The following is a 103,043-nucleotide window of genomic DNA, read 5'->3' as shown; positions in this document are numbered from 1 at the left end:
GAGAGCAACGTATGAGTTTAACATACTGGTTTGTCAAGTTAGTTCTGAGCCCTTAGGCCGAACCGACTTGAAGACAGAGTCTGGGGTAAATGCATAGCATGTTAACATAGCTTAAGATACTCACTTCCACAAGAAAAATGCATCCTTAGCTCAAGGTTTGAGAAAAGTTAAGTTCGGGTGGAGCCAGGTGTCGTTATGGCAACAGAGTTTTAAGAGAAAGCTCTTTTTAAATTTGTACAGAGAAGGGGAAAAATACAACACTCATTTGTTTCCTCCTGCCCCTTAAGAGAGAAAAAGTGTCTAACACTCGCAGCCTATTTCCTCCGTCTGGAGACCCCTGGCCTTCCTGCCTGTTACCCTCTCGCTGGCGGGGCTTCCCTGAATAATGCCCATGTGGTGGATCCTCCAGTCTTGGGACTGCAAACCACTCCTGGGGCTGGGCGTGCTGAGGGTGGGCGCCTGGCTTCACCTGTGCTCACGAGATGAAGGGAGGGAGCCCAAGCTTGCCCCAGCATACTGTGTGGTTGAGCCAGGAGAATTGTCCCCCAAGTTCAGGGCACCACAGAGGGCTGCCAGGAGACTGGAGAGCTATGCAGCGGGGTGCTTTGCTGGTGTCCTTGCCTGACTTGGGAGAACAAGTCCCAGGAACTGAGCGCGGCTGTGGAAGCTCCTAGAGGAGAGGAGGGCCGCAGAACAGCTGAACCTGCTCAGGAGTATTCTTGCAGGAGGGACAGAGACTAGTGCCCCCTGGGCTCGCGCTCAACTGTTGGTGGGAGGGAATGTTGGGAGCCTGGAGCTGGAAGAGAAATCCGTAAGAATGTGAGGAGGGGGCTTCCCGTGAGGGGCTTCGATTCTTTGGGGACCCAATGAATTTTAGTGAGTTTGGCTGAACAGACACCGAATAAGGTCTTGTTGCAGCGAGGCTTTGAAACAACGCCAGCCCCAAGCCTCTTCGCCCTTCGATGTGAGCCACAGAATTGTTGCAGGAAGGTGGACGCCTTCCAGGGCCCGAAACTGGGCTCTTGTCTAACACTCGGAAATGAATTGTCCGAGGAGACACATGTGCTGACAAAGCAAGAGATTTTATTGGGAAAGGGCACCTGGGTGGAGAGCAGCAGGTAAGGAAACCCAGGAGAACTGCTCTGCCGCGTGGCTCGCAGTCTCCGGTTTTATGGTGATGGGATTAGTTTCCGGGTGGTCTCTGGCCAATCATTCTAATTCAGAGTCTTTCCTGGTGGCGCACGCATCGCTCATCAAGATGGATGCTAGCAGAGGGATTCTGGCAGCAGAGGGATTCTGGGAAGTAGACGGACATGCGGTGTCTCCTTTCGACCTTTCCGGAACGGTTCGTGGTGGCTCATTAGTTCCGTATTTCTTATCAGGATCTCCTGTCATAAAACAACTCATGCAAATGGTTACTATGGAGCCTGGCCAGGGTGGGCGGTTTCAGTCAGTGTGCTTCCCCTAACAGAATGATGGGTTAAGGCACACTGCTAGGGGAACCTCCAGTCCTCCAGGTCAGGGGGTGGCCACTGGTGCTCGCAGACCTGCCTTCTGTTTGGTAAATACACTTATAGACACAGTCTTGTCCTTCGTGCACTTGCTGTGTTCAGCTTATTTCCTGCTACACTGTCGGATCCTTTGTCCTGGAAAGCCTACAATATTTACACGCCCCTTTATAGAAAAAGTTTGCCAACCCTTGGTCTGTGTGATTGGTGCCCCTGGAGTTGGTGCACAGCCCACGAGGTGACAGAGGCGTAGACGGCCCTCTTCTAGGGCCTGTCCTTTCTCCCAGCCTCAGAGGTGCCCAGTGACCAGTTGTCCGGCTATGCATCTCTGTTGCTGGTTCTGGAAAGAGCTGAGGTTAGTTCAGGAGTGAAAGGAAGAAGGGATAAGCCTGCTGTCCTGAGCTGAGAGCTTCCCTCGGCCCCTCAGCTGTCAGAGAAGCCTCGCCTGGCCTGCCTCGCCAAGCTCCTTCTGGGACCTGAAACGAGAGAAGCAGAGTCCAGGCTCTGTGGGGGCATCTCAGGGTCCCCTCTGCATGAAGTAGGTATCTGGAGGTCCAGTGGTCCAGGGAGCTGAGCCAGGCTCCACTTTGTTTCCCTCGTCCAGCTTCCACCCTTTCACTCAAGACACACAAAGCCAGGGTCTTGGCAGAGGGGAGCTGGCCTCACTGTGTTGCCTGGCACCACCGTTGAGGGGGTGGGGGGGCAGGGGGTAGACGGGAAAAAGACAACATAGGTTGTTGCGAGAAAAAGTAGTCTGTTACCCCCATTCTCCTACTTTCCTGTTGTTAGATGCCCTGTTACAGAACAGTGATGAGAGCAGATGGTGGGGGTGATTTTTTTTAATTCATTTTTAAATTGAAGGATAATTGCTTTACAGAGTTGTGTTGGTTTCCGCCAAACATCAGCATGAATCAGCCATTGGTATAATTTGTCCCCTCCCTCTTGAACCTCCCTCTGGCGGGGGTGATTTTGTGGATTGGTTGGTTCATAGCAACAAAAACTTGGTAACAATGTCCCTCCTGATTTTTCCTGCAAAACGTTTCTGGTCCATAAAATCTAGTCACCTGAGAGCCCTGGTCCTGGGGCTCCTTCCATAGACATAGGAACTGTCCTGAAGGAAGTGTGTTCTGAAGGAAGCGTAGGAACATTGTGGGCAAAGAAGAGAGAAAAGTACCTTTTGTCCAAATGGAATGGGGGCAGCTTTTGCCTAGATGGGATCACAAAGATTACGGCTTTTTTTGTGTGGGGAGGGGATGTGAGCTGTTTGGGGTGATTGGAACATAGCATGTTGGAGACTTGTTTTGAGCAAACTCCTTTATTTTTATGACAACCAGTTCTTAATTCTTTCAACCAGAATTTATCTGGATACCTACTGTATGCAAGAGATTGGACTAAGCATAAATAGAACAGAAGATCGTCTTCCCATTTCTCAGCAAGAACATCCACTAGTCGTCTTGCTCTTCTGGGCTGCCTACCGTGAAGCGCTGAGCTGGGCGTAAGGACTGGAAGGGGCACAGTCCTGTTCTGTGTAGGAAAGGTCCCTGCAGTCCTTACACACACTGATCAAAGTATGGCATTTGCTAAAGACTGAGGAACAAACAGGAAAATGCTCCAAAGCTGAGCTACATTGTGGTCCAATCTGGGGAGTGTTTGGTTTGAAGCCAGGAGCCTGGGTCCCTCAGGCCACTTCCCAGGAATCTGAAGGCCCACCCCTTGGTGCCCCCAGGAGCCTGCCCAACCAGGCAGGCTGCAGTCTGGGGGCCGAGCCCAGCCTCGAGCAGCTGGGCATCCTGCAATGAGACGGGCTCAGGTGGCTTCTCAGATGGCCACGCTATTGGGAATCCGGTCTGGGGACAAGTAGTAATAAGGCAGCTTCTTGTTCTTGTTGCGCTCGGCGATCACGCTGACGATGGAGTCGAGGTTCTTACGGAACCGGGCCATGGCCTCCTTTACGGGCTTCTCGACGAAATGTTCCTCTGGGTACATGCCCAGAAACAGCTGAGAGCCAGACAGACAGAGATAGGTTAACCTGTGATGAGGTGATGTAAATCGACAGGACTCGTCCCACCGCTAGAGCCAGCCTTTGGGAGTCAAGGCCTGTGCTCATCACCGCTCCCCGCATCTCCACCCTCTGCCACCTGCTGAGAGCACCCGAGTATGCTCTTGGGCTGGGGCCTCACAGATCAATGCCCCGCTGCAGGGAGGCTATAAGGACTGGTAATGGCTCAGGCAGATGTGGAGGCTGGGGTGGTCCTGGCTGTGGTGGGCATGTGGCCCAGTCCCCAGGCACGCTCCCGCCTGGTGTTGGGGCCACGGGGGCACAGGGCCAGTCTGACCTTCTCTGCAGCCCAGGTCAGCCACAGCCAGGCCCATTTGCACATTCACACCAATGTCTTCAAATTGAACCTAGGTGTATCTTTTAGAAACAAAATCCGAGAATGTTAAAATTGAAAAGTTTCATAGCCAGGGCTGGGCAGGGTGGGAGAAATGTTCTGCACTGTTGATGGGATGTTGGATTCAGCTTGTGGAGGGCCATTCAGTCTCAACAGTCTTTGACCAAGAAATTCCTCTACAAGGAATGTACTGGTTCTGTTGAACACCTGTGCTGAGACCTATGTGTGAAGATGTTAGGGGCCGACACAAAGGTCCCCAAGCAACACACGGCCAACAAATGCTGGTGGGTCTGGGGCCAGTCCAATCGGCCAGTCATTCTGGGTGGCACTGGGCTAACACCAGGGGTGGCGTCTGAGAGCCAGCTTTGGGCCTTTGGAATTAGGTTCAACAGGTTGTATGAGTATGTCTCAAAAGATACCCAGGAAACTCAGCCCTCACCTGTGGGGTGCCAGGGAGAAACCCACATGGAAGAGCTTTGCCAACAGTGGGAACAGGTTGGGTGTGCCCTTGTGGGGAGCATCACAGTGGAGCAGTGACCCCTGCTCTCCTGCCCCACCCCACTCTGAGCTCCATCCAGACTCTGGCCTGAGGACCTCACAGGTCCCTCCAGCCTTGCAAGTCAGGGTTCCTGGCCGGCAGGGGTCCAGCCTGAGCCCTGAATCATAAAACCCTGGGACTGAGGAAGGCGTTAAACCCGGCCTCACCTCATTGTCCTGGAACTGGCTCAGAGCCCATACTGCGCCCAGATGCCAGCAGGAGCGGCCGCGGTCAGGCAGCGTTTCCACAATCTGCTCGATGGTGACCACACCCTTGGCCGTCGGCGGCGGGGCTCGCATGGTTGGGGGTGCGTTGGGGATCCAGGAGCACCAGTCATACTGCAGGGACAGCCACCGACCCAGCTGGGTGCCCCTGTGGCGAGTGCAGCCCTCACCCACCTTTGCCTCCCATGCCACCTCCCCGAGCCCCCTCCTCCAACTCCAGCGGGGCTGGGGAAGCCCCCTCCCTCATACTGGCATCCGGTGCTTAGCACAGAACAGAACTCCACCGGCCACTGGGAACACCAGACTCCTGGCCCCTCCGCCCCTCCACCCCCGCTCCTGTGGAGGAAGTGGGGCGGCCCACCCAGGGCCCTCAGAAGCAGCCGAGTTGGCCCTGGCCATCTTCCACCCAGAGGGCTTGCCCCGTCCTTGCCCACCTGGCCGAAGTTCACCGCCGCATGCTGGGCTGAGGCCGTGAAGATCACCACGGTCAGGTACTCACACAGCTTCTCCTTGGTCTTGATGGACTTGGGGAAGCCTAAGGGAGAGCCCTGGGCTGGCTGAGGCCCCACCCCCAGGAAGGGCCACTCGGCCAGCAGACACCCACTCCACCCATTCAGGTCCCTGGGTGCCCACACACCAGTGTTGGGAGGGCCTGGGCATGAGCAAGACGCACTGGGAGAGCACGGCTGCTTGGCCCAGTGCTCCAGTTGCTTTTCCCCCCTTTCCTGGCTCTTGGAGAGCCCCTGGGATATCCCCATGGTGCACACTGAAGGGCAGGGGTCCCCTGGGAGCTGTGGGCTCAGCACCAGGTGCTAAGATGGAGGCCAACGGCCAGCATCACCTACAGCAATTCAGTGGCACAGGGGAGAGAGGAGAGGCCGCGGCACGGAGCGCAGTCCCCACCTGAGGCCTTCCTGCCCCGCATGCCGTACATATAAACGTCCTTCACGAAGTCCTGTAGCTCCTGGTCCTCCTCCACCACCTGGTCGCCCTCGTAGTAGATGTCCACCACCTCGGCCACGAACCTGCTCAGGAGGAGAGGCCCAGCCAAGAGTGGGTGACAGCCAGGGTCTGCAGAACTGGCCCCTGGGCCCCATCCATGACCCCGTCACTTCCTGATGTCTGGGTTCAGGTCACACTCTCCCCCAACCCCGTCCAACCTGGCACAGCCCCGTTCCCCCAGCACTGCCCCGACAATGGAGCCAGGCCCCCCGGCCCACTGAGTCAGCGGTGCAGCACCCCCGTCGTGACCCTCAGAGCCCCGCCCACTCCTCCTGCAGCCCCTCAGCTCCCGCTGCCCAGAGCTGACCCCCCAGGCCTGGAGCTCACGTCTTGATGGCCTCCCACACCAGGAGCCCGTCGTCCCGGTAGAAGTAGTAGGGAATGTCTTCCGCGTTGTCCATGCCCCGGGCCTTGATGGCCTCAGGGAAGCACAGGGAAGTGTAGGTCAGGTCCTGCATGGCCCTCTGCACCATTTGCACATGCCCACCGCCCCCGGTGGCGTTGGCCTTGAGAAGGAGGGGAGGAAGCGCTGTGAGCCAAGGTCAGTTCCTCTAGGGCCAAAGCTCAGCATGAGAAACTGCAAGGGCAGGGAGATGTCCGGGCCCACCAGAGCAAACCCATGTCCAGCGAGGTGGGGTTGGAGGGACATTTAACTCGGAGCATGCCCAGGGCAGCCCCAGGAGGAGGTTATGGGGAGGAGCCTCGTCCTGATCCAAATATGAGGGGCTGAGATGCAGGAGGGAGGGGTGAGCCCCCTACCCGAGTGGTGCAGTGAGGACGGCAGGCAGAGTGGAATCCAGGCCAGAGCAGCCCCTGCACCAGGCCTGCCCTTGTTCTGAGCACAGGCTGCCCAGGGCCGAGCATTGCTCTCAGAGACCCGATCTTTGAGCATAAGACAGGGGCATACACTGGACCCCAGGACACACACCACTCTGCCGAGAGCCTCTTGTGTGCCTAGTGAGGGCTGCTGGTCGTCATCCCAGCTGCAGATATGCTGGTACACATGCCTGCAGGCAGGCATACACGTGGCTGAGTGCTCAGGGCACAGAATCTTCCAAGGAGAACTTGGGGGCTGGGACCAGACACTGGTCCACGGTGGGCGTGTGACCCGAGCACGACCAACAGAGTTGCTCCCCGGTATTTTCTATTTGCATGGAAGATGCTGTCACGTGTGCGATTGCAAGCTTGGAGCTTGCTGTGATGTCCCCGCTCCCACTGGGGGAAGCCTGTCTGCAAAGCCCATCTCAGAGAGTGAGGCCCACACAGTTTAAAGAGAGGCAGAGTGCCAGCCAATGGGCTTGTACCCTGGGGACACTGAGTCCCGGGCCCCGTGTATGAGGCACCCTAGAGGGCAGGGGGCGCCTGGGGGCTTCGGGCCCAGCACCAGGTACTGAGGTGGAGGCCACGGGCCAGGTTGCCCAAGGGAACTTGGAGCAGGAGCTGAAGCACCCGGACGTGTCCAGGTGTGTGAGATGACACAGTCCCACTCCAGCTGTAGCGGCCTGAGATGAGTTTTGTCATTTTCCACCCAAACGGTGACCCTTGGGATGGTCTGGCTGGCTTACTAACTGGAGGTGGGAAAGGAGCAAGGTGGGGGGTATGGCTGTGGGAGGCTCCAGGCTCAGTAAGCCTCCAGAGGGGCCACAGCAAGGGGTATTGCCTGAGAGGGCGTGATGGGCGGGTGGGGACACAAGGCCCCACTGAAGGGAAGAGTGGGCTGCGAGTGCCCATGGCCTGGAGGGGAGGAAGGGTGGGAGGCTGTGCTCGGAGTGATGGGCGGCAGAGTGGGTGGGGAGATGCAGGAACCTAGTGTGGGCTGCGTGGGCAGGCAGGCAGGGTTTACACCCACATGCCAGGGGGAGGGGAGGGGAGGGGTAGGAGGAGGTGACAAGAACACCCTGGTGAAGAGGAAGACAGGGTGGACGGAAGGGGTGGATGCCAGCCAGAGAACATGGGGGCTTCACTCGAGCGCACCCAGCCTCCCACCCTTCCAGGCCTCCACGTGGTTGGTGCCTAGGGGGCTGGTCTCCGGAGAGGAAAGCCGGGCCTCAGGTCGGGTGGGGGCCGCCGAGGCTCTCTGGGCACTGGGCTGGGCGGGAGGAGGCCCTCACCTTGTCAAAGAGGCCGTACTCGCAGATGAGCTGCTCCCGGGCCTTGGTGTTGATGGCGATGGTGAACCGCACGTGTGCCACCAGGAGCTGGCGCAGCGACAGGGGCGGACCTCAGAGGGGGCCGGGGCAGGGGCTCCCGACCCGGTCTGCGCCCCCTCGGGCTCCCCAGGCCCCCAGCCCCACCCCACCCCAGTGCTCTGTGGAGGAGCGATGCCAAGGGGCACGGAGGGAGAGAAGCTGGCGTGTCGACCTGCACTGCCGCGAGCTGCTGGCTCGGCAGCCTGGGGACGACCGCTCTAATGCTCAGCAAGAATGATCGTGACGAAAATGACCATCGTCAGCGCTTACGCAGAGCCTAACTGTGCGCTGGGCACTCTGAAATTCTCTGACTGTGTCCACTGTTTCAACCCTGACAGCGATCCTAGGGGGCAGGTGTACTATCTGATCTCGGTGTTACAGATGGGGAAATGGAGGTGATCTCAGCCCGCAGCCACGCCAGCAGCCAGTGTCCGCAGGATTCAGGAGAGAGAAGGGCAGTGACCGTGGGGCTGCCCGCGGGGACCAGGCAGAGCGACACTGAACTCATTCGTCTCTTCAAACTCTGCTCCCTCCCCCAAGGCTAGCCAGAGCCAGGGAAGGCCCAGGCCCTGGCCCCAGCCTGATGTCCCAGGGCCCAGCAGGCTCTGAGCTGCTCTGTCCCTGGGGCTGCCTCCCCTCCTCCCCAGCCTCTCCCAGCCACAGTCCTGCGGGGATGTCGGTACCCCTCCTCCCTTCCTTCTGTCCTCTCCCCCCAGGTGAGGCAGGAGCTTGTTGTACCTTGAAAATGGGGTGCACGGCAGGCAGCTGGCGGTACATGGCGATGCCAAACACCTCAGACACCAGATGTGTGCGCAGAAGGTGGGTGATGGTCTGGTGGACGTGGAAGTCGCTGGAGCGCACCCAGATCTTGGCCAGGAGCCAGTCATACTTTGCATCCGAAGGGAGAAAAATGGGATTCTCTTCTCCCGGCACCTGGTTGAGCTGATACGTTACAGAAAGAGAAGGCATTGCAATATTTTGCTCCAGGCTGTAACTGTAGGAGAGCCTGGCCTCTCAGGAAATTACAGGAGAATCCAAATTTCTTCAACAGAGACTTTGAATCATGAGAGGATCACGGAGGAGGGCAGAGGCCCCAGGTTTGTAACAATTTCTCCTCCCGGCTGCATCATTTACTACCTGTGGGACCCTGGACAACTTAGCCCTTATGAACTCCAGCTTCCCTGTCGTTAACAAGGGCACGGGGTCTACTAGCCTGGCAGTTACCAGGGGAAGCAAATGGAAGGGTGCGAAGGCAGCATGGGGTGAGCCGTGGCGTGTGGAGGTGTGGGCGGTGGCCCTCCACCCGCTCCCCATCTCTCCCCTCTCTCCTGGTCCCACCCACTGCTCTGCAGCTGCTTTCTGGTCTCCTGATTTTTCCTTCCTCCGCTCTCCCCTTACATGCTGCTGCTCCCCAGACTCTGTCTGGGTGCTTCTGAATCCCCTTCTTGCCCTTGATTGATTAGACTGGTGGGGAGTGGGGGACAGCAGGGGGGACACGAACTCTGGAGCCAGATGACCTGGCTCCAATCTCTGTTCTGCCGCTGACTGTGTGCCCTGGGGCCTCGGTCCCCTTATCTGCTTAAAATGATCAGTAGGTGGACTGCCTGTCTACTCAGAGGGCTGTAGTGACAATTATGTAAATAAAGGAAGGCTTTCTGTTCTGAAACCCTGATGGCCAAATGTTTCAGAATCCAGGATTTTTAGGATTTTAGCAGTGTGTACACACCATTATGTGACAACTGTCTTCCTCACCCTGGGTCTGCAGCAACACAATATTTTACACTCAAACATGCTAATATTTCTGCTTGAAACATACACCTTTCACACTGAGTGGGAGAAAGCCTCTGAAGTATTCCCTTCTATCAGGAAGATCCCCCTGGAGGAGGAAATGGCAACCCACTCCAGTATTCTTGCCTGGAGAATTCCATGGACAGAGGAGCCTGGTGGGCTAGTCCACAGAGTCGCAAAGGGTCAGACACGACTGAGAGATCGAGCATGTGTGCACATTGGTTCAGAGCAAGCTTTGCTGCCAATGAATCTGCTACAGATTTTTTGAGAATCTAAGAGTTTTAGATTTCAGAATTGGGAGTAAGGGATTGTGGACTGTGCGGGCAAACCCTTGGGTAAACTTGGCATGTGGTTAACATCTGGCAAAACCAGCTGCTATCACGCCCCCAGCGCCCAGTGCCTGGTTCAAGACTGACTCAAAGTGCTGTTTGCTGAGTGCTTGTGTGCTGTGCCCTTGGGGGCCCTGTGGAGCCTCCCTCCTTCACAGACCCACACCTGGTCCTGGCCTCGGCATGGCTTCCTGCTGCTTGCGTAACATCTCCCACAGCGCTGCAGTGGCGTGATACCCTGAGAAAGCACCTGCAGCCAGGAATGGGGAGACAGGAAGCTCTGGCCCTGCCTGTCCCTTCCCCAAACTGCACCCCTCTCCTCCTCCATCATCCTCGGTGGAGACAAGAATCCGGGAGCATCTCAGGACTGGCATGGGTCCTGACCGCCATAGTCCCCCCTGGCAACCACAGCTAAGAGCTCATCTCACAGCTTCACCTGCTCAGGCCCTACTGCTGGTTTTTTTTTTTTTTAATTGAAGAATAACTGCTTTACAGAATTTTGCTGTTTTCTGTCAAACCTCAACATGAATCAGCCATAGGTATACATACATCCCCTCCCTTTTGAACCTCCCTCCCCATCCCACCCCTCTAGGTTGATACAGAGACCCTGTTTGAGTTTCCTGAGCCCCACAGCAAACTCCCGTTGGCTATCTATTTTGCATATGGTAATGTAAGTTTCCATGTTACTCTTTCCATACATCTCACCCTCTCCTCCCCTCTCCATGTCCATAAGTCTATTCTCTATGTCTGTTTCTCCACGGTTGCCCTATAAGTAAATTCTTCAGTACCATTTTTCTAGATTCCATATATATGTGTTAGAATATGGTATTTCTCTTTCTGACTCACTTCACTCTGTATAATAGGTTCTAGGTTCATCCACCTCATTAGAATTGACTCAAATGCATTCCTTTTTATGGCTGAGTAATATTCCATTGTGTACATTTACCACAACTTCTCCATCTATTCATTTGTCGATGGGCATCTGGCTTGCTTCCATGCTCTAGCTATTGTGAACAGTGCTGCAGTGAGCAACGGGACACACGTGTCTTTTTCAAGCCTGGCTTCCTCAGGGTACATGCCTAGGAAAGGAATTGCTGGGTCATATGGTGGTTTTATTCCTAGCTTTTTAAGGAATCCACATACTGACTTCCATAGTGGCTGTATCAATTTACATTCCCACCAACAGTGTAAGAACATTCCCTTTTCTCCACACCTTTCCAGCATTTACTGTTTGTAGTCTTTTTGATGAGGGCCATTGTGACCAGTGTGAGGTCATTGTAGTTTTGATTTGCATTTCTCTAGTAATGAGCGATGTTTAGCATCTTTTCATGTGTTAGCCATCTGTATGTCTTCATTGGAGAAATGTCTTGTTTAGGTCTTTTCCCCACTTTTTGTTGGGTTGTTTGTTTTTCTGGTATTGAGTTGTATGAGCTGCTTGTATATTTTGGAAATTAATCTTTGTCAGTTGTTTCATTTGCTATTATTTTCTCCCATTCTGAGGGTTGTCTTTTCACCTTGCTTACACTTTCCTTTGCTGTACAAAAGCTTTTAAGTTTAATCAGGTCCCACTTGTTTACTTTTGTTTTTATTTCCATGACTCTAGGAGGTGGGTCATAGAGGATCTTGCTTTGATATATGTCATCGAATGTTCTGCCTATGGTTTCCTCTAAGAGTTTTATAGTTTCTGGTCTTACATTTAGGTCTTTAATCCATTTTGAATTTATCTTTGTGTATGGTGTTAGGAAGTGTTCTAATTTCATTCTTTTACATGTAGCTGTCCTGTTTTCCCAGCACCATTTATTGAAGAGGCTGTCTTTGCCCCATTATATATTCTTGCCTCCTTTGTCAAAAATAAGGTACCCATAGGTTCATGGGGTTATTTCTGGGCTTTCTATCTTGTTCCATTGGTCTATATTTCTTTTTTTGTGCCAGTACCATACTGTCTTGATGACTGTAGCTTTGTAGTATAACCTGAAGTCAGGAAGCTTGATTCTTCCAGCTCCATTCTTCTTTCTCAAGACTGCTTTGGCTATTTAGGCTCTTTTTTGTTTCCATATGAATTCTGAATTTTTTTGTTCTAGTTCTATGAAAAATGCCATTAGTATTTTGATAGGGATCAAGTTAAATCTGTAGATTGCACTTGGTAGTATAGTCATTTTAACAATATTGATTCTTCCTACCCAGGAACGTGGAATATCTCTCCATCTGTTTATGTCATATTTGATTTCTTTCATTCAGTTCAGTTCAGTCACTCAGTCATGTCCGACTCTTTGTGACCCCATGAATCGCAGCACGCCAGGCCTCCCTGTCCATCACCACCTCCCAGAGTTCACTCAAACTCATGTCCATCGAGTCGGTGATGTCATCCAGCCATCTCATCCTCTGTCGTCCCCTTCTCCTCCTGCCCCCAATCCCTCCCAGCATCAGAGTCTTTTCCAATGAGTCAACTCTTCACATCAGGTGGCCAAAGTATTGGAGTTTCAGCTTTAGCATCAGTCCTTCCAATGAACACCCAGGACTGATCTCCTTTAGGATGGACTGGTTGGATCTCCTTAGAGTCCAAGGGACTCTTAAGAGTCTTCTCCAATACCACAGTTCAAAAGCATCAATTCTTTGGTGCTCAGCTTTCTTCACAGTCCAACTCTCACATCCATACATGACCAATGGAAAAACCATAGCCTTGACTAGATGGACCTTTGTTGGCAAAGTAATGTCTTTGCTTCTTAATATGCTATCTAGGTTGGTCATAACTTTCCTTCCAAGAAGTAAGTGTCTTTTAGTTTCATGGCTGCAATCACCATCTGCAGTGATTTTGGAGCCCCCCAAAATAAAGTCTGACACTGTTTCCCCATCTATTTGCCATGAAGTGATGGGACCAGATGCCATGATCTTAGTTTTCTGAACATTGAGCTTTAGGCCAAATTTTTCACTCTCCTCTTTCACTTTCATCAAGAGGCTTTTTAGTTCCTCTTCACTTTCTGCCATAAGGGTGGTATCATCTGCATATTTTTCCCGGCAATCTTGATTCCAGCTTGTGCTTCTTCCAGCTCAGCATTTCTCATGATGTTCTCTGCATAGAAGTTAAATAAGCAGGGTGACAATATACAGCCTTGACGTACTCCTTTTCCTATTAGGAACCAGTCTAATGTTCCATGTCCAGTTCTAACTGTTGCTTCCTGGCCTGCATACAGGTTTCTCAAGAGGCAGATCAGGTGGTCTGGTATTCCCATCTCCTGAAGAATTTTCCACAGTTTATTGTGATCCACACAGTCAAAGGCTTTGGCATAGTCAATAAAGCAGAAATGGATGTTTTTCTGGAACTCTCTTGCTTTTTCCATGATCCAGAGGATGTTGGCAATTTGATCTCTGGTTCCTCTGCCTTTTCTAAAACCAGCTTGAACATCAGGAAGTTCATGGTTCACATATTGCTGAAGCCTGGCTTGGAGAATTTTGAGCATTACTTCGCTAGCGTGTGAGATGAGTGCAATTGTGCGATAGTTTGAGCATTCTTTGGCATTGCCTTTCTTTGGGATTGGAATGAAAACGACCTTTTCCAGTCCTGTGGCCACTGCTGAGCTTTCCAAATTTGCTGGCATATTGAGTGTAGCACTTTCACAGCATCATCTTTCAGGATTTGAAATAGCTCAACTGGAATTCCATCACTTCCATAGTGTCTTATAATTTCTGTGTACAGTTCTTTTGTCTCCTTAGGTAAGTTTGTTCCTAGATATTAATTATTTTTGTTGCAATGGTGAATGGGATTGATTCCTTAATTGCTCTTTCTGATTTTTCATTGTTAGTATATAGAAATGCAAGTGATTTCTGTATATTGATTTTGTATCCTGCAACTTTGCTAAATTCACTGATTAGCTCTAGTGGTTTTCTGATACTGTCTTCAGGGTTTTCTATGTCCTACTGGTGTTTTGATTTGGGGCTGGTCAGAATGCTGGAGTGGGGAGCCTGTGCCATCCCAGGGCAGGTCCTTCCCAGAGCCAGGAAGTGCTCAAGGGCATCTTGTGGAGTGGAGCCCTTTCTGCTCACTATGGTCAGCCCTCCCCAGACTGGCAGGAAGCCCTGTGTTCTCGCTTGTCCTGCCCGCCTGGCAGAGCCTTCAGCAGGAGATCCCAGGCAGCGCTGCTGCCTTTCCCTCCTGGAGGTTTGTCGGATCCACCCAGGAAATCATCCCTGAGCCCTGGCTACTGAGGATGGAGCCGCCCAGGATGAGGACTGGGCCGGGCCACCTACCTGGATGGCAATGGGGACAATCTTGTTGGCCAGATTCTTGTACAGCAAGCAGATGGGTGCGGCCAGGAACTGCAGAGTGCAGGGGTCTGTTTTGTTGGCATCGATGCCATCCAACAGTTTAAAGTCCACAATGAAGATGTTCCCTTGCTGCAGGAGGTAAGAGGAAATACATCCAAATTAGGTTCAGTCTGAGACGGACCCAGGAATCGGGCCCAGTGGGAGGGACAGGAGGTCCAGTCAACACAGTGGAGTTCAGAGCTTAGAGTTCTTGGAGTCCTCTGACTCCAAGGCTGATTGACAGAAGTTTTCATAGGCTGTGGAATAGGGCTCAGCAAGGTGAAGAAATGCCAGGGGCTCCTAACACAGTTGCTGTACCTGAGTCTGCCTGACCCTCATGAAAGGTGTTGAAAGACCATCCATGGTGACAAGAAAGAAGACAGAATTTGGATGAAATAAACGAGAGAAGTCCAACGCCAAGAATGATGCTGCGGGATTCCACTGACAAGAGCTCAGAGCTGGGCACACTCACGTGTCAGAGTCAGGACACAGGCTGCCCCTGGGAGGAGAGCTGGAAAGGCAGCAGCAGGGAGGTTCTGAGCTTCAAAAGCAGGCATCCGCCATGCCAGGAGGGGGTCGTCAGGGCTGGCGGACCCTGAGGTCTCCAGGGAGGGTCTTCAGGGGTAAGGAGGTCTACAAGGGTGGGGGTGGGGTCTGCAGGGGTGGCGTGTGTTCTGTGTCCTGGTGAGGTTCTGGCATGGCAGGGCAACTTGGTGCTACCAAGCCATCATTGAGCTTGCTGCCACTCTTGACTCCTGTAGATATCATACTTTAATATAAAACAAAAATGCATGTGGGGAAGGTAGCAAGCTGCCCATCCCAGGTTACACCTGAGTCCCCCACGTGTTAGTCACTCAGCCGTGTCCGACTCTGTGACCCCATGGACTGTAGCCCTCCAGGCTCCTCTGTCCATGGAATTCTCCAGGCAAGAATACTGGAGTAGGTAGCCAATACCTTCTCCAGGGGATTTTCCTGATCCAGGGATCGAATCTGGGGTCTCCTTCATTGCAGGCAGATTCTTTACCATCTGAGCCACCAAGACGGAGCCTAACCTGAGGGTCATGAGGGCTCCTTTTGCAGGGCCGGGGCCTGCTCAGGACAGAGCTGGAAGAGTCTGGGTGGAGGGCAAGTGGTGCTTCTTCTAAAGCCTCTTGTGTTTTAAGCTAGAAATGGAGGCAGGGGTTGCGATCTGGCTGGGGAAGGCCGTCAAGGTATATGCAGTAGAGACCTGTCAACAGGTGCTCAAGTCAGCTGCGTGTCCATAAGCCTGCCAGCAGAGGGCGCGGGGTGACCACAGCACACAGGCACAGGGCCCTGCGGTTGTCTGACACCAGTATGAGCTCTGAGCATCGGCCTGAGTGGCACTTGGGGCAGGAAGGGGCCAGGGTGGGGGAAAGAGGTAATGGTGCCCTTGGCCAGTCAGGGCAGAGGGAAGGTGGGGACAGGCAGCCTCCAGCAGAGAATGTGATGGTCCCTCGGGACACCTTGGCCAGAAATTGGAGACACCCAGGCCTGGTGGGTCATGGGACTGGCTGGGCTTCTGAGATGGGCTGGACAAATGGACTTTCAGAGCAGAGCGGACATCAGAGACCACTGTGCAGAAGAAATGTCTGCCAATCAACTCTTGAGCAGACCAAAGTATTTAACCTGATGTATGAGAGGCTAAAGGGAGACCCTGGGAACCTGGAGGCCTGGGATTTGGGGCTACCTATGGGGCATTTCTCTGTCATTCCAGGCCACCTCCTCTCTCTGGCTGTGATTTCATCCTTCTGAAAAGTGAGGAGTCAACCGTATCTCTCAGTTCTGATATTCTAGGTTCTGTAGAAGATATGGTGGTCTTGCTTGTCTGCTGTCCTCTCCTTTTGCCAGCATTCTCCATTCTCCTGGCTGCAGTGACTGGCTCAGGGAATTGTCTCACAACTCAAACTGGACCCACGACATTTGTTGAAAGTGTCAGGAAATAGGGACTTTTTTCCTGGGGTTCAGCAGTGTTTGCTAAAATGATGGAAGGTAAGTCTGAAGCTCTTAGCGGTCATATTTACCTCCACATAAGGACACCCTCAGGAAAAAATAAATTCCAACAGCAGCAGAAAATTGATAACTGGAGAAATGATGCTAATGGATCATCTGAATCTTAGACCCAGCTAGTTCAGTCTGCTTTATGCTGTTGCCCCAGCCAAGGCACTTCTTAGACTAAATTGGTTTTAACTTGAAACCACAGAATCCTAATATAAAGTTTAAGAACTAAAACACTCTTGAAGAGTTGTGACAATGACTTGAAAGCAATAGGGGTAGAATTTACCTATTCATATTTCAAAAAAAAAATAATTGCATAGGTAAAGAAGAAAAAAAATTGGAGTTTTAGTTGGCTACAAATCTATGATCTCTGTAGATCATAAGATGCTGCCAAAGAGAGGTAGCAGAAAAGATTGTGGGGATTGAGAACTACATTGTAGGGGATGGAGCCATGTACATGTAAGAGATGGGGGATGGAGCCATGTACGCGTAAGAGAAGGGGGATGGGGCCATGTACGCGTAAGAGATGGGGGATGGGGCCGTGTATGCATAAGAGATGGGAGATGGAGCCGTGTATGCGTAGAGATGGGTGGTGCATGTCTAAGGATCCAATCAACGGTAGCTATTGGATTACTGCTTCACCCTCGAAGCCACAGCTGAGCACCAAGACCATTACTCACAGGAAAAGTGGCCACTGTGGTGGCAAGGACTCCTGAGTGGAGGCTGATCCCCCTGCTAGGGTGGCTGGCTGCTCAGTCCCTTCCAGTTCTAGGATTCTCTGACTTTCAGGGTTCAGAGCTTCTCTGACTTGAAGCTTGAAGTCAGTATCACTGAATCAATGTTACCAGGTCCAGCAATTAAGTCTACAGAGAAGCCCTGCTGTGTGTGCCTCTATGCGTGGAGGTATGTGCTGTCACCTGTCCATGTGACGAGGCAGGAGCCCTGCCTGGGGACCTTACCTGGGCAGGCGGCCCTCTGGAGTCAGGAGGGCAGGGTGTGAGGGCTAGGAGGTCTATCTTCAAATGGCACTGACCATCCCTCTCTTGCCAGGCTCCTAAGATGAGCCGAGCAAGCAACATGGGGTGCCTAGAAGCAGCAGAAAGCCCCCTAGACACCTGAGGGGCGGCTGGCAGGAGGCCTGCTCATCCTGGCTCTAGTGGGAAGGGGCCAGCTGACGAGAGACTAAGGGCCATTCCCAGAGCCTCAAGCTCCCGACATGGAGGTGGCTGACACCAAGTCCCACCAGAGGAGGAGGTTTGGACCCTTCCTGTCTCAAAACTAGATGAGTCTTGGAACTGGAGACAGCTGGTCCTGCAGATGAGGGCCAAGAAGAGAGGTGGGAAGAGGGCGAGGACAGGAGCAGACCAACACTTCTAATTAAAAAGCCAGAGTCCCAGCGGTTTTCTCCGGTTGTTTTGGTTTTGTTTTGTCCTGATGTAACATTAGCTTTTTCTCCAGTTTCTTTACCTTTGCCAGGTGGGTAACAATTGATGGTTCTGCATGTAAAGCGCCTCTCACAATACTTGACCCATAACAGGCCCTTTGTTAGAGGGAGCTCTTTTAATTATGATAGTGATACTGAAAACATTGATCTTATGCTCTCAGACCTGAGCATCGTGGAGAAATGTTACTCTCAATTTCCTCACCTATGTTGGACAAGACCATTTTCATAAATGCTCAGGAAAAGGAAGAGCCCACTTCACCAAAGGCAGCCAAGCTCACCATCAACAAGAGCCTGGAGATAGTGGCCCGGAGGCCAGCAAGCATGGGCCAGCAGGAAGTGGTTTCTGACTGACTGAGTGTGACCTGGCCATCTGAGCTGCCTCTGGCCCGGGCCACTGTCTCCAGCCGACCAGGTCCTACCTCGAGACCAGGTCCTACCTCGATCTCCTGCTCCAGGGTGAGCTGCCGCTCCAGGCTGCACTCCACCATCTCTGTGGTCACCGGCAGATTGTCTGGCAGCTTCAGACAGCGCTGGATCATCACAGGGTTGCAGCCGTTCAGGAACTGGTAGCCAAACATGAGGTCTTCCTGCCAGTGATTCATGACCCGCTCTGCGAGGAGAGAACTGCAGCTCAGCCTGAGCTCTGAGCCAGGCTGAGGTCGTCCTGATACAGACCAAGGGCCAGAGTCCCAGCTGGTACTCTCTTCCAGGCGTTCACTGGACAGCCCACCATGCCAAACTTCTTGACCACTCAGTCAGGCCAGGGCACCACCCCATCCTCCCTGAGCTGGCCTTTAGTGGCTCAGAAGCAACAGAAATAGACAAATGAGACTGTATCAAATTAAAAAGCTTCTGCAAAGGAAGCAACAGAGTGAAAAGTCAACCTACAGAACAGGAGAAAAGGTTTGCAAACCACATATCCTATGGGGGCTACTCTTCAAAATATATAAGGAATTCCTACGGCTCAATAGCAAAACACCAATAACCCGATTAAAAGGGGGCAAAGGATTTGAACAGACATTTCTCTGAAAAATGTATAGAGATAGCCAGCAGGCATATGACAAAATGCTCAACATTACTAATCATCAGCAAAATGCAAATCAAACCCCCATGAGCTGCCACCTCACACCTGTCAGGACACTATTACTATCACTTTTTAAAGGCAAGTACTGGTGAGGCCGTGGAGGAGCTGGAGCCCTTGTGCAGAGTTGGTGGGAAGGCAGGATGCACAGCTGTCATGAGGAACAGTGTGGAGCTTCCTCAAAAAGGTCAAAATAGAACGACCATGTGACCCAGCAATCCTAGCTCTGGTTATTCATCCTAAAGAATTGAAATCAGGATCTTGAAGAGATATCTGCATCCCCATGTTCATTGCAGCACAATCCGTAACAGCCAATATGTGGAAACCATGTACATGCTCATTTACAGAGGGATGAAGAAAATGTGGTGTATATATCCAATGGAATACTATTCAGCATTAAAAAGAAGTATATGTGCAGTATATCACAGCATAGATGAACCTGGAGGACATTACGCTCAATGAAAAGAGCCAGTCACCAAAGGACAAATACTGCATGATTCTACTTACAGGAAAAGTCGAAATTAGTCACACTCATAGAATCAAAGAGCAGCATAGGGACTTCCCTGGCAGTCCAGTGGTTAAGATTTTGCCTTCCAGTGCGGGGAGGGGGGGAGGTATGAGTTCAATCCCTGGTCAGGGAGCTAAGATTCCCATATGCCTTATGGCCAAATAACCAAAACATAAAACAGAAACAATATTGCAAAATATTCAATAAAGACTTTTTAAATGGTCCACATTAAAAAAAAATCTTGAAAACATCTATACAGAAAGCAGCATAGCATGGTGGTGGTTGGGAGGGGCGGGGGGCTTAGTAATCCATAAGCATGGTTTCAATCAAGCAAGATGAATAGGTTCTAGAGATCTGCTGTGCAACACTGTACCTACAGAAAGAAAAAGAGCCCAGGTCCTGTGCCCAGGAAGGAGGGGGGACCGGGATGCAGGAGAAGGAGGGGAGCAGGGGGACAACCTAGGGAGGAGTCGGTGAAGGCAGCTGTTCCCTGTGCTTGCTTCCTGACTGTCTCCTAACTTTTCTGTTGCTGCATGGTCCATCCTATGCCATCCCTGGCAGGTATGCGATGCTACTGCTCTACCAAACACATCCTGGTCCAAAGGAACCCATTGTTGCTTTCATGTAAATGCTTAAAAAACCACTCTAACTCCTGCCTTTTTTTTTTTTGGTTAAGAAGCATAAAAAATGATTTACATAAAGAAAACATTCTGATATTTTCAAGACTTTTGATGGCGGAATGAGGTTGAGGGTGCTCAGCCTTGAACATCCAAGGAGTGGAAACCTCTGGCCAGGGGAGTGGTCCCCAGGAGAGGGCACTGTGTGGGTGCAGGCGGTGCCAACCTGGGGGACAGGGAGGGCCCGGACTGGAGCAGGGGGGTCAGCCCTTTCCCATGTCCAGGCAAGGCTCCCCCAGCACCACGAGAGTGCCCCAAAACACACTCACCAGAAATAGTGTTGCTGATCCTGACAAAGATTTTCTCAAAGTCGGCGAAGTCGCTCCAGGACGACTGGAACATGTGCATGAAGCGGTTGATGAACAGGTTCTCCATCCTGCAGATCGAGACATGGTGGCCCCCTCGCACGCGCTCTGGCCTCGCCTCCCCTGAGAGTCCCTTTGCACCTGGGTCTCACAGCGCCTCGAGGGGCCTTGAACCCGGGGCAGCTCCAAGGCGCAGCTGACTGGCCTTGTGGAAAGCAGGACGAAACTGGCACGCATGCCCATGTGCTTCCTCTGCACTCCCTTCAGAAGGAGCCCAGTGGCCTGCCCTCAGCAACAGTCTACAGTGCTCATGCCTCCATTCAGGCATCAGACTTGCTGCTTCCCCCTATGAAGGCAAGCTTCCAGGGACCGAGCACTGTTGTTTCCTCTGCAGCTGATCTCCTGGGTCTCCTGGATTTGGGAGGATGAGCAGTTCGGTGGAGCGTAGCCATCCTTCACCGTCTGCCTAACTCTGGCTCTCTGCCTGGTGCTGAGGAGGACACAGCTTCAAAATACTCATTACACAGGACAGCAAAGTAACCCAAGATAGGAGCTTACTAAACTCAAAAGGCGGGCTGCAGGCAACAAGGAGAGAGATCTGAGAGGCCTGAGCAACCCGGGGGACTTCCTGGAGGAGGCAGGTGTGGGATGGGTGGGGAAAGGTGGAGAAGGCAGGAAGGGTATCCCAGGCTTTCCTACGTAACCTAGGCAAGGTGCAGGACGGAGCTGTGGGAACCCTGGCCAGCGCTCACGGCAGCGGTGGCGGCCTCATTTCCCTCTCTGGCACACACAGCTGAGAATGACGAGCAGTCACCCTGCTTCCTTCCTGCCGGCCAGTCTTCCAGGGTCCAGGCCTCCCCACCGCCTCTGTCTCTTTGATCCTGAGTTGGTGGTGTTGGCATGTGTGGTCTCCCCATTTGGAGTGCCGTGTGCCCTTCTTTCTCCTCCTCCTGAGCATATGGGGTGAATGTTTCCGGAGGGCTTGACTAGTGAACCCCACTTCTCTTCTGATCTCGTGAAGCTTCCCCTTTCCCATAGGCCTGTGATGCTACTTCCACGTCGCTGATGGCAGGTTATGTACAAACACATTCACATGAAAACCTGCCTGCTGCCCACGCACCAGGAGGGTGAGGTGGGTCTGCATTGCTCTGCTGGGCCTGGGCTCTGGGCAACAGTGGGCTCAGGGTGCATGGTCATAGCATAGTCAGGGCCCGGGGTGGGGGGCCTTGCCGGTGCTCCTCCAGTGGGCTGCCTGTCCTGCCCACCCATCTTCCCCAAGGGCGCCTCCCCCAGAAAGCAGCCCTTATGGAGAGGCCCCAGCCCCCTCCTTGCATTTACTCCTGGGGCAGTGGGCTGGCGGGGACTGAGCATGTCCACAAAGATCTGGGAATCCCAGAGCCTCCTCACGCCTTCCAAGGACTGAGGTTTGGGTGTTTTGTCTGGAGTGAACCTGGCTGATGGGTACAGAGGGCTCTGAACAGCATTGTGGTGGGGGGCAGAGGGTGGGTAGGGGACACCTGTGAGCATGCAGGAGGGCAGCAAGTCCCACCGACCAAAGATGGGGACTCAGCAGACAAGCGGCAGGCTCTGGGGCCCCTCCTGGCTCTGCTGGTCCCAGGAAAGGCTTGATGCAGAAAAGGACACCCCTGCCTGAAGACTCCTGTCCGGGTCCTGCCACGGTTTAGCAAATGCTGCTCTTGTTGGTCCTGGACACCTGGAGGCCTGGGAGCCCACTCTGCTCGAGGGCAGGTCCTGGGGCCACGAGGCCAATGACCTCAGCGAGTTAGAGGAATCAGCTGCCTATGGATGGTTGATACACTGCGAGGCCTGGAATGTGCTAGAGCACAGCCTGGGCTGTGGTGGCGCACAGTAGGTGCTCAGCGCCTCGGAGCCTGAGGAGAACCCTGGTGTCACTCTGTCTATTCACCAGCAATGATCCCAGCCCTTCATGGGGAAGGGGCGCTTTTACCCACATGCTTGCTGTACGCACATGCTTGTTGCAGACTCTCCACTGCAGGCAGGCCTCCAGGAATGCCCCCAGCTAAGCTTCTACCAGCCGTGTTCCTCCTTCCTCACCCAGCACCCAGCCCTCCTCCTCCAACCCCCTTTGTTAGCTGAGCTTCCTGGGACAGGAATCCTTGTTAAGGTGGAGGACTAAACCTCTGATGCTCTCTGGTGTCTGGGTGTGGAGAGGCCTTCCCAGGCCTGTACAATCCTCCCTGCCTGGAGGATGGCCCAGCGCCACACATTGCCCTGGAAAGAGGTCTCGGACCCCGGGGCACCCTGTGGGGGATTGGGAGTGTGTCACAGCCCCACGTGGGTCACGGGTCTCCCTAGCTGGTCTCTTTGACCTTAAAACAGAAGGCGGGCACTGAACACAGGGTGGGGTGTGGTAGGACTACCCAGAGGAAGCCAGAGATCCAGGAAGAAGAGGAGTTAGGAGGAAAATTATTTGCAAGTCATCTATAGGCAAAGTATTGTTACATACTCACAGATAACTGGATATTAGGGACTTTAAAGACGTGTTAGCACACAGAGCAGAACCCGCGGCCAAAGAGGGCACACAGCCAGGTGACAGCAAGGACAGGTAATGGCGCAGTCAGGTAAAAACAGAAACAGATATAGAGACAGCCAGGCAGGACTCACATGGCGCCGCCCGCTGGCCTGGGCTGGGCACCAGCTGTGGGCCCTGCGCTGACAGAGGCGGGAGCTCCTGCTTCCTCCACCCCCTCCACCCCTTTCCTTCTTTGAACAGCTTCTCCATTTCCCATTTCATGGTTGTGCTCTTTCGGGTGGGGGGCCAAGCTTACTGAACAGGGCCAGCCCCGTTCCAGGCAGAGCAGGTGGCTCGGAGGAAACTTGCCAGTTACCCAGAATGGTGCAGAAACCGAGCTGTCCAAAGGCGGAGGTTCAAGAGGGAAGGGCCCTGAAGATCTCCTCCCTGGGTCTGTTTTCCATAGTAAACGCCGGCGAGGTTAGCTGAGGGCAGAGTGGTGCCTCGATGGAGGGAGCTGTGGTGAGGCAGGCCAGGGCCCAGGTCGGGTCAGATCAGGGACCTTCAGGTCAGTAGGGCTGCCACGTGCAGTGTGGGCAGCTTTTCCCCTCTGACCACAGAGGGGATGGACCAGAGGGCCTTGGAGCCCCAGCTCCACTGCTGGGGTCTGGACACAAGAATCCTGAGTGGGGCTGGAGTCTATATGCAAGCCCAGGCCAGGGCCAAAGAGGACAGTTGAGATGGATGCAGGTTGCCAAGCCTGGCTGAAGATCCTAGCCCCATCTCTTCCCAGAAGTGTGGTTTCAGGCAAATCCTTAACTTTCTGTGCCCAGTGTCCTCGTCCATGAAATGGGTATAATGATTGTCCCTGCCTCACAGGGCTGACATGATATACAAAAAGCACTGGTATGTAAAGTGAGTTCAACAAATATTAGTGACTAGCACCCTGGTTATCACTTACTGCTAATATTAATATTAAAGTCTGTAGCCTTAAGCTGTGGTGTTCTGGGGGGACCACTGGATAAGCTCACAATCCAGGCTATGGCACAGCACTTGCCCCCTCCTTCCTGGGGCCCTGCTGTCTAATTCACTCATCCCTTTCTTGCTTCACACTCAGTTCACCAAGGAATCTGTACGTACTGGTTCCTCTTTGCTTCCTCGCCTCTGCTGTCCCTGAGTGCTCTCCTCCAGGACACTGGGCATCACATCCTAGTCACTGTATCCACAGAGTCAGCTCTAAACTCCCCTCACCTCCCCAAAGCATCTGACAAACCAACTTCTCTTTCCTTGACACTAAAACACTGACTCCCATGGACCTCATCCCTGGTGAGGGTGCTTCAAACCCTTAGTGCTGCAGCCTCATCCCAGTAAAGGCTGGGATCCTTGCCCCATTCCCTGCACTGGCAGCCTCATTCCCACTTCCCCACACAGGCCCCCAGCTCCAGTCCTCACAGTCATGGAGTTGTCACCGCCCTGAATGCCACCCCTCTCCTCCTCCAATCAGCCTGGTGAACTCCTATACATCCTTCAAGACCCAGGTCGGGCTTCCCTCTTAGAAAGCTCTTTCCTGATGCTGCCTCCTCAGAGCTCCCTCCCTGCCTCCCGCTTCCCCAGTCTCCTTTCCTAAGGAATATCCATCACATGCCATCGCGATGAGCCGCATGCGGCTCTGCCTCCACTAGACTGTGAGCTTCTTGGACTGCTTTTGATGCGTCTCAGGCCCCCACTCCCAGGAGCTCAATAAACATTTGTCAAAGGGCGAGCAGCAGATGGCCTTCTCTGGGCCAGCTTCCACGGGGGTGGAGGGAGCCCAGGGGAGCCAGCAGATGGGCCGTGACAGAGCCTCAGGTGGCAGCTCCCTGGCCAGTCTCCTTCCTGCACTCAGGAAGGAGAAGGAGGTCCCCCAGTCACCCAGAATGGAGCCACTGGAGGCCACACCCCTACAGAGTGCTAGGCCTCCCCACAGCGGCAGTGCCTGCGTGACTTCATTTCAGTCTCAACAATCCTAGCAGTTAGGCAGCATCGGCCTTACTTTATAGTCAGAGAACTTTAAAGTCAGGAAACTTAAAAACTTCTCCCAAGATGGCGCAGCTAGAATCTGAAATGGCCACTGCTTTCCAGGCTCTAGATAAGGTGACCCCTTGCTTGTAAAGGGTACTTAGAGATGAGTTAACATTTGTTATAATTTTAAGAGATTAATAGCTTCCCCCCCCTCCCCAGGGTCGCCATGAAGGTTAAAGCAGACAATTCTATGGAGAAAGCACCCATACCTACAGCCTGGCACTGACTTGGGGCGTGGTAAGCGTCAGGCCCTTATTACTTTCTTCCTCCCAGAGACGCAGGCTCAGGAAGACAGATGAACTGGGTCTCTCTGATATGAGGGGTTCCCTGCAGAGCTTGCTGGTCAGGCTGTGTGTGTCTGTGTAGGGTTTTTCTTAAATGTCCCCAGGAGCAAGACCTGGGGGTGTGGCCTCCCACCCTTTCTTTACAGAAGTGCAGAAGTTCAACCACATGAGGCAACTTCTTGAGGGGAGAAACTGTGCAACCAAGCACACGTTGCCACAGAGGCTAACTAAATGAACCTGTCTGCCTCCTGGTTACGCCAACCCAAGGTGAGGGCCCACCTGGGGAAACTCTCACCCTGGCGGTAGGGACTGGCTGGCACCAGGAGGCGCGGAAGCTCCTCAGGGCAGTCCAAGGCTTGGTCAGGGAGCACATCCATGGATTTAGGGTTTTCCAGATTTGCATGACTGGGAGAATTCCCTAAAGTGTCAGTGTAATGATTCAAAGACCCCTCCACCAGCCCCGGGGTGGGCCTGGGGCTCCATGTTGGTAACAAGCACCCGAGGAGTCTTTGAAAACCATCAGTAATTCAGCTGCCAAGAAGGAGCACAGAAGTCAGATCTCTGCCATTTATCAGCAGGAGCTATCGGGCAAATATCTGACTTCCTTCTTCTGCAGATTCCTCAACTGCAGAATGAGGTTAAGAACTGTGCCCACTTCATGGGGCTGCAGTGAAAGATGAACAGAGATGCGCGTGAGCCATCTGGCATGCAGGACCCTGCCAGTTAGGGGACAGCTTACGCCTTGTCTACCCTGGAACGGGTCCACGGGCAGACGAGGCACTCCAAGTAAAGACCCTCACTCTGGGCTGGAAACAGGTCAGTTTGGCATCTAGAGTCCTGTGCGCTGTGACTTTGTTTAGATACAGGTTCCCCGGGGATTGCGCATTCAGGATCCATGCTATGACCAAGAGGTAATCAAGTGATTTGGGACGAGTTGCTCAGCAGAGCTGCTCCCTCAGCCCAAGACCCCCATGAGGGGAGGAATGGGAGTCCCGCCTCCCATTGAGCAGCCCCAGCTGCTCAAGTTCTCGCACACTTACGCTTTGGAGTAGTTCAGAACAAAGTCCACTCCTTTCTCACTATCGAACTGGATATCTCGGGGTAAGTCCTTGTGGCATTTGGCATCGATACTCAGTGGGAAGCCAGGGTTCCACTCCATCCATCTGAGTGTGAAAGAGGAGGAGAAAAAACAGAATTCAATGTCTGGCCTCTGGACCAGCCTCTCAGGCTGAAGGCTGCCTATCAGGTGACCACGCTGTGGCTGAGTGTGCCCGGTGAGGTACTGGGATGCCTCCCACGGTCTGGTAGCCCCCCACCTTGCTGGGTCCTGAGCCTCCCAGTGGGAGGCCTGAGGTCTCCTAAACCTGAGGCTAGGCTTCCAGCAGAGGACTGGAAGGTAGGGGCATACAGAGAGCATCAGAAGACCTCATTTTTTTGAGGTGACATTCAAAGGCGATGCCCGCAGCCCAGAGCTGCCTTGCTGCTTACTGGAGTTGGAAGTGATGTAGGCTGTCCCCACATCTGACCTGGACGTTCAAGTCTCACCAGCTTGGTCAACACCCTTGTACTGTGTGTGGTGGTCAGGGGAAAGGGGACAGTGGTCATGCCTTCACACATGGGGCACAGGCAGCAGGGTGGTTGGCAAGGACCTCCAGGCACAGACAGCTGCCAATAGCGGGTTCAGACATTGCTACAGTCAAAGAGCTCCCCTCAGACACAGGCCCTGTACTCTACCCCACCAAAGTCTTTAGAGTCTGTTATCCTTGAAATTTATTCCGCAGCATTAAAATTTTTTTTTCCCATGTCTCACGGTTTGTGGGGTCTTAGTTCCCCAACAAGGGATCAAACCCAGCCCCTTGCAGTGGAAGCTCAGAGTCTTAATCACTGCACTGCCAGAGAGTTCTCTAAGTCTTTTAAAAATTTTGTTTACTACAGAAGCAAACTAAACAAAAAATCTGTTAACTTCTTTAGGGCAGGGAGAACGATCTTATACTTGTTTAAAAACAAAAATTTACATTCTGGGATTTCAGCTTTTCCATTTGTAGTCCTAATTATCTTTCCTTTTTAATCTCTCTTATGAGAAGGAAGTAAAACACTGAGTGTACAGGTCATTAAAAAGCCTTACGGCCCTTTAATATCATGTTGCATTTTTACTGTCACAAAAATTCCCAGTGTTTTTTGAGGCGTTCTGCGCAGGTGCACAAGGGCCGAGAGGAGCTATTCCACATTCAAGGTCAGGAGGGGCGACCTCGTCCAAGGTAAGGAGCAGCGGCTGCACTTTGCTGGAGCAGCCGTGAAGAGATACCCCACGTCCAAGGTACGAGAAACCCAAGTAAGATGGTAGGTGTTGCGAGAGGGCATCAGAGGGCAGACACACTGAAACCATAATCACAGAAAACTAGCCAATCTAATCACACGGACCACAGCTTGTCTAACTCAGTGAAACTAAGCCATGCCATGTGGGGCCACCCAAGACGGGCAGGTCATGGTGGAGAGGTCTGACAGAATATGGTCCACTGGAGAAGGGAAGGGCAAATCACTTCAGTATTCTTGCCTTAAGAACCCCATGAACAGTATGAAAAAGCAAAATGATAGGATACTAAAAGAGGAACTCCCCAGGTCGGTAGGTGCCCAATATGCTACTGGAGATCAAAGGAGAAATAACTCCAGAAAGAATGAAGGGATGGCGCCAAAGCAAAAACTACCCAGCTGTGGATGTGACTGGTGATAGAAGCAAGGTCCTATGCTGTAAAGAGCAATATTGCATAAGAACCTGGAATGCCAGGTCCATGAATCAAGGCAAATTGGAAGTGATCAAACAAGAGATGGCAAAAGTGAATGTCAACATTCTAGAAATCAGCAAACTAAAATGGACTGGAATGGGTGAGTTTAACTCAGATGACCATTATATCTACTACTGCGGGCAGGAATCCCTTAGAAGAAATTGAGTAGCCATCATGGTCAACAAAAGAGTCCGAAATGCAGTACTTGGATGCAATCTCAAAAACAACAGAATGATCTCTGTTCATTTCCAAGGCAAACCATTCAATATCACAGTAATTCAAGCCTATGCCCCAACCAGTAACACTGAAGAAGCTGAAGTTGAACAGTTCTATGAAGACCTACAAGACCTTTTAGAACGAACACCCCCAAAAGATGTCCTTTTCATTATAGGGGACTGGAATGCAAAAGTAGGAAGTCAAGAAACATCTGGAGTAACAGGCAAATTTGGCCTTGGAATATGGAATGAAGCAGGGAAAGGGTTAAAAGTGTTTTGCCAAGAGAACACACTGGTCATAGCAAACACTCTCTTCCAACAACACAAGAGAAGACTCTACACATGGACATCACCAGATGGTCAACACTGAAATCAGATTGATTATATTCTTTTCAGCCAAAGATGGAGAAGCTCTATACAGTCAACAAAAACAAGACCAGGAGCTGACTGTGGCTCAGATCACGAACTCCTTATTGCCAAATTCAGACTTAAATTGAAGAAAGTATGGAAAACCACTAGACCATTCAGGTATGACCTAAATCAAATCCCTTATGATTATACAGTGGAAATGAGAAACAGATTTAAGGGACAAGATCTGATAGACAGAGTGCCTGATGAACTATGGACGGAGGTTCGTGACATTGTACAGGAGACAGGGATCCAGACCATCCCCATGGAAAAGAAATGCAAAAAAGCAAAACGGCTGTCTGAAGAGGCCTTACAAATAGCTGTGAAAAGAAGAGAAGTGAAAAGCAAAGGAGAAAAGGAAAGATATAAGCATCTGAATGCAGAGTTCCAAAGAATAGCAAGGAGAGATAAGAAAGCCTTCCTCAGCAATCAATGCAAAGAAATAGAGGAAAAGGACAGAATGGGAAAGACTAAGGATCTCTTCAAGAAAATTAGAGATACCAAGGGAACATTTCATGCAAAGATGGGCTCGATAAAGGACAGAAATGGTATGGACCTAACAGAAGCAGAAGACATTAAGAAGAGGTGGCAAGAATACACAGAAGAACTATACAAAAAAGATTTTCATGACCCAGATAATCACGATGGTGTGATCACTTACCTGGAGCCAGACATCCTGAAATGTGAAGTCAAGTGGGCCTTAGAAAGCATCACTACGAACAAAGCTAGTGGAGATGATGGAATTCCAGTTGAGCTATTTCAAATCCTGAAAGATGATGCTGTGAAAGTGCTGCATTCAATATGCCAGCAAATTTGGAAAACTCAGCAGTGGCCACAGGACTGGAAAAGGTCAGTTTTCATTCCAATCCCAAAGAAAGTCAATGCCAAAGAATGTTCAAACTACCACATAATTGCACTCATCTCATACACTAGTAAAGTAATGCTCAAAATTCTCCAAGCCAGGCTTCAGCAATATGTGAACCATGAACTTCCAGATGTTGAAGCTGGTTTTAGAAAAGGCAGAGGAACCAGAGATCAAATGGCCAACATCCACTGGATCATGGAAAAAGCAAGAGAATTCCAGAAAAACATCTATTTCTGCCTTATGGACTATGCCAAAGCCTTTGACTGTGTGGATCACAATAAACTGTGGAAAATTCTTCAAGAGATAAGAATACCAGACCATCTGACCTGCCTCTTGAGACATCTCTATGCAGATCAAGAAGCAACAGTTAGAACTGGACATGGAACAACAGACTGGTTCCAAATAGGAAAAGGAGTACGTAACGGCTGTATATTGTCACCTGCTCCTTTAACTTCTATGCAGAGTACATCATGAGAAATGCTGGGCTAGAAGAAGCACAAGCTGGAATCAAGATTGCCGGGAGAAATATCAATGACCTCAGATATGCAGATGACACCATCCTTATGGCAGAAATTGAAGAGCAACTAAAAAGCCTCTTGGTGAAAGTGAAAGAGGAGAGTGAAAAAGTTGGCTTCAAGCTCAACATTCAGAAAACTAAGATCATGGCATCTGGTCCCATCACTTCATGGCAAATAGATGGGGAAACAGTGGAAACAGTGTCAGACTTTATTTTTCTGGGCTCCAAAATCACTGCAGATGGTGACTGCAGCAATGAAATTAAAAGACGCCTACTCCTTGGAAGGAAAGTTATGACCAACCTAGACAGCATATTCAAAAGCAGAGACATTACTTTGCCAACAAAGGTCCATCTACTCAAGGCTATGATTTTTCCAGTGGTCATGTATGGATGTGAGAGTTGGACTGTGAAGAAGGCTGAGAGCTGAAGAATTGATGCTTTTGAACTGTGGTGTTGGAGAAGACTCTTGAGAGTCCCTTGGACTGCAATGAGATCCAACCAGTCCATCCGAAAGGAGACCAGTCCTGGGTGTTCATTGGAAGGACTGATGTTGAAGCTGAAACTCCCATACTTTGGCCACCTCATGTGAAGAGTTGACTCATCGGAAAGGACTCTGATGCTGGGAGGGATTGGGGGCAGGAGGAGAAGAGGACAACAGAGGATGAGATGGCTGAATGGCATCACTGACTCAATGCACATGAGTTTGGGTGAACTCTGGGAGTTGGTGATGGACAGGGAGGCCTGGCGTGCTGCGATTCATGGGGTTGCAAAGAGTCGGACACCAGTGAGTGACTAACTGAACTGTTTGTCCAGTAAGCCTCTCATTATTATCATTAGAGGTGAACAGGAAATGGATATGAGCACTCTTATAATCACTCAGGGTGCATTTGAAAAGTGTTTTCTGTTGCATAGAACCTTATATTTCCTGCTGTTGGTTTACTTACAACGTTCTCTTTTCCTAGACATTAAGGAGCCTTCTGTTTTTGTTGTTTGTATTAACACCAATGCTGGGACATTAACCAGACTAAAAATGTGGGTGAATGCACAAATATCAACCGATTTATTGATTTTTTTCCTTTGTTTTAAAAAATGATTCAAGGCATCTCCAATATATTTCTAAAACTAAGACAGTCATCTGGTAGCCCCACTGGTATTAACTACCAATTGTGGGCACATGCATGCTCAATCGCTCAGTCATGTTTGACTCTTTGCAACTCCGTGGACTGTAGTCCACCAGGCTCTTCTGTCCATGGGGTTTTTCAGGCAATAATACAGGAGTGGGTTGCTATTTCCTCCTCCAGGGGATCTTTCCGACCCAGGGATTGAACCCCCCTATCCTGTGTCTCCTGCACTGGCAAGCAAATTCTTTATCACTGTGCCACCAATTACTGTTGGTCAAGTCAATTTAAACATTACTAAACATTTTCTCTTAGGCACTGGAAGTCCAAGGGCTCTAATCAATTTTAAGAGCTTAGTGGAGCTGGATTTTTTTCAGTATGCGAGCACTGAGCCAATGAGGGGAGAGGTGCCAGGTAATGCATTCCCAGTTTTTTTAAGTGCAGAGTTTACCTGGAGCACGTTTCCTCAGGACCTCCCTGACTCCCGCTGACCCCAGCCTCCGAAATGCTTCCGCCTCGGGCAGTCATGAGACCGCAGCCTCTCGGTGCATGGAGACAGTGCAGTCTGCCAGCCAGTTTACAGCTGGCACCTGAACCAAACGCTTATGTTCCTTCCACTCAAGGCCTGGTGCCCGAGAGACCTGGCAGGCTGACCTGGGCAAGGCCCAAAGACAGCCATAGATAAGTAGGCAAAGATAAACCACACTCCATTGGGAAGACCATGTTGAACAACCAATCGGAAGGAAAAAGCAGAAAAGACATTTAATTTCTTAAAAAAGAGAGAGAGCTAGAGAGGTCTTAAGGAGATGTAATTAGAATCTAAAAAGACTTTGTGCAACCATAACACATGATTTCTGAACTGAAAATTCCATAGAAAAATGGGAAGAGAATACTAGTCACTGTGAGATCTGATCAGTCTCCTGGAAGACAAAGTCTATTCATTATCTGATTGTTGAGCACCTGTTATATGACAGGAACTGCCCTGTGCCAAATGGAAGAAACTGTAACACCGATATACACAGAAATGGAAGCCATAGAAAAAAACACAGGAGACACGGAAATTGGGTATAGAGGCTTTGATATGTGGAGAGCCAGAGTTCCAAAGGACAGAGAGTAATATCTGGAGGAGTAAAAATCAAAGAAATTGGAGAAAAACTTCCTTAAGCTGCTGTTGCTGCTAAGTCGCTTCAGTCGTGTCTGACTCTGTGCGACCCCATAGACAGCAGCCCACCAGGCTCCCCCATCCCTGGGACTCTCCAGGCAAGAACGCTGGAGTGGGTTGCCATTTCCTTCTCCAATGCATGAAAGTGAAAAGTGAAAGTGAAGTCACTCAGTCCTGTATGACTCTTAGCGACCCCATGGACTACAGCCCACCAGGCTCCTCCATCCATGGGATTTTCCAGGCAGGAGTACTGGAGTGGGGTGTCATTGCCTTCTCCGTCCTTAAGCTGAAGAGACCTCAATTTTCTGAGTAAATCCTATACAGAAAAAAATAACAAAGGAAGAAAAAAACATTCCTAGATATATTCTGATTATATTGTAAATGCCAAATAGGAGAAAGTTGGAGGAAGGAGGGGAGCAGAAGGAAGGGATATAGAGGAGGAGAGCTGCTCCTACCAACTCACAAGCTTCTGGAAAAGGAAACTAAGGAACTAGCATTAGGCTTCCTATTGGCCAGTGACGGCAGGGAGGCAGTGTCAGCTGTTTAACGCACATTGTTTAGATCATTATTTAAGCCTCTTACATCAAGTCTAGGAATTCGTGAGGGCAGGAGAAATACTTTTGTGGGGAGGGGTTGTGGGGACGAGCATGGACTGGGGCATCGCATTGCCCACTGTTTCATATATTAACTGAAAGCGCGTGTGAGCGCTCAGCTGCTCCAGTCTTCATATATTAACTGAAAGTGCGCGTGTGAGCGCTCAGCTGCTCCAGTCGCGTCCAGCTCTTTGTGACGCCATGGACTGCAGTCCGGCGGGTTTCTCAGTTTGTGGGATTCTCCAGGCAAGAACACTGGAGTGGGCTGCCATGCCCTCCTCCAGGCGATCTTCCCAACTCAGGGATCTAATCTGCGTCTCCTGCCCCTCCTGTATTGCAAGAGGATTCTTTGCTGCTGAGCCACCAGGGAAGCCCCATATTAATTGAACAAGTTCAGCTAAACAGACATGATGTTAAAATGAACCATGAAGTTACTGTTTATCACAAAATAGTAGCAAATATATTGAACAAATAAATAAGCAAAGAGTGTTTATCAGAAAACAACATATTGAACAAATAAGAATATCAAAGGCATTTTCTAAAAAATTAAGACTTAGAAGGGATGTTCATCCTTGCTACTGTTCATCCTTGCTACATCATGTAAATAATGTAACTAAGAGACAAAAGTATCATCACTTTTATAACATGATCAAATAACCAGGCAATTAAAGAGACTCACTTAAATATAATTAGAACCAATAAAATAGTTCAGCAAGGTATCAATACAAAGTAAATAGTGAAAAATGAGTAATTCATCTTTATCCCAGCAATATTCATTTAAAATGGAAAACATATCCCACTTAGAATGGTAACAGCTACAGTTTCCGTTGGTATAAAGTGACTGGAAAGGTGAAAGCACTTCATGAATAAAAGTGGAAATTCCACTGAAGGACATCACATAGATCTAAGTGGGTGGACAGATGGAACATTATTAAAATGCCAGCACGGGACACATTTATTTGTAATTCAAAGCAATTCTCATCATGAAAAACTGAAAAGAACAGTGAGATAGCAAAACAACCATTCACATTTATTAGAAAGTTCTGATCACCAAAAGATGATGCTGGGTCATGGGGTAGAAAAACAGACCCAAGAAAATAGCTAATCCTATGTAGCTAACAGCTAAAACTAGCTAACACTCACCCAGTGCTTTCTGTGTGTCAAATACTCAATGTGTTTTCATAGTGTGACCTATTTCATTCAAAGCCCTAAGAGGTGGTCTTATCATTTCTTTCACTTCACAGATGGGGCAGTTGAGGCGCAAAGAGGCTGGACAGCTTTCACAGAGGCAGTAAGTGGGGCTGAGCCCAGGCATCAACTGCAGAGCTTGCGCACCCGCTTGTCACAGCAGCTCCGTGTGCCGTGGGGTCATCCCAAAGCAGCAGGAAGAAACTTATTACTTAACAAATGATACCAGAAACACTGACTCCAATTTCACATCATGTATAAAAGTACATAGCGGATGAATTAAAAGCCTAAAGTCAAGAACAAAATTATAAAAATATTAGAAAAATATGAGTACTTATGTAACCCTGGGATGGGGAGGGCCTGCTTAAGCAAAGCAGGAAACCCAAAAGTTACAAAGAAAAAGGATGCATATATTAAGAAAATAAAGAGCTAAAATCTGCGGCAAGAGCAACAGAAGATAAATGACATACATTATACATATAACAAAGGGATGCTATCCCAATATACGAAGACCCCTTTAGATTAATAATGAACTCATAGAAAAATAAAGTGTAGAAACAGGCAATTTGAACAAGAAGCAAAGCAGAGGCTAAACTCACCAGTGGTCAGAGGCATGCAGATTAAGACAGCAGTAGGCTCTTACTTCAGGATAAGGGCCTTTTGTTTTGTTAAAAATTTGAAAAATTGATGTCATCAGGCATTAGCGAAGGTATAGGTAATAGTATATTTCATATAACATTGGTGAGATTGAAAACTGCTGTAAAAGTTTGGGGAGAGAATTTTGTCATTATTTCTTAAAGTGACAAATGATGATGTGACCCAGGTATGTGAGTTCTGGAAATTAATCTGACAGTAATTCGAGCACCAGTACATCAAGATGTTTGTATGAGGTTGCTTCTTGCAGCACTGGTTTTAATACAAAATATAATCCAGTATACAAATGGGAAACAAACTGAATGTCCATCAGTAGGAGAACGGCTGAATAAACTCTGACACCGTCACATAAAGCAATAAACAGAGGCAACTTAAGGATGAGGAAAGCAGTGAGATGCTATTGCACATACATTATACTGACAAGGATGAAAATGTCTCAGGGTGTAAAGAGGGTGGATGACGTAGGGAAACGGCAACTCAGGAACAGCTCCTGGGGTGAAAACTGGCAGAAGCCCTTTGGAAAACAATAGGCAATATTTAGAAAACTTAACACGTGGTCTGCAACCCTGCGGTCCGCTCCTTTGTCTGTTCCCTGGAGCAACTCATTGAAGAAATCAGGAGCCAAGATGTATGAGGAGACTCATCGCACTGGGTTGTGACGGCCAGAAATGAAAGCCTTCCAACATGCCCACCAGCAGGGGAGTGGGGAGCATGATGGTATATTCACACGACGGTGTGCTACACATAGGCTACATGCAAGAGTACTGGAGTGGGGTGCCATTGCCTTCTCCGAAATGAATGGACGGCACCTATCAGTTGGCAGCTGTCTGCAACAGAATCACGGGGGAAGGAAAAGCAAGCCATGGAATGATTAGATTAAATGATGTAGACGAAAACCCACTGCACTCTAGTTTGCTCTGTGTGTGTGTGACTGTGCACCACACATGCGGTCACAGTGAGAGAACATGCGTGCTGCGTTATGCACTGCGTGGGCTTCTCCGTCTTCCAGCTTGGCTGAGTGAGTGAAGAGAACCAGCTGAATTTGCCAGCCTGTGATGTTCTGGAGACTATTCTTAGCTGTTAACTTTACTTTCAAACTCTTATCTGGAAGCTTGAGGGTTCATGTGAAAGAGGAACTCTAAGAATACGCAGACTGTGCAAAGTTCAGTGTTTCCTAAACGGAAACAGAGGAGGAGCTCTGAAAAGAACAGATGAGCAGAAAGAAGAAGAAAAATAATGATTAGATCTACGAAAGGAGCAGACAACCTCATCAGAATACCCTCTGCCCCCTGTCCCTGTGCGTTCGTGTGTGGTGTGTGCTCAGTCATGTCCGACTCTTTGCAACCCTATGGACTGTAGCCCACCAGGCTTCTCTAGACCCTGCCAAAGCCCCATCCCTATAAGACCAACACACCACTGAATCCACCTCTCCCTGGGGAAGGGGTGTTTCCCAAAGGAGCTTAACAGAGCCCTCCTTCTTCAGGACATTGAGGCCTACATCAAATTCTCTTGGGAACTCTTGGGTTAAAAAAGATCAACCAGGGATCATTACCCCAAAACATCTCAGAATTCTCAGTGCTTATGTGCACTGTGAACCTCCAGGAGGAGAATGTGATAAACAGTTTCCCAAACTTGTTTTACCATGGAACCCTTTTCTGGAGAGAAAGTTTGGGGACCAATGCTCCAGGGTGCATTTTGGAAAATACTGGGTTAAGACAAAATGCCTGTTATAAGAATTAACATCTTAGCCGGAATTAGTGTGGAACTGATACAATCTGCTGTCCACTCTCTTAATTGCACATAAACTCGCAGATTCTCTGCTGCTGCTTAACTCACTGTAGCATAGGACTCCTCCTTCCTTCCACAAGCACGTGGAGTACTTGCTGTGGGGGCTTTCCACTGTGGTTGAAATGGGAAGGGAAGGGGTATGAGAACAGCAATCCCCTAGGATGGGAACGGGCGGCACAGCGCTCTTGGACGATGCCTTGTGCGCTGCATCAAGCACAAAAGTCTCCAAGCTCACATGCTGCCTGAGCTGAGAGGCTTACTCACAAATATTCTACAAGTCGCAAATTCATAGATCCTTAACATTACACACGCACGCTCAGTTGCTCAGTTGTGTCCGACTCTTTGTGACCCCATGGACTGTAGCCCACCAGGCTCCTCTGTCCATGGTATTTTCCAGGCAAGAATACTGGAGTTGGTTGCCCTTTGGGTGATCTTCCTGAACCAGGGTCGAACCCACATCTCCTGTGTCTCCTGCATTGGCAGGCGTATTCTTCACCACTGTGCCACCTGGGAAACCCTTTATTCTCCCATATGTGGTACTAAAATCATAAAAGTTTCATTAAAATTTTTTTACTATGAAAAAGAATATATAAACATATGTGTGTGTGCGTGTATATATATATATGCACACACATACTCATATATGAAAAATGCACAAAACATCTGTGTAAGCAACATCCAGATCAAGAATCAGAACACTGCCAGTAGCCTCAGCCCCCCTCATGCCCACTCAACCTCCCCAATCACCTCAACTTTGTAATAATCACTTCCTGCTGCTATTTATTGTTTTACTGCTATACAAGTTTCCCTAAACAATATAATTTCAAGCCTCATGAACTGACCAGACACAGCTGCTTCTGTTCAGCACTGTGTGTGTGAGGTCTGTTCATGTTGCTCTGAGTGCCAGCAGTTCATCGCTCTTCCTTGCAGGGTGGAGTTGTCATGATTTATTCCTCTCTTCTACTGTTGATGGGCACTGGGTGGTCTCTGTTGTTTTGCTCTCATAAGTTACACTGCTGTGGCCGTCTCTGTGCATGTGTCCAGGTGCAGCTGCATACCTGGATTTGGATCCAGGAGCAGAGCTTCTGAGCCACAGGTCGTAATGTAGCTTGACTTCCATCAGGTGTTACAACACTGTGTTGTACAGAGGTTGTTTGAGTTTCCAGCCCTGTTAGCAGTGCCTGAGCCTTCCCACCCTGCACGCCTTCTTTGACCCTTGGGCCTTGTCAGGTGGTTTCAGCTCTGCCTGTGTGTGTAGTGTAGTAGTAGCAATAGCTCATTCTGATCTTTTCATTTCTCCAATTACAAATGAGGCTGAGCACCTTTTTGTATGTTGCTGTTCACATTTTGTGCAGTGACTGCAAGTGTCTTTTTTATTTTTTTACTGAACTGACAATCCTCTTCTTGCAGATTTGTAGAGATCCCTGGTACACACTGAATAATAATTCTCATTCATCATTCTGTGAACTGCCTTCTCAGTCTCTTTGTGCTGTTTTGTAGGGAACAGGACTTCCTCACTTTGAAATAGGTGAGATTAGTCTTCCTTTATGGTTAGGGCATTTTGAGTCTTATTTGAAAAATCTTTTTTCCTGAGGTCATGAAGAAGAATCTTTTATGGTTTAAAAGTGTTAACAGTTTTGCCTTTAATATTTAAGCCTACTCAATCCAAAAGTAAGTTTTCTGAACACCGTGATGCAGAGTTCAGTTTAGTCTCCTTTTCCTCTCTCTCTGCCTCCTCCTTTCCATTCTGCTTGATGCTGAATAGCCCCACACCACTCACCATCAGCGCCTTTGTAATACATCAAAATGTATTTGTATCAAATATATCTACATGTGTATGACTCTTTCACTTTCCATTCTGTTTCATGGAAATGTAACTTTTTGAAGGAAAGGCGGATAGAGCTAAACATAATTTTGAGACTGGGGAATCAGTGGTCTCAATGGGGATTTCTCAACCACTGGGCAGGAGTGGGTCTCTGAGAAGCGGGGGAAGAATAAGGAGCTAAGAGATGCTTTCACAAACTAGGAAAGTTAAAAAATAAAAGATACTATTCAGCTTTGGCAAGTATTAAGTGAAATGGATGCCCACACACTGATCCTGAAAACTAGCTGAAAGATTTTTGAAAAGAAATTTGTCAACACATACTAATAATTTATACTATTTGATTTAGCAGTTTCGCTCCTGGGCATCTATCCTGAGGAAATACTTAAAAATGCACACAAAAATGGAAAGATAATAAAAGCTCCATTCACTCAGAATTCCACAAATTCCCATTAAATTATAGGCTGCATACAGCCCACTGAGCATCACTTTTCAGATGTGAACTCTTGCTCATGTGTATTATCTTTTAAAACAGTTGTACAAGGGGCTTCCACGGTGGTCCAGTGGGTAAGAGCCCACACTCCCAGTACAGAGGGCCTGGGTTCAATCCCTGGTCGGGGAACTAGACATCACAGGCTGCAACTAAGAGTTCGCATGCCACCACCAAAGATCCTGTGTGGTACTACAAAGGCCTGGCACAGCCACATAAATAAATAAAAGTGAACATGAAAAACAGCTATACTGAGATATAATTTTCTCATCCCGTAAAAATTCATCTAATGAAAGTCATCCAATAAAATTCATCCCTTAAAAACATCCAATTATAAGGTTTTCATATTTTCAGAGTTGTGCAACCATCACCATAATCTAATTTTGGAGTATTTTCACCCCCCAAAAGAAACTTTGCATCAAGCTAATAGTCATTCCCCATGACCCATTCCCAACTTTCAGCCCTAGCTGATGACTGATCTAATGTTTGTCCATAGACTTGCCTATTCTGGAAATTTCACAAAAAGAGATTCACATAACATACAGCCTTTTGTAAATAGCGTTTGGCATGTTTTTGAGACTCATCTATAGTTTAGCATGCATTCATAATTCAATGCCACTGAATGGATGTCCCAGTGCCCACTGCATTGGAAATCCAGTCTTAACCACTGGCCACCAGGGAAGTGCGTCATCTGAGTTATCTAACAGGTCGGTATACAGTTATTCATTCATTCCCTTTCATTCATTTTAATTTTTGTGAGGTTGGTATTGATGTTCCCTCTTTTCTTTCTAATTTTAATAATTTGAGCCTTCTCTTTTTTCTTGGTCTGTTTGCTAAAGATTTGTCAATTTTCTTGTGGATCATGTATCACATTTATAACTTAAGTATGATAAAGAAAAAATGAAGTAGCTCAGTCGTGTCCGACTCTTTGCGACCCCACGGACTGTAGCCTATCAGGCTCCTCTATCCATGGCATTCTCCAGGCAAGAATACTGGAGTGGGTTGCCATTTCTTTCTCCACATCTTTCCGACTCAGGGATTGAACCCGGGTCTCCCGCATTGTAGGCAGACGCTTTACCATCTAAGCCACCAGGGAAGTCATACTTTATGGTAAGTATGATAAGAAGACATAAAAAGTGAGGGGTAATCCCTACAATGGGAAGTGAGAGAATGCTGTCCCATTGCTTCCAAATGTCAATATGGTTGATTCCACATCTTTCATAACTCTTTCACCATCTCTGCTTGGAGTGGTGGTAAGGTGGAGCTTGGGTATTGAGGGGAATTGAAGGGATCTGGTGCTTTGGTCATCACATACCAACACTGATGGCTGTAAGTGGTGGGCAGAGCTATGCCTCTGAGACAGAAGAAACCATGGCTCCATGGCTGTTCGGTCTCACCAATACTCACCGATACTGCTTTTGCCGTGTCTCCAGTTCTTTGCGTCTGTGCTGCTTGAGAACGTGAATTTGGTCATCACAGGCCAACTTTGCTGTGAAGAAAGCACATATGTGAAATGAGCCTAGAGAAGGACAGAAATAACATCCAGTGTTCAGGTTTCCCCCAGAAACCTGCTTGTGCCAACAGAATACGGTGCACGTTACGCGGGCCGGCTTCCAGAGTCAGGTGTGAAGAAACTGGCAGCATCCACGTTCTGCTTCTCGGAAGCCCACCACCACTTAGGAAGCATGAGTCCCCTGAGACCACCGAACTGTGAGAAGTCTAAGCTCTATGGGGAAGCCTCAAAAATGAGATGCCATGTGGAGAGTGAGAGACCGCGGAGCCCCAAAGCTCTAGCCACGTGAGAGAACCATCTTAGAAGTGGATTCTCTAGCCCTCCCCCCTCAGTGGCTGCCCACGGCTCACAGAGGAACCACCCAGCTGAGCCCTTCCCAACTTCCTGACCCCTAAGGTCATGAGCAAGATAAAATGGCTATTTAAAGCCACTAAGATTGCCACAGGGCAACGGATCAGTGAGACATGCTGGGTGGCTTCCATGTGCCCCTCCAGATCCACCCTTCATCTTGTCCTATCCCTGAGGGCCCCTGATCACTGCATCAGTGGGCTTCACTTTGGGTCAAGCCACTGGGAACCCTGGCTAGAGAGTGGAGGGCGTGGGACAGTGAGGAGAAGACATTTCTTCTCAGCCTCTCTGCAGTGTCTCCTCAGACTGTCTGCATCTCTGCTGAGGGCTATAGCTCCTCCCAAGGCAACTCTGGCTGCAGGACTCTCCCCTTCTGAATTACTCTGGCATTTTCCCTCCCCCACCCCACTAGGACTAGCAGTGCTAATGGCCTTCCACACTGGCCTATGCCTTCCAAATATCCCAGTTTGAATGTTTCTTTTTTTTTTTTTTTTTGCTGGAAAGAGATTTGGGGTCTGTGGGAAGAAGGACTAGACTATACAGCTGAGGCCTTGGGTGGCAGGGGGGCAGGAGGAAGTGGAGCTCGCAATTTCAAAACCTTGGTAGAAGAGAAGTGTCCAGTCTGTGACCTTTTCCATGGTGGCCACCCAAAGACAGAACGACTTTTGTGATCTTTTCCCTGCCATGAGGACGGAAGGTAAAAATCCTTCTTGCCCCAGTCATCTAGTTCAGAAATGCTCCTGAAATTTTCTTTCTTGAGTTAAACTCCAGGTCAGAAACAATGGGATGTGGTCTGAGGGTTTAAGAGCACCAGGCACGGATTTGAATCATGTTAGGAGGCTGGCGAGCAAGTGGGGAGGTGCATTGTTCAGAGGGGAAGCGGCCTGAGCTGACCCCACCATCTCGTCTCTCTCCTCCACCTCCAACCAAACTAGCTGTGTGTCTCTTACCAAGAATGGCCTCGTGAGGAAGCGTCAGATTGGGGTCTGCACATTTGAGGGTCTTGCATAGGAGAGCACATTTTAGGTGAGACTTCAGGTTTAATGATTGGTGACCACTGAGCGTGAGCCTTGCCCGTGATTCCTCCGAGCTGGCGCAAAGGCACTCCTGGTCACCTCCTTCCTTTCCCTGGCCTGAGTGGGATCCCTAGGAGCCCAAGCCCCACTGTGACCTCCCAGAGAGCACAGCCAAGAACTAAACTGGAGAACCATCCATCCAGGGACACGTCCTAGGCGTATGTGCTACTAGAGACCCTGGTTACCCTCTGACAAAAGTGGGGGGCTCATAATCTTCCCCTGAAGGACTGTATGGCAGAGGGGGGACATGGCTGGATGGAGCTTGGAGCCTGTCACTCCACCCTCTGAGCCCGGGACTTATCAGTACCCAGAGGAAGTCACATTTCCTGCAGGTGCATCAGGGCGCAGAGCAGGTGCTCAGCCATGGGCGGCATTGTTATTATTCCCGTGGATACAGTTCTTCGGGGATGGAGGGCCAAAAACCCTCTCATTTCCTGGAAGCCCAGGAGGTGGGCAGGAACTGAGCCGCTCACCTTGCCCATCTCTCAGGACGATCTCGCCCTCACCCGATATCCAGCGGTAGCAGGGGAACTCGATGTAATCCCCACAGGGCGTCTTCACCGTGATATACTTCAGGTACCAGTCGTCATGGAACCAGTACTTGCGCTTCTCGATTTTGATCAGTTGGATGTCACCCAGTTCTTCATCCACTGTCACATCGTAAGAATCAACCTGCGGAGGAGAAAAGGCAAATCAGAGTCTGGGAGCCCCTGAGCCTTTGTATCATGCTCAGCTCATTTAGCAGAGATGTCTGCTGATGTCTGCCCTTGGCATGGCTCTGTGCTGCGCCCTGGGTGACAGAGATGGCCGAGTCCCCCAACTCTGCCCTCGGGAGATGGAAGTGCGTAAGTGACGGCGCTGCTTGGAGGGAGACCTCCTGCTGTCTTCACAAGGCCCAGGATGGGGGAGGTGGAGTCTCCAGGCAGGAGTGCCTCCTCCAGGCCAGGCTGTGAGGGCCTCTGCAGCTGACCCCATTCACAAGGGCAGCAGGCTGCTGGCCCTGCTTCCCCACAGGGCCGGGCGAGGCAAACGTCCTTGCACACAGGGGCAACTGGCAAAGGGCTCACTGCTGCTGTGTCGATTCCACAGGCACCCTGGGAGGAGGGAAGGCTGTGCCCGTGTCTCAGATGCAGACAGTAGACTCAGTCCCACTTCCACTACTAATTGCAGAGCTGGACTTCCAGCCCAAGCCTTTCCATATGTCTCTCATTATCAGCGGGGCAGATAACTGGGTGAAAATGAGGAGGCTCCGGTGAAAGTGAAGTCACACAGATTCAAGTTGTCCCGGGGCCTCTGCAGTTCCCTGAGCCACAGTGATGCCAAAAAAATCAGATGAGTGGTTCCCACCACGTCGGAGGCATAGTGGTGGGCTGAGGCTGGCCTTGCTGTCTGTCCCAGGCCACGCGCAGCTCCTGACCCCAGAAGACGAGCTGGCACGGCGGCAGTGCTGCTGGAGGCCCTCCTCACCCTATGTGTAGCTGGGAGAGAAGGCTGGGGCTCGAACATTGCATTGGGTGTTCTTAAGACCAGCAGGTTTGGGAAGCCCCAGACTCAGTGCCATCTGAGGCACTTTCTAAGCCAGATTTCACCCATCTCTGAGGTTTTTCCTTGGCAGAACTTAAAGAGTTCTCAGTGCAATAGTGAGATAAGTAGAGGGGATGGGTGTTCATCATGCACAAGACCCTGTGCATCCCCACTTCCATGCTCACCCTCCAAACCCCAGGACACCCCTGGGAGGACTTCTTAAGAAGAGTGGGAAGTTGGGTATTTTCAGCAAACCCTCTGGCTCCGAGCACAGGGAGCTGTTTGCGTATCTTTGCTGCTGCGGATGCTAGACGCTTATGGTCAGAAAGCGGAAGCCTCTTGCCAGTTCCTTGTGGTCTGGACCTTTCCTCTCCCTCCTCCCAGCTCCTCTGGTCATCCAGCCCCTCACTGGGACTCCTTTCCCAACCTGGGGCCTGCCGCCTTCTCCCCAGGGGTCGACAATCTGTAGTATAGACAGCCCCCTCCCTGCCCAAGGCCCCACGGGCTGGGGGTCACATTCTACTGTGCACTTGTCTGTGATCCCTGCTCTCTCACGGGACACGCCGTGGGACGGGAGGGCTCTTTTGCCTGAAGGGTGGGGCATCTGGCAGAACAGATGAGCGGCTCACCTGTCAGGGACCCACCACATGGGCTGGCTACTCTGTTGCCAGAAACTATTTCTCACTGAGAACTCAACTGAGGCCAAGTGAGGCCTGCAGGCGTCTTGCTGCTGGCAGCGCAGACCCCGCAGAGGGAAGTCGACATGTGGTGAAGTGTGGTGAATCCTGGGCCCCGGGTGGCGGCTCCAGGGGAAGTGGCTTTCCTGCGGCTCCGTAGGGGTGGGGGTCGGGGGCTGCAGGTGTCTGGGGGCTGATGCAGGAAGGCTGAGGTGAAGGGGGAGAGAACAGCCACTGAGCCATGAGCATCTGAGGTGGACATTCTCAGGGACGTGGGATGGAGCCCCGGGAGCCTCTCCAGGGCTTCTCAGAGGGAGGGCCAGACGTCCAGCTGTGGGTAGTGACTGATAAAGAAGAGACGAAGTAGCTTCTTTGAGGGAAGGGAGAGCAGGGTCACCCTGTCTCGCCTATGTCACAGAAGAATGGACCCTTCAGGTCCCCCGGCCCCAGTGGCCCCTACAGGTACCTGGTGGAAGGCCCTGAGCTTCACCTGGGATGGAATCAGTGGACAGACTTACAGGGACTCAGTATGCTATCTGACGGGGAGAGGGCAGGACGGGGAGGGGGCAGGACGGGGAGGGGGCAGGACAGGCCTGCGCGTCTGGCCGGTCTCTGGCTGGCCCTGCTTTGGAGCAGTGCCCCAGGAGGTAAACGAGGGTCCGAGGAATTCAGTCCTCACTCGGGCTGTCTAGGGACAGTCTGGTGACTGGAAACTGGTTTCTGGGAGAGTTGCTGCTGGAGAGTCACAGAGGATAGAGGGGGCCTCCGGGGAGATCTCAGGGTCCTGTCCATCAAACAAAAAGTCAGGTCTTAGGAAGGAGCAAAGAGCCGGAGGTGTAATGACCTTCCTTCCTCCTCTCCCTGGGCTGGTGTGCGGATGGATACTATGCTTATTGACTCATTAACATCACACGCCCGTTCTGCACAGTCTACAGGGCCGACAGTGGATGGCAGGGTACACACTAAATACAGCTCATGTGCCTGGCCGAGCGGATGATCATCTCATTTTATAGCTGGAAACTGAGGCTCAGGCTGAGGTCAGGCAGCTACCATGCTAGTAAGTAACTGGTGGCCCCATGATCAGAACCCATACCTGTGTGATGGCCCAGTCTGGGTTCCTCTCACTTCTCCCAAAGATCGCATCACGGGAAAAGCCTTGGCCTGGGAGCCAGGTGACCTGGCTTTCAGCCCGGGTTCAAGCCCTCTATGGAGTATGAAGGTGATGTGGAGTCGGGTGGAGGACATGGAGAAGCTTCTTATGAGATGGCATTTGAGGCAGCTCTTAGGAGTTGGTAAGATTTTGGAGGTGGGCTGAGTGGAGAAGGGGAATGAGCAGGGCATTCTGAATGCGGAGAAAGGAGGTGAGGAATTCACACATGGGAGAGGGAGTCTGGTGCATGGAGTTCTTGGGGCAGAAGTGGTGGGTGCAGCAGTCGGGCACTGGAGAGAGACGTGGAGGCAGGGAAACCTGATATTCACTAGCCTCCTTTCTCAGAAGGGCCAGCTTGCTGATTTCATCCAGTTGCTCTCAACTCAACATTGAACACACAACCCTAAGGCTTTGGAATATTTCAGCAAAGTGTTAGGTGGTCAGTTTTTGTTTTGATCTTTATATCGACATTTAAAGAAAGGTTCCTTTGTCTCTGCCCCAGATTCCTGCTACAGGAAGGACAGAGAACAGTCATGATGTGGTCCAGCCTGGACTGCCTGTTGTGGAGGGGGCTAACGAGGGGCTGATGGGGGGTGGGAAGGGAGAGGAGGGGGCTGTGGAGCAGAGAGAGGGAGGTGATTAAGGGGTGGATAGGGAGAGGCTAGTGACTTAGCAGAAGCAGCAGCAGCAGGGCAGAGAGAGGGAGAAAAGGGGCAGTGGTTAGGGAGATTAAAGAAGCAAAGAACTGGGGACCTGGGAGAATCTAGGAGACAGCAGAAGGGAGAAACTGGAGCAGAAAAGATGACAGAGATTCCAGGCATTGGGGAACTGTGAGGAGAACGGAGCAGAGGAAGGAAGAGAAGGAGGAAGAAGAGGCAGAACGCAGGGAATAGATGGCGCAGAGAGGGCAGGTAAAGGATAGACTGAGGATCAGAAGGAAATATGTTCTCTTCAGATTTCCCAGGCAAGAATACTGGAGGGGTTGCTGTTTCCTTCTCCAGGGGATCTCTCCCACCCCTCCGCCGGGGATTGAACCCGAGTCTCCTGAATTGCAGGCAGATTCTTTACCATCTGAGCCAACAGGGAAGCCCTTATTCTTCACTAATATAGTCTTTCTGGGAAGGCAGTATTCTAGAATATATTCTTCATGAACATATTGTAAGAATATTCACTGAAAATATTTAAGAAGTAAAGTTGTAAGACTTGTTCACACTCACTGACTACATTCAAGGAGATATACTAAACAGCACCTATGGCCTTTTGCTTTCCTAACAGTGCTGCCAGGGAATGAAAAAGGCTCAGGTTAAGATTTCCCAGAAGTCTTCCGATCTGTGAAAGTCATCCCACCTGGACTTGAATTACTTTAAATGGACAGAGTCAAAGAAACACCAACTTGTCTTGACAGGAGAATCTCACCTGTGAAAGACTCTGATTCCCACTCCAGTCCTGAATCACTCTGCAGAACTCTGATGAGAATAACCAGTGATTTGTGACTCAATTTATTGGTGGGGGAAAAAAGCAGTCCTGTTCATTACAGGGACTGAATTTTGAGTGAGGGGAGTGTGGTGTTGACCTGACAATGACCTGGAAATGTCTGAATTGGTTGCCTGGAAAAAGTCTTTATTGTTGTTACCATTACTGTTATTACTATAATGACTGTAATGTTTTTCAGGTTAAATGGGATAGCATTATCTTCTCCACAAGTATTTCTTCTAAGATTTCTCCCTCACCTTTACCCCAAAGGGACAGATTGTCCTTAAAGAGACATTGTCTGGAGAACGAGGAAGTAGCTCAGGGCTGTGCAAGACCAAGTGTGGAGTAACTTTGCATCAACGGGAACTTTCTCAAAAGCTGATTTTTTCAAAGAGCCTTTGGAGACAGCAAGTCCCCTGCAGTGCCCCTCCTGAAGTGCCCCTTCTCACCCCAATGGAAATGTGATATGCAAATCTCTTCTGAAATTTGCTTCTGGGACTCTCACCGAGGTGTTTAATCACAATGTCATTTGAATGAATTCTCAGGGAGGGGAAATAGTGAACAGAGGGATGCTTTCATCTCTCTTCCAACACCCGTGTTCTGGTCATATCCTTATCTCCCCTCTGAGAAGCCACACCCACGTGCCCCATGCTGAACAGATGAACACACCGGTGCGTAGACACCGATGCATAGTGTGTGAAGGAGAATGGACCCCCTGAAGACAGATTATAAAGACCAAGCAGCCTGCAGCCTGTCCTCCTCACATGGTGGTGGAAGCCACAAAACAATGGAAGCAAATGATGGTGCTTCAGAAACAGCTGAGGGTATCATTACCCCAAATGGATGACTCATTAGCCCTCCTGCACCACCATCCTCTTGGCCAGGCCCCTGGTTGGGGAAATCAAACAACAGGAGGTAGTTCTTATACTCAGTGCCTAAAAACTCTTCCAGAAGGGTACTCTCTAGCCGCATAAGTATGCTGAACTTGGCTAAGTGCAGTTGGACTTACAGAGCGAGGTTCTGAGGCACCTGGGTGGGAATCAAGCCCATTCTGAGTCTGGAAAAGGAGTGAACTATTACTGGCTGACTTTAGGCTCTGCAGACCTAAAACGTGCTTCATGAATATTACCCAAGAAGTGTTTGGTTGAACCATATGAAATTGCCAGTTTTATTTGTCAAAAATAGTCAGCTATGAGTAATTCCTTTTGGTTCAACAAAATAATGAAGACATAAAAAGACAGCCTCATGAAAACTAAATCTTTACGGTCCAGTTCAGAAGTTGGGAGTGGCACAAGGGAACAGATATTTTCTGTGTACCTATAGTGTGTTGGGACTATCACCACATTTAATGAGCACTGAAGTATAATGATCATTTAATAAACCCAGTGGACTGGGCACCAGACACCTGGTGAGGACCAGTTGTGAGCACCTCTGTGCTTATAGAGAACGCTACGGGCTAGAACTCACGCCCAGGTCAGCACTGGGAATCCACTTCCGAATGAAACCTTACTGCAGCGCGTGGCACCGCAGACTAGAGGCGCAGTCGACACGGGGTCCCTTTGTTCCCTGTACTCCCAGGGCACCAGGGTTTCTGGTGAGGTGGGGAAAAGGGAAGCCCTCCTCCCTCTTCCTTCTCTGAACACTCACATTCCGGGGGGAAGTGTTCCCCGGTGTACACTCTGCTGGGAGCCAGTGAAAACCTCCAGGTTTGCAAAAATCTTCTCCTGGCCTCGGTCTCTCCTTCCCTCGCCCTGCATCCCTCTGGGAACCTGGCCTGGGAGTGTGAGCTGCCCAGGTGTGGGGACATCAGCTAGTGCCACACTGAGCCACCGGCTGGGACTCCTAGACCAACCCGAAGCCAGGACTCCTAGACTTGCACTTTATGTCTGGGGAAACTGACGCCCGGGATGGGGGCGGAGCGAGCTAGTGATCAGGCCCTGGTGGAACTCAGGTCTCTGGATCCCTAGCCCTCCTCATTCTCTCCACTGCTGAGGCGCCATCTATGGAGTCCCACGAAGTGGGCGCAATCCTTAACTGGGCAAGTGCTCAGTTAAGTGCTCAGCCCCTCGCCCCCAAGCTTGGGTCCCAGCCACCCCGATGGGTCCTGGACGCGCCCGCACCCTGCCCCGCGGCCGCCCCAGCCCGTCCCAGCCGAGCGCCCTCACCGCGCCGCGCTCGAAGTCGTTGTAGAAGGGCTTGTCCAGCAGGTGCTTCTCGCTGCAGCCCGCGGAGCCCACGAGGCTCAGGTAGATGTAGTCGTCGGTGCCCGCGAACCACTGGCTGCCGGTGGCCACGGTGACGGTGTAGGAGGGCATGGCAACGGGCAGCGGGGGCCGCGGGGCGCGGGCGCAGCCAGCACGGGGAACCTCGCGCGCCTCAGCACCTCTCCCCCCGGCTCCGCAGCTTCCTCAGTCCCAGCGCTCCGGGTCCTCGCCGCCCCCGCCCCGCCCCGCCCAGCTCCCGGGACCCCCGCCCCGCCCCGCCCCCGGGACCCCCGCCCTGGGCCCGCCCCCGCTCCGCCCCCGCTCCGCCCCAACTCCGCCCCCGGGACCGCCCCCGGCCCGCCCTCCCGCAGCTCTGACCCCGCCCCTGGCCCGCCCCACGCTTCCCCGCTCCAGCCTCCGCCCCGCCCCCTGCCCCGCCCCCGCAGGTCTGATCCCGCCCCCGTCCCGCCCTCCAGCAGCTCTGACCCCGCCCCGGGCCCACCCCGCCCCGGGCCCGCCCCGCCCCCGCCCCGCTCCCGCCTCCGCCCCGCCCCCGGGCCCGCCCTCCCGCAGCTCTGACCCCGCCGGATTCGCATCAAGAGCGTCACCCATTCCTGCACCTCAAGTCCTCGACTTGGCGTGTGTTTTAGCAGTCAGGGGACTGACTGCACCTCAGCGGCTACCCCTCCTCGCTCTCTCTGTCCCTCCGTTCACTCACTCCGTTTCTCCGTCATTGTTTTCACTCTTCACCCTTCCCTCCTGCCTCGGCCTCCCTCAGTCCCGAGTTCCTGTGAGGCATTAGGGCTGGGCTCCAGGGACCCCTAGAAAAACCAGACATAGCCCCTGCTCTCACTGAGGCCCCAGGGGGAGTGGGAGGCCGCGCGACTGGGGCAGTTCTGTGATTCTTGAGAGCAGGGGTGCTCGGGGAGTCTAGGGCGGGAAGAGGAGCCCAGGTGGGGCGTCAGCAAAGCTTTTCAGGGGTGACACCTGAGTTGGTACTTTGAAACTTCCGTGGGCATGGGCTTCCTCCACAGCCTTTCTGGAATGTCACAATAGGCCGGGTGTAGGTGGGCACTGAGGGGAGTCAGGTGCCAGTCACACATCTCAGGCCTGGAGATGGTCAGTGTGTAGTGGGAGGCAGGGCAGCCAGAGAGGGAGGGAGGCCAGGACAGGAAAATTGGAATCCAGACACCTAGGAGGGTGTATGGAGGGGGCTAGCGCTCAGAAGGGTTGCAGAAGCTTCGGGGCAGGGAGGCTGGGCGTGCAATGGGACTTGTTGGAGATGGTTTGGGAGTGGAAGCATGGCCGGAAGTCTAGGGAAGATGATGTGGACTCCATAGCAAGGATGTTCCGGGAGTTAGAGCTGGTTTTGGAAAACCTGCTGCCTTGGCAGAGTTTTATTTATTCATTTATCTATTTTAATTATTTTTTAATCGGCTTTGTAACTGATGATGGGCAGAGGCCCGGAAGGGATGGTAGTAAAAGGCTTTGTGTGTTAGAGGGAAACTTCCCGAGGTGCTCAGCTTTCTAACTGCTGTGTCCTGATCTCAGAAGTCTTCTGTATTCCCCTATACCTCCCCCATGCTGCTGCTGCTGCTGCTAAGTCGCTTCAGTCGTGTCCGACTCTGTACAACTCCATAGACGGCAGCCCGCCAGGCTCCGCCGTCCCTGGGATTCTCCAGGCAAGAATACTGGAGTGGGTTGCCATTTCCTTCTCCAATGCATGTAAGTGAAAGGTGAAAGTGAAGTCGCTCAGTCGTGTCCGACTCTTAGCGACCCCATGGACTGCAACCCACCAGGCTCCTCCGTCCATGGGATTTTCCAGGCAAGAGTACTGGAGTGGGGTGCCATCGCCTTCTCCATACCTCCCCCATACCCAACTGCAAAACTGACTGTGCTATGCATTCAGTAATGAATTGAGCTAAATTTAAAAATAAATTCATTCCACCTGAGGTGGTGGGTCCATCAAGTTGCCTGTTTTGCACAGTCACTTTTGGAGACAGGCAAAGCGGCAGGCTAAAGATAGATTTCTCATTTCTGGGAGCTGAGACTGCCTGGTGGCAAGTTCTGCTTCCTCCTCTACCTGGTAGGACCACCACTCTGGACAGAGGGAGTACCTGCCGTTGTCTACAGGTGGGAATGAGGGCAGATTTCAGTGGGACTGGCTTTATTTATCAGAGGACAAATGCCAGAGGGATTCTCTGGGAATCAAATCGTAGGACATGAAAGACTGGCTACAGTTGAGATAGGGTGGATGATGATAGCACAAAAGTGGGATCCAGCCCCTGCCAGCCAAAATATGTGCTCCAGGGAACTCTGGAGAAGGTATGCAGGGTGGCTATGGAAATGTTCTTCAAATCTAAGAATAAAATGGCCATTATTTTTCTAGAAAAAAGAAATACAATATGTTTCTTGATGAAATTAATGAACTATCTTTGTAGGAAATAGAAGTTTGATACACAAAACTCATAACAATGTGCAGAAAAAGCAGTCAGTAAACACTAATTGCATTATATATTTTTACATTAAGAGCACACTGTATGTGTAATTTCCTGTCATATTTCTATTCTCCTTACTATTGTAAGATATTTTGCTATGTAGTTTCATGTCTTAAATATTTTGTCAACTGTGTAATATTTAATTATAATTATATGGATATACCATCATTCCCTCAATTAATCCATTATTATTGGGCATTTAGATTGCTTTCCTTCATAAATAATGCTGTAGTACATATTTTGTGCTTAAGACATTAAAAAAGTTTTTCTTAACATAGGGACCAAAGTGTATGAACATTTTGAAACCTTTGTAACATGTTATTAAGCTACTTCCCCAAGCACTGAGTTAATTTACACTCATGCCCTTTACTCTCACGCAGAAAATGAAATGAAATGTCTGTTTCAACAGAAACTTTGCCATCTTGGGATAGTTTCCAAAATATCTCCATCTTGTCCTTGCTGCTCTGCCCTGGCTCAGTCTTTCAACATCTTCTGTATGGATTGTAGTGACTGTGTCCTATCTAATACCTTCATCTCTAGTCTAACTGCCATCCCCAACCCCATCCCCCAATTCTCTGTAGCATAGGTGGAGTCATCTATTGCCTTACTTAAAGTCCATCGTGGTTTGCTTTTTTCCATTTGTCCCTTCCTTCCTTTCTTCTTTATTTTTACAGCTTTATTGAAATGTAATTAGCATGCCATGCATTTCACTCATTTAAAGCATATGTGTCAATGGTGTTTAGTAATGTAATGTTCAGAGAGTTCTGAGACTTTCACCACAGTCAATTTCAGAATATTTTCATCACTCCATTAGCCGTCACTTCCCATTGGTGGTGGTGGTTTAGTCGCTAAGTTGTGTCCGACTCTTGCGATCCCGTGGACTATAGCCTGTCAGGCTCCTCTGTCCATGGGATTCTCCAGACAAGAATACTGGAGTGGGTTGCCATTTCCTTCTCTCCTCCTTCTTCCAGTCAGGGCAAACAAATCTGTTTTCTATCTTTATAGATTTGCCTGTTCTGGACATTTCACATGAGTGGAATCATACAGTGTATGACCTTTTGTGACTGACTTCTTTCACTTAGTATCATTTTTTCCAGGTTGATCCATGTTGCATCATGTGTCAGCACTTTACTCCTTTTTGTTGCTGAATAATATTCCATTTTATGGATATACCAGATTGTGTTTATCTGCTCATCAGATGATGGAAATTCGAGTTAGGGCTATTGTAAATGATGGTGATATGAACACTCAAATGTTTGTGTATACATATGTTTTCATTTCTCTTCAGGAAATAACTATGAGGAGAATTGCTGGACCATTCCCCTTGACCCAGGGGGTCCAAATAACTTGATGTGTGTATCATTTTGAGGAAATGCCCGGTTGTTCTCCAAAGTGGTTGTACCATTCTGTGTTTTCATCAGCAATATACAAAGTTCCATTCTCTCCATATCCTCAGCAACACATTATATTCTTGGTGAAGGGGTATCTCATTGTGGTTTTGATTTGCACTTTCCTAATTGCGAATGATGATGAGCACTTTATCTCATGCTATTGGTCACTAGTATATATTCTTTTGAGAAATACATATTTAGATCTTTGACTCATTAAAATGTTTAGCTTGTTTATCTTTTCATTATTGAGTTGTATGTGTTCATACATTGTGGATAGAAGCCCCTTATCAACTCTTATATAGACACTTTGTTGCTTTCTTTTCAGTTTTTTAAATGGTTGTATTTGAAGCACAAAAGTTTTTAATTTTAAGTAAGCCCAAGTTATATATACTTTCATTTGTTGTTTGTGACTTTAGTGCCATATCCAAGAGACTGTTGCCTATGCTAAAGTCACAAAAATTTACTCCTTTGTTTTCTTCTAACAATTGTATCATCTGAGTCTTCATTTAGGCCTATGGTCCATTTTGCTAATTTTTATGTATGGTGTAATGTAGGGATCCAAATTCATTCTTTTGCATATGACTATACAGTTGTCCTGGACTGTTGAGAAGATTCTTTCTCCACTGAATTGCCTTGGCATCTTTGTAGAAAGTGAATTCAGCATAAATGTAAGGGTTTCTTTGTAGACCATCAATTTTATTCCCTTGGCCAATATGTGTGCCTCTGCCACTGCCACACTGTGTTGGTTACTGTAACTGCATAGTGAGCTTTAAATTGAGAAGTGCGAATCTGCCCTTGTTCTTTGTTTTCCAAGAATGTTTTGCCTGCTTTGTGTCCATTGCATTTTCATATAAATTATAGGATCAACTTGTAAATTTCTGCAAAAAATAAAAGCAAACTGTAACATGATTACCACAGTCAAGCCAGTAAACACATCCCTTACTTCATTAGTTACTTTTTTTTTTGCTGCGGCAAGAACACTTAAGGTTTACTCTGTTAGCACATTTCAAGTATACAAAGCAGTATTATTAAGCATAGTCACCATGCTGTGCATTAGATGTCTAGAACTTATACATCTTATAACTGAAAGTTTGTACCCTTTGACCAACCTTTCCTGATTTTCCCTACCACTGCCCTGGGTAACTACTGCTGTACTCTCTGGCTTTAATGTGACTTTTTAAGATTCCACATAGAAGTGAAATCATACAGCATTTGCTTTCTGTGTTTAGTTTGTTCTACTTATCATGATGTTCTCTGGGTTCATCCATGTTGTCACAACTGGCAGAATTTCCTTTTTTATGGCTGAACGCTATTCCATTGGGTCTCACACACACACACATATGTATGCATATATCACATTTTCTTTATTCATTCATTCATTTGTCAAAACTTAGGTTGTTTCTGTATCTTGCTATTGTGAATAGTGCTTCAGTGAACGTTGAAGTGCAGATATCTCTTCAAGATCCTTTCATTTCCTTTGGATATATACCCAGAAGTGGGATTGCTGGATGATATGGTAATTCTATTTTTAATTTTTTGAGGGACCTCTCTACTGTTTTCTATAGTTTCTACACCAATTTACATACCAGCAATATACAAGGATTCCCTTTACTCCACATCCTGACCAACACTTATCTTTTTGATAATCCTAACAAGTGTGAGGTGGTATCTCATCGTGGCTTTGATTTGCATTTCTCTGCTAAGTGATGCTGAGCATCTTTTCATGTACCTGTTGACCGTTTGTTCATCTTTGTGCAGCTTCAGATCCTTTGCCTATTTTTAAATTGGACATTTTGTTTTGTTTTGTTTTTCTACAGAGTTGTATGAGTTCCTTGTCCCTTGTATAACTTAAAGGTTAACGAGATGGACTGTAGCCCGACAGGCTCCTCTGCCCATGGAATTCTCCAGGTGAGAATACTGGAGTGAGTTGCCTTTACCTTTTCCAGGGAATCTTCTCAACCCAGGGATCGAAGCCAGATCTTCTGCACTGTGGGCAGATTCTTTACCATCTGAGCCACCAGGGAAGCCCCTCTTATCAGATATATGGTTTACAAATATTTCTCCCATTCGGTAGGTTGCCATTTCATTTGGTTAACTGTTTCCTTTGCTGTGCAGAAGCTTTTAGTTTGATATGGTCCTATTTTATTTTCACCTCTGTTGTCCTGTGGGTGTCATATCCAGAAATCATTGCCGAGACCAATTTCCCCTATGCTTTTCCACCATGTTTTCTTCTACAGTTTTGTGACTTCACATCTTACATTTAAGTCTTTAATCCATCTTGACTTGATTTTGCATATAGTGTAAGATAAGGATCTGACTTCATTTTGCTTGTGGATATCCAGTTTTCCCAATATCATTTAATGAAGAGGCTATTCCTTCCCCATTGTGTGTTCTTTCTACCCTTTTCATGGGTTAGTTGACATGTATATACATATATACACACACACACACACACACACTATTTCTGAACTGTCTACTCTGTTCCATTGATCTGTGTCTGTTTTCATGCCAGTATCATACTGTTCTGATTACTATAACTTTGTAATATAATTTGATACCAAAAATACCTCCATATTTGCTCCTCTTTCTCAAGATTGCTTTGGCTGTTTGTGGTTCCATATGAATTTTTGGATTATTTTCTTTATTTCTGTGAAAAGTCCTATTGCAATTTTGATAGGGATTGCCTTGAATCTGTACATTATTTTGTGTAGGTTGGAAGTTAGTCCCTTATCAGATATATGTATGTATATAAATCTTCACAATTTTAATTCTTTAAATCTGAGAACATAGAATATCTTTCCATTTTTTGTGTCTTCAATTTTTTTTATTATAATCTTACAGTTTGTGGTAATCTTTTGCCTCCTTGGTTAAATTTATTAGTAGGTATTTTTTCTCTTTTGGCATCACTGTAAATGGAATTGGTTTATAATTTTATTTTCAGATTGTTTGTTGCTAGTTTATAGAAAAGCATTTGATTGATGTGTATTAATTTTGTATTCTGCAAACTTGCCAAACTTGTTTATTGATTCAAATGGCTTTGCATGTGAGTATGTGCATATTATTTTTATTCAAGATTGTGTCATGTGAGAGTAGAGATACTTTGCTTCTTATTTATCTTTCTGAATGCCTTTTATTCTTTTTTCTTGCCTAAGTGCCTTGGCCAGAATCTCCAGCACAAGACAGAATTTAAGTATTGAAAGCAAGCACCCTTGTCTTGTTCCTGATTTAATACATGTGTCTTTTAAATCAGTTAAAAGAAGAAAGGAAAAAATATATGCTTGTACTGAATTAAACTGTATTTTATAATTACCTACATAACTAAATTTACTGGTTCTCTTGGTTTTTATGGGTGGGTTCAAATTATTGTCTGACGTCACTTACTTCTTCCTGAAAAACTTGTTTTACTGTTTCTTTTAGGGTTAGCCTGCTACCTATGAAGTCTCTCTGTGAATGTCTTTATTTCACCTTCATCTTTGGAATGTAGTTTTGCTAGATATATGATTCTTTTTATTATTCTGTATAAATACATAAACTAAATTTATAATAAATTTTTTTTTATTTTATGAAAGTTTCTTTTTATTGTCATAAAACACATATAACATAAAATTTACTATCATTTGCATAATTTTTAGGTGTACAGTCAGTGGCTGTAAGTACATTATGATGTTTTGCCTCCCTCTCCAGAACTTTATTAGCTTTCCAAATGGAAACTCTATCTATGAAACAGTTACTCTCTATCCCTCCTGTCTGTGGCCCCTGGCAGTCACCAATTTGAGGTATTCTAAGTACCTCCTGGAAGCAAATCATACAGTAGTTGTCCTTTTGTGTCTGGCTGGCTGCACTCAGCACAATGTCTAACGTGTGTTGCAGCATGTGTCAGTTCATCCCTTTTTTTAAGGCTGAACGATATTCCAGTACACCGTGTTTTGTTTATCCATTCACTGCTGATGAACATTTGGGTTGTTTTTACCTTTCGGCTATTGTGAATAATGCTGCTATGGACATTGGTGTAAAATATCTGTTCCAATCCCTGCTTTCAGTTTTTTGGGATGTATACCCAGAGTGGAGTTGCTGGATCATATGGTAATTCTGTGTTTAACTTTTTTGAGGAATCACTACTGTTTTTAACAGTGGCTGAAAGTTTTTACATTTCTACCCACAATGCACAGGGTTCTGGTTTCTGCATATCCTCACCAACAGCTGGTTTCGTAGGTGAGAGGTGGTGTTTCACTGTGGATTTGATTTGTATTTTCCTAGTGATTAGAAATTGCTAGGAAAGGAAAGGAAATTGTGATGTTAAACATGTTTTCCTGTGCTTGTTGGCCATCTGTATGTCTTGAGAGAAATTTCCATTTACGTTCTTTGCTCTACTTTGAATTGCATTGTTAAATTTTTTTTATTGTTAAGTTGTAGGAGTTCTTTATTCTGGATATTAATTCCTTATCATATATATGATGTGTAAAGAATTCTTTCATTTCATGAGTTGTCTTATCACTGTGTTAAAAACATTCTTCGATACACAGAAGTTTTGAATTTTATCTATTTATCTATCTCTATTTTTTCTTTTGTTGCCTATGCTTTTGTTGTCATATTCAATAAATCATTTGTCAGATCCAATGTCTTGAAGATTTTCTCTGTTTTTGTATAAGAGTTTTATAGTTTAAAGTCTTGAATTTTGGTCTTTGATCCTCTTTTTTTCATTTTTTGATTTATAATACTGTGTTAGTTTCATGTGTACAGTGAAGTGATTTGATTGTACATGTATACGTATATATCTATATTCTTTTTGAATTCTTTTCCTTTTAGTTTATTACAAGATAGAGTATCGTTTCCTGTGCTAGCCGTAAATCCATGTTGTTTATTTTATATATAGCCATATGCATCTGTTAATCCCATACTCCCGATTTATCCCTCTCCACACTGACCCTTTGGAAACTACAAGTTTGTTTCCTATGTGTCTTTGATCCATTTTGATTTAATTTTTGTGTGTGGTGTAGGATAAGTTTTCAACATATGCTGATATCACACTGTTTTGATTACTTTGGAATAAGAATTTAAATCAAGAATTGTGGTGCTTCCAACTTTATTTTTCTTTTGCAAGATTATTTGGCTATTCAAGGTCCCTTGCCATTCCACATGAATTTTGGGATGGACTTTCTGTTTCTGTAAAAAAAAAAAAAAAAACATTGTGAGGATTTTAATAGGGATTGGATTGAATGTGTACATTGTTTTGGGTAGTATTGTCATCTTAACAAGATTAACATGAGATGTTTATTTCATTTATGTGTCTCTATTTTTTTTTCAGCTGTCTCTATTTTTTTTGTAGTTTTCTGTGTACCAGTCTTTTATCTCATTGGTTAATCTTATTTCCAAGTATTTTATTCTTATTGATGTTATGGTAAATGGCATTGCTTTCTTAATTTCCTTTTTAGATAGTTCATTATTTCTTGGATATGCAACAGATTTTTGTGTGCTGATTTTTCCTGTGGTTGTATTTTTTAATATATACATTTTATTTAAGTATAGTTGATCACAGTGTTTCAGGTGCACAGCAAGGTGATTCGGTTACACAAATGCACATGTATTATTTTTGAAATTATTTTCCATCATAGGTTATTACAAGATATTGACTATAGTTTCCTATGCTATATAGCAAACCTTTGTTGCATATCTATTTTTTAATTAGAAATCCAGCATTCTATTCATACTAAATCAAACAAGTAGAATCAAAATGTCATAATTTTTTTAGTTAGGTAAAAATTCATAAGTTTTCTAAAATATATATCTTCATGACCCAGATGATCATGTTGGTGTGATCACTCACCTAGAACCAGACATCCTGGAATGTGAAGTCAAGTGGGCCTTAGGAAGCATCACTATGAACAAAGCTAGTGGAGGTGATGGAATTCCAGTTGAGCTATTTCAAATCCTGTAAGATGATGCTGTGAAACTGCTGCACTCAATATGCCAGCAAATTTGGAAAACTCAGCAGTGGCCACAGGACTGGAAAAGGTCAGTTTTCATTCCAATCCCAAAGAAAGGCAATGCCAAAGAATGCTCAAACTACTGCACAATTGCACTCATCTCACATGCTAGTAAAGTAATGCTCAAAATTCTCCAAGCCAGGCTTCAACAATACACGAACTGTGAACTTTCAGATGTTCAAGCTGGATTTAGAAAAAGGAAGAGGAACCAGAGATCAAATTGCCAACATCCTCTGGATCATCAAAAAAGCAAGAGAGTTCCAGAAAAACATCTATTTCTGCTTTATTGACTATGCCAAGCCTTTGACTGTGTGGATCACAATAAACTGTGGAAAATTCTTCAGGAGATGGAAATACCAGACCAGCTGACCTGCCCCCTGAGAAATCTGTATGCAGGTCAGAAAGCAACAGTTAGAACTGGACATGGAACAACAAACTAGTTCCAAATAGGAAAAGGAGTACGTCAAGGCTGTATATTGTCACCCTGGTTATTTAACTTATATGCAGAGAACATCATGAGAAATGCTGGGCTGGATGAAGCACAAGCTGGAATCAAGATTGCTAGGAGAAATATCAATAACTTCAGATATGCAGATGACACCACCTTTATGCCAGAAAGTGAAGAAGAACTGAAGAGCCTCTTGATGAAAGTGAAAGAGGAGAGTGAGAAAATTGGCTTAAAGCTCAACATTCAGAAAACGAAGATCATGGCATCCGGTCCTATCAGATCAGATCAGATCAGACCAGTAGCTCAGTCATGTCCGACTCTTTGCGACCCCATGAATCGCAGCACACCAGGCCTCCCTGTCCATCACCAACTCCTGGAGTTCACTCAGACTCATGTCCATCGAGTCACTGATGCCATCCAGCCATCTCATCCTCTGTCGTCCCCTTCTCCTCCTGCCCCCAATCCCTCCCAGCATCAGAGTCTTTTCCAATCAGTCAACTCTTCGAATGAGGTGGCCAAAGTACTGGAGTTTCAGCTTTAGCATCATTCCTTCCAAAGAAATCCCAGGGCTGATCTCCTTCAGAATGGACTGGTTGGATCTCCTTGCAGTCCAAGGGACTCTCAAGAGTCTTCTCCAACACCACAGTTCAAAAGCATCAATTCTTCGGGGCTCAGCCTTCTTCACAGTCCAACTCTCACATCCATACATGACCACAGGAAAAACCATACCCTTGACTAGATGGACCTTTGTTGGCAAAGTAATGTCTCTGCTTTTGAATATGCTATCCAGGTTGGTCATAACTTTCCTTCCAAGGAGTAAGTGTCTTTTAATTTCATGGCTGCAGTCACCATCTGTAGTGATTTTGGAGCCCAGAAAAATAAAGTCTGACACTGTTTCCACTGTTTCCTCATCTATTTGCCATGAAGTGATGGGACCGGATGCCATGATCTTCGTTTTCTGAATGTTGAGCTTTAAGCCAACTTTTTCACTCTCCACTTTCACTTTCATCAAGAGGCTTTTTAGTTCCTCTTCAATTTCTGCCAAAAGGGTGGTGTCATCTGCATATCTGAGGTTATTGATATTTCTCCCAGAAATCTTGATTCCAGCTTGTGTTTCTTCCAGTCCAGCGTTTCTCATGATGTACTCTGCATAGAAGTTAAATAAGCGGGGTGACAATATACAGCCTTGACGTACTCCTTTTCCTATTTGGAACCAGTCTGTTGTTCCATGTCCAGTTCTAACTGTTGCTTCCTGACCTGCATACAAATTTCTCAAGAGGCAGATCAGGTGGTCTGGTATTCCCATCTCTTTCAGCACTTCATGGCAAATAGATGGGGAAACAGTGGAAACAGTGAGAGACTTTATTTTCTTGGGATCCAAAATCACTTCAGATGGTGACTGCAGCCATGAAATTAAAAGACGCTTACTCCTTGGGAAGAAAGTTATGACCAACCTAGATAGCATATTCAAAAGCAGAGACATTACTTTATCAACAAAGGTCCGTCTAGTCAAGGCTATGGTTTTTCCAGTGGTCATGTATGGATGTAAGAGTTGGACTGTGAAGAAAGCTGAGCACCAAAGAATTGATGCTTTTGAACTGTGGTGTTGGAGAAGACTCTTGAGAGTCCCTTGGACTGCAAGGAAATCCAGCCAGTTCATCCTAAAGGAAATCAGTCCTGAATATTCATTGGAAGGACTGATGTAGAAGCTGAAACTCTAATACTTTGGCCACCTCATGCGAAGAGTTGACTCATTTGAAAAGACCCTGATGCTGGGAAAGATTGAGGGCAGGAGGAGAAGGGGATGACAGAGGATAAGATGGTTGGATGGCATCACCGACTCAATGGACATGAGTTTGAGTGAACTCCGGATTTGTGATGGACAGGGAGGCCTGGCATGCTTCAGTCCATGGGGTTGCAAAGAGTCAGACACGACTGAGTGACTGAACTGAAATGAACTGATACATATATTTGTGTAGGAAAGCTTTCTACTACACTTGATAAAAGATTGAGAACGAACATTTAAAAAAAAGAGATGGAGAAATTGGAGAACATAAACTAAATGGAAGGGGAGCACTAAATATGAAATAGAAAAAGTGAAACAAACTAGATAAAAGTAAAAGATCATCATATAGTCCAGTTGTTTTAAGACATGACTGCTCATTAGAAACATCTGGAGCTCTGGTGAAGAAAAGCAATAACTGGGCATTGTATTTTTCAAAAATTTCAGGATAATTCTGATATGTATCTAGATTTTAAAAAGTGATTACAGGTTTTCCTCTTAGATCCTAGTTTTGTTGATATAGAGTTCTATTATTTTTCTGTTGACCAATCACGATACAATGGTATTAGTGAGTAATAGTGATATAATCATGTTTATCAGTTTCACAATCAATAGCCAGACAAAAATAAAAGAAAATTACAATTGCAAGCCGTAACAGGAACATGATTAACGATTTAGGATAATTGCATACAACGTGGAGGGGGCAGTCAAGCAGAGTGATGTGGTAAGTGGAAGTGCATACATGTATCTTTTTCCATCCACCCAGTCTATGTTATTTGGTTGGTGCATTTAATCCATTTACGTTTAAGATAATTATTGATATGTATGATCCTATTACTGTTTTCTTAATTGTTTGGGGTTTATTTTCTGTAGGTCTTTTCCTTCTCTTGCGTTTTCTGTCTAGAGAAGTTCCTTTAGCATTTGTTGTAAAGCTGGTTGGGTGGTGCTGAGTTCTCTTAACTTTTGTCTGGAAAGCTCTTCATTTCTCCATCAAATCTGAAGGAGAGTCTTGCTGGGTAGAGTATTCTTGGTAGTAGGCTCTTTCTTTTCATTACTTTAAATATATCATGCCATTTCCTTCTGGCTTATAGAGTGTCTGTTGAGAAATCAGCCGATAGCCTGATGGGAGTTCCCTTGTATGTTATTTGTCATTTTTCCCTTGTTGCTTTTAATATTTTATCTCTGTCTTTAATTTTTGTCAGTTTTATTACTGTGTTCTCAATGTGTTGCTCCTTGGGTTTATCCTTTCTGGGACTCTCTGTGCTTCCTGGACTTGGTTGACTATTTCCTTTCCCATGTTTAGGAAGTTTTCAGCTATTACCTCTTCAAACATTTTCTCAGGCCCCCCCTCTCTCTCCGCTGTCTGGGACCCCTATAATGTGAATGTTGGTGCATTTAATGTTGTCCCAGAGCTCTCTTAGGCTGTCTTCATTTCATTATTTTTTTTATATTGTGTTCTGTGGCAGTGATTTCCACCATTCTGTCCTCCAGGTCATTTTCCTGTTCTTCTGTCTCAGTTGTTATGCTATTGATTCCTTCTAGTGTATTATTCCTCTGTTTGTTCTTTAGGTCTTCTAGGTCTTTGGTAAACATTTCTTGCATCTTCTCAATCTTTACCTCCATTCTTTTCCCGAGATCCTGGGTCATGTTCACTGTAATTATTCTGAATTTTTTCTGGAAGGTTGCCTGTCTTCACTTCATTTAGCTGTTTTTCTGGGGTTTTATCTTGTCCCTTTCTCTGGGACATAACTTTCTGCCTTTTTCATCATGATTAACTTTCTGTAAAATGGTTTTTGTTTTAGCCGCTGTGAGACTGTGCTTCTTGCTTCTTCTGGCTGCCCTCTGACAGATGAGGCTAAGAGGCTTGTGTAATCTTCTTGATGGGATGGACTGGTGATGGGAAAAACTGGGTCGTGCTCTGGTGGGCAGGGCCTTGCTCAGTAGAGCTTTAATCCAATTACCTGCTGAGGGACGGGATTGCACTTCCTCCCTGTAGTTGTTTGGCCTGAGGTGACCCAGTCTACTGTGCTGTGGTCCATGGGGTCGCGAAGAGTTGGACACGGCTGAGTGAATGAACTGAGCTGAACTTACGGGAGTAGTCTTTGAAACCTGCCTTTGAATTTTGTTTAAACCTAGGAAGTCTCTCCTTAACTGTCTCCTTACGTAGTTTCTCTTACACATGTCTAGTTGGTTTATGGTTTCGACTGTTCTCATAAAGCTGTCATCCTCTTCTTAATTGCTTACCACCAAAATCTCCCCTGTTTTTGAACAGAATAGGGTTGAACTTCCCCACGCTCTCTTCCAAATAAAGTTAGCCCCACTAGGGAGATGCATGGAAGTCTTTGTTGTCCTACTTCTCTGTGAGCAGATTCTCCATGCCACTGCTCTTGACCTGAGTTGGAGACAGTGGCGTACTTTTCTCAGATGGATTTCCTTATTTATGAATAAGGCAGTACCCCTTGTTCTTGTGCATCTCCAGGTATGGAACCATTCCTTTTGGCATGGAATTTCCACCCTATGAGTGATCCAGGGTGAGATCATTCAAGGTCCATTCTTCTCATTTGCTGCACCTGGGATAGAGTTTGTGTTCTAAGAGTAGAGGTTGAGTGGAAAAAAGAAGCTTCAAGACTTTTCTGCCAAGCTTGCCTGGAACAGACCTTTTGTAATGTAGAGCCAGATGAGATGAGAAATGGTGATTGTCCTTCAGGGTGAAACTGTAACTCTAGTCTGGGAACCGGGTAATAGGGCAGCCCTATCTTCTTGGCCACACATTGCCAGAGTAGAATTTTGGTTTCACTGGGCTGGGTGGAAAGGAGGAAGAAAGCAGGTCAAGGCTTAAATGCCACAGACTCTCACTTCTCTTAATGAGGTCAAGATTTTCTTGGATAAATGTGTCTTCATCTGCTAAATGCCTTTAGGACAATTTCCACTCACTTTAATATTTTTTGTTTTGTTTTTAATTTTCACCAGTTATGATTGTTTCACTCTGGAGAATGTTTGTGGAGCTCTTCATGTTGTTGTTCTGGAAATATTTCTTTTTAAAAAAAATATATTTTTTAAAATTTTATTTTGCATCCTTACTGCCATAATCTGAAGAGTGAATTCCTTTCTCCCCCCCCCCCCCCAAATGAAATCCTATAAGGAAACAGATAAAAGAGCAGAGAATCTGGTTGAATATAAAGTGAACTAATGTTCTTGGCTTTTCTCTTATTTCATCCCTTCCCCTCACTCTTGTCCTCTAGGTCATTTATGCAAGTGCAAACACTTTGAGAATCATCTGCCTTTAAGATAAAGTATCTACTTTGTGCATTGGCCCTTCACTCTCTCTTCCTGCCTGCCTTCATCCACTCACTGCTTTACATTTCCATGTGTATCTGAAGGAATTCCTTCAGAGAAACAGAGCCAGAAGGATATGTGTACAAATGAAGAGATTTATTACAAAGATGGGCTTATGTGATTCTAAGAGCTGGGTGAGCTTGACTCTTGTGGGTCATGCTATCAGGAAGGCAGGCTGGAAACTCTCAGGCAGGTGCTGATGCAGCTGGAATTTCTGTTTTCTCAGGGAAAACTCATTTCTGTACTTAAAGCCTTTCAAAGGACTGAATCAGTTCCATCCAGATAATCCAGGATAATGTTTTCTGACATAAAGTCAGTTGATTGTAGATATTAATTATGTATTCAAAATATCTTCGTAGAAACACCTATGATTGAGTAACTGAGTACTGTAGCCCAGCCACGTTGATGAATAAAGCTGGCCTAGTCTGCTTCACCTGTTCTGTTCTTTCTTGAACACTCTACATTTTCTCGTCCCATGAAATTCTGGCACATTTCCTTCCCTTGGTAGGAAATACTCCTATTCTTCTTTGTCTCTGGATTTCCTCCTCCAAAAACGCGCTAATGTTGCTTTTTCCATGGATCCCTTCTTGACTTCCCCAGGCAGAGTTAACTGCACGTATTCTGAGTTCTCACGACTTTGGCTCTTGCCATAATCTGGCGTATTGCCTCTCCATCTTGTCAGTATTTGCTATTGTCTCCTTTCGGAGAAGGCAATGGCACCCCACTACAGCACTCTTGCCTGGAAAATCCCATGGACGGAGAAGCTTGGTGGGCTGCAGTCCATGGGGTCGCTAAGAGTCGGACACGACTGAGCGACTTCACTTTCACTTTTCACTTTCATGCATTGGAGAAGGAAATGGCAACCCACTCCAGCGTTCTTGCCTGGAGAATCCCAGGGATGGCGGAGCCTGGTGGGCTGCTGTCTGTGGGGTCGCACAGAGTCGGACACAACTGAAGTGACTTAGCAGCAGCAGCAGCCGCCATCTCCTTTAACATATTCTGAAGTATTTGAGGGCAGGGATTGTCTTATTCATGTCTTGGTCTCTAGCACAATGCCAGTCATAGAGAAAATGTAAATAATCCCTATGTAGGCTCTTACTGGAGAGCCTGAAATTTGCTAAGAAAGTATGTTGTTTTTCCCCCATGATGTGCGGCATGTGGGATCTTAGTTCCCCACCCAGGGATTGAACCTACATCCCCTGTGTTGGAAGTGTGAAGTCTTAAGCACTGGACCACCAGGAAAGTTTTGGAAAGTATGGTTTTTGTGGTTGGCAGAGCAGACAGGCAGCATGAACCTAAACTCAAGAGAATAACTCTAACTTCCCCTCTAGTTGATCACATGATGCCATGAGTCATGGAGTGGAACCGGTGACACATCCACAGGAAGCCCTGCAGTGACGGCATTCCTGCAGGACAACAGCCCTGGTGCTCTAGCTGGCCAAGAGCATCACTGGGCTCGGGTGCTTTGAGCAGTCCTTTTTCTCTGGAGGATGTTTTGTAGGACCACTCTGTCTTCTGGCTCCAAATGTTTATAGCTCATTTCAATTCCTCCTGACCCATTTGCTGTTAAACAGAATAGTTAAACAGAATTAAACATTGTCTATCACTAAGCACTAAAAAGAAATGCTCATTCATTGGGGATTTAGAGAAAGAAAAAAAGAGAAGTCTTGTCCAGACATCATCCCCGCACCAGAGTCTTAGGATAGATGTCTCCAAAATTCTGACCAACTTCCCCTCAGGGTAGATATTATCAACTCCTCCAAGCCTCATTGTTTATTTGTTGCCATTTGTTCTATCCCAGGAAGAATAAGAGGGATAAAACTAAGTCTTAAGACTCATGAGTGTCTTTCTTTGTAAGGATCCTGCTGAAAGGATCCTCCAGAAAGAATGAAGGGATGGAGCCAAAGCAAAAAGAATACCCAGCTGTGGATGTGACTGCTGATAGAAGCAAGATCCGATGCTGTAAAGAGCAATATTGCATAGGAACCTGGAATGTCAGGTCCATGAATCAAGGCAAATTAGAAGTGGTCAAACAAGAGATGGCAAGAGTGAATGTCAACATACTAGGAATCAGTGAACTAAAATGGACTGGAATGGGTGAATTTAACTCAGACGACCATTATATCTATTACTGCAGGCAGGAATCCCTCAGAAGAAATGGAGTAGCCATCATGGTCAACAAAAGAGTCCGAAATGCATTACTTGGATGCAATCTCAAAAATGACAGAATGATCTCTGTTCATTTCCAAGGCAAACCATTCAATATCACAGTAATCCAAGTCTATGCCCCAACCAGTAATGTGGAAGAAGCTGAAGTTGAACGGTTCTATGAAGACTTACAAGACCTTTTAGAACTAACACCCAAAAAAGATGTCCTTTTCATTATAGGGGACTGGAATGCAAAAGTAGGAAGTCAAGAAACACCTGGAGTAACAGGCAAATTTGGCCTTGGAATATGGAATGAAGCAGGGCAAAGACTAATAGAGTTTTGCCAAGAAAATGCACTGGTCATAACAAACACCCTCTTCCAACAACACAAGAGAAGACTCTATACATGGACATCACCAGATGGTCAACAGTGAAATCAGATTGATTATATTCTTTGCAGCCAAAGATGGAGAAGCTCTATACAGTCAGCCAAAACAAGACCAGGATCTGACTGTGGCTCAGATCATGAACTCCTTATTGCCAAATTCAGACTTAAATTGAAGAAAGTAGGGAAAACCACTAGACCATTCAGGTATGACCTAAATCAAATCCCTTATGATTATACAGTGGAAGTGAGAAATAGATTTAAGGGCCTAGATCTGATAGATAGAGTGCCTGATGAACTATGGAATGAGGTTCGTGACATTTACAGGAGACAGGGATCAAGACCATCCCCATGGAAAAGAAATGCAAAAAAGCAAAATGGCTGTCTGGGGAGGCCTTACAAATAGCTGTGAAAAGAAGAGAAGCAAAAAGCAAAGGAGAAAAGGAAAGATATAAGCATCTGAATGCAGAGTTCCAAAGAATAGCAAGAAGAGATAAGAAAGCCTTCTTCAGCAATCAATGCAAAGAAATAGAGGAAAAGAACAGAATGGGAAAGACTAAGGATCTCTTCAAGAAAATTAGAGATACCAAGGGAACATTTCATGCAAAGATGGGCTCGATAAAGGACAGAAATGGTATGGACCTAACAGAAGCAGAAGATATTAAGAAGAGATGGCAAGAATACACAGAAGAACTGTACAAAAAAGATCTTCACGACCCAAATAATCACGATGGTGTGATCACTGACCTAAAGCCAGACATCCTTGAATGTGAAGTCAAGTGGGCCTTAGGAAGCATCACTATGAACAAAGCTAGTGGAGGTGATGGAATTCCAGTTGAGCTATTTCAAATCCTGAAAGATGATGCTGTGAAAGTGCTGCACTCAATATGCCAGAAAATTTGGAAAACTCAGCAGTGGCCACAGGACTGGAAAAGGTCAGTTTTTATTCCAATCCCAAAGAAAGGCAATGCCAAAGAATGCTCAAACTACCGCAAAATTGCACTCATCTCACATGCTAGTAAAGTAATGCTCAAAATTCTCCAAGCCAGGCTTCAGCAATATGTGAACCGTGAACTTCCAGATGTTCAAGCTGGTTTTAGAAAAGGCAGAGGAACCAGAGATCAAATTGCCAACATCCACTGGATCATGGAAAAAGCAAGAGAGTTCCAGGGGGCGGAGCTAAGATGGCGGAGGAATAGGACAGGGAGAACACTTTCTCTCCCACAAATTCATCAAAAGAACATTTAAACGCCAAGTAAATTCCACAAAACAACTTCTGAATGCCAGCAGAGGACATCAGGCACCCAGAAAAGCAACCCAAGTCTTCGAAAGGAGGTAGGAAAAAATATAAAAGACCAAAAAAGAGACAAAAGAGGGAGGGACGGAGCTCCGTCCTGGGAAGGGAGTCTTAAAAAGAGAGAAGTTTCCAAACACCAGGAAACATTCTCACTGCCAAGTCTGTGCTGAGCCTTGGAAGCACAGAGAGCAACATAACAGGGAGGAAAAATAAACAAACAATTAAAACCCACAGATTACGAGCCCTACGGTAACTCCCCCAGTGGAGAAGCAGCGCAGATGCCTGCATCCGCCATTAGCAAGCGGGGGCTGGGCAGGGAGGCGCAGCGCAGGCTGCATCGCTTAGAGTAAGGATCTGGCCTGAATCCCTGAGCGCTACCTGAGCAAAATAATTTGGGCTAGCAAACCAGACTGTGGGATATCTATCATGTGAAAAGCCAGCCCTAACCTAAGACACTGCCAGGCCCGCGTATGGAACAAAGGACTGTACAGAGATAGCCGGCTGCAGACCATCCCCCTCCGGTGACAGGCAGCCAGAGCCGGAAGGGGGCAATCGCAGCCCCAGAGAGACATTATCTACAAAACTGTAAGCAGGCTTCTTTGCTAACTAAAACTTCTTGGGGTTCTGGACAGTCAACATCCGCCTGAGAAGATGCACCGGTTGTACACCCAGATAACCAAGCGGCGGGGAGGCGATAAGTCGCAGCAACTGTGCTCGCCAAACACCTCATCACCTGAGCTGCTCGGACCTGGGAAGGGCACAAAACGCAGGCCCAACCGAGTCTGCACCTCTGAGGACTACCCGAGTGCCTGAACCTGAGCAGCTTGGACCTGGGAGGTGCAGGCAGCCCAGGGCCGGCCTCGGATGGCTCCTGGTGGAACAACCTAGAGCCTGAGCAGCGTGGGCAGGGAGGCTACACGCGCCATGAGCGGGGGCAGGCCCAGTGTGGCTGAGGCACTGCGAGCACACGCCAGTCTTCTTTATTTGCAGCGTCCCTCCCTCCCCACAGCGCGACTGAACAAGTGAGCCTTAAAAAAAAAAAAAAAAAGGTGTCCACCACCGCCCCCTTTGTATGAGGGTGGAAACCAGACACTGAAGAGACCAGCAAACAGAAGAAGCTATAACAGATGGAACCGCCTTGGAAGCGACAGGCAATAGATTAAAACCCCGTGGTTAGTACCAACTACATAGGAAGGGGCCTATAGATCTTGAGAAATATAAGCAGGAACAAGGAACTAGCTGAAAATGAACTGAAGCCACAATACCCACAACAACATCATAGAAAGTCCTAGATATAATTTTACGATCATTCATTCTTTCTTTTTTTTTAATTAAAAAAAAAATTTAAGTCCTCTATTACTCCTTTAATTTTCACTTTTATAACCTACTATTACTTTGCAAAAAAAAAAGACCCTTTAAAAAAAAAAAAAAAAAACTTCATATATATATTTTTTATAACTTTTGTGACCTTGTTTTTTTTTCATCTTCTTTTCTTTAACATTGTATTTTTGAAGTTGCAAACTCTGCTCTAGATTTTTAATTAGTTTTTTGGTATTTGTTATCAATTTTATAGCTATATTTTCTTTATAATTTTTGTGACTTTTTTTTTCTCTTTCTTTTTCTTCTTCTTTTCTTTAACATTGTATTTTTGAAATTCCAAACTCTACTCTAGATTTTTTAACTTTTGCTTTTTGGTATTTGTTATCAATTTTGTACCTATATTTTCTTTATAACTTTTTTGACTTTTTTTTTTCTTTTTCTCTCTTTCTTTTCCTTCTTCTTTTCTTTAACATTGTATTTTTGAAGTTCCAAACTCTGCTCTAGATTTTTAATTTTAGTTTTTTGGTATTTGTTATCAATTTTATACCTATATTTTCTTTATAATTTTTGTGACTTTGTTTTTGTTTTTTTTTTTCTCTTTCTTTTTCTTCTTCTTTTCTTTAACATTGTATTTTTGAAATTCCAAACTCTACTCTAGATTTTAAATTTTTGCTTTTAGGTATTTGTTACCAATTTTGTACCTTTAAGAACCCAATCTTCAGTACCCATTTTTTACTAGGGAGTGAGATTACTGGCTTGACTGCTCTCTCCCTCTTCGGACTCTCCTTTTTTCCCCACCAGGTCGCCTGTGTCTCCTCCCTAACCCTTCTCTACTCTACCGAACTCCGTGAATTTCTGTGTGTTCCAGATGGTGGAGAACACTTAGGGAACTGATTACTGGCTGGATCTGTCTCTGTCCTTTTCATTCCCTCCTTTTATCCTCCTGGCCACCTCTGTCTCCTCCCTCTCCAGGAGGGAATGGCAAGACATACTTAAAGTGATGAAAGAAAATAACCTACAGCCCAGATTATTGTACCCAGCAAGGATCTCATTCAGCACCACCAAACCAGCTCTCCAACAAATACTAAAGGATATTCTCTAGACAGGAAACACAAAAACGGTGTATAAATTCAAACCCAAAACAATAAAGTAAGTGGCAATGAGATCATACTTATCAATAATTACCTTAAACGTAAATGGGTTGAATGCCCCAACCAAAAAACAAAGACTGGCTGAATGGATACAAAAATAAGACCCTTACATATGTTGTCTACAAGAACCCACCTCAAAACAGGGGACACATACAGACTGAAAGTGAAGGGCTGGAAAAAAATTTTCCATGCAAATAGAGACCAAAAGAAAGCAGGAGTAGCAATACTCATATCAGATAAAATAGACTTTAAAACAAAGGCTGTGAAAAGAGACAAAGAAGGTAACTACATAATGATCAAAGGATCAATCCAAGAAGAAGATATAACAATTATAAATATATATGCACCCAACATAGGAGCACTGCAATATATAAGACAAATACTAACACGTATGAAAGGAGAAATTAACAATAACACAATAATAGTGGGAGACTTTAATACCCCACTCACACCTATGGATAGATCAACTAAACAGAAAATTAACAAGGAAGCACAAACTTTAAAAGATACAATAGACCAGTTAGACCTAATTGTTATCTATAGGACATTTTATCCCAAAACAATGAATTTCACCTTTTTCTCAAGCACACACGGAACCTTCTCCAGGATAGATCACTTCCTGGGCCATAAATCTAGCCTTGGTAAATTCAAAATAATTGAAATCATTCCAAGCTTATTTTCTGACCACAATGCAGTAAGATTAGATCTCAATTATGGAAGAAAAACTATTAAAAATTCCAACATATGGAGGCTGAACAACACGCTGCTGAATAACCAACAAATCACAGAAGAAATCAAAAAAGAAATCAAAATTTGCATAGAAATGAATGAAAATGAAAACACAACAACCCCAAACCTGTGGGACACTGTAAAAGCAGTCCTAAGGGGAAAGTTCATAGCTATACAGGCATACCTCAAGAAACAGGACAAAAGTCAAATAAATAACCTAACTCTACACCTAAAACAACTAGAAAAGGAAGAAATGAAGAACCCCAGGGTTAGTAGAAGGAAAGAAATCTTAAAAATTAGGGCAGAAATAAATGCAAAAGAAACCAAAGAGACCATAGCAAAAATCAACAAAGCCAAAAGCTGGTTCTCTGAAAGGATAAATAAAATTGACAAACCATTAGCCAGACTCATCAAGAAACAAAGGGAGAAAAATCAAATCAATGAAATTAGAAATGAAAATGGAGAGATCACAACAGACAACACAGAAATACAAAGGAGACTACTCTCAGCAATTATATGCCAATAAAATGGACAACGTGGAAGAAATGGACAAATTCTTAGAAAAGTACAACTTTCCAAAACTTGACCAGGAAGAAATAGAAAATCTTAACAGACCCATCACAAGCATGGAAATTGAAACTGTAATCAAAAATCTCCCAGCAAACAAAAGCCCAGGTCCAGACGGCTTTGCAGCTGAATTCTACCAAAAATTTAGAGAAGAGCTAACACCTCTCCTGCTCAAACTCTTCCAGAAAATTGCAGAGGAAGGGAAACTTCCAAACTCATTCTATGAGGCCACCATCACCCCAATACCAAAACCTGACAAAGATCCCACAAAAAAGAAAACTACAGGCCAATATCACTGATGAACATAGATGCAAAAATCTTTAACAAAATTCTAGCAATCAGAATCCAACAACACATTAAAAAGATCATACACCATGACCAAGTGGGCTTTATCCCAGGGATGCAAGGATTCTTCAATATCCGCAAATCAATCAATGTAATACACCACATTAACAAATTGAAAAATAAAAACCATATGATTATCTCAATAGATGCAGAGAAAGCCTTTGACAAAATTCAACATCCATTTATAATAAAAACTCTCCAGAAAGCAGGAATAGAAGGAACATACCTCAACATAATAAAAGCTATATATGACAAACCCACAGCAAACATTATCCTCAATGGTGAAACATTGAAAGCATTTCCTCTAAAGTCAGGAACAAGACAAGTGTGCCCACTTTCACGATTACTATTCAACACAGTTTTGGAAGCTTTGGCCACAGCAATCAGAGCAGAAAAAGAAATAAAAGGAATCCAAATTGGAAAAGAAGTAAAACTCTCACTGTTTGCAGATGACATGATCCTCTACATAGAAAACCCTAAAGACTCCACCAGAAAATTACTAGAACTAATCAATGACTATAGTAAAGTTGCAGGATATAAAATCAACACACAGAAATCCCTTGCATTCCTATACACTAACAATGAGAAAACAGAAAGAGAAATTAAGGAAACAATTCCATTCACCATTGCAACGGAAAGAATAAAATACTTAGGAATATATTTACCTAAAGAAACTAAAGACCTATATATAGAAAACTATAAAACACTGGTGAAAGAAATCAAAGAGGACACTAATAGATGGAGAAATATACCATGTTCATGGATTGGAAGAATCAATATAGTGAAAATGAGTATACTACCCAAAGCAATTTATAGATTCAACGCAATCCCTATCAAGCTACCAACAGTATTCTTCACAGAGCTAGAACAAATAATTTCACAATTTGTATGGAAATACAAAAAACCTCGAATAGCCAAAGCGATCTTGAGAAAGAAGAATGGAACTGGAGGAATCAACCTACCTGACTTCAGGCTCTACTACAAAGCCACAGTTATCAAGACAGTATGGTACTGGCACAAAGACAGAAATATAGATCAATGGAACAAAATAGAAAGCCCAGAGATAAATCCACGCACATATGGACACCTTATCTTTGACAAAGGAGGCAAGAATATACAATGGATTAAAGACAATCTCTTTAACAAGTGGTGCTGGGAAATCTGGTCAACCACTTGTAAAAGAATGAAACTAGAACACTTTCTAACACCATACACAAAAATAAACTCAAAATGGATTAAAGATCTAAACGTAAGACCAGAAACTATAAAACTCCTAGAGGAGAACATAGGCAAAACACTCTCTGACATACATCACAGCAGGATCCTCTATGATCCACCTCCCAGAATATTGGAAATAAAAGCAAAAATAAACAAATGGGACCTAATTAACCTTAAAAGCTTCTGCACATCAAAGGAAACTATTAGCAAGGTGAAAATACAGCCTTCAGAATGGGAGAAAATAATAGCAAACAAAGCAACTGACAAACAACTAATCTCAAAAATATACAAGCAACTCCTACAGCTCAATTCCAGAAAAATAAATGACCCAATCAAAAAATGGGCCAAAGAACTAAATAGACATTTCTCCAAAGAAGACATACAGATGGCTAACAAACATATGAAAAGATGCTCAACATCACTCATTATCAGAGAAATGCAAATCAAAACCACTATGAGGTACCATTTCATGCCAGTCAGAATGGCTGCAATCCAAAAGTCTACAAGCAATAAATGCTGGAGAGGGTGTGGAGAAAAGGGAACACTCTTACACTGTTGGTGGGAATGCAAACTAGTACAGCCACTATGGAGAACAGTGTGGAGATTCCTTAAAAAACTGGAAATAGAACTGCCTTATGACCCAGAAGTCCCACTGCTAGGCATACACACTGAGGAAACCAGAATTGAAAGAGACACATGTACCCCAATGTTCATTGCAGCACTGTTTATAATAGCCAGGACATGGAAGCAACCTAGATGTCCATCAGCAGATGAATGGATAATAAAGCTGTGGTACATATACACAATGGAGTATTACTCAGAGATTAAAAAGAATACATTTGAATCAGTCCTAATGAGGTGGATGAAACTGGAGCCTATTATACAGAGTGAAGTAAGCCAGAAAGAAAAACACCAATACACTATACTAATGCATATATATGGAATTTATAAAGATCGTAATAACCCTGTATATGAGACAGCAAAAGAGACACTGATGTATAGAACAGTCTTTTGGACTCTGTGGGAGAGGGAGAGGGTGGGATGATTTGGGAGAATGGCATTGAAATATGGATAATATCATATATGAAACGAATCACCAGTCCAGGTTCGATGCATGATACTGGATGCTTGGGGCTGGTGTACTGGGACGACCCAGAGGGATGGTATGGGGAGGGAGGAGGGAGGAGGATTCAGGATGGGGAACACATGTATACCTGTGGCAGATTCATTTTGATATATGGCAAAACCAATACAATATTGTAAAGTTAAATAAAATAAAATTAAAAAAAAGAAAAAGCAAGAGAGATCCAGAAAAACATCTATTTCTGCTTTATTGACTATGCCAAAACCTTTGACTGTGTGGATCACAATAAATTGTGGAAAATTCTGAAAGAGATGGGAATAACAGACCACCTGACCTGCCTCTTGAGAAATTTGTATGCAGGTCAGGAAGCAACAGTTAGAACTGGACATGGAACATTAGACTGGTTCCTAATAGGAAAAGGAGTACATCAAGGCTGTATATTGTCACCCTGTTTATTTAACTTCTATGCAGAGTACATAAGGAGAAACGCTGGGCTGGAAGAAGCACAAGCTGGAATCAAGATTGCCGGGAGAAATATCAATGACCTCAGATATGCAGATGACACCACCCTTATGGTAGAAAGTGAAGAGGAACTCAAAATCCTCTTGATGAAAGTGAAAGTGGAGAGTGAAAAAGTTGGCTTAAAGCTCAACATTCAGAAAATGAAGATCATGGCATCCGGTCCCATCACTTCATGGCAAATAGATGGGAAAACAGTGGAAACAGTGCCAGTCTTTATTTTTGGGGGGCTCCAAAATCACTGCAGATGGTGACTGCAGCCATGAAATTAAAAGACGCTTACTCCTTGGAAGGAAAGTTATGACCAACCTAGATAGCATATTCAAAAGCAGAGACATTACTTTGCCAACAAAGGTCCGTCTAGTCAAGGCTATGGTTTTTCCTGTGGTCATGTATGGATGTGAGAGTTGGACTGTGAAGAAGGCTGAGCGCCGAAGAACTGATGCTTCTGAACTGTGGTGTTGGAGAAGACTCTTGAGAGTCCCTTGGACTGCAAGGAGATCCAACCAGTCCATTCTGAAGGAGATCAACCCTGGGATTTCTTTGGAAGGAATGATGCTAAAGCTGAAACTCCAGTACTTTGGCCACCTCATGCAAAGAGTTGACTGATTGGAAAAGACTCTGATGCTGGGAGGGATTGGGGGCAGGAGGAGAAGGGGACGACAGAGGATGAGATGGCTGGATGGCATTACTGACTCGATGGACATGAGTCTGAGTGAACTCTGGGAGTTGGTGATGGACAGGGAGGCCTGGCGTGCTGTGATTCATGGGGTCGCAGAGTGGGACACGACTGAGTGACTGGACTGAACTGAACTGAACTCCCCTTCCCTCACTTTCTCCCTCTTTGTGCTTTTCAGAATAGGACCAGACTCTAGGTGATTGGTCCCTCACCTCTCCATCAAGGCTGTTAAGTAAGAAGCAGGGTGGGGAAACCCACACTGCATTCCCTTGCCTTATGCTCTCCTTTCCTAAGATTAGAGGAGGTTTACTATGTGCAGCTCAGTTTAGCTACTCTATTTATATGCTCAGAAGGAGAAGCTAATGAAGGTTTCTTCCTTCGGAACTTCTCGACTAAGTACAAAGATACATTTTGACCCATGAAGGACAAGATTCAATTAGAATTTGTGATTAGTGTGTTTTTTAAAACAGGAGAATAATTCAAATTGTGATTAGCGTGTTTTTCAAAAAAGAACAAGTCAAATTCTCAGACTGAAATGTTTCTAATTTTTTTTTTGATCCCAAGATTAGGTAATCACAGAAGACTATGTCTATGAGCTCGGATTGACAAGCATAAGAGAAATAATTTACTCCAAAAATCTGAGCACCTCTCTCTTTTCTCAGAGTCCTGCCCTAATGCCATCTGAATGGACCACAGGCTGTCTTTATCTCTTAACACCCTTATGAACTTTCTTCATTGCACTTACTTAGCACTGTCTTCTGTATCTCCCACTAGAGGCTGAGCAATATGGGATCTTAACAGTTCTGTTCACTTTCATACATGTGATCCCCATGATGACTTGTAGTGATAAGTAGGTAGGGAAAAAGGGAACTAATAATTTTTTAGGTACTCTGTGCTAAGAAATTTTACATACTCTAGCTTCAGTATTCTTTTACCTGCCCCCCCCCCCCCCCCCGCATCCCCAGCAAGTAAATAAATTACTCGGTTTTACAGAGAAATAAGCCTAAATTAAAATATCCCCTGAATAGCAGTGTGTGTATGTTTGTATATATATGGATGTGTGTGATTTAAATGTCTCAAGTATGGGAGAAGTGCAATCAGTATTCAAGAAAGTTCCAAGAAATCGTAAAGAAGAAAAACCATCCTGTATGATTAAAAACCCAGTACCTGAAAGTGTCAATCATGTGTGATGTCAGCTAACCCTTACTTGGGGTTGCATGCTGCCAGGCACTGTGCTGAGCATCTTATTCAGGCAGGTACTATTCTGACCCTCATTTTACGGATGGCAAAACTGAGGTGAAGAGGGACCAAAGAGCATTCCCGGGGTCACATAGCTAGTGAGTGATGGAGCTGGGATTTGAATCTTGGCATCTAACCACAGGATCCTAGTTCTTAACCAAAGATGTGGGTGAGAAGGTAGGTGTAATTTATAAAATGAATGAAAAATAATATTTTCCTTCAAAGGATTAGACTTAGAGTTTAAATTTTTTTGACCCACAAGACTAATGATAATAGTTTCAACTAACATTTGCGTAACACTTCATATAATACAGAGCATTTTCATATAACAGGACTTTATTGTGCTTCTCATGATGGCTTTGAGAGGTGGCAGAGGTGAATTCTAGTTGTTGCTCTCAGCTGACAACTGGGAAGAAGTTCAGAAGGGTGAAGTGACTTCCCCTGTAAGTCTATTCCATGAGGCAGTCATGATGGAAGGGTTCTCACCAGAAATGGAATTGACTGGTATTTGATCTTGGATTTTCTAGACTCTAGATCTGTGAGAAGATTTTTCATTTCTGTTCTTTAAGCTGCCCAATCTATGGTATTTTATATGACAGCCATATAATACCATATATGACAGCTGAATAATACCATATACTAATATAACACCAAATTTCGTACGATAAAACTGCAGGAAATATAAGCGCAAACAGATAAATTCAACTCATTTCTTTTAGAAACAATAAATGAATCAAGAAATATAAAATTTTGCAAAATTAAGTAAGAATGATGATAGAGTATTTATAAAAGTTACAAGAAAGATAAAATAACTAGAAATACACCTGGTAATACGTGTTCAAGATTTATACATCAAAAATCTTTAATCTTTTACTAAGAAATATGAAACAGGAGATTAAAATGGAAAGACATGGTTAATGGTTAACTCTTAGAGAGGAGGATCGATACTGTGAAAATGTCTAATCCTTTTAAATGGATTCATAAGTGTAACATCGGTAAAGCTACCGAGGTTGTATTTGAAACTACACTAGGTGATTTTAAAGTTCCTGCTGGGTAAAGATAAAGTAAGAGCCAAAACATTCTGGATACTATGTCAGTGCATATCATTTCAATACGATAAATAAAAGTTTGATAATAAAGGGGAAATAGGCAGATAAGAATTGAGAATTTCAATATAATGGTGGAAATTTGAAGGAAGATAAATACTGCATTTCAAAGCAGTAGTGAAAAGATGATTTTTTTTCAATAAATGGTTAGAATAATGGCTACCATCTTCCGATCTTAATGCTTGGCTGAATCACACTTAAAAAAAAATTTGGTAAAATATACATTATGTATATGCGTACCCTCTTAGCCATTTGTGACTATATCATTCAGTCACATTAAGTTCATCAACACTGTATGCAGCCACTGTCACCGTCCATGTCCAGAACTTTTTTGTCTTCCCAACCTGAAACTTCATACCCATTAAACAATAACTCTCCATTCCCTTCTTCTAGAACTTGATTCGGAGAAGGCAATGGCACCCCACTCCAGTACTCTTGCCTGGAAAACCCCATGGATGGAGGAGCCTAGTAGGCTGCAGTCCATGGGGTCGCTAAGAGTCAGACATGACTGAGCGACTTCACTTTCACGCATTGGAGAAGGAGATGGCAACCCACTCCAGTGTTCTTGCCTGGAGAACCCCAGGGACGGGGGAGCCTGGTGGGCTGCCTTCTATGGGGTCGCACAGAGTCGGACACGACTGAAGTGACTTAGCATAGAACTTGATTACAACAGTTTTCCTTTCTATTTTTATGAAGGTGGCTACTCTAGGTACTTTATATAACGGGAATCATAGAGTATTTGTCCTTCTGTGACTGGTTTACTTCAGCCAGCATAATGTTTTTAAAGTTCATTCATGTTGCAGCACGTGCCAGAATTCCCTTCATTTCTAAAACTAGTAATATTCCATGTACATATGCATCAAATGTTTATCCAGTCATCTATAAATGGACACCTGGCATGCTTTCAGCTTTCGGCTATTGTGAATAATGTTGCTATGGTCTTGTGTGTACAAGTATCTGTTTGAATGTTTTCTTTTGCTTCTTTTGAGTATATACCCAGAAGTGGAATTGCTGAATCGCATGATAATTCTATGCTAAAGTTTTGAGGAACTGCTGACTTACAGTTTTAGGTATAAAATAGTAGACCTCAAAATTGCTAAGTAGAAACACTATTTTTTAACATTCTAGAGTAAAGAATGCTTTTCCCAGCAAGAGAGAAAAGCCAAAACTCACAACAGGAAATATTTTTTAATTTGACTACATGAAAAGTTCAAAATTTCTATACACACAGATACACACATAGATATACACACACTAAACAAAAGCTATTTGTAGTATGTGGTAGATAATAACTTCTAAATATAGCAAGACTCCATGCAAATAATTGGGAAAAATAATAGCTATGCAAATTGAATATGTATGAAAAGCTGTTCAACCTTTCTAATTAAAGAAATAGAATATAAAGCAAGAACATATTTTTTCACTTAGCAAAGATGAAATACCAAAATAGTATGGGTGTAGTTGTAAAAACATTTCCTTGCTTGGCAATTAGGCAATATGTATCAAAACTCCTTGTCATAGAATTTTAGTTCTAAACATTTGTCTTATATTGCTATATTTATTGTCCTGTAACCACAGATTCCACAGTTGCTTAGTGATGATTTTATATTTAAATGAATTTCATCCTTACTCTTAGTATTTTTTCTTTTTTTGCCATAGCTTCTTCATTCTGAGTCCTTTATTTTGATTCATTCCTAGACAACTGCAACTTGCTGTCAGGTAGGGTGTTTTTTTTGTTGTTGTTGTTGGTAAAATAAATTCTTAACAACTGTATTGAAATATAATTGACATACAACAAACTTCGCATATTTAAAATTTACAATATGAAAAGCTCAGGCACAGGTGAAACCATCACCAGAAACAAGAAAATTAACAAATGTATTTATCACTATCAAAAGTTGCCCTATGCTTTCTCCTAATCATTCCTCATTCCTTCCCCAGGCAACCATTGATCTGCTTTCTGTTACTACAGAATAGTATACATTTTTCTAGAATTTGTATATAGATGGAATCATGTAGCATGTACCCTTTTTTCTTCACTCACTCTGGTTACTTTGAGTTTCAGCCATATAACTGCATATGCACCTGACCTGCCTCTTGAGAAACCTATATGCAGGTCAGGAAGCAAGCAGTTAGAACTGGACATGAAACAACAGACTGATTCCAAATAGGAAAAGGAGTACGTCAAGGCTGTATATTGTCACCCTGCTTCTTTAACTTCTATGCAGAGTACATCATGAGAAACTCTGGGCTGGAAGAAGCACAAGCTAGTATCAAGATTGCCGGAAGAAATATCAATAACCTCAGATATGCAGATGACACCACCCTTATGGAAGAAAATGAAGAGGAACTAAAATGCCTCTTGGTTAAAGTGAAAGAGGAGAGTGAAAAAGTTGGCCTAAAGCTCAACATTCAGAAAACTAAGATCATGGCATCTGTTCCCATCACTTCATGGCAAATAGATGGGGAAACAGTGGGGACAGTGCCAGTCTTTATTTTTTTGGGTTCCAAAATCACTGCAGATGGTGACTGCAGCCATAAAATTAAAAGACGCTTACTCCTTGGAAGGAAAGTTATGACCAACCTAGATAGCATATTCAAAAGCAGAGACATTACTTTGCCAACAAAAGTCTGTCTTGTCAAGGCTATGGTTTTTCCAGTGGTCATGTATGGATGTGAGAGTTGGACTGTGAAGAAAGCTGAGCGCCGAAGAACTGATGCTTTTGAACTGTGGTGTTGGAGAAGACTCTTGAGAGTCCCTTGGACTGCAAGGAGATCCAACCAGTCCATTCTGAAGGAGATCAGCCCTGGGATTTCTTTGGAAGGAATGATGCTAAAGCTGAAACTCCAGTACTTTGGCCACCTCATGGGAAGAGTTGTCTCATTGGAAAAGACTCTGATGCTGGGAGGGATTGGGGGCAGGAGGAGAAGGGGACAACCAAGGATGAGATGGCTGGATGGCATCAGTGACTCGATGGACGTGAGTCTGGGTGAACTCTGGGAGTTGGTGATGGACAGGGAGGCCTGGCGTGCTGTGATTCATGGGGTCGCAAAGAGTCAGACACGACTGAGTGACTGAACTGACTGACTGACTGATTGTACATTCTTTTTATTTTTGAGAGGTTTTCAATTGTATCACTGTTGTTTATCCATTTGCATGTTGATAAACATTGCAGTTTTTTTGATGGTTAGCATTTTTAGCAATAAAGTATTTTATTACTTATTTTTTAACTTTTAATTTAATTTAATTTAATTTTTTAACTTTACAATATTGTATTGGTTTTGCCATATATTAACATGAATACGCCATGGGTATACACGTGTTCCCTCCTGAACCCTCCTCCCTCCTCCCTCCCTGTACCATTCCTCTGGGTCGTCCCAGTGCACCAGCCCGAAGCATCCAGTATCGTGCATCGAACCTGGACTGGCTACTCATTTCATATATGATATTATACATGTTTCAATGCCATTCTCCCAAATCATCCCACCCTCTCCCTCTCCCACAGAGTCCAAAAGAAAAACACCAATACAGTATACTAATGCATATATATGGAATTTAGAAAGATGGTAATGATAACCCTGTATACGAGACAGCAAAAGAGACACTGATGTATAGAACTTTTAATTTTATATTGGAGTATAGTTGATGACAATGTTGTGATAGTTTCAGGTGTACAGCAAGGTGATTCAGTTACACATATACATATATCTATTCTTCTTCAAATTCTTTTCTCATTTAGTTGTTATATAATATAAAGCAGAGTTCCCTGTGCTATACAAAGGTCCTTGTTGGTTATCGGTTTCAAGTATAGCAGTGTGTAATGTCAATTTCAAACTCCCTAATTATCTCTTCCACCCGCCCTTAAACATTTAATTTTTGTTCCAGTTTTTGGCTAGTAAAATGAAGCTGCATGAACATCTATATACAAGTTTTTGTAAGGACGTACATTCTCATTTCTCTTGGGTAAATGCCCACTTGAATGGGATGGTAAGTGTTTAAGAAACTGACAAACTAACTGTCTTCCAAAGTGATTATACCATCTTCATTTTTGTCAGCAGTGTATTTTTAACACTTAGTATAGTTGTTTTAATGTTAGCCATTTAGGTGTGTATGGTTATCTCATTGTGATTTTAATCTGCTTTTTCCTAATGACATTTGCATGTTTTCATAGGCTTATTCGTATATTTTCTCTGGTGAAGTATCTGATCAAATCTCTTGTTCATTTTTTTTTTAATTCGATAGTTTTTTGTCCTACTATTGAGATTTGAGTATTCTTTTCCATTCTGTATAAAAATCCTTTACCAGGAATGTGATTTAAACATATCTTATCTCAGTCTGGGATTTAACAGTTTTTTGTTTTTCAAAGAGCAAAACTTACATAGTTTTGATGAAGCACAATTTATTAATTCTTTTTCTTTTATGGATCATACTTTTGATATTGCATTTAAGAAATCTTTGTCTAATCAAAAAAATTAAAAAACATTTTCCTGTATTTTCTTCTAGAAGTTGTATAGTTTTAGGTTTTTATACATTTGAGTCTCTGATTCATTTTGAGTTGATTTTTATATATAAAGTGTGGTATGAATCAAAGTTCATTTCTTTGCCTATAGATGTCCAGGTTATCCATACCACTTGATTGAAATGACTATCCTTTCTCTACTAAACTGCCTTTGCACATTTGGCCAAAGTCAATTATCTGTATATGTGGTGTAATTCTTCCATTCTATTGATTTATGTATTTATCTTTTCACCAATAGCACATTTTCTAAGTTGCTAAAGCTTTACAATAAGTCTTGAAGTAAGGTGGTGGTAGTTCTCTAACTTTGTTCCTTTTCAAAATTCTCTGGCAATCCTAGATTGTTTGTAGATTCGTGTACATTTTAGATCTTATTGAGAAATATCTACAAAAACAGCCTGCTGGACCTTTGATTGGGATTATTTTAATCTGTAGATCACTTTGCAGAGAATGAATCAACACTACGGAATCTTTTTTAATCCACAAATAGCATATCTCTTTGTTTTATATTTTAAGCAATATTTTGTATTTTGGTATATATATATATTGCATGCCTTTTGTCAGATTGATTTCTATTATTTTATATATTTAGGAAAGTTATTAATTTTAATTTCTAGCTGTTCATGGCTAGCACATAGAAATACAATTAATTTGTATATACCGATCTGGTACCTGCAACACCCCTAAACTCACTTATTCATTCTAGAAGGGTTTTTATTTGCTTTTAGATCTGTAGGATTGTTTCCACATGCAGCCAACTTGTCTGTGAAGGCACATATGTTTTTGTCTTTTTCCTGGTCTTCAAAGGAAAGTATATAGTCTTTCACCATTAAGTGTGATATTAGTTGTAGGAATTTCATAGAATTCCTTTATCAGAATGAGGGTGTTTCCTTCTATTCCTTGTTTGCTGCGAGTTTTCATCACAAGTGGATGCTTCATGTATTGGATTTTGTCCGTTTTTTTTCCTGCATCTATTGAGATGGTCATGGTTTTTCTTTTTTAATTTGCTTATATGGTGAATGACACTGATTAATTTTTATTTGTTAGGACAATCCTGTGTTTCTGGGATAAACCCTACCTGGTCATGATGTACCATACTTTTAATATATTAGTAGTATTTGATTGACTAAACTTTTATTTTACTTAAAATTGTTATACCTATTGTGCTTTGGGTTTATTGAACATATTAGGTCTGTGACTTTATATTTTTCATTAAGTTTGGAGAAAATGTAGCCATTATTAATTCAAGTTTTTTACATTCTATCCTACTTTTCATCTACTTATGGGACGTTGCTCAGTCGTGTCCGACTTATTGCGACCCCATGGACTGGAGCCCACCAGGCTCCTCCATCCATGGGATTCTCCAGGCAAGAACACTGGAGTGGGTTGCCATTTCCTTCTCCAGCAGATCTTCCTGATCCAGAGATTGAACCCTGGTCTCCCGCATTGTAGGCAGACACTTTACCGTCTGAGTAAGTCCCTTATCTACTTATGGGGTTTAATCAAATACATATTAGTTTGTGTGAAGTTTTTTTTTTTTTTTTAATAACTAACTGTTGCACTAATCTTAGTCCCTCCCCTCCCCGATTTGTGCTTAATTTTGGTAGATTCTACTGCTAATTTTTTCAGTTCACTAATCTTTTCTCCCGTAATACCTACTATGCTGTCAATTCTATTCATTGTATTATTGATTTCTGATATTTTAGTTTACATCTCTGGAAATTAAATTTGTGTCTTTTTTTACATCTTTGTCTCCAGATGGTATGCTTTTCTCTAGCTTCTTGAACATATGGAATGTACTTTTAATTGTTTTAATATCTTTGTCTACTAATTTTTGTCATTTCTGAACTGATTTTGGTACGTTTTCTTTACTATGTAACCAAAAGTGGGGTCTGGCCGCTCATTTCTCAAAAGCCGATAAAGAGGCTAGGTTGGTGGAAGGGAAAGTTTGCTTCATTTTGGATGCCAGCAACCGGGGGATGGGTGGCTGCTGCTGCTGAGTTGCTTCAGTCGTGTCAGACTCTGTGCGACCCCATAGATGGAAGTCCACCAGGCTCCCCCGTCCCTGGGATTCTCCAGGCAAGAACACTGGAGTGGGTTGTCATTTCCTTCTCCATGCATGAAAGTGAAAAGTGAAAGTGAAGTCCCTCAGTCGTGTCTGACTCTTCGCGACCCCATGGACTGCAGCCCACCAGGCTCCTCTGTCCATGGGATTTTCCAGGCGAGAGTACTGGAGTGGGGTGCCATTGCCTTCTCTGGGGGGATGGGTGGGCACCTCTCCAAAGACTGACTCCCTGCTACTACAATCAGTGGACAAGACCTTTTATAGGCTGAGGGAGGGGGCTACCTGCAGAAACAGCATAGTCAGTTCTGACAGTCATCTTGAAGTTAGTCATCGATGGTCTGATCCGTGTCATTGTAATTGTTTTAAATACAGTTAATCTTCAGTTCCCGGGTCAGTTTGTTCCCATTTCCTTGAAGCCAGTTGGAATTGTGGCAGCTGATGTCATGGCTGTGATCTGGGCACCATGTAGCTAACTTCTTCCACCTGGTGGGTGTTTCAGTCTCTACAAGACAGCTCACAGGATATGGCTCAGAATATTATCTACAGCTCCTTGAGAAAGGACTACATGTCCTTAACTACGGTTAATGACTAAGCTATTATTATTTAGTTTTGTTGGACTGTTTTCCTTAGTTTCTGCATTTTCTTACTTCTCTGATTAAACTCATTCTTTGGCTAAAGTTTTTCCACAGACAAAAGACAGGCGGAAGACATGGAGGGCAAGGACCATAGAGTCCTGCTCCATTTCAGCAATGGGTACATTTCCCTACTTCTTGGAGTATTTGGTATGCAAATTATGACTGAGATGAGAATTATCTTAAGATTCTATGGAAATCTTTGAAAAATAACAATATTCGTAGTTTTGTTCTAGGGGAAAATTTTCCTTTCTTGGTTCTTCAGGTGGTTTTTCATAGAACCTTGACAGAGGACAGGATTCAACAAAGACTGAGGATGAAAATGCAGAAGGATTTTGAGGTGGGAAGGAGTCTCTGCTGGGATGGAATTTCTCTTCTCAGGACAATATGAGGCAAGGCCAGTAGTTGTATGGGAGGGGAAAGCAGAAGAGGAAGGACTTGAAGAGCATGAAAGGTGCTCAGGGCTATGGCTGGGTGATAAAGAATCAACCAAAAATTAAAAATTGTATTGTTTTAAGAGCTGGTCCAATCTGAGGTTAGGCAGTGGTATTGCCAGGCAGGACTGCTCGTGATGTTCTGTAGATCCCTAAGTGTGCATGAGTTTCTACACATCTGCTTGGTCAGAAGGTTCCCCTGGCTACTGTCTCATAGCACAGATCCTGTTCTCATTTAGTTAGACATGCCGCACTTCTGCTTGACACTCTTCTCTATCAGATGGCAACTTCAGGAGGTCCTGCTTCACGTTTCATCACCCTAGGACTTGTTCTGGATCCTGCATAAGGATGTTAGAACTACTGCATTCACTTTCTTACTCTCCTCTTCTAACTTTCATTGTGGATCCATTGCTTCTCTACTTTCTTCACTTTTGCCTTCCTTCCTGAGTGACTGTCTAATCATTCGTTTTTCCTGTTTTGAACCTCTGTTTAGAGAGTAACATAAAATTCACTCTGACTGCCAGTCTGTTTGATAAATTTGCTATTTTCCATCTCCTCTTGCTTATTTGTGGCAATTGTTTATTTTATACGAAAATTTAGTCTCCTTTTTTTTGTGTGTGTACATATGACTTCCTAACTTTGACTACATTTCCCAGCTACCCTTGCAGCTAGATGAGCAACGGTACTAAATTTCTGCCAGTAGAATGTGGCCAGAAGTTATGAGTGCAACATCTTCCTTACTTGCTTAAAATAAATTACTTTCCCTAGGCTGCCTATCTTTTCCCTTACTTCAAGCTGACTTGTAGAGGTTATGGCAACTTTCATTATAGTGAAGGGGATAACAGCTTAAGAGGTTAAGAATTATTGACCTGTGGGTGCCTTAATGACTTAATCGAGCAAGGCTACCCCATCAGTCTGGAAACCACCCCATCATTCATGCACACTTCAGATTGTTGAGTGAAAGAGAAAAAGTTAGGCCACCACATATTTGGGTCTCTTCATTGTAGCAGTTTACCCTTTAACTAATACACATTTATTCCTGAATGGTAGTATATCAGTAACATCATAGAAAAGGGATTCTTTGTTTATATATCTTGATTATTATTATTATCTCTTTTTGAACATTTGAATCAGAAGTCTGAATTGGCCCTTGTATGAACAGTGATGACAGCCAAGTACCCAGCAAAGAGACACTTAATGTAATTGCTCCTTCAGGGTCCACTTAGAGAAATAACTGGGAACATCTGTCTCCAGTGTCTCCCACAGGCAGCGACAAACTTTGCTAATGAGTCACAAAGTCTTGCCAATATCAGCTTAAGTAGGGAAAGAAAGCTTTCATCCTGTCTAGACTGCCCTTGACTTAGATTACACACTGCCTCAGGGTTACCATGTTTCCAACCTTGATTGCGGTTGACAGAGAAGGGACACCTGTACTTAAAATCCACAAAGCTGAAAGAATTTTTTCACAATAATTCACAATATTCTGAAGGTGGTTCATTCTCCTCATTGTAAGTCTGCTTAGTTTGAATCATTAACAATGTAAAAGATCTAATTTTTTGTTCAGCTGATCCAGAGTCAGTAACATTTGTGGATTTCTTGCTGTGTATAAATACCACTGAATCAATAAGTGAAATAATGGAGCAAATAGTTTGACAAAACTGGCTGAGCGTTTAGGGTTTGCATTTCCATGCCTTGCTCATAATAAATTGTCATATACATGGTTGGTTGATTTTTCTTGACTTTTTTTTGACATTTGGCAAGATTGGACTCAGCAGGGCAACTAACAAATTACATAGCAAAAAATTCTAGGCTAGAATTCCAAAGCCCTGTACTGGATATCAACTTCATCACTGCTACTCTGTGTGACTAGGATACGTCACTTAGACGCCTTTGTGATTTTATAATAAATAGGTTGAACTGGGTCATCTTCAAACTAGCTTTCAGATTTAAACCTGAACATGTGAGATTTTGACATTTTCTGATTTTTAGTTTCTGTTCTTGGAATACGTTTATAATAAGAATATTTACCTTCCTATGTAATAGGACATTAGATTAATTATATGGTATCTGTGAACATCTTTAAACTCCTTCAGAGATGAAAATGATGGAAATAGTCAATTTACTCGTTGTTAGTTAAATATCTTAAAACAGTAATAACTCTCCATTTGTAAAATTAAAAATAGTAAACTGAAACTAAAAGTTCACTAAAAATAAATTGCCTTCCACAGAAAATTCAATCTACCTTTTTGCTAACCCCTGCACCCCCCAAAAAAACCTCAATGAAGTAAGTTTTTAATTTCAGGAATTCTGAGGACACTGCATACTGTTTCTTTAAAGTGATTAAATCATCCAAGATGAATTTATATTTTCATTGAAAATGGAGTGCCAAGTGGCCTGGTGAGTGTGGAAAATGACCACTGTTTAAAAGCCCTATCACCTTGCGTCTGGGGACCCATGCTGTCTGAATGTAGAATGTGTGAAAACTTGACTGCTGGTACCTGAAATCTGCTTTTCCCCTTGCATCTTTGTAATAATCTTGTGATGCTTGATGAGAATTAAAGCCAATGCCCTATGAACCTCAGGAGAGAAAAGTTTCCAGGATAGGAAATGACCGGCTGAGGTCCAACAGAGATTTTAAGGTCATTCTCACAGAGAGAGTCTTGGTGCTCTGACTCTTTGATCTTTCTGTTAATCAGTTGGATGGAGAGGTGTCCACCTGCCTTGGAAATTACAGTAAGAGGGCAATTATCTGAGAGGTCATTCGTTCTTTGAATGTGAATCAGTTTTTTTGAAACTTCCTTGTACTCAGTACCTGTTCAAAACTTCCATTTATATTGTAGTTTATTTAAATTTTTGAAATCTTGATTCTGGAGCCGAGTTCAGAGAAGGAACAGGTTTAAAGTTTCCTTCATGATTGGCTCTCTTGGTGCTCCACTGACGGTGTGTGATAGGCCTGCACACTGCTGCTCCGTGTCTGTCTCCCCCTAGGTGTGGCCACAGCATCTTGAGTCTCTGGTTTGTGGTCTGTACTGTGGAGTGACTGAAAGTGATAATTGGAGGCATCAGATGGTTAGAATCCTAGGGAAGACACTAGTGGGAAATGCAGAAACCTTGTCTAGTGACATTCATGGGGGCAAACCCAGCGCTGTTCCTTTTCAGCCTGAATCAGCTTTTCCGGCTCGTAGGAGTCCCTGGACTTAAACAGGAATCGCTCACCAGATTGGTGCAGAGCAAAAACAGTTTCAGAGGAAGCAAATATTATCTCCAGATCCTCAACACAAACTGGGCAAAAGTAGTATATATTATTTTTTTGTCCCAAGAAAAAATGAAGTAAGCTGAATCACATTGTGTTTATTATATCCACCAAGCTGGTTAACTGACAGGGTACTTTGCTGCAGAGAAGAAGAGGGTGGTGCTCCATCATTTGCATCTGCTTTGAACAGACTCCACACTAACTTAGCCTATTGCGCTGAGTCAGAGGAATTTTATTCTCATCTTGAAAAAAGCAGTTTTCACCTTACAAAGATGGTGATATGATTCAACTGTAGGTGAAATTTAGTCATTTCATGTAAACCTTTTAATGCTTCAGAGATAATTGCATTCATTGAATTTTGATAAAAAAACAGAACATTGAATTGAAAGTGAGCATCTTCCTTTAATTAACTATTTTAATGAATAAAAAGTTGAAAATAAGGAAGAAACAAATGTGGTTATACATTTCGTGTTAAACAATACAGAATGTACCCAATGTTGAGAATAGAAAGGATTCTGCTTTTGCTTATACTTGACTATGTGCTCAACTCAGTTGTGGCTAACTCTTTGCAACCCCATGCCTGTAGCCTACCAGGCTTCCCTGTCCATAGGATTTTCCAGGCAAGAATACTGGACTGGGTTGCCATTTCCTTCTCCATACTAGACTATTCTTCAACATTATTTCAACAAACATATCAGAGGGCCCACCTGTTCCATGCCAGGCATTGGGTTGAGTGCCCCAAAAGGATGCCCAGAGAGAAATGAGGCAGATATACCTACCATAGGGCAGATATTTGGATACCTTGATCACAAAGTGACTTGTAATAGACTCTACAATAGAAGTGAGTTCTGGATCCTGAAGGGCTATGAAGGAGAAAATGGTCCTTTGTTTCTAGGGAAGGGATATTTGAAAAGTGTGGGGTGCTGGTAAAAGAGCTGGCTCCTGAGAAGGAGGGCATTCCTGGCTGAGTGGGTTGCAAGGATGAATGCACAAAAGCCTGGTGTGGTTCATGCGTTGACAAGACTGGGAGCTGTGGGCGTGGTTGGGCTTTGAGGGGTGAGACCACTAGGAAGACATTGGCTGAAGAGGAGGTGGATCCAGGAGTAGCAGGTGGGAGCCTTTCCTCTGTCAGTGATGGGGAGCTACAGAAGAATTGTTAGAAAGAGAATTCCATGATATACATGCCTTTTAGAAAGGTTAGTAAATGGAAAAATCAGAAAATACAGAGCAGCAAAAACGACAGGAAATCAACTGCAATCCATCCTCACTGTTGAAATCCGAGTCCATCACTCACCAGCCGTTTTTTCCTACAGGTACGTATACAGACATGCTTTTTTAAGACTCAAAATGATCAAAAGTTGTACACACTTATTTTGAACCATTTTCGTTTATTTTCACAAGCATCAGAGTTTCATAAGCATTCTAAACCTTCATTCTGATAAGCACACTGCAATATATTATATCAATGTATCATACAGACTCATCTTTAAGAGTATAGGCTACTTTAAAATGTTCGCTATTATAAATAATGCTGTAATGACAACTTGAAGATCCTCTTATTTCTTCAGGATAAATTCCCAGAAGTGAATGTTGTGGCTCAAATGAAATATGAATTGTAAGAGGCCTATATCTTGGCACCTGTGCTAATGGTAGTCAGTATCATGCATTTCTAATTTTGCCAAATCATGGCTGATAAACAGTGGATTATTTATTTGGCATGCATTTCTTTGAGGTTGAGTGATGCTTCACGAGTTCAGTTGGACATTTTTACCTGATTTTTATGAATTGAATGTTCTACCCTTTGCCTATTGTTATATTTTTGTGTTTATCTTAACTGAGTCTTAATACATCTATTTAATATTGCTGTGCATCATGTTGGGTATGAATGAAACGGGATAGCAGCTTTCCTCACGACACCTTGCTTCTCTCTCTAGCCCCGAAATCACATGAAGCTGTGGATGGAGATTCACCTCATAGTCCCAGAAACCTCTTTCAGCCTAAGGACCATGAGTAACCAAACCCTGGTAACAAAGTTTGTCCTGCAGGGTTTCTCAGAGCACCCAGAGTACCGTGTGCTCTTGTTCAGCTGTTTCCTCTCCCTCTACTCTGTGGCACTCACAGGAAATATTCTTATCATTTTGGCTATCGCCTTCAACCCCAGGCTCCGTACCCCCATGTACTTTTTCCTCTTCAACTTGGCAACTGTGGATATTATCTGCACATCTTCCATCATGCCCAAGGCACTGGAGGGTCTAGTATTAGAGGAGAACTCCATCTCCTATGGGGGCTGCGTGGCCCAGCTGTACTTCCTCACGTGGGCTGCATCTTCCGAGCTGCTCCTCCTCTCGGTCGTGGCCTATGACCGGTGTGCAGCCATCTGCCACCCGCTGCACTACAGCACCGCGATGAGCAAGGCATTCTGTGGCACGCTGGCCGCGGGTGTGTGGGCACTGTGTGCCTTCAACACGGCCATCCACGCTGGGCTGATGCTGCGCTTGGATTTCTGTGGCCCCAATGTTGTCGCCCATTTCTTCTGTGAGGTCCCTCCTCTGCTACTTCTCTCCTGTAGCTCCACCTATGTGAACAGCATCATGATTGTCCTGGCTGATGCCTTTTATGGTATACTGAACTTCCTGATGACCATCGTGTCATATGGCTTCATCATCTCCAGCATCCTAAAGATGCGGACAGCGGAGGGGAAGAAGAAAGCCTTTTCCACCTGCTCCTCGCACCTTGTTGTGGTGTGCATGTACTATGCTGCCGTCTTCTGCGCCTACATAAGCCCTGTCTCCAGCTACAGTGCGGAGAAGAGCAAGTTGGCTGGTGTGCTATACACTATGTTGAGTCCTACTCTCAACCCCCTCATCTACACTTTGAGAAACAAGGAGGTCAAAGCAGCTTTCAGGAAGCTTTTCCCCTTCTTCAGAAATTAACCTGTGTCTTTTGAAGCTCTTCTTTGAGACTGCAGTTTAAGTGAGAATTGACCTTTCTATGAAGGGTCTGGTGAGTGAGCTTCTGGCCTGGAAAGTAAGTAAATTTGTCTCTTCTACCCAAAAGAATGGATGAGCTTCAAATTCTGGGGCCCTTAGGCTGGCTGACATGAAGACTGTGGTTGGATGTGAGCCTCCAGTATGTGGGTCTCATGGTCTGACCCCGAAGTAATGTCGTTACTAAGTTGGCAGGGAAACTAAGATTTCTGGGAGAAGAGAAGGCGCCTTGTCTTGTAGAATTACAGCTGTATGGAAATGTTTTCCTTTTTCTTTTTCTTTTGTTTGTACCATGTTCAGACTGTAAATCTTGCAACGACACCAAAACTTTAGGTGTGTGGACCTTAAAAGAGTTGGGCAGCGCGTGTGGGCCTTCTGGCACTTGGAGAATTTCCAGGCTGAAGAATTTCTTAAAGGTGACCACCTGCTCCTAAGAAACCTACTCCTGCTATCTCACCCCAAGTATTTCCTCTGGAGCCAATTAGACTTTAAAACAGTTTCTGATTCTAATGAAAACTGTTGCTGTCGTTTTTGTTTCTCCCTTTTCTTCTCAGTAACACTCAAAGTGAAACATACTATTAGGATCGTCACTTTGTTTCGACAGCTTTGCTGAGGTATAATTTATATACAAAAATGGTGCACACTACAATGCATGCAGTTTGATGAGTATGACACACACAATCTCTACTTTGTTTTGAATGTAGAAATTTCAGCTTTAAAATCTGAGCTAAGCATTTAGAAAAATGCCTGTGATTTCTTATTCTTTCTTGTCTTTGTTCTCAAATCATGAGTACCTGACATACCTCATTGACCTGGAGTGGGGACTACTGCTATGGTTTAGCTTTAAAAGTTACACAGCTTTGCAAGAAGGCAATGCTACCCTCCTATTGTTGCAGAATACTACTGCGTGGACAAATCCTCTGTGTCTAATGGGACTGAAAGATCGATTCTCTTTTTTGTGACCCATTAAAAATGATAGGAGCAAGTCATGACTATTTAGCTGAATCCTTGGGATTGAAGAAAAACACATATTTTTTGCTATTGTGTATGGAGACTGAGAGTAGAATTTGATGTTGATTTATAAGGAATGAGTTGTCCATGATTCTTCATCCAGTATTCTCATTGGCATTCAACAGAAGCACAGTGACGTGGGGCATGAAATTCAAGAATTTGATGAACCATAGGCCGACTGAGGCATTGGTACGTAGGTTGGTAGGGACTGAGTCTAATCACCTCTAATGGAATTCTGACACCCAAATAGCATGTTCAGGCCCTCAGTGGTTTCAGAGACTTTGCAATGAATCGGGCCTTGAAAACTACCACTAATGCCTCAGGGTGTTCACTGATTTTCAATACACATCAAAGAACATATGTTGTGTTTTTCATCTTGGTTGCTTATTTCCTACATTTTGTAATGGATTAAAAAGCAAATTAAATGCTTAGACACTTATTGAGTGTTTAACAGAGCATTACTCATTTGACAAAACAGCAATATGAGACCTGACTTACATCCTTAGAAAACTGGTAACCTAATTAAGAAGACACTAGTACCCATATTGATGAGTATAAAAAGAAAAGGCGTGAAGAGAGCTGCATTACAGGGTGTAGTGTAATGGTGCTGAAGATGCACAGAGATGTGTGTCGTGTAGAAAGAGCCCTGACCTGGGAGGAAGAAGATTTGGGTTCATATTCAGGCTCTTTCAGATCACTCAGTCCATCTGAGCTCTAGTTTACTTGTAAGAATAATGAGGACAATAAGTCAACCTAGAGATGGAGCCGAGACTGAATGAGAGAACTTAAGCCAAAGGTATTAAGTGCTATGTGAGTTTAAAATGTTGCTATTGATGAATGATCACCAAGGACAGGAGCGGCCAAGGAAGTCCGGATGTCACAGCTCCTCAGCCCTGCCTGTCTCAGAGTGATGTTTGCAGTGGTTGCTGGAAAGGGTGAGTGGGGGCTAAGTGGTGTGGGACCAGACAGAAAGGGGCCACTGGGCCTGCAGAGGATTTGACTGTGAAAATGACCTGGTGAGGAGAAGCAGTTGGGACGGATGAATGAGAAATCATTCAGTGGTCCCCGATGTAAAGTGGATCCTGTTTATCTCAGGAAGCCTCAGGCTCCTGAGGGACACCACCTCTACTCAGGAAAGGCCAAAAAATGGAGTTCCTTGATGGAGATGGATCAGCAACCTTTCTTTAGTCCTAGATTCTCTCCCAGCTCCCAAAGCCCATTTTCTTTCAGACCCAGTTTTGTTTTTTTTTTTTCCTGCTCTTTAAATTCAACAGGTCCATTTTTTGTTTTCAGGAAAACTTTTCACTTTCCTGTTGAGTTGAGTCCTCTGTCTTAGGTTCTGTTATCTTATCTGTCTGAGCAACTGATCCTTCTCTCTATAGCCCTTCTGGTACAGGTAGCACATCCCTCCCTGCTGAGTGTTGTCTTGCTTGGAATTTGCCTTCTCAGAACAAATGATTCTTCTTCTTCTTCTTTTTTTTAAGCTGACCTTGCAACTGAGACTTTGTTCTTTTTGTGAGAACTGGCACCAATGTGAGAGCTTCCCAGGTGGTGCCAGTGGTAAAGGACCCACCTGCCAATGCAGGAGACATGGGTTCAATCCCTGAGTCAGGAAGATCCCCTGGAGGAGGGCATTGCAACCCACTCCAGTATCCTTGCCTGGAGAATCCAATGGACAGAGGAGCCTGTCTGGCTCTGGTCCAGAGGGTCGCAAAGAGCCGGACATGACTGAAGCAACTTAGCACACGTGCACGACACCGATGTACCTCACTTAGCTGATACAGAGAAGAGGTTCTCGTTTTCATGGGTTGTCTCTTAAAATTATTAGTCTTCGTGTTTTGATGCAGATAAACTCATGATCCCACAGGCATCCAGCAGGCAAGCCCTTTCTATGACTTCACAGTATCAGTCCTTTGAAGAGTCACAGAAAGGAACTGATAGACATTTCACTTCTTCTCTTTTCTCTGCTTTTTGTCTTCAGTGATAAACATCAGTCAGGGGAAAAGGAGACCACGTCCTTCTTTAAAATGATTCACCAACCACGAGCCCTTGCCTTTTTGGTTTCCCTGACTCAAGTGATAGGAATCGGTCTACCAGCACCAGCAACCACAAAAGGAGGGTCTGCTGATGAAAATAAGATATGGGCCTGTGGTGCATCCAGCCCCCTCTCTGTGGAGGCTGCTTCAGCATGAACTTCAGTCTTAGCCACATTCCTGACCTCTGAGCCAAGACAATATGGTAGGCGCATGGTTGTGCTTTAGGCTGGCTTTCATTTTTCTTTGGGGTTTGTCAGCCTCAACACGATGGGCATTTGAGCTGGACAATTGCTGTGGTGGTTGTCCTGTGCATTGTAGGATTTTTAGCAACAAACGGCCTCTACCACCTAGATGCCAGTAAGACAAACCCCAGTTTAAGACAATCAAGAGTGTCTTTTGAGATGCCAAATCTCCTTGGGAGGTGAGCGGGGAGGAAGAAAAATTGTCCCTGGGTGAGAACCACTGAACTACAGCCAACCAGAGATGTCCCCTCTCACACTGGAAAGATTCGTGACTGCTGCTGTGCTGCTTTTGCCACAGTGATGACTGCAGCCAACTCATATGAGAGTCTCTGTATGTCTGATCTGGGATGAGGTTCTCCCACAATTTGTCTCTGGTTTTCCAGCAATGCTGTAAGAGGCTAGGTAGCGTGGCCAAGTCACAAAATGAATGGATGTTGGAGATACGATTTGAAAGGAAGCTCCATGAATTAAGAGCATAAGCTCCTAACCACCAACATATATTATAGCTTACCACGGACTCCAGCTTCTGGTACTGTCCTTGGTTCTCACAATAAGCTGTTAAAAAGTGGCAAACCTGTTGAAGCTCCTGGCCAACCTGACCAATGGTCCTGGAAGAGCAACCTTTTTGAAAGTTTTTGGAAAATGCTACTACACTAGCCTCTGCAAAGGACACAAGATTTAGAGCCTACTAGCTTTTGTCAGATGTATTGAGTTGGTACAGTGCTGTCTGCCACTCAATTAACAGAGACAACATACCTGAGCCACTTTCCCAAATGTGGGTTTCTTAGGGCTCTGTGCAGCAGGAGCAGGCATTTGTTTACAGAGAAAGGGCACTCCACAAGACTGGAGAAGTCCTATCACAATTAATTTTCATTGCATGAAACAGATTCTTAGTTTGTCTTTTCCATTTACTCTGAGAACCCCTCTTCTCTTGGAAAAGGAGGCTGGAGGGGTTACTTTTATCAAAGGCAAGCAGAAGGTATTTGGCCCACTCTTCCTGGAAGCGGACGAAACCCAGAAGAATGGCCAGACCTTAATCCACCACTGCCAGCTAGGGTGAGCCCAGTACTCCCCTCAGAGGAGAGCTCTACCCATCCACCACAGCTGGATTGTACTATCCTGGCAGCCTGGCTAGAGCGCTCCTGGTATTTTTAGAGAATCATAGTTGGAGGAGGGGATTTGGGCTCCTGAGAACAACATTCTTTACACTGGCTCCATGTCACATTCAAGAACTAAGTCGTGATTCTGTCTTGCTTTGTTCCTTTTGAGGGGTGAGCAAGCCTCCTGCTTTTAGCATGCTGTTATTCCATGCATCTGAATTTCAACATGTTGGTGGTGTGACACCGAGTTGATCTGCCTCTGTGTGCTCCTATATGCTGTGTTTTCCTTTTTAAACACTTGTGCTCAGACTATGATTGACTAGTCAGAAAATAGAGGACTTTTAGAATGCTTCATTTTCCTGAATTGTAATGAATTATAATCCACAGAGACTCTTTTCCTTCTTTCCTTCCCTTCTTCCTTTCCTTATTTCTTTCTCTTCCTTGAATGCAGAGAGTTAACATCTTCTTCAGTTCATGAAGCATTATCATTATTCATCCATGCAAAAACTCTGTTACATTTTTTATTTATCAATATACTCAGTTTTATCCCCTTTTAGTGCATCCTTTCTCTCTTCCATATACAACCATTTTAATATAGATTAAAAAAAAATTTGTGTTCTTGTGAAAAGATATATTTGTTTTTTATGTATATATTATTAATTTGTGTAAATGATATTGTTTTATTTTTCTCATTTCTTTTTTCACTTGGCACTATTTTTAATATAGTCTTGGAAATCCATAACATAGCAATCAGAGAAGCAAAAGAAATAAAATAAATCCAAATTAGAAAAGAACAAGTAAAATTGTCACTGTTGGCAGATGACATGATACTATACATAGAAAATCCTGAAGACACCAACAGAAAACTAGAGCTTATCAATGAATTCTATAAATTTTCAGAATACAAAATTAATATACAGAAATCTGTTGCATTTCTATACACTAACAATGAAATATTAGAAAGAAAAATTAAGGAAATGATTATGTTTACCATCACATCAAAAATAATAAAATACCTAGGAATGAACCTCCCTAAGGAGGCAAAAGACCTGTACTCTGAAAATTATAAGACACTGATGAGAGAAATTGAATACAACACAGACAGAAAGATATATCATGTTCTTAGACTGGAAGAATCAACATTGTTAAAATGGCCATACAACCTAAGGCAATCTACAGATTCATGCAATCTTTATCAAAATACCGATGGCATTTTTCACAGACCTAGAAAAAAGAATTTTAAATTTTGTATGGAAACACGAAGACCCAGATTAACCAAAAAAAAAAAAAAAAAAAAATCTCAAAAGGGAAGAACAGAGCTGGAGAAATCACGCTCCCTGACCTCAGGCTGTTCTACAAAGCTACAATAACCAAAAGAGTATGGTACTGACACAAAAACAGACATACAGATGAATGTAATATGATAGAGAACCCATAAATAGATCCATGCACTTATGGTCAATTAATCTACAACAGTTAGAACCAGACATCAAACAACAGCCTGGTTCAGAATTGGGAAAGTACATCAAGGCTTTATTGTCACCTGCTCCTTTAACTTATATGTGTGGTACATCATGTAAAATTCAGGGCTGGATGACTCACAAGCTGGAATCAAGATTCCTGGGAGAAATATCAACAACCTCAGATTCACAGATGATACTACTCTAATGACAGAAATCAAAGAGGAACTAAAGAGTCTCTTGATGAGAGTGAAAGAGGAGAGTGAAAAAGCTGGCTCAACACTCAACATTCAGAAAACTAAGATTATGGCATTCAGTTCCATCATTCCATGGCAAATAGATGGGGAAAAAGTGGAAACAGTGGCAGATTTTATTTTCTTGGACTCCAAAATTACTGCAGATGGTGACTGCAACCACAAAAATTAAGACTCTTGCTCCTTGGAGGAAAAGCTGTGACAAATCTAGACAGCATATTAGAAAGCAGAGACATCACTTTGCTGGCAAAGGTCCATGTAGTCAAAGCTATGGCTTTTCCAATAGTCATGTATGGATGTGAGAATTGGACCATAAAGAAGGCTGAGTGATGGGAAATTGATGGTTCTGAATTGTGATGCTGGAGAAGACTCTTAAGAGTCCCTTGGGCAGCAAGGAGATCAAAGCAGTCAACCCAAAAGGAAATAAACCCTGAATATTCATTGGAAGGACTGATGCTGAAGCTGAAGCTCTACTACTTTGGCTACCAGATGCAAAGAGCCAACTCATTAGAAAAGACCCTAATGCTGGGAAAGATTGAGGGCAGGAGGAGAAGGGAGTGACTGAGGATAAGATAGTTGGATGGCATCACTGACTCAATGAACATGAGTTTGAGCAAACTCCGGGAGATAGTGAAGGACAGGGAAGCCTGGCATGCTGCAGTTTATGGGGTCGAAAAGAGTTGGACATAACTTAGCAACTGGACAAGAGTCTACAACAAAAGAAGGAATTTATAATGGAGAAAAGACAGTTTTTCAATAAGTGGAGCTGGGAAAATGGGACAGCTACATGTAAAAGAATGAAATTGGAACATTCTCTAATATCATATACAAAAATAAACCCAAAATGAATTAAAGACCTAAATGTAAGACTGAACACTATGTAACTCTTAGAGGAAAACATAGGCAAAACACTCTTCTGACATAAATAGCAATATTTTTTGATCCATCTCCAAAAGTAAAGGAAACAAAAATAAACATATGGGACCTAAATAAAAACTTTTGCATAGTAGAGGAAACAATTGAAAAAATGAAAAGACAACCTACTGAATGGAAGAAGACACTTGCAAATTATATAACTGATATCCAACATATATAACTGCCGGGAGCCGGCGTGAGGACCTCCACCCGTGACAAAGGTCATGAGGAAGGAGGCTCGACATACGCAAAGGCAGGATCGAGCCTCAGGAGTCCCCCTGGAAATTTTCGAGTATCTACCCCCAAAACCAGAGTCTGCCTACTTTACTACTTTGTGCTCTCACCTACACCTCTTACTTTACGGGGGGCTGTCCCCCACCACCTCTTTCAGAGAAGGAGTTAACTTAGAGCTCCAGTTAATAATAATTCCTGGGTGTGATAGGAGTGTTTCAACCTACAAACTCCTCTGAAGGTTCTCTAGCCTGCCTGACAGGCTTGTCTGGCCACATGTGATTGCTCACAGCCTCCCAACCGTGAGAGGCACGAGATGCTTTAAACCTTCTAAAAACAGGTTCTTTAGAGAAGTTAGAAAACTATTAGCATAAGTATAGTGGGCTGATTAGAAATTGTGTTGGTGAAGGGTTTTTCATTTGTTGAGCCAATGTTTACTGCTAAGTCTCCACATCCCCTGCCTTTATACACATTAATGAATATATAGAATAAATAAGTATTAACCTTTGATATTAATCACATTAGACCTTAGGCTAAGCAAATTCTTTCCTTAATTAAAACCCACTACACCCTCACCCTATAGGAATGCAATTTTATCTGGTACCTTCGGAAGGTGGCGTCTATTTTAAGAATAATCACCCCTGGAGAAATAAGTGTTGACTGACTGCTGTCACAAGGAGAGGGTCATAAATTGTCAGCAGGCCCCCTGGCCAGAAGATGATGTAACACCCCTAAGACCTCTGTATACATTTGTATGAAGCACCTGACTTTAATGAAAGTCAGGACTGCTGTCCCCACGTGACTTTTTGTATAACACCTCAGTGTATAAAAACAGACCCTGGAAAATAAAAAATTGGGATCAGTTCCTCGAAATACTGGTCTCCCCATGTCGTTCTCTCTCTCAAACTCTGGCTGAGTTTCCATCTGGAGCGCGGAGCCCACCAAGCTTACTAATTTTGCCTGGGCTTCTAAGATCCGACCGGAGAGGCCTCAGTGTCTCCTCTCCTTCGGGAGAATGGAAGGACGCCTGCGGCCTACGTAAGTGGTGCAAGCTTCTTGTCTTGAAGTTTTATTGGTTTCCCGCGTAAACCAAGCTACTCAGCCTCTTTTCTCCACTGAATTTTCCTGCTGAGCTATCCTTATTCTATTACTCTTTATATCTCTAATTAATATCTAATTAAAGCCAGTGTATTCGCCGACGCCGTCTCTCCTTCAAATTTCCCTGGATCCACCGAGGCTGGACCCCGGCATATAACCAGCTCATACAACTCAACATTAGAAAATTAAACAGCCTGATTAATAAACTGGCAGAACTGAGTAGACATCTTTCCAAAGGGGAAATGACAAATAGGCCTATCTGATAACAAATAGGCTCATGAAAAGATGGGCAACCTTGCTAATCAGAACTGAATAGACATTTTTCCAAAGGGGAAATGACAAATAGCCTATTTGATGACAAATCGCCTATTTGATGGAGAAGGCAATGGCACCCCACTCCAGTACTCTTGCCTGGAAAATCCCATGGACGGAGGAGCCTGGTAGGCTGCAGTCCATGGGGTTGCTAGGAGTTGGACACGACTGAGTGACTTCACTTTCACTTTTCACCTTCCTACATTGGAGAAGGAAATGACAACCCATTCCAGTGTTCTTGCCTGGAGAATCCCAGGGATGGGGGAGCCAGGTGGACTGCTGTCTCTGGGGTGGCACAGAGTCGGACACGACTGAAGCGACTTAGCAGCAGCAGCAGCAGCCTATTTGATGAAAAATAGGCTCATGAAAAGATGGGCAACCTTGCTAATCATCAGGGAAATGCAAATCAGAACCACAATGAGATATCATCTCACACCTGTCAAAATGGTGATCATCAAAAAGAACACAAATAACAAATGTTGGTAAGGATGTGGAGAAAAGGGAACCTTTGTACACTGTTGGTGGAAATGTACACTGGTGCGGCCACCAACGAAAACAAAACTGGTGGTTACTGGTTACCCAGCTTGAGAAAGCACCACCAGTGATCACTGTCACACAGGCTCTTTTCTGGGAATGGATCAGCTCTGCATTCTAAGGCTAAGCCTTTCCCCTGGCACTGGCCACCTCAGATTCAATACATGGAGTGAGCTTGGCCAGAGTGTTTCCTCAGCTTGGGCTGGGTCATGTGGTGAGGGAGCGTGGGAAACCTAGGGACCGCTAGGGCAGATGTCTCTCCACCCTACACTCCTCATGAGCTGAGTCTAGGATTCTCTAGCTCTTCCACCTGCCCCAGTGGTCCTCCAAGCAGCCAGGAGGGTTTGTCTCGTCCGGGTGGGACCCCAGGACTGGGGTGCGCAGTCTGGTGCTTGACCTGCCCAGTCCCCAGTGCAGATACAATCTCGCTTTCTTCTGAGTCCCCTCCCGGGAACAGAGGTCCCGACTGTCTTTGCTCCTTCTCCTGCCCAGTGACGTGTGTCTCTTTCTTTCAGTGTTGGTTGTGTAGGAGCCCTTCTGCTCGTTTCCAGTTACTTTTCCCTGGGAATTATTGTGCACAGCGATATATTCTTGATGTGCTCGTGGAGGGAAGTGAGCTCCAGGTGTTCTTACTCCGCACCTTGATCTCTCCTCTCTAGTTTTCAAATGCACGAACATATTGTATCTCTTTATTATTTTGACCTTCTTTCCTTTTCAGTAGCTTGTGGTTTTCATGACACAAGTTCTACATGTTTTATTGGATTCACACAGAAGCGTTTCATTTCTCCTGAGTGATGGTAAGTGCTTTGTACTTCGAGTTTCGATGTCCACATGTTCCTTGCTGGTGTACAGAAATTCCTCACTCCTTTTCTCATATTTTTAGACTTCAAAGATAAAATCGTTAGATCTTTTAAAAATAGTTCCACAGGCCCATGTGGCTGTATTTAGATTTTTTTTCAGTCTATTTTCTTTTTATCGCTCCTACTGAATAATTTCTACTGTTCTATCATTTCACTGATTCCCTCCTCTTTCCCTTCCATTGTGCTGTTGAGCCCATCCATTGAATTTTTTAAAATTTTAGCTGCTGTATTTTTCAGTCCCAAAATTTTCATTTGGTTACTCTTTATGCCTTCCATTTCCTGACTGAAATTTTCTAAAAAGTTGTTTCAAGTATGTTTTTAATTTATTGTTGAAGCATTTCTCATAATGCCACTTTAAAGTCTTTGTCATGTAATTCTAGTATCTCTGTCATCTTGATACTGGTGTTGTCTTTTTTCTTTTGAGTTGAAATTGTCCTTGTTCTTGTTATGACTAGTTACTATCAACTGAAACCTAGACATTTTTTGGTATTAAGTTGTGAGACTCTAGCTCTTACTGAAATGTTTTGTTTTATTTGGTGTCTTTGACACTGCTATGACAGAATAAGGGGGAATTTTACCTTATTACGGCCACGTATAGATCCAAATTCTCCATTTGACTTTACAACTCCACATTAGTAACATAATGCAATGGGACTTTATAAACTCCAGGAGGATTATATGTAGTCCACCACTGAAGATTTTCATGGAGGGACATCCAGACCTTTGTGAGTCAATATTGTTATATTTGCATACATAGTGAAAGACTAACTATAATGTGCTTTCTATAATTTTATATTTCCAGCAATGCCCAATTAGCAGTCACCAGGGATCCTGGAGCAGCCTTGATCTCTAGAAGGTTTTGGTCTATCTTCTTCTAATGAGGTCAGGTGTGCTCACTGGTCCTAGTGGATCCTAAGTGGTGTCAAGAGACAGTCCAGTGCTAAAATATAGATGGGAAAATTCATTTCACTTTCATTGCTGCTCCCAGAGACATGTGCATTTTCCTAAAACTGGAGAGGTGGGGAGTGGTAATGCAGTTTACCTGCCCTGCAAGTCATTTTCTAGAAATTTTAGAGAAGTGTGTGTACCAGGGACCAGTTTGAGAGGAGGCTACTGTCTCCCACAATGCCCCGTAACGTTTCCCAGCAAGTGACATCTCCTGCT

At 45.1% G+C, this 103,043-nt stretch overlaps 2 protein-coding genes across 3 annotated transcripts; one reads left to right on the top strand and one right to left on the bottom strand.

The window, feature by feature from the left end:
• Nucleotides 1–2,807: 2,807 nt before the first annotated feature.
• On the bottom strand, nt 2,808–48,908 carry ALOX5 (arachidonate 5-lipoxygenase). Of its 2 annotated transcripts, XM_086381348.1 has the most exons (15): nt 48,673–48,908; nt 42,157–42,355; nt 40,154–40,235; nt 26,184–26,306; nt 23,175–23,315; nt 20,269–20,375; nt 18,171–18,343; nt 14,217–14,363; nt 8,593–8,796; nt 7,777–7,863; nt 5,993–6,171; nt 5,567–5,688; nt 5,098–5,198; nt 4,607–4,777; nt 2,808–3,506 (listed from the first exon to the last, which is right to left on the bottom strand). In XM_086381348.1, exons 1-15 carry the CDS (start codon nt 48,820–48,822, stop codon nt 3,327–3,329), a joined length of 2,166 nt encoding a protein of 721 aa, XP_086237474.1. In that variant the 5' UTR covers nt 48,823–48,908; the 3' UTR covers nt 2,808–3,326. The 2 variants fall into 2 exon arrangements, with proteins under 2 accessions (XP_086237474.1, XP_086237475.1); XM_086381349.1 differs by lacking the exon at nt 23,175–23,315.
• Nucleotides 48,909–90,785: 41,877 nt separating this feature from the next.
• Nucleotides 90,786–91,772, top strand: OR13A1 (olfactory receptor family 13 subfamily A member 1). The gene has a single exon (XM_086381466.1). It carries the CDS (start codon nt 90,786–90,788, stop codon nt 91,770–91,772), a length of 987 nt encoding a protein of 328 aa, XP_086237592.1.
• The last annotated feature ends 11,271 nt before the right edge of the window (nt 91,773–103,043 follow it).

The sequence above is a fragment of the Bos grunniens genome, chromosome 28, assembly GCF_055505025.1.
Source record: "Bos grunniens cultivar Pamir isolate PY7600 chromosome 28, Bosgru_T2T1.0, whole genome shotgun sequence".
Taxonomy (NCBI): domain Eukaryota; kingdom Metazoa; phylum Chordata; class Mammalia; order Artiodactyla; family Bovidae; genus Bos; species Bos grunniens.
Note: the sequence above shows the minus strand (reverse complement) of the source record. Positions and strands in the feature narration are given on the sequence as shown.

What these genes read in the sequence shown, in the direction of transcription:
- ALOX5 (XM_086381348.1), bottom strand. Translation starts at nt 48,822, where the DNA reads ATGCCCTCCTACACCGTCACCGTGGCCACCGGCAGCCAGTGGTTCGCG. An exon ending in ACGACTTCGAGCGCGGCGCG is followed by an intron (nt 42,356 to 48,672) that starts GTGAGGGCGCTC and finishes TCTCCTCCGCAG; the next exon opens with GTTGATTCTTACGATGTGAC. An exon ending in TTGTCCCCATTGCCATCCAG is followed by an intron (nt 8,797 to 14,216) that starts GTAGGTGGCCCG and finishes GTAACGTATCAG; the next exon opens with CTCAACCAGGTGCCGGGAGA.
- OR13A1 (XM_086381466.1), top strand. Translation starts at nt 90,786, where the DNA reads ATGAAGCTGTGGATGGAGATTCACCTCATAGTCCCAGAAACCTCTTTC.